Source organism: Alosa pseudoharengus, unplaced genomic scaffold (genome assembly GCF_046254945.1).
Source record: "Alosa pseudoharengus isolate Yale_2024_CS ecotype anadromous, Long Island Sound unplaced genomic scaffold, YU_APseudo_1.1 YU_APseudo_1.1_scf_2, whole genome shotgun sequence".
Lineage (NCBI taxonomy): Eukaryota > Metazoa > Chordata > Actinopteri > Clupeiformes > Clupeidae > Alosa > Alosa pseudoharengus.
In genome coordinates, this window is record NW_027468663.1 from 10,735,535 (window position 1) to 10,879,713 (window position 144,179).

Here is a 144,179-nt window from a genome sequence, read left to right on the forward strand (position 1 = left end):
CTTGTTTGATGAGCCAGATGGCACAAACACAAACAACAATGAATTATTGTAACACAACAATGCATAATAAACATTTGAAATAATTTGCTAATATCAGGTTTAGAAACTATTGGTAAATGACTATACTGTAGACTGTAGAGTTTGTAAAGAAATGTAATGTAATGCAATGATTTTGTAATATTATGTATTTATTTTGTACTGCTAGATTTTAATTATACATGTATATAAAGAGTTTGGTTCCAAAACGCTATATCTCCAACAGTGTTGGGGAAGTTACTTTTAAAAAGTAGTGTTTGCTCGTTACTCATTACTTCTCAAAAAAGTAACCCGTTACTTTACTTAGTTACTTTTACGTTACTTTTGTTGCTCGACTTTGGGCAGAACCCAATATCTGTTCCTAAATGTGTAGGCCTACATAAAGTTCTACTATGGAGGACATAACAGGTATTTATTTTGTGTTCTTTATTATAAAAAATGCCACAGAGCACTTGACAAGAAAACATTGGGCTTATAGGCTTCAACACCACCACTAAAGCCCTATGAAACAATATCAAATAACATAGCCTCGCTACATCTTGGGCATATAGGTGAACACAAAATATATGAGGGCTTATTTTATAGCCTTATAGTCTTTCATTAAACAGGCGCTCCTCCGAAATTTGGTGCAAAGCTTGTGCAAATCGTATCAATAGGCTGGCAGTTGAGTTAACGTCAGTAGACAAAATCAGGGGACAGTGTAGGCTAGGCTTAGCCTGACGAGCCAGACCCACATTTGCTGCCGCTTGGGTGCGTCTAGATTTCTAGGCTAGGCTAGGCTACAACTAACACTCACATTCCTCCCCTTAGTTTCAATGAGTTCGAAGTACTAGGCTACCTCCATCCCTCAGAAGTTAGCGTTGGCTGCGTCTCGCTTGCTATAATTGCACTTCATGCTACCAGCCCATAGACAGTAAAAGATAGTACCAGCCTCTATCACGTAGGCTGCTGTGTGGTGCTTTTGCCTATTGCGCAAGCGCGCAACTGAGAAAGCAGCTTCACTGTCAAATCTGTCCCTGGAAAAAGTAACGTTGCGCAGATATGAAAAAGGAACTACGTTACGTTACCAAATTTTCAGTAGTGTACACGTTACCCTACTTTTTACTCAAAAAAGTAGTTACGTTACTGTAACTCGTTACTTTGTAACTCGTTACACACAACACTGATCTCCCACTATTTCTCCTTTAAAAACATTAAAAGGGCAGGTATTAAATTGACAGGTATGACAGGTGGTGTTTTGATTGAGTAAAGATAAATCAACAGTAGAACTGTAATTGGGTATTGTTATTTGATTTATCTTTACTCAATCAAAACACCACAACTGCGATTTACTTGATATTACCTGAAATACACAATTAAATAGCCTGCCATATACCATATACCTTTATACCTTTATACCATATATATATGGTATAAAGTGAACTTTAAATTGAGTAATGTGTGAGCTTGTGTGAGTGTGTGAGAGAGAGTGCGTGTATAAGTGTGTGTGTGTGTGTGTGTGTGTGTGTGTTTGTGTGTGTGTGTGTGTGTGTGTGTGTGAGAGAGAGAGAGAGAGAGAGAGAGAGAGAGAGAATAATTCATTAAGGTAATATTGACTGCTGTGACTGGAGCGCGGCCGTCTCTGCAGGAGGTGACTGGTCCGTGGCAGACATACTCCACAGTCTGATAAACTAAGTGTCTGACACAGGTCAAAACACCCATATCCCACCAGGCCTCCGCACACCTACCCCTAGACTAATTCCGCTGATCCCCACAGAATTAAAAATATATAATTCCTTGAATTGCTGGACATACACTAAGAAGTTAGTGAGCACAAACTGCCAGATTAACAAGTCTGAGAAGATGATCCTCACAACACATTAAGCAGCATATTTATTAAATGACTAGGGATCTAGTATAACACTGACATTTCGGGGAACAATAAGCTAAAAAAAGCCGATAAACAAAAACAAACCTGTCCCCTGGAAAACAAACCCCCCACTCTGTTCTGCTCCGCGTCCCGGCTCCCTCTGAGCGCCACATGCTACTGGAAGAGGAAGTTGGGCTTTTAGGTGTCTTACCCACGGCCTTAAAAGTGCTAACAAGGGATTAGTGAGGTAAATGTTGAAAGAGGTTTAGCCCCAATGCTTAGGCAGTGCTCTTAATTACAATTCAAGGCAGAGTCCGGCACACCAGTGTAGGGAGAGATCATCGTGATGTCAGGGAAGGGAGGGCTTAACACAGGAGATAAAGCCAGCTAATGGAGATAGAATGAAACTGTATTTAAAGGTCTTTTTTAGTTAAGACAGCCTGTTGGCACGGGAGTGTGTGAGGGAGTTGCTCTGCTGCTAGCGTGGTTTGGTGTTCAGTTTGCCAGTTGGCTGTGTTGGTGCCGAGGCAGAAGAACCTCAGTGCTAGAGGAGGGCACAGGTTGGGGTGTGAGTTGTGGGCCTTGTCTGAAGATCTACAACGGGCTGGTTGTTGTTGTTTTTTTAGTTGTTGGGGTTATTGTTGGAGTACCTTTGCTCTGCCTGGTCAGAAGAGTTCAGGCGCTTGCTCAAATCCCTGGCAGAAATTCCAAGGTGAGTTCCTCTCTCACATGCGTGTCTTTTTATATAATACTGTTGGCTATTTTGGCTTTACTGCTGTCTGCAAGACCTATTCTTCCTTCTTGTATCTTTTTTGTCTGAATTTCTATTTAGTCAATAAGTGTGTATAATTTTCACTGTCTGTTTGTATATTCTATCTTAGATGCAATGTTCTCATTTATGTTTTAGTTTGCATAAAAATACTTGCATGATACAGCCAGCTATTCATAAATGTTTGATACTGCCTTTGACACACATAGAATGATTCAATGTGCTATAAACGTTTACGGCAGTAGGAATTTAACGCATAACAACAAATAATAAAATAATATGTGTGAATTTGGCTAAACACTATTTTTATTCTTAACTTATTGTGGTTATGGGCAAACTGTGGGACACATAATAATTCTTGCTTTTTATTTCCATGTCAAATCCTTGCACTTTATTGCTTAAGTAGGCAAGACAAAATTTGTCTAACTATTTAATAGGTTTCAGTACTACCATGCAGTTGTGTGTATTCTCAAAGATAGTGTGTGTGGAAGACTGTCATGTGCAGCATAGCTACAGGGACCAGACAGTGATAATATCCTGTCTGATATGACCTCCGCAAATGTACAGCTTAATGCAAGTCGTCAGCAATTTTCCTTTAATTCATTCCTGATAATGAGATTAGTGGGCTGCAAATCCAGCCACTCTGAGCCCGGCGCTTAGACAGTGTGTGGCTTCACTTTGTCACATGAACGGCAAAATCTGAACTTGCCATGGACACATGCCAGACTGCCTGCAGCTTACAGACAACTCTTTAGATGTCTGTTCTAGCTGTCGAGATGTCGTTTACAGCAACACAAAGCCCCTGCTGTTACTTGCAGGTGCCGTATACCTGACAAAGATGGAAACAACTTGATGCCGAGTTGTAAAGGCCTACTGCTGCACAGTATGTAAGGCTTGATCAGTACAAACAGTAAGATTGGTTATTATCACAGTGACTGGCTTGTGCAGACAGTGGTAGGATTAAGATTGCATGTGAATATTGCCTAAGTGTGCCTGAGTTAATAAAAAAGCACAACAAACTCATGACAGTGACCACTGATCTTCATCAGTCCACCCACTCCTCCACTCATGCAGAGGCATTTCTGGGCTTTTACATGCATGTTGCTGTCCTGGCAGGTGTTGCCACGGCCACCACATTTTTCCGCCATAAACGGATTGCGCCCCAGAATTATCCCCAAGGTGTTTTTGGGACATCTCAGGGGCTAATGGAGGCTAATAGGATTAGCACTCTGGGTGTATTGTCCAGTATACTTACAGGCAAGGTTTGCTGAGGGTAAAACTCTAAACGCAGGGATTACTTCCCACACATCCCTTTAAAGTGCTGTATAGTCAGGACTTAGCTAATAGGATCCAGGGGAAGAGGGGGGCCCAGGAGGTGGTTGGGGGGTTGGCCAACAGCCGGCCCAGGCCTGGATGCATGCAGGTCAGCAGATGTTCCTGGCCGGCTGCTAGGCTAACAGGGGGATTACCGGCCATGGATTAGTTGGGCTTCTGAGGGAACTTTAGGCGCTATGGCTAATACACAAGGGCAAATCTGGTACTCCCTATGATGGGGAAGGGCGCCTGGCCTAATACTGCGATTGCACACTCAGGGGTGAGAGACTACAGAGTTTGTTGTCAAGCATAATCTGACCCTGTAACCCCAAGCAAAAGCAAACCCCCTGATCATAATTACCAATCACCTGTAACCACAGCCTTCAGCCTAACTATAAAGCTTTGCAATAACTATAAAGCACCTAAACAATCATGCTCAGTATCAACAGTTCATTTGTGGATAAAGAACAGGCATTCTCTAAACAAAAATCAGACAAATAAAAAAAATAGTAACACACATGAACAGTGCCTTTAAACATAATATAAAATCAATATCAAACATTATTAGCTTCATAATTCAGTGTGAAAAAATGTATAGTGTCTGCATACATACTGTGATCCAAATTCAAACCCTCCCATCCAGATCTTCATTGCAAATTGCAATTGCGAATTGGAAATGACAAGGTCCTGGCAAAACTCAACTTAGCACTCCCATGTTGAATTTAAGCACTGTATGACTTACTGTAATCTTTGAGATTTTACCTGTTTACCTGTTATAGAACACACCCTCAGGACAATTTAAATCAGACCCCCCCTCCCCTCTCGTTCTCTTTCCCTCCCTCTCTCTCTCTCTCTCTCTCCCTTCTCATTTCTTGATGTCAAGACGTGTCAGATATGTGTTGTAAGAGATTACAGTATGTGTTGAGTGTGGATGCAGTCAGTTGCAATGTCACACCCTCTCCAATGGCTGGACAACAATCCTCAGTTCTGCCCAACGACACGGCGTAGTGCTTCTCTGTCTCTTGCACACTGTCTTCTCTCAACTTGACTCTTTGTTCCCTTTACTCAGTTTCAGAACGTGGGGATTTCACACTAAAGGAAAATTAGGACCGAAGTCTCTTGTATAGGAGACACAGCTCCACAAATATAAAAGCTCAGGTAAAAATCTGCCTTCTTCAATACAGATAATTGTTTTGACTGTGTGCTGAATGATATGACATAACTTCTTGCTTTCCCATGTCAGTGTACACTAGAAATGAGGAAATCATTCCTTGCCATATTGTTAGTTCACTGTTTTTAGATTAATGGTTTGCTGTGGGTTCAGACCAACATTTTTTCACACAGTAGAACTAATAATTTAAATAATTAACAAAATATTGATAACATATCAAAATATCTTTCCTTTGACTAGTGTTTCACATATTTTTGCATGCTCTGAAAGGCTCCTCTGAATACTCCCATCTAGAGGTGACTTTGGTGTCCTGTTACCAGTGTTGGGAGTAACGGCGTTTAAGTATAACGGCGTTACTAACGGCGTTAATTTTTCAATAACGGAGTAATCTAATTAATTACTTTTTACAACGTTACAACGCCGTTAACGTTACTGGACGTTAAATGCGGTGCGTTACTTACTTTGCATTGATTGAATAAACTGTGTAATCCGAACGCACCCCTGGCTCACAGTGAGGAGGTGGGTTCAGGGGGTCAAGAGCGTGCAGATTAGCTTCGGCATGTTAGCATACGCCATTTTCAAATATGGCGCTGCATGGAGCATTTGGAACCAGCTCCATGCACGAAAATCCGTGTTGGGCACGAGCTCTCATGCGCGTACATGTTGGTCGGCGGGTACCTATCCGGCGGCTACAGCCAAACGTTATTCAGTGCGTATTTCTTGAGGATCCTATGAGAAGACGTGCATGTTATGGTTGTTTATCCATCATATGACAAATAAACAAATAAACAAATAAAGAAAATTGTATTGATCTTGTTTCGTTGTTGTTTGTCCCGAACAAACATAGCCTAAACATGATTAAAGACAATAAATTGAACAACAGCGGCATAAAGACCTTGTCTCGTTACACCATGGGTCTCCAACACGTTGCTCTCAACCTATAGCCGCCCGAGCTTGCCAGAGGCTGAAGCACTAGGCTACTACATTTAAACACAATTATTGCCGCGAGGCATTCCAGCCTACGAATTTAATAAAAAAGTAAACCATGCATAATTAAAAAAAAAACTCAGTCTAGGCTACTTCGCTATGCAATTAGGTTTCCATTAGAGCACAGCGCACGTTCAATGAATGAAGGAAAGGCCTTGTCTCGCAATAAACAGCTGGAAATTCCAACACTTTTTCAACTACACAAAACTTTACAGTGATCATCAAATACCCTCTAGATTTAAATGCACATCAGTCTCAACATTTAGCTATATAATAAAAGTCAAAAAGTAAATTAAATCCCATACCAAAACCGAAAATCGTCTGCGTTTGATAGCCTGGTATGCCGCTCCAAACAAAACGCATGTCTCACAATAACGTACAATGTAAGAAATAAAGGTCTGCCTCGAATAAGCCTACCTCAAATAAATACATGTGCTTTGCAGCCTAAGTAAATAGCAGACCCTGGACATAATTTAGGATTTACGGAAAGTATGCAATCATACGATGTTGGACGCCTGGCGATGCTCTGGCCGTTTACTGTGCCTCTGACACCGCTGCCTCATTTGGATGGTAACTCCACAGGTGAGCGCAAAGATTGGATGTCGTGGATGCGTAAGTAAACTGTTTTTTGCTGAGTCCGCAGACAACATTCTCTTTAACCGTTACTTTACCATCTGCGGTGTACAACTCAAAGTAAAGACACCACATTTTAGATGAGTTGGGGACGTAATTGTCCGCTCAGGCTGACCGTTCTGTGCGTTATCTTCAATACTATCTTCAATATTATTTTCAAAACAGGGTGGCTATTGAGGGCTCTGGCTCCAGTCATTATTGTGGCTACTGGCTTTTATTGGCTTGATTTGGTCATGGGCCAACGCTAAAATACGTTTAGAGCACCCGCTGAGATGGCAAACAATAAAATAAAAAACAAACTAATCATAGACTGTAAAAATGCGCTACACTTGGCACTAAAAACCGAATAGTTTATTTATAGTTCGACTACGGATATTTCACGTCATGTTCGAATGCACATTTGCAGCAGGACAGCAGGCAGACCCACTGATCTATAATAGATCAGTGAGGCAGACCGCTCTTAGTTAGAGCCGCTGTGTTATCCAATGAAATTAAGTTGCGCTTCAGGCCGACTCCACTCGGACTCCATGCGCGTTCCCGATCAACTTTTTCTTCTTCTTGTTATGAGGCAAGGACTTTATGTGCATTATCGCCACCCTCTTACTGGAGGACGACTCTCTTTTTACAGAATATCCAATAAAAATCGACGTTGGTCCATGCGTCATTTCCAGCTTTGTAACTTGGCGCATGGTCAGAGCCGACTGGCGCTGGATCCGAACCCCAGTGTTCAAGATGGCGTTGACTATGAATTGGCCGGATTTACTAGCCTAGCCTCCACCATTTATTTGTATGGAGGGCGGGACTTAGTCACTCTCTCCAGTTATATATAATACCTCCATGGGTGGGTTAATAACGACGTAAGCGATTAGGATTGGCTAAGGCAGAGTCATGTTTCATGATAGCCAATCAGAGCCAGTGTTTTTACACACTTGCCAGCACACGCGCCACACACACGCAACAGCTAAAGTAGAGATTCGATGAAACAGAAAAGTTGGCATTTTCAAGGTGGAGATATAAGGACTACTTCAAATTCATTGTGGTCAAAGGCAAGAACGTGCATGTAATGTGTACATTATGTAGACTTTGTCGACATCCGTTGTAAGCAACTCTAATTTAATGAGGCATCTCACACACGCTACACATCGATAGCCCCCCTCCACCAGAGATGATGATAGCTCGCCATCCACTAGCAAAGAAGGACTCGGAGCAATGTCCTCCAAGCAGCAAAAGCTAGATCTTTCTGCCTCACAACAAAAACCTATGACACAGGCTGAAGTCAACCGTAGGTCTGTCGATGTACAATTTCCCCTTGGGGATCAATAAAGTATCTATCTATCTATATCTATCTAATAAATATCGAAAGTTATGTAGCCTACAAACACCTGTCTGTTCTACTAATTTCAACTGGCTTTTCAAAACTGCTCAAAAAATCCAAATTGTTTGACATATAGCAACTTTTTTTTTAACAGTAACGCAAATAGTTACTTTCCCTGGTAACGAGTTACTCTTATCATAGAGTAATTCAGTTACTAACTCAGTTACTTTTTGGAAAAAGTAGTGAGTAACTATAACTAATTACTTTTTTAAAGTAACGTTCCCAACACTGCCTGTTACACACTAAAAATACCAGTTTTATAATTACGATTATGTTACCAGTACAACCCCTATTCCAAGGTCCATGCTGTTTTATTGAGCACCTGTGGTGTCTGCAGCAAGCATGCATCTGCAGCCCATGTTCTAGATCACGAAGTGAGGTTGAGCAAAGTTGCTGGAACAGCACAACACAGTGCTCCCTAGTGGCAGCTCAGTGTAGCATCAGTTTTTTAATTTCACATATGCCCTCTCCATGTGGTTTGTGTGAACATTGCAGGTAAAAGATGGTGTACCTGAGCTCGCAGTCTAAGACTACTGGTTGGCATATATTTATTTTTCATTTGCACACAAAGTAATTTGTTGTGTGTGTGTGTGTGTGTGGTTGTATGTGTGTGTGTGTGTTTGCAGGGAGCCAAGTCGTGTCATGACCCCGCGTGAGCAGCTAAGGAAGATGACAGCACTGGGGGAACAGGGAGCCTTGGATGAGAAGCACTGGTATCGCCTTGTCAACGGCATGTCTGCTGCAGGTGGGTGGAGGGCATTTTCATCCATCTGAAATCCTGTTCTTTAGTTGACTTGGGTTGTGCTCAAGCTTTTATTTCCTTAAAAGGGAGTTTTTATATGCCACCTGTGCCTAAGTGCTTATAATCAAGGGGTTCTGGGCTTTGTAAAGTGCTTTGAGACAATTTCAGTTGCTATATCATCCTTGAGTAAATTCAATTCAGTTCAATTCAATGTGTATAGCGACACAGAATGAATATGAGTACGGAGACACTAAAATATTAAAATGTCAATTCAATATGATTAGTCACTTTGGACTAAACCTTCTGCCATGTAACCATAACAACAAGCATCAGTGGGGTACTCTGGGGCCCTCTGAGTGGAAGCTAATGTGCTGTCTGTGTGTGTCTGTGCGTGTCTGTGTGTCGTGTGGCAGAGATGCGGCAAAGACAGGAGCTGATGATGAGGAACCAGATGGCCATGGCGCCCCAGATCCTGGCCCAGGGCCAGCAGAGGTTGCAGGGCGTGCCTGCCCAGTTTGAGCCTCGCTTCATGGAGCGGTGAGTGTCAGTGGCCCGCAGCGGGCACCTCTCTGTCCACCACCCCTCCAATTTAACCAGTCTCTTATAAAGGCTTTGGACTCGACCTCAGGTGCCTCTCTGAGGTGGCTGAGCCCAGCTTTGGTGTAGGATGCTTAAGAGTAATTAGAGAATTACTTGCCACTCAAGCACCCACCCAGACTCACTCTGTCTCTTCTCCACAGGGAGCTGGTGCCCCCCACTGAGATGGTATCCTCTGACGGCCGCCAAATGCATATGGGTGCCCACCTTGGACCCCCCCTGCAACCCCATTCAGGTGTCATACCTGGCAGAGGATTTCCTGGAGCAGGTAGGCACTCTTAAATATATATAGAAAATCTAAATTCTATAAACTATCAATGTGCTGTATATCATATTTTTACATAGCAAAATGTGTTATGTGTTAATAGAAATTAGCCAATTTGATCAGTAGCATAAGCAGCAACAGTAATTCATATGAAATTATAATTTGAAGCAGAGACTAAGAACAAAAGTCAAAGTAGCTCATCTCTTTGTGTTTCTCTGGTGGCAGGGTACAGTTTCCTACCGCCAGAGCCAATGGAGACGGTTGCCAGGCGACAGGAGCTCATTCACAAGCAGAACATAGCGAGGTACCTGAATGGAATACAACTTTGCATTTGAACTGCAGCCATCCACCCATGTGGAAAAGATTCACAGTTCACTGTATAGCATGACCTATTTTCCTGATTGAAAAGTTTTTACATGAGAGTTAAAGTGTATGGTCCAGTCAATTTATTCATAGCACATGTAAATAACATGACTTGTAGTAAATAGTAGAACATATAAAAAAATAACATGATTTAATTGTAGGGCCTAGGTTTATTCTGTGGTCACAATAACAAGAAATCTTGCTGTAAAGCAACAATAAGCATGAAAAATGTAGCCCACATGGGACACTAGAATCTGCAATGTGCACTATGTAAGGCCAACCACACAGTGACAACAGGTGGTAATACCAATATTTGCTTTGTAAACATCTACAGGGAAAAAAAGGAGGTTGAATTTAAGTGAGACTTTTTTTAGAAGTTTAATGGAAATGGGGTGACTGAAATAATTAATGTTAAAGAATAAATAGCCTACTGAAAACTTCCTCGTCATGTGCTGACCCACTGGTGGAGTTGCGTAGCATTAAATCAGCAAGATGTTTTTCCCAGTGATTAAATTAAGCATTAGTTTGTGCGAGACGGTTTGCATGCCTTACAAATTAGAGCCCATAATTTTACAGCAGTGTGAAAAGCACACATTATTTTACCTTTTACCTTTTCATTACAGTATAGTACTGTAGTTGCTGTGAAATATACAGTGACACACTGGCAGCTATTGACCCAGTGAACAGAAAACCAATTACAGCATTCATCAGACTACTGTGAAAAAATGTAACTGTTTATGATTTCCCACAATGCTATTGTGTTTTATAGTGATATGCTTTAGAAGACTTATCCAATAGTATACTGTGCATCACAGTTTAGATTTCACACAAATTGACAACAGTGTACAATCCAACTGCTGACTTGTGGTCTATGGGTGTTCTCTACTCAGAATGGAGATGAACGCCATCCTGCACCAGAAAGAGCTCGAGAACGCCCAACAGAAGGGCCTCATGAGTATGGAGAACCCCATGATGTACCCAGGCATGCAGGCCAACCCCATGGCATTCAGGGGACGACAGCGTCTCCCGGACGGCCATGACGTCTTCGTCCACCGCACAACCCTGGAGGATCTCCAGGCGAACAGCCTGCTTATGTCCGCCAGCCCCTACCCACCGATCAGCAGTCTGCAGAGGGAGAGGAGCCGCCGGGCCGGCCGGAGGGCAGCCAATCACAAGACAGTAGAAAGCAACAGCTCCGGTCCCAAGGGTCCGTCAGAAGACAAGAGCGTGGAGCAGAGTCCAGGAGGGGCCTCAGGGGAGGAGAAGGAGGCGGAGGGGAAGGGCGAGCTGGTTGGGGAGTCCTCCGACAACAAGCCACACCACGTTAAAATGGACACTGAGCTGGCGTCTGGCAATGGTAGGAAGAGCTACAAAGAGGGGGAGCAGGGCCTGAGGAAGACCTGCATCAGTAGCCAAGATGGCTGCTCAGACGTGACCAACTGCGGCTCTGGTGTAGGCGACAAGGACATGCCCAATCCATGCTCTGCATTCCAGGAGAAGTTCCTGTACCCATCAGCCGCCGGGCCCCTCGCAGGTCTGCCCTACATGCTCCCAGTGCCAGGGAATGGCCTTATGCCACCTGGTGAGTTCAGTCCATCTATCAAAATAAACAATGCTGGTAACAGAACTGTAAAATAAATAATAACAATCCTTAATTTACTATTCCAATTATGCATATTACTTTTGGAGGGGTGTATAACACTCAGTCAGAATGAGATCTGTGAAAATATGGTCATATAACTACTCATAAGGCCAGTGTCCATTTGGTTTACACTTGGTTCATTTTATTGTTTGAATGTAACTTCTTGCATATTTTTTTGCTTTATCATAATGTTACTTACATTGGCATTATTAATTCTACAAAGGTCCTCACAATGTTTTTCTCAATGGAGAAGAGATGTCAACACTTGAAGATATCAGGAAGTGGACTGTTGATGATGTCTACAATTTCATTGTGGAAATACCTAGCTGCTCTGAATATGCACAGGTAATGGTCCATATACTGTACCCATGTCACCAGTTCATCTGTGTGTGTGTGTGTGTGTGTGTGTGGCGAAGATCTGCAGTAGCCTGATTACTCTTGTTCTTGTCTGTTCATGCACTGTACTCATGAATGAAGGGAAATATAGTCATTCTATTAATCTTCATGCAACCCTAATTTGACTGTCATATTTCTTTCAGACATTTAAAGACCACATGATAGATGGAGAGACATTGCCCCTTATTACAGAGGAACATCTGCTGGACACGTTTGGTATGAAACTGGGACCGGCACTCAAGATAAGAGCACAGGTACAAACCTCAGCATTTTTGTATGCCTTGTTAGAACTTGATGAGTCATGAACACTGACGTCTTTCTTTTATAGATCAGTGACCATGACTTATCATGACAAAATTCCTTTTAAAAGCAATCCACATTGCAGACCTGCACCTATCTTTCACTGTTTGATACTTTAAAAAAATAACCATAGCCAAAGGCTCTATATAAATAAATAAATAAATAAATAATATGAATTAACTTAATAACTTAATTCTGTGTAGCTGTCTCGGCGAATGGGCAACATGCTGTATATGATGAACATGCCCCTGGCTGCCCCTGCACTGCACTCCGCGGCAGAGAAGGTCGGTGGAGACCGCTCCTCCGAGATCAGCTCCCCCCTCAACTGCAACAGTGTGGAACTGCTGGGCAGCCCCTGTGCCAGGGACACGGAGACCCTGAAGCCGTCCGAGCCCCTCTCAGAGACTGAGAACCCTCCATCACCAGCAAGCAAAACAGCATAGTCAAAAAGGGTGTTGATATAGGTGTTGTGTGTGTGTGTGTGTGTGTGTGTGTGTGTGTGTGTGTGTGTGTGTGTGTGTGTGTGTGTGTGTGTGTGTGTGTGTGTGTGCGTGTGTGTGTGTGTGTGTTTGTGTGTACATGTTCAAAGCAACACCTTAAGACATTGCCTGGTTTCTTTGTTGACTGTCATTCACAAAAGGGCTTATTTACACCATCTGTCAGATGTGTACAGTATAAAAGCTATTTACACATTCATTTGTAAAACTGGGTTTTTGTAGAGGGTGATGACCCAACATGCTTCAGTGACAAGGGACTCATTGTCACTATGTCAAGCTATTGCAGGCAATGTCTTGACTCAAGACTCCGTTTACCATGTCATTAAATTCCTGATAATGTGATGGATGGATTGCTGTAGATTTGTTTAGTTTATATTTTCATATTGATTGCATTTGGATTTGTAAATGTTTCATTTAGACCTTTGCCACAAGACTGTATGCCTACATTATTTTACACACTGAAAATAAAGGTTTCAAGATTATAATTTCAATTCTTAAGCATTTCAAAAGACATCATTATCAAGACGTGATGAATCCTATCCATTCTACTACACGAATAACACCTAGGTTTATACAATATGCCTACACCAGTATCCTAAGCTGGGTAGGCCTAATAATAAGTAGCTGGGGGCAATCGTGGCCTTAGGGCTTCGGGCTTGGAACTGGAGGGTTGCCCGTTCGATCACCGACCAGTGGGAACCGCTGAACCGCCCTTGGCAAGGCACCTAACCCCTCACTGCTCCCCGTGCGCTGCTGTAACAAGGCAGCTCACTGCTCCGGGTTAGTGCTTCACCTCTCTGTGTGTTCACTAATTCACGGATGGGATAAATGCAGAGCCCAAATTCCTTGTATAAGCAAGTAGGTTATACTTGGCCAAAAACCTGATTTACATTTACATTTTTTACATAACAATTGAGCCTTATTAGAGCTCCTCAACCCAGTCGATTAGTCAAGAAATCCATTGGGTGGCAGCATAGGGTAGCAGTGTTGGGGAAGATTGTAGATAGGCGGAGCAGAACCTTCAGATCGCGGCGTGTTCTCGCGGTAGGTTTAGAACTAGCTTGTCGTGGCTACCACGTCAAGTTGAGACTTGTGAGCGTTGGGATCATGGCGGAGCGCAGGAGGCATAAGAAGCGAATTCAGGTATAGCTTTAGCATTTCATACATCAACTCACATGAAATCCATAATGGCTGTTTGTCTCTTTATCAATTAGATGGCCAATGTATGAGATGATGTTGCAAAATCGTGAAATAAATTGTTAGATTATATGCACAGTCTCTCAATACTGAGTACTCATCAGAAAGTGGGCTAGCTAAAAAAAAATATTAACTAGCTAGTTAGTTTACCTTGCATCATGCAGGAAGTAATACTCTCACAATGTTGGTGTGGTACTTTGTTGATTGATAAACAAATTGACATTCTTCAGTTGGATATCTTGAAGTCCAAACCAGCTGGATTCCAAACGAATGATCACAGCTTATAACGGGAACTGTACACCCAGCTAAGTTGGCCATCTTGGCTTTAGGATGCAGAGTTCTTAGCATCAAATGCTAACTAGCTGGCTGGCTCGCTCATGTAAATACAAGAGCCCGAGCTAAATAGTTAGTTAAGTTGCCAGCTAGCCCACTATGTATGCCATTAATGGCTAAGGTGATACCTATGTACCCACGTTTAGGTGTTAACAGTATTGCTATTGTGCAGCTAAGGGCGAATGTGATGTGACATGAACACATCAATATTCATTCAAGTATGAAGGCAATGTTTAACCAAGCTAATTGCCATGTTGACAATTGATGCATGATATTCTGAAACAGTTGTGTAGCGAGATGAGCATTTACTAGAGGTAGAAAGCCAAACAGGCCAGATGTGGTGATCAACCGTTTGATTCGTTTTTATTGACTGCGTGACACTGCTCCTTATATTTAGTGCTTTTAAGCGAATAGACGTCCTAGTGTTTTTCATGCATTGAATATGAAACGAATCTGATATCTCGTCATGGTGACGTCATATCTTCATTTGTTTTGATGGCATTATAATTTCATCTTTGAAAGTGTTGCGATTGTGCCTTGACTTGATAGAGTATAGTGTGTCACATGTGGTAGAATGTTGCTATCGGCAGAATTCTTGAAGCTTTAGGATACATAATGATAGTTCATCGCCCATCTACTCGAAGCGTTTGTTTACCCTTCCACCTTGCCCATTAGCAGCTAGACACGTTGCCGAAATTATGCAACCACTGACTGCCAGACAACGTTTAATCAGGAAGACTACACCAGAGTGACTGGTACATATGCAGTGTCGTTTAAGTTCATTTAAAGGTATTTGGTATTACTAAATTAACCCGTAGGTTCGTCTAACTATTAACTAAACAACACTATAGAATCAAAGCCATAGTTCCATTTCAGTTTCACATGATCTAGTGGTGTTAGTCGATCAAATAAAAAGAACATACATTTCATCATGGACTGTAATTGTCTGAGAACCTAGGTCATTGAAATCCTGACGTCCATTGCTAGTTGTGTGCTTGGGTTTATATCTGCAGTCTTCACCAGAGTGATAGAGGAGGCCGAAGATGATTCCATGGGCTGGTCGGCTTTGACAGGCACTGTCTGGTATAGCTATTTCATGTAGACAAGATCAGAGAGAGCTGTTTCAGAATTTAGGGGCAAAGATTACATAGAATGACCATAGAGTACATCTACAGAATGTTTAAGTGGGAGAGAGTGGATCTTCACAGATCACATTTAGCACAGCTTTTATGCTAATGTGTGCCCTAGCTCCCCCATCCTATAGCATGTAGCTCAATGCCTTGAGATTTGATCTTAAATTATCTTATATTTATTATCTGTAATCTGTCTTATGTTACGGAAAAGTGTAGATCCTGTGCTTTGGAAGCTGCGTTGTCTTGAAGTTGGATTCCTCAAACAAACCAAAGCCAAAACAAATGCCTACAACTAACCTACCTACTAGTACTTGCCCTAAGTGATGGAACTCTGTGGAAGTGGGTCCATGTGTGTGGATGACGGCTCGCCCATGCCCAATAAGAGGCCACTTACCCTGTGACTCTCGCCTTTCTGATGGCTTACTATCGGTTTTCCAAATCCATACACTATCACTGGCCAGCGCTAGTTTGGGTTCTTATCAAGTTCAATCAGTTTTTGTTTATTCCCTTTCTTTCACAGTGGATTTATCATGTATGCTGTATCCAAAGATGACTGTACACTGTAGCCAAATGTCATGTCAAATGCCACCATCAAGAGGGCAGACGATAAACCTAATTGTGGGCTAAGATACCAGAGCAAAGTCTTTTTTGGTTTATTGTTGAATATAATGACCTGGAAATGTGCAGAGGAAAGGTTGTGAGGCCCCACAAATCTTTGCGCCAGCCAGGTAACAAAAAACAATCAATGTGGCACAAGTCAATAACATCCATCTTTGCATAGCTATGAAGCCTAATGCCACAGTTGTCTTTTCCTAAGTTCTTATGAACTTAGCTTATTATAAGCTTTCTTATGAAGATTATTATTATGTTTCATATTTTTCCTTGACCTCATGACAAGCTTGTCAAGGGAAAGTGGATGGAAAAAGGTGATCAGACAAAAAATCTAAATGCAGGCCAGGTGTGCTTACAGGTCGTTGTGTTACTGAAGCTCCACCTGAAACTCACTGCTTTTGCAACAGTGTATCCTCACCCATTGCTGACTGCTTAAAGATGATACCAATACACAAACATTGATGTAAGATTTTCAGAAATAGCTGTTTTTTCTAGGTCACGTTGAGCAGAATGATGAGCAATGAACTACTGATACATATGCTAAAGCTTTGATGTCTTTGTTGAACAATTGTCAGAGTGATGTGAAAATGCGGAAGGCCTATGTGGCCCAACAAAGGAAATGAAGGATTAGTCATAGTTTGTCTTGTCTGTTGACTGATCTGGCAAACCTTACGTCTGTGCAGGAGGTCAGCGAGCCCACCAAGGAGGAGAAGGCGGTGGCAAAGTATTTGCGTTTCAACTGCCCCACCAAATCCACCAACATGATGGGCCACCGAGTGGACTACTTCATTGGTCAGTTCACTTCATTCACTCTTGCCCCAGCTGTTCAAAACACATTTCTCCTTTTTTACCCATCTATTTTCTCAAACTGCTGTTGCAAACTATGCCATTTCTTGTTGTAACCGTAATGTTACATGAACATCTTGTTTGTTTCCTTCTGTAAGTAAGGGATGGTTTGATGATCAGGTGATGGTTTGAATTTGAATCAGTGCTGTTGGGTACTTTGTGTGACATTACTATCCGTGTTTGACTGTCCGTGTTTGAATTGGCAGCCTCCAAAGCCGTGGACTCTCTTTTGGACTCCAAGTGGGCAAAGTCAAAAAAGGGGGAGGAGGCCTTGTTCACCACCAGAGACTCTGTGGTTGACTACTGCAACAGGTTAGTCAGTTAGGCCGTCCCCTGAACTGAGCAGAGTACCTTAACTGAGATCACAGGCACTCTGGGTGTGTGTGAATGTGAATATGAAGTAATCAACCACATTGATGAAGAAACACTATGACATGGCAAAAGTGCTGCTATCTGACCGTGGACCCTGGTGTGTGGTTTTTCTGAGCAGGTTACTAAAGAAACAGTTCTTTCACCGGGCCCTGAAAGTCATGAAGAAGAAGCCAGAGAAGGACCTGAAGAAAGAGAAGGAGAAAGAGAAGGAGAAGGAGAAAGAGAAGGAGAAGGCCAAAGGGGACAGTGGCAAGGAGGAGGAGAAGAAGGGCAAGAAAGAGAAGAAGAAGGAAGCCGAGGCAGAGTCCAAAAAGGAGAAGACTGTACGTCTTTCTCTCACTTAATGTTTCCATCACTAATGCATGTAGAACACAGAACGCAGAGACAAGCCTAGAGGTTGGATGTGCAACATTGCAGGTCATGATGCACACATCTACTCTATGGTTACTCTCTCTAACATAAATGTACCTGAGAGTTTAAATGGTCATGTAAGTAGCTCATGAAAGAGTAAACAAACAAAAGACAAAAACAGAAGTAATATTAATCCAAGTGCTTGTTTTGCAAGTCATATTGAAGTCCCACAACAGATTTATCAAATTGTGCATTGTAGAGGAGAGGAGCCCTGATCTGTGTGTGTAGCAGTTACTGCTGCCAATGCAGTGCTGATGATAGATGTGCACGGAAGCCTTGATAAGGGCAGCAACTTTCAACCGTGAAGGGAACATTTGAAATTGTTGCGGTCAAATTTCAGTCTAATATACAATATGGTGGAGCATTGTAAGCGCCATGACCATTGGTCAGTTTGAATCCTGAACCCGTGGTTGCCAGTCTGTGTCATAAGATAAAAGTGTACTAAATACCAGTTTACTTTTGCATTCGTACTAGGCTTGCACGATTCAGGGAAAAATATGAGTCAAGATTTTTTAGCCTAGAATTGATATCACGATTTTCTGCCACAATTTCCCCCCCCCCTCAAAATATAATATTTAATATCTAATATTTATTGCACACATGAACCATGACAAAACAAAACAATTTGGCAGTACCAAACATAGATTTTGGCACCTATAGCACATTGTGCATCATCACCACAAGCCTGTAAACATAGAGGCTTCAATGAATAAAGAAAATACTGGCCATTTAAGTACAGTAGGCTACCAAATATACAACACATTGAACTAAATACGGTCCTAATATACAGGCTCTATCTGAACTCCTCGAACATGTCTTTACATAACTAATACATGTCAATCAACATACTGCAGCTACTGCTTCAATCTCTAGAGAAATGGAGCTTGTCAATTTAAGTACAGTATCAAATACAGAATGATTTCTTAGCACACTCTTGAACTGCTTGCCTTTTACAGAATTAACATTCAACTGGCCATTCAGTTCGGTTTGAGTGGTTGGCTGATTCTCGTCAATAGTCCCCAATGTTTTTTGCAGTAGTCTACTCTAGGCCACAGATTGTTTCTTTAAAGTTATTTCTCCAATACTGGTTCATTTATCAATCTGGTGCTTTCTCTACGTCTTTTGCCAATTAAGCCACGTAGTTCGGTAGAGAGACTGCATGAAAAGTCCTTGCACACGCGGTGCGGGCTGAAGCGGTTTGAGGGAGAGCAGTGCAGGGAGAGAATGCGTGCTCTCTCTATAATGAAAGAGTGCATCTAGGCTCATATATATTTTAAATAACTGCATGCTGCTATTAAAAAAATAAGTCAATATATTAGAGATATTGTGAGTAACGTAGGAATGGACGAGCAGAGGCGATTCTAGAGTCTGTGGGGGCCCCAAGCAAAAATTCCAAGGGGGCCCTACCAACAAGTGTTATCACCATTATGTTATACCACCATTAGGTTATTATGTTAAATAATAAAAATACAAAAAGCGTATTATAAAAATTATATTATAAAACTCACCACTGCAAGCTGGCAGCTCGACTTGCCTTACATGTGTGTGTAGAGCAGACTGTCCTGAATCTGGCAATATTATTGCCATGGTGGAGGGATTCTCTGGGGCTTAGCAATTTACAGACATATGTGGTGTGCGCCTTACAGAAATAAATGGCATTATTTTTATTTAGTGATGAAAAATGACCTTTCTGCGCTCCATATCTGTGACATGAACTGATCTGACCTGACTTGACCCGAGTTTGCGTGTTAGCCTGTGTGTACCTATATGGTCTATGCACTCATAATGATTCACAACTTTTCATAATGATTCAACAACTTTTTACTGCATTGCCATGAACAAAGTAGAGGCAAAAAGGGGTTTCTTTGTTGAACAAATTGGGATGCAATGTGAGCCTTGAATTGGATGCCATGCAGGAATTTGCTAGGATCTCAAAACCGGATTATGAACATGCTTTGCCATAGAGAAACAAACACACGATAGCGTTGGATTATAAACATGCTTTGCCACAAAAACAGACAAAAACGTGGGGTAAATCCAGCTATATGAAGTTAATATTTTGCGGTCACTCCGTCTGTTTTATAACCCAGAAGGATGTAGCCTACTTGGTATCAAATGATAGCTCTGTGTCTCCTCTTTCATCTGACATGCGTGGCATATCTATGCGATCACGGGTCCGCGAGTAATTCAAAGGAGAGTAATGAGTGTGCAGCGTTGGTTTGTACGTTATTATTTTGCAGTCACTTCATCTGGTTTTATAAGCCAGGAGGATCGATAAACATGGTACCAATGGATAGCCCTGTACCCCCCCCTTTATCTGATATGCTTACCATATCGATGCGATCACGGGTTCGCGAGTATTTCAAACGAGAGCAATCGGTGCGCAGGTGAACGCAGAGAAGTAGACTGTAAATATGATGCAATTTGATTTAATTTCATGATTTTTTTTTCATACTTCATCGTACAGAGAAGTACGTAGTCTCGTTGGAAAGCCCCACTTATGCTCTGTCGCGCAATAAATGTTTCATCTCGCTGCGATGAACAGTTGTGGAGCAATGTAACAAAGAAGAAGAGGTGTGTTTTTTGACGCACTTTGCGTCAATCGGGTTCTAAAAAAATTATGCTTGGTCCTTACTGCATCGCAATTAACATGTTATGGCTGACAGCCCTAATACAAACATAGAAACGTTAACCATCTCCTTGCTTAACTAGTTGTAACAGTCGCTAGCTAGCTGAAGTTTACTTTCGTAGATGTAGCAAACCATGTTCAATCTTTCTGCCAATTAACATTAGCCTACTATAACTTCATTGAGTAGCCTAGGCTAAATGCCAAACTCCGATGTTGATCCGTCATCATTGCACCCTCGATTGACGTTTACCACAGTAGCCAAAATATGTGCGGATTCTTTGAACTCTTTTGAACACAGATCCGCTGTTTATAAGGCCATACCATAGGGCCTACAGATGTACTGTTTGTACAACAACAGGACAGGAGCACGCAAAATACATCATTCAATCTTTATGGACGAAAATCTCACTTGTCCCACCGGCAAACGCGCTAAGACCAGGTCGGGGGCCCCCTAGCGGCTCGGGGCTCCAAGCAGTTGCTTGGTTTGCCTGTTGACAAGGTGCGCCTCTGTGGACGAGTTATTCAGCCTAACTGTAATTAATTACTGAAATTTGAATTATAATGCGTTACTTCGTTGCCCAATAAAGTAACTAAATTACAGTAGGGCCTAGCGCATAACTTTATAATTCGTTACCCCCATCACTGCTAGTAGGCTACGTGGGTTTTAATCAACATCAATTTTGTTTATTTCCTGTCGCCCTAGTTCGACGACGCTGCAGCCTCCAAGGCTTTAGAACTACCCTACTCGCTCAACTAGTGAAACACGTGACTAAAAGGCGCTTTGTCATTGGCCGAGGGTGAAGCCCTGAACTTTGTGAGAGAAGGGAGAGCATTGCAGCGCTTGGGAGCGCTTTAAAACTCACAGAAAAAGGTATAGTGTTTGTGATGCAGTCGGCCCGTAAAATTAAATGAGAATCGAAGTTATATAAAAAAAGGGATCTCTTTTTTAAAAATGATTTATCGTGCAGGCCTAATTCGTACTGCTACTGCATAAATGACCAGACATGCCACTACTGCATAAATGACTGCATCTGTGAGTTTACACAACATGCACTCGATGTAGTACCACATATTAAGATATGGGATATAAAGATGTGCAAATCCATGGGCCCAAAGATCAGAATTGGGTTGTGTTAAGCACACAGTGCAAATTTAGTTGAAGTGATTTGCATTGATACCAAAGGTAAATGCCAGGTGGCCCAGGCCTACAGCTTTGGGTGTTACCGCCATAGTACAGTGTAATGGTTGTATCATATAACTTACACTGACGTCATATTTACACATAATAGTGTGATTGAAACAGTCACTTCAGGGCAGGTGGACAACATGTCAAACCAAACACTACACACGCTCATCAATGTTTTTGTAGGTGCTAAACGAGAAAATAATGCAGCAATAAAGTCCTCTGTTGGCTGAAAGCTCAGCATTAACAGTGCTCTGAGATCTGCAAAGACCCTCCTTTACATACAACATGCGCAACAGGACATGAGATACAATCACACTATTAAATTGGCTTGTTTTACTATGTAAACTCGGTTGTTTTACTCTCCATCTAACCAGAGAACCAAAACAGAAAAAAAAAACATTTGAAATTCATCTTGAGTTTGCTCATCATGGTGTACTTACTTGTTGGACGGCCACAATCACGTGTCCCACAGGATGACAGTCCTGGCTCACCGAAGAAGAAGAAGGACGTGAAGAAGAAGTTCAAACTGGAGCCCCATGAGGACCAGCTGTTTTTAGACGGTAACGAGGTGGGTGCAGCAATGACAATACTATATGTATCAGTAATAGGAAATCACCTTGGTTTAATTGGTGTGTAATTTGTCTTTTGTGCAGGTGTTCGTGTGGATTTATGATCCAGTGCATTTTAAAACGTTTGCCATGGGACTGATACTTGGTAAGGTGGATTTCCTTGGTTAATATTTTTGCCTAAAAATCCATTGTTGGCATGGAGTTGGCATGGAGTTGACATGGATTGTCAAGCTGGTACATGCTTTTATTACTAGCAGGCTTGATTATTGTAACGCCCTCTTCACTGGCCTATCAAAAAAAAATCTTAACAAGCTGCAGTTAATTGAAAATGCAGCAGCACATGTTCTGACCAAGACCAAAATAAGAGCACACATTTCCCCTTTCTTAAAATCCCTTCACTGGCTCCCTGTCAGTTTTAGAATTGATTTTAAGGTTTTACTTTTAGTTTTTAAAGCCCTAAATGGACTTGCGCCTGTTTATCTATCTGACTTGCTCTCACCGTACCTTCCATCACGGCCACTCAGATCCTCCTCAGAGACTCCGGCCTCCTAGTTATTCCCAGGGTGAGGACCAACACACATGGGGAGGCAGCCTTCGCTCACTATGGTCCTGCCCTGTGGAACAGCCTGCCATATGCGCTAAGGATGGTCCAATCAGTTGAACTTTTTAAGAAACATCTTAAGACATACCTTTTTTAGCCTTGCCTTCTCTTAAATCCCTGACTGTTTTGGAATTTTAGGTCTTGATGTGTCTGTTCTGAATGCAAATGCATATGCATTTCCACATATTTTATTGCTTTTATTATTCTTTTTGTTTTATCTTATTTCTAAGTGCTGTTGTTAAGCACCTTGTATTGCTGTTTGCACGAAAGGCGCTTTATAAATAATTGATAAATGAATTTAATTGAATGGATTGATCTCCATATGGAGAAAGAAACACATGGGCACATGCATACATTCTCAATCCATGTTTGTTGTTAGACTGGATAGTCATGATTAAGTTTCATGTTGTTCATACTGTTTTAATTACTAATTGCTGTCTTAATTCTGTGTCTGTGTGTCTGTATGTGTGGGTGTCAGTCATTGCGGTGATCGCTGCCACGTTGTTCCCACTCTGGCCTGCGGAGATGCGAGTGGGTGTGTACTACCTGAGCGTGGCGGCTGGCTGCTTCGTAGCCAGCATTCTCCTCCTCGCTGTTGGTAAGAACCCTGCACCCTTATTTACACAGTCCCCACTCTGCACGGACGGACACACACACACATCCTAGCCCCAGCGTCTGCATCTTTTGACAAGGCATGCATAAAAACTAAAATTTACTGATGTTTGTTATGGTATAGAGTAGTATGGATTAGCACTAATGTTGACTGTTGTTTGTAACAGTACGCTATGTATACGGTAAGCACTAATGTTGACTGTTGTTTGTAACAGTAAGGTATGTATAAGCACTAAAGTAGATTGACACCCTGAAACTCATGTTCCCCTTCAGCTCGCTGCATTCTATTCCTCCTCATCTGGCTGGTGACAGGAGGCCGCCACCACTTCTGGTTCCTGCCGAACCTGACGGCCGATGTGGGCTTCATTGATTCCTTCCGCCCACTCTACACGCACGAGTACAAGGGCCCACGCGGCAACGGCTGCAAGAAGAGCCTCACTGACAAGGGCGACAGCAAGTCCCTGGAGTCCAGCAAGGCGCAGAAGTCGGACAGCGAGGAAAAGTCAGACAGCGAGAAGAGGGACGAGGACGACGAAGATGAGGAGGAGAGCAAGGAGGGCGACGGAGACGGTGGAGGCGAGGGTGCCGACGTAGCGGAGAGCGAGGGTCTACCGACGGAGCGACACTCGGACACAGACAGCGAGCGGCGGGAAGACGAGGGCTCGCAACACAGCAACGGCAACGACTTTGAGATGATCACCCGCGAGGAACTGGAGCAGCACACGGAAGAGGAAGAGGAGGAAGAGGATGAGGCTGAGGGGAAGGACCGAGAGGAGAGCAGTGGGGCCAACCCTGATACCGCTCAAACATAAAATAGATTTAGAAATACAAAATAAAAAACAAATACACACACAAACATTTCGCCTCAAGCAACACGACGCCCACGCACTCCACAAGGACCTGCTAACAGTGCTTCTGTGCTGTCCTGGAGTGGCTCCCATTCTGTGTCTGTTTTGAGATCTTCCAAATCGAGAGTAACAGAAAACATCGTGGCAAAGAAGAGAGACCAGCTATGACAATGAAAATGTACAAACCGTCTTTTTTTCTGTTATCTAGAATATTTCTCCTATATATAAAGAAAAGCATAAGTATGTAGGTGAGAATCCCGCTTCTCTAAGCTTGAGTCTGTTGAACATGTTTTTTCAACTCATGGTATAGTAATATATTTACCCCTAATGAATCCATCCTTTTAAAAGCATAATTTTGCAACTTTAAGTTTACAAAACAAGGAAATAAGTGAGATTGATTCTTGAGAATTCTTTAAGCCTTCACATTGCTCCATAGACTTTGCTGAAGGAGAGTGGTATGTGATTGCAGGGTAAATCTTGATTTCGTATCGCCCCGTTTGAGACCAAGTTTTCTTTGGTTTGAAGCTACTGTGTTAAATGGGATGTCTCACCATGGCATGGTTAGGCTACATGTGTGTTTATCGCTGACTCTGAATCAGTTGTCCTCCTGTTTGTTTTGGACCAAAATCAATGTGTTTCGTCCTTGTTGGGAAAACGGTGGCTGTCACATGAGCAGTGTTTACATTTCTCTCAGAAGAATCTGAATGTTGCATTCAGCACCCAAAATCTGGCTCTTAGTGCCCCTCTGTACGGGGACAGATTGGGCTTGTCCTTGTATGTGCACAATCTTTTTTGTTTGTTGATTTGTTTATTTTATTTCCCCCTCACGTGAAAAAACATATGGCCTCACCCGCTTGACACGGTACTCCAGCTGATATGGATCTAGATCGGTGTTGATTTCACAAAGTGATAAAACGTGGAGCAACTGTTTTACCGAATGGCAGTGATAACCATTTATCGTCTTGTTCAAGTTACAGATCTTAAGAAGGATACAGGACTACTCCAGTGTATCAAGAAAGGACCTAAAAAATAGTGGCAAAGACAAGTAATATGGTAGTGTGGGGCTTGATGAGGACACAGTACATTCATAAACGACACTAGTGCCAAACTCTTTTTGTACATTTCATTTTCTTTTGTTTTTATTTGTGAAGACTTTCATATGAGGAGCGACAACTTAGTACTTTTCAACGGTATGTTCAAGATTTCACAACCCCCACTAGACACCGGACATGCAGGTCAGGGACACTCAGAAAGGGTGTGGCAGATCAGTTGGAAGCCTAAGCCAGTTTGATGAACTTAAGTCATGCTTTAGTTGCGGTTTGGTACTCCTGCGAATAGAATGTTGGAATCTCTTGTTAATTTAAAATGGTAATTCAGTGATATTGGGAAACCTATGAAGCTATGGTTCAGTACAGCCTATTAACAAGTGGCTATCCTTATCGGGCTGTGGTCCAATTCTGTCCTAACATAGGTATGCATTCTGTGTACTAGATATTTATTTCACATTAGATGTTCTTTTACTCATAGTGAGGATAATATTTAAATAATTGCAAATATATCGTTTATATAGAAAGTCTATAAATATATCAAGATGTACTCACGCTAACAGTTTGGTCAATGATGAACAACTGTATTGAACATTTTCATTGAACATATACATTTTTAGTGTTCAAGAGTCTACTGTTTTTTTCCCTTCTTTTGATACCATAAAATGGTGTTCTTAATACCATAGAGTGGAGATGCCTTTGCCAGGTAACAGAATGTTACGGTTCATTAGACAAATCAGGGTCAGCTTACTATGTGCTCAGCTGGCATGCTTAACCATGAAGAGGCAGATAAAGTTTACCATTTTTACATGGTCTATTTTCGGTAAATCAGTGTGAAAACTTCAATATGTACTTAATATCCAGTTCACATGATGGATTTATTTGGCTTGTCCTTCACACTCATTATCACAGTTCATTACAATGTAAAATGCGAATGTTTAGTTCAAACCTGAATCATGTCATGGATATTCTTTGTAAAAATTCCCCACCACACCCAATGGGAAAATAACATGTATTGTGTAAAGGTCCTAAATGGTGGTAATTTTTCATTAATCTCAATTTTGTTTATAAACCCTCAAAAACTGAGATGTGTGTGAAAATGTGTTGTTTTGACTCCTTCACATCCATCGCCTTGTCTCCCACCCCTATTTCTTGGATACAAGCGAGAACCTGTACAGGAACGATGTAGGAAACGCTGCACATCTGATTGATCTAAGCAGATTTCTCTCTCTCCTTACTCGAGGCAGTTCCAGTTTTCTTTTGTTTCTGTTGTTTGTCATCTTTCTTTGTTTGAGAGCAAGCTGCCACTGTGCCCGGGCCGGTGTCATTTGTAGAAAACTACTTCATGAGAACTCTCATGTTGCACAGTATCAAGTCTGTTGTGTTCTGTAGTATTGCTGTTTGCTGCTTCTCATCCAGCATTTTTTCATGAGGAAATGGAAACAGCCCCTTTCACCTTTTTTTTTTTTTTTTTTTTTTAAATGGTCAAAATGTCTTCAACTGCTTAGTTGTCCATATTTGGATTAATATCATTGAAGACTGTCTCTTGCGATATTTTGAGTATAATTTAAGTGATGTCTGTCTTGAGGTATATCTGTATCCTTTCATTGCAATAAAATATAGAGAGCAGACTGCTTCAGTGTTGCTGTATTCATGATGCGGGTTGTGCTGTTAGCTAACTGTTAGTTAATGCTTAAAAGTTGCATTTAAGTAATAATGTTCTTTCTGATAACAAGGTGAAAAATTATTTACCAACATTACCCTACATTCTATACAGAAAAGTTAAAAAAAATAACCGATCTTCAGAGTGAGATAATCCTCATAATTATTTATACTTTATACTAGTACTAATACTACTTAAATACAGATGCGCTTTTTATTTTTCAAACCTAATTCATGTAAGCACTTCTAAAACATGCAGCCTATATTCATATCCACACTATACACCAACTGCTAGTGACCAAGTCAGACAGGCCAAAGAAACTTGTGGAAAAGTAGTTATTCTTTCATTTAAATTTTTATTTGCAGTAAAAGTGTGAAGTCAACTGGTGGTAATTAGTACAAATATAAACCTTTCTCGTCCCATGTAATGAAGGAGGGAAATTCTGACAAGTACTTTTTTTTTGTTTTAAAGTGAGTTAAACAATCTCTCTTTAATTAATAATTGATATCCCATTAGATGCACTGTGTAATAAATATAATAAACATAATTCATATTTCATGTTTAGCCTCTAGTATTTCTTGTATGCACAAATAATTCATAAACTTGTAATTAGCCATGTTATCGCTATAAACATAACAAGAAAATCAATTACATCATTCTGTCCTCCGGATGTTAAATCTAAGAACCTAGTCTGCATCTCCGTCACCAGCGTAAGAAATGAAAAACTAAAACAACTTCAGCAGCATACCAGCCATAAAAACAGGAGCACAAAGGCCCCCTCCAGTCAAAAGAACAGAGGTAAGCCTTTTTATTAGTTAAATGAGTTAGTCATGCCGCACAAAGCCCAACAGGTTTTGATGTTTTGGAATGTATGAATTAGGCTAGAGCTGTCGCAAGAGGCAGTCTAGAGAATGATTACATGTGTAAACCAAAAGGACAGAGCAATGTAAGCATAGCAGCTTTGCACATGTAATGACAATGAAAAGAAGACAAAATAACATTGCAGAGTACTGACAGCACTGAACATGCCCCGACGTATGTATCAATACAGAGCTACACAGCATGTAACTACTCACTTCCATGACTGCCCACTCAGCCTAGAAAAAAGATACAGAAACAATCCCCAAACAAACAAACAAATAAACAAACAAGAAGACAGACCAACAAACAGACAAACCGAGAGGGCAGGGCTGGAGCACTGTCAGTTCTCTGTGTCTGAGGAGTCAGAGGCCTCGGACAGACGTGTCTGCTTCTTACGCACGTTCCAGTGGAGACATTGAGCCAGGCTGTCAAACCAGTCGTACACCAAGTCGTGACAACAGATGGAGGGCACCGGGTAGCAGGAGGTGGTGATCTTAATGCTGAAAGAGAGAGAGAGGGGGATATTTTAATTATTATAATAATTGTAACAACATCGTTTTCAAATCTTATCACAACACCTATAATAATGTAATGACATCTGTACAGTCATCAGAAGTGGCAGCCTGGCGGAGCAGGCCAGGGTGGATCTATGTGGGTATGAATATAGCTGTGTGTTAGAGGGACTGAGAGAGAGCTAGAGAGAGTGGTGCTCACCTGTCCCCGTGCTTGATCTCCTGTCTCTTCCTGCCATCGAATGACACCCAGGCTGTGTTTCGTGCATCCGGGGACAGCATAATCTGCACAGTCAAAACAGACCACATTACACAAGTGGCAATGCCGTAACCTTCACAACACAGACAAAACAAAGCAGTAACCAGAGGTGTCTCTGATGTTCGTCATTCGTATCACTTTAGGCTCACTAGCCATGTGCATCCACAGCAGATACAGTGGCATGACTTCCACAATTCTTTGATTTTGTTGGTGAACCCAGCCTGATCTAATGGCGGTTTCTATTCCGCCCTGCAGCTCAGGCTGGAAACTTGTACATGTCTTTCTCCTGCTTCCGTTACACTTTTGCGGCGGCCAATCACAAACTGACTTATCCACCTGGCGCTATTGGCAGGTTTAAAACGATAGCGGGAGAGCCTGGAGTTTTCTTGTCGTTCTGCAAACGTCACCTAGTTCGTTAGTTCGTTGGTCAGATTGGTGAATGGCTATCCAATTGCGTACAGAACTATGCCCCTTGATCACGCCTCTTGTGCAGTAAAAAATACATAGCGGACTCCCCAGACCGATGTTCAATCTTAAAAGATTGAGCTTGGTCTGGTGAAACCCAGACTAGTTATGATCTAATATTGATATGTATTAGAACCCACGACCCACTTCCCCCCCCTTCTCTCTCCCTCTTCCCCTGACCACCATCCCCCTGGCGCTCGCTCACCATGAGCTCCACCCCGGCAGGCACCACGATGGGCCTGAAAGAGAGCGAGTGGGGGCAGATGGGTGTGACCATGATGGCCGGCACGTTGGGGTGGATCATGGAGGCTCCAGCGGCTGCCGCGTAAGCTGTGCTGCCCGTCGGCGTGGACACAATGACTCCTGTGGGACAACATGGATCTTAATAGTACAGAAAACCAATTGGTATTGTAATAGGCATGCAGAATAAACAAGACACTTTTTCAAAAGGTGCAATGTGTGGTTTTCTCTTGTAAATTTTTAAATGTATTTCTGAAGTCACAATTAGGCTGTGCACAATGGTCAGGGTGATTTTTATTATTTGTTTTTTACCAAAAAACTGCATATTTACACCACTAAAAAACAAATTCAAGAGGACTTCTTGATTTCCAAACAGAGCTGTACTAGGGTAAAGGTACTAGGTAAGTATGGTTTTGAAGATTTGCTTTATCTTTTTGCCATGCTGTTTCACAAGATTTACTTGTATCCAGTTTCTGCTGTCATTGCACACAAACTCCTGACAAGCCATCTCTGAGACCCCTTGTGAAGAGGCCTGCTGGCCTGAGGGTCACCCAACACGTGTGGAAGACTACACGTGTGAGAACCACTTCAGCCAAGATGAAGACACTTCTTTGGGCAGGGGACAGTGTTGATCAGTGCAATGTACTGTAATAAGCACAATCTAACCCTGCATGTGGACAGGGGGCGTGCAAATGATCGCAGGGTAAATGTTGATCCCACCTCCACCTGGCACCAGGTAAGCATCACAGACTTACCATCTCCCTGCACGGAAGTGATGAGACGGCCGTCAAGATACAGGTCCACGTTGGACAGGTAGGACGAGGGACCTCTGTCCACCACCACCTCATTCAGCACCTGCACAAACAGAAGCACGCTACTCAACACATAGGTCACACAAACCAGGGGCCACAGAACACCAAGTCCTCTATACAGATTGCATACTACAGTCGGACTACATGAGGAAAATGTCGTTCAGAGAGAAAATGAAAGCAGTCAGATCGAAACGACAGCAAACTGGGCACGAGTGTACTTCAGCCTCCTGCCCCCCACACAAACAGAACTGGGTTAATTTGTAACAGGAGCGATCCCAAGGCATCTGAGGCTTCTTCCATCAAAGGGTTTCAGCTGTCAGCTTTCCATATTGCTAAACAAACCTGCGAATTCCGACCATCTGTTGTGTCAATAACACATGCTCACTCTCCTTTTATGACAGTCTCCATGGAGATGGAACAAGGGGAGAAAAACAAGATGTCCGTCTAGTCGCAGAGAAACCGAATATAGTTTCTTGAGAGGTACGTCAAATGCACAATGTGACCTGCCGGAAACCCTGTGTGTTCGTTGTTGATCTTTATTTGCACAGCATGCAAATTCGAATGCAAAACAGCTCTGGGTACACAACTACATGGCCTGCTTCCACAGCCCTTCCAGTCAACCATGATGACACTACTGTCCATTCTTAGAATTCTAGCTACGTCTACACACCATCAATCCTCATGCCTGCAGTAATATTGGTTGTCATTCTCCTTCTTCCAGTTGTTCATGTTTATGCTTGTCTCTGACAATGTGTGTGTTATACATGCAGGGTTTCCCGCAGCACTTTGCAGTCAAGGCGGCCGCCTTGGCAAAACAAGCCTGCCGCCTTAATTACGTCGTTAAAAAATAAAAAACGTGTTACTTTGTCCTGTTTTCTCCCTTTCATTCCAAACTGTGACCAACGCCAATCTCCATTCTCCCTTCTCCACAGAACGCATTAAAAAATAAGAAGAAACGTGTCATGAATCGAAAAATAATAATATATTATGTGATATGCCTCATATCATATGTGATATGCCTCCGAATCAGAGCTAGTGAGCGGAGCTGAGCGGTGCAAATATCTCGCTCCTCGTTCTCAGGAATCAGTCAAATCGCGAACAGCCACAGCTCCGTTTAATTGTCAGGTGTGATGAAATGCGTTCATATTCCACTTTTTATGTCATAAACGTTGCAGGCCTATGGAAAGGTTTAGTGGTAGGGTTGTCCAATGATCAAGTTGTTGCTTCAATTTGTGTTTTAATTTATGCGACGCACAGACTCAGTGGTGTGAGCGGTATGGGAGCGGAACAGAGTGGCCACTCCGGCCTCTAAATTAAAAAGCGCTCCGCGCTCAAATTCCATCCATATTACACAAAACTATAAAATGATCTAAACTTCATTCACTCTTGGTGTATAGATCAGGACAGACTTGCGGAACAGGCTACAGGTCAACAGTCTGACAGCCTGCATGAAGATAAGCATTAATGGTCCAATAGTAAAACAGTGCAATTACCAAAGGGCCCTTGAAATGATCTTTTTAAAGCCAAGGAGGATGGCTTGTAACAATGCTAGTTGTCAGCTCTGCCATAAGTAGTGACTGATCACATTTGCACATTTTGTTGTTTTGCACTTTCTTTTGCACTTGTTCTATAGTTTGTAATAGTTTGTTTGGTGTTGTTACTTTGTTCTTTGTTAACTGTTATTTTGAGAAGCTGGTTATTTATTTGTAATGTAGTGTTTAATAAATAATTGTTAAATATACAGTGTATCGCACAAACAAGACGCCAACACCTACACCTCCCCACCGACGGCAACCGATACAAGAACCCCCCCCCCGGGACCTACGACCTACCACCTTGACTAAGACATTTCCTGCGGGAAACCCTGACATGTGCTACATGACTGTGTATGGATGTTATTGTACATTATGCCTGTTGTTTGCGTGCGCGTGCGTGCGTGCGTGCGTGCGTGCAGTAAGTGCATGCAGACCTGCAGCTGTTGCGTGACTTTGCCGGCTTCACTGCTGCCGTGGCTGTGAGGCTCCAGACCGTTCTCCTCAGGGCCTCCACTCTGCCCACTCCGCTCCGGCGCGTCCTTCACCACCTTCACCTTCAGACGGCTGCGAAGGATGATGGCCGCGTTTCCTGGTCCACGTGCACACACACACACACACACACACAAACACACAAACACATATGCACAGTCAGGAAATCTGGCCATCCACTAAACATTTCACTTGTTTATCTTTCATTTATTAACAAAAACATAATTCAACAGCTCTACTGTAGCCAAAATAGCACTTGTCCCTTCCTTGAATAAACTAACATATATTATGTTAAGTTAGCACACACAGGACAATATTCTGGCACCAAGGAAGGTTTTCTCCACCCTATGCCATTGGATTAGTAGGTAAAAACTAAAAACTACAGGGTAGGAGTCACTAAGGTGAGCACAATAGGTGAGCACCAGTAGAGGGCGCTAGAGTGACATGACCCTTCAATTTGTGAAAGTAAAGGGAGCACAGACTCTTTTATTTACTTTTTGAACTCAAAGACTTCTTCCTTTCAGCGAGGGAAGGGATCACCAGAGCATACAGAGTTGGATTTTGGTTGTATTTTATCGTGGTGCACAGCATGGACTCTGATAAAGATGGTAGACGCCAATCGAAATATTAGTCTGTTGTGCACCACAATAAGATACTGCATACTCTGTGTGTTCCGGTGATCCTTCTCCCTCTTTATACGATTGATCCGTTCCCATGAAGCACCAGAGTGGAACTAGAGGTGCGGAGGAACCACCTTTTTTGACTTGCTACTTTTTCCTTAAACTGACTCCTGCTCCCTCTTCTTACACCCTTCATTCTTTTCATCTCTTGATTTCATGAAAGGGATAGTACCAGAGTTCCCACTGTAAGTCAAATGTGAACCAACCAAAGATTTCAGAGCAGCCATGTAGCGTTCAAAACAAAAATGACTTTCTATGTCTGGAATAGACATTCCAAAATTCCATGATATTCCAGAAATTTCATGACCCGTGGGAAGCCTGTAGTACACCGATTTAAGACCTTAACAGTTTTTTTTACTCATTTACAGTCAAACTAAGCCCATGATTATGTCCCCACCAACTTGGAGCATTTTAAAGAAATTCAGTGGTAACTAGGGCAAAAAAATAACTGCTATTAGCGGTAAGATCAGTTGTGTGTTGTTGCAATTAAGATGGCCTGTGGAATATCTGTAGCCTACAGGCGGAAAAGGGTTGTGAAAAGGAAAAAACGCAGTCCACTGGGAAAATTACTCGGAACCGTATGACGCACTGAAAATGTTACCAGCCCCCCCAAGCTGTGCATTTCAACAGACACCCCCTAGAGGACTGACACACTGACTGTGTTAAAGAGCATGACCATCTGACTCCTCATGAGATCAGTAGCACTAGCTGGCCACCGATGACACCCTTTTGCTGTCCTGTGCGGGAAAGCTCACCTTCAAAAACTTTGGCCACTTCTGTCCTGTAAGACTCAAACTTGAAGGGCGTGAGGAAACCCAATGAGCCCAGGTGGAAAGCCATTACGGGAGGAACACTTCCCTTTAAGGAGAAACACACCATCAACACCCAATCAAAACCCACAAGCCACACTTCCTTGTTATGGTCATGCATTACAAAGAGAGGATATTTTGAAACTCTACTTCCTCAATAGTTTATTAGTACCGTCTTTTAACCCTTTCCTTGCACATTTCTCCAGATAGGCTTTGGAGTTTTATACAAAAAATGCCATGAACTACAGAGAGAGAGTAGATTAGAGTTATGGTTGTCGTACCTGGAATAGGGAGGATGCGTAGAGGAGCGTTCCATCTCCACCCAGACAGATGATGAGGTCGATACAATGGGATATGTCATCAAAGCCTACCAAGAAAAAAATACAGGAACCTCAGGATCAAGATATGTACAGAAATAATTTATGGTACATTTCTAGGAAATCAATATATTCCATATCCTTATGCTAAAGAGACTGTGACTACTAAAAAGATAATGGTCACTGAAACCAGGACATGGTTAACATGGTAATATACGGTAATTACCATTTAAAAGAAGACTTAAACACAGTTTTGATGGGTGTGGATACTGTGATGGAGAAAACACGTGTAATTTACAAGTACATTGTTATTTTCGCAACTTTTTCACAAATAAGATTTGAACTCCTGCCACCACACCTTGGCAAACATAAACAATGATTTAGCATGAACTGGAAATTAGGTGCAGCCTAGAAACTGCAGATACCACACCTTCTCTGAAAGTGCAGAGTTTTTTACAAATAGAAGAGAAGGCTTCATCGTTTGTGAGAGTGACATCATCCGCGACCTTCTTCTCGACAAACACCATCAACTTCTTTTCCTGAAAGACAGACCAAGAAAGGAAAAAAACACCCCATGAAAAGATGTGAACACATCAAAACCTTTGTTTGTTCTAACTCTATTGTAATGTGTACTGCCAAGAACTCAGCATGCCATTATGTCCTGACAATAGAGCATAATTGATAACATGGTGCAGAGAGCTACAAGATACCAGGAAGTTAAACTCACTGAAACAATGCACAGAAACACGAACGGATTGAGGAAAGACTACTCTATATGACAACACATCTGGACAATCCAGTCAGTGTGAATCAGCAGTTACCCTAACCCATTCAAAACACGGTACTAAGTTGAATCTCTATATCAGTAATGATGTTGATATGACATACAACTGTAAAGAGCACCATACTCCAGATGAACATCTACTCTTATTTTTCCTGCCCCCCCCCCCCCCACCCATCTTTAGGATTACTGCAGTCCATGGTACTGTACAGTGCAATTCCCACAATGCACAGAGATCAAAATATAAACATTTAATTTTGATTTTGCAATGCTAATGTATCATACACTATATCATACTCTATTTTCTATTTCAGGTATTCATACAGTGAATCATGGCGTGTTAGTCACTAATTTATACTGTTTATGAGCCATAATAATTGTGCGGTGACGTCACCATTCACTCTGGCCTAACTAGTCGTGCTACAGTTTACACAGGTTCCTACAGAGATTATGGACCTGTTGAGTTCTCAATGCTTAATCAGACCAGTTTGATGATGGTGTTCTATCACAGTATTCTTCCTCAACCTGGAAAGTGAGGACCACTGATCACCTTTCCCTGCCCTTCCCTGGAAGCATCAATCGATGATGTTTTAAAATTTTCCAGAGATTCCAGAGGGGTGTGACTGAGCAGGGAAACCCTCACAGAACACTGAAATGTCAGTCAACCATCTTGTCCATCACAAACAATGAAGCAGAAAAACTTGAAAGTCGCATGTTTGAAATACTAGAAAAACCTGAAATCAACTTGTTGACCAGTTTTTAAGAAATCAACTTGTTGACCTGTTCTTATGAAAAACCTGAAATCAACTTGTTGACCAATTAAAAAGAAAGAATACTGCACTTAGTATTTAGTCTGTCAGAAAATAAACCAAAGCCTAACATTTTATAGGTCATGGCCCACTTTGTGGTTACACACACACACACACCCACCCACACACACACACATGGGCCTTGAATGTTTTGAAAAGACCTCATTCAGTACCTCCACCAGGAAACGGCAAAGCTCTTTGAAAGGTTCCAGTAGACTCTCGTCACGAATCTTCCTGATGACCAGGACATTGACTGGTGGCTTGTTCCAAGTCAAGCGCTGACTGGCTGGGTCTTGGATATGCCTATGCCAAGACATAGGAGACATAGCATTCCACATGTGATTTCAGCAATAAGTAAACGCTACCTCTACCCCGCTTATGCAACACAACTCAAAGGGCTTTGAACGAACTGAATGCTACACACACACACACACACAGACTCTCTCTTTTAACAACAGCCCAACCAGAATATCCACACAGGCAGATTAACGTTTTTTTTAAGAATGCAATCCCACCAGTCACAGCACAGGTCAACGGAATAGAAAACTATCAGAATTAACAATGGCAACAAATAATTTGCATAAACTTCAACAACTAAATGAAACACAATAAAAAATATTAAGTGTCACAAGCTTGTAGCCATCCATGAACTGTACCATTTTTCCCCATCCTGTTTCATGCAGTGAAGAGCAGGCATTTTGACCTCAGGCTGTGGGAAGGGCTGAACCTCTGTTCGCTTGGCGTGTTGACTGGACATGAGGTCCAGGCAGGACAACTGTGATTTACTCTTCCAACAAGGTATCGTGTGCGGAGTGCACCTTCCCACCAATCCCCAACAACCAATCAGAGCTAAAGCCAGCTGCCTTATCTTATCGAATGACACAGGAATCGGGAAGGCAACGACAAAACTAACACATGATGTCTCAAGCAGCAGAGATTCCCTGAGCGTGTAAGAACAATTTGTTTCACTTACATGATTGAGGTTGGGTTGGGTAGAATGCAGGCTTTGGGTCCAAAATGAGTGGTTGGATATGGTCCATGAAGAAAATGGGGTCGTCTGAAATTCATGGCATGAACAATATAAGACTCACTTGTCTATTTGGAAAACAATATAAGACTAATTTGTAAATCTCTGCAACTGCATAAGTAGATTTACAACCAATGTAGGTTATACAAGAGTGAACAAATATACGTTATTTCTGTTCATCTGTTTTACTGCTACATAAAAACACATGGGTTACTGAGAGTACCTGCACCTATCCCATCTCTTGGGAGAGCTATCAGACGTCTCTACTGTCGAGCCCGTGGGTTCGGAGAGCTCATGTTGTCCAGGTAACCTCCGCGGTTCGCCGCCCCACAACAGCTGTTCTTGATCATCCAGTCGTCGCTGCGACCTCTTCACTTCACGCCGCCTGCGAGGTGATTTCCCCTGACGCTCCCTCTGTCTAGGTGGCCGGTCAGACGCGGTACAATTCGCCTTGCTTTCTGTCTTCTTGATAGGTCGCCTCTCCTCCACACCTTCCATTCTACAAGGCCGTAAATCACGTTACAGAGTTCAACCCACTAAATATAAGGACACTTATCTAAGTGTGTTAGCTAACTTCCCAAATAAATCCATTTCAATCACATATATACCCAACTCGACAATTCCATTCAGTATCTTCCAAAGAGCACCGTTTCAGTCACTGGTGACAGACAATAACTGTATGTAAATGTAAACTGACATGGATATAAAGTTGTAACATTGCTGGCTAATAAGTAATGTTATTGACTTTCTAGAAAGCTGGTTACATGATCAAGTTTGATCCATCAACAATGTATATAAAGCTATTGCCGGACGTTATGGGACGAAATCAGTCATTGAAGAATACTTTTAGTTGCTGTTAAGACAGGTAAAATTGACAATTCAAACATGAGGACATTACAAACTTCCCCAGCTAACGTTAACGTTAGCTTCCAAAAAACGCTAAAATATCTTAGCCAACTAACATTATCGCTAAATAACCAACTGTTAACTTGCGAATTCTAATGTCTCTTTCGTTTCGCGAACATTAACAGCTGGTTAAACGATTGTGTTGCTCATAAATATGACAGCTGGAGTTAACAACCAACACGGAGTTTTAAAACAGTATATTGTGTAGCTAGCTAGAAGCTAACTTACCTCCTAAAAAGCTAATTTACAGTGGCATTACAGCTCTTTTTCTGTCTGTCACAGAACATATTGTTAGCTAGCAGGATTAGCTCATCGTTCGCTAAGTAGCACTAGGTAGCTAGCTAGCTAACTACTGAAGATGAGGCGAGTTACCCCGGAGTTTGATTCAAAAACTAGCGACAAGTATCTTATAGTACCATGTAATGGTTAACAAACAATACAATAATCATATTACCTAAAATAACGATAAAAAGAATGCGGTTGTGTTAGCCATCTCCGGTGTATGGGCTAGCTTACGCTTGAGATCCAATGTTGGCTACCTCATGACTGTATGCTGTATGACGCGCTGACGTCATGCATAAGTTCTTGATGTTTTGGTGAAAAAATGTTTCAGGCTTTCACCAAGACTGTTTTGGAGTTGCTGGTTGAAAAACTAAACGATAGCATAAAAAGTAGTTACTTATATTGACTCAACTTCTTAATAAACACGTGTATGGCCAAAGTCCTCCATGATGTTTCTGTTAATCAGCTTAAGCCGGGTTGCCATTATGTAGCCAATTTAAAAGTAGCCTATCCTCGAATGCTAGTCTAGTATGCTTGTCGTGTGAGTTGTAGCCAACTTGTGAAACCAAGACGTAGCCTAGTCTGATTTGGAGACTTCTTTAGCCTGGCACAGTCACCTCAAAGCCCCACGGGTGTCGTGCCCCAGGAGCCGCCAAATCAAAATACTTATGGGTTCGCAAGTTGAGGTAACCCATAGTGACTCATCCCTGTCTGGGGAATAGGCCTACAAGGGAAAGTCTGCCCAAGCTGGTTTATGATGGCTCAAAACAAGCTGAGACAGTCACCGAAGAGCCGTGGTTATCCTCTTTGTAGGCTATTCCTAACCCATCTTACACAACAATCACAACACTTAGGCTAAGGCCCTTTATTCCCATGACGCGTCAATTAGTCCCATAAACATGTTGAACATCTTGGTCTGACGGGGTAGCCTAGTGGGGTGACTGATTTCCGTCGTCCACAGAATACATTTTTCTTAAAGGAACACGCCACCCAATGTCAGTAGTAATATATGTTCTTACCTTAACTTTCACGAGTTGAGTCATACCTCTCCCGTGTCGGTACGTGCACTCAAACACTCTGGTGCGCGGCTGGACTGTGTTAGCATGTTGCTATGCTAGCGGGCTTTGACGGTAGCTAAGCGTAGAAGTAATCAAAAACATCCACGTTTTCCCGACTTAAATACAGTTGCACAAGTAGTTGATAGAAATGCTACGGCCACGCAACATGAAACGTGGTGATTTTCCAAGCGAATAAACCGGAGAACTACAATGTGTGGCGCAATAGCACTTGGGAGTACTTCGACCTAGCATAGTAGTATTGTTAACACCTAATTGTAGATGGGTCATTCCACGAAAACGTGCCATTTTATGTCCCTCAAACAAAAGTGTCTTGCAAAGCTGAATGAACAATATTTTTTTCATAATTATTTTATATTTTAGGAAATATAATAATGATAAAAATAAATTATTTACTTTTTAAGAATACATCTTTTTTTTTAAAGGATTTTAAGCACTTTTCGTATTAGGAATATTGCAAAAGCTGAAAAAATGGCTTGTCCCTCGGTATGACTTGTCTAGTATCACTGGCTATTTAGGATTAAAAAAGTCAAATTATCATAAAAATAAATACATGTACAAAAACCCCTTTGGAGAAAATTAACTGTGCCAAAAGTTACATAATTTTCAGGAAGTGATATCCCCTGCCTTCCAGGAAGTTAATGGTGAAAAGACCAGAAAAGTGTTGTTCTCTTTTAATGACTTTTATTACAGTTTTGCTCCGTCTGACAGAAGGGGACAAGCTAGTTTTGTCAACCCTGTTACCGCAAAATCATGCATTAAAAAATTATTTGATTGAAAATTTAAATGTAAATATTTAACAGCATTTAAACCTCTCTTGAATGCACACCATGTGGTGTCCTGGTGTCCACCACATGGCTAGTAATGGCTGCCGATAACAATATTTCATCAACCCTGTTACTGTCAACCCTGTTACTGTCAATCCTAAAATCTAATAATTCATGTGTTCAACTCCAGAATTATTTATGTAACACATAATTATTTGTATAATATTCATGAATAGTTACAAGAGCACTCATTATTTTATAATAATATATGTTTTTTTTTTTGGTAACAGGGTTGACATAGCACACATACCTCCATTGACTATTTGTTAAAGTAAATAAATAAATAAATAAGATAGCCTGAGATGGCACCGCATGTTTTTCTGAGAGGTAAGAATCTACTTCATCCAAATAGGTGCTTCAAGGTTTTAAAAACAGTACTTTGAAAATTAGATATTTTGAATGCAAAATGGCACGTTTTCGTGGAATGACCCAGATCCTATCCACCACAGAGTTTAGAATCCATGCTGGATCGACCCTCAGCCTCTCCCTCCCCTCTGAGCGAGAGAGAGGCACACACACTAGAGATGCGCTGATGGGCTATTATTTCAACCATAACTGCATAGCAAAACTTATCATCCATCAGCCATCCATCAGCACCAAAGTTTTTTGACCAATTTTCAAAACCGCACCCGCCCACCATCCGCTGGTTGTTTTAATGTAGGCCTAGGCTATATGGGTGATGCAGCGCTGCTGACGTGAGGCTAGAAAGCCCTTGCCTGTTCTAGAAAGACTGATCTAATGCAGCAAATATAATAAAAGGCTAAAGTCGTACATTGGCTATGTTGTAGCCTATCCCCAGAATATCAGCAGCAAACTCAGTCTCTGTCTCGCATAACAGTCTCCAAATAAAACGCACATCGGCCTGTTGCCTATTCTGCCAGCTTGTGACAATATATCGTCCAAAATGCTTGATTGCATTACATTCTCCACATTTTTAACTAAATTTTCATGTACCACATCAGCATTTTTGTTCAGTGAATCTTTTGTAAATTGCTTTACAATAGCGCCGGGCCATGAAAGCCCGGTAATTTCTGAGTCATCTACAGATGTTTACACACATTCACCTCCCTAGAACCAACTTGACGTTGACTTCAACCTGTGTTATATCCTAGATGAGACTGCCTGGGTTATTTTGTTTCGATATTAGCCTATATATAAAACACATAATTGTAGCCTACCATTCAGGGAATAGGCATTTAAAAGAGACAGAGTGATATGACTCAGAAATGACATCGGGCGATGGCAGTGCGAGATGTTTGCGGCCCGTCATGTAGACCTAGGCTTAGCCTATAAATACAGTTGCATCCATTTGGATTGGGGGGTGACAGGTCAATCATTTTGGCCTCTTCATGACAGGTTCAAGTGTGTGTTACGATCGCGCCCCCCTGCCCCACCCCTCAAGTGGATTTGTCCAAGCAGCCACTTGGTTTGTGGGGAAATATAGCCTACGAGTCCATGCATGGTAGCCTAGGCTATATAAGTGCCCTCCGCTGGCTGGTGTTCACATCATCGCAGTTTAACCGTAAACAGCAATCAGAGGTGTCTAATTTTATTCCATAAATATATTGTTTTTATAGACGTAAGTTGCACGCGCTACGAAGAGCTTCCATTTACTGCACCATGTAGACTACTGTAATGCGGTGTGTCTGTCAACATAAAAAAAACTCCGGGTACCTACAATTTTCGCACAACTTGGTGGAAAAGTGTAGCACAGGTTAAAGAAAACCTATTCATGTTTGGACTCAAAAGGAACTTCAAAGTATTTCCCATATAGTAGCCTTTTAGCTCACAACGACAGTGAAAGTGGAACTTGGAAAGTGGAAGTCTCTCCACCGAGTGTTACATTAGATGCACAATCAGTCGATGCACGTAAAAAGTATCAACTGGTAGGTTAACGAAGGTAGCCTAATTTTGCAAAATGCTATGACGGCACACAAACTTGGGCAAAAACGTTTAGTATACACTTGTGGTGGTAGCCTACAGTTAATGTGAATCGCTGACTATAACCAATGTAGAAGATTTGCACCAAATAGGCCTAAAGGATGTGGTTGTGTTTCTACAACATGTTGCCACAAATCGTAATTTCTGTCACGATTTCTATGACGATCTCCATGCATGTTCAGTAGCCTATATTTTTCATTTAGTCAAGCAGTGACATGTGGTTTAATCAGTGTTGGGCAAGTTACTTCAAAATCGTAATATATTATGTATTACTTATTACTGTCATTTCAAAGTAATTCATTACATTATAATATTACTGTCTCTGAATTGTAAGGCATTACACTACTATTGTATTACTTTTAAGTTACTTTGACCAAATATGGATTTGGAATTCTAAATGCTGTTTATTATGCTCAATGCAGCTCATTGCACTTCTAATGGAGGGTGATGTGGTACAACATAATGACTGAGCTAGGCTTAAGGCTACAGTAGAATGCAATAGGTGCAGTGATGGCTCATGATGCAATACAAGGAACAATCATAGCCAGAATTTTGTTTAAAGAAGACAAAAGGTCAAAGTCTGGTCAATTGTGATAGAAATGCTGTAACTTTAGGCTTAGGCCTACTCATTACAATCAACAGAGAGCCCACTACCTGTATATTGTAACCCAAAACTTAAAGACATGTCAAGATAGGCTACACAGTGCAGCTACTGGCCATTTTGGTGCCCTAACTGGTGAAATACAGTATTAACCTAAGTATGTCATCATATGGCCAACTATAAAGATGTAATCTGCCTGTTCCCAGGGATGGGTAGTATTTCTGAAACATGTAATATGTGTTTCAAATGCAAAATAGTATTTTGTCATTTGTATTTTATTGGGTTGAAGGAAATGGCTCTGTATTTTGTATCAAAATACTTTATTAGTGTGTATTTTTGTATTTTAAAAATACTGCAAAATACTAAATGTGAAAAAAACAAAAAAAGTAGATACTACACACAGGTGTAATGAATAATTGGTAATTAGGCAACAATGGTTTATGTTTATCGCAATCAGCTAATGTGAGAACAGCTGTGTTCAACAACACTTCAGTGACGGCTATTGCTGAAGCATCAGCCCTGGTCTGAAGCACTGGTGTGAAGTGGTACGCAAGTAAAGATGAGCAAGTTGACCTGTGCAAGTTCACATAAGGACACTGACAAAGGCAACCATGTCCCATTGTCTCCATGCCAATCTTTAACAGAAAAATGTCAGATATCTCAACCACAAAGACATCAATAGATTGCTGAAAAAGAAGGTAAGAAAAATAGTAGGAAAACTTAGATGTGTAAGGCAAGCAAGCAAGTTTGGAGGTTGTTACTAAAAATGTGAACATGCACGTTGCACTGTTGTGCGGTAGACTTTCAGAATGAATGGAGTCGGAGTTTCTTTAATATCGAGGCGTCATATTTGTCCGATGGCCTGCTATAAAATTAATTGCGCTGTCTGTCTGAAAAAGACGCGCTCGTGCAGTCAAAATGAATGGGAGTCTTCAGAACAGGCTTGTCAGTCAACCTGACATAACAGTGTGTAAAGTAGCCTATAATTTGAATGACTTGTTATTTTATCAAGGATTTCTTTCTTTTTGCAAAAAATAAAGTACAATAGGCATTAATTAGTAGGCCAGGAGCATGTTGAAATTATGTGGCAAATTGCGTTTTTTATTACAATGATAAAATTGTAAAAGGACGTGACCGAAGCTGAGGCAAGCCAGGCAATAGGCCTATAGGCCCGAAGGTAATTGTAAAGCAATTTACAAAAGATTCACTGAACAAAAATGCTGATGTGGTACATGAAAATTTAGCTAAAAATGTGGAGAATGCAATGCAATCAAGCATTTTGGACGATATATTGTCACAAGCTGGCAGAATAGGCAACAGGCCGATGTGCGTTTTATTTGGAGAATGTTTTGCGAGACAGAGACTGAGTTTGCTGCTGATATTCTGGGGATAGGCTACAACATAGCCAATGTACGACTTTAGCCTTTTAATATATTTGCTGCATTAGATCAGTCTTTCTAGAACAGGCAAGGGCTTTCTAGCCTCACGTCAGCAGCGCTGCATCACCCATATAGCCTACATTAAAACAACCAGCGGATGGTGGGCGGGTGCGGTTTTGAAAATTGGTCAAAAAACTTTGGTGCTGATGGATGATAAGTTTTGCTATGCAGTTATGGTTGAAATAATAGCCCATCAGCGCATCTCTAGTGTGTGTGCCTCTCTCTCGCTCAGAGGGGAGGGAGAGGCTGAGGGTCGATCCAGCATGGATTCTAAACTCTGTGGTGGATAGGATCTACAATTAGGTGTTAACAATACTACTACGCTAGGTCGAAGTACTCCCAAGTGCTATTGCGCCACACATTGTAGTTCTCCGGTTTATTCGCTTGGAAAATCGCCACGTTTCATGTTGCGTGGCCGTAGCATTTCTATCAACTACTCGTGCAACTGTATTTAAGTCGGGAAAACGTGGATGTTTTTTGGATTTTCCCAATCCAGCATGTACAGAATGCTTAGGCCTACGAGGTTATCATAGACTATACAAATGTCCAGGAGATGTCACTGGAGAGATGGTTATCGCAGAAGTGCAATCCTTCAATCCCTGCAGAGGTGCAATCAAAGATTATAGAGCTGCACAGTCCCGCCCACAGCCGATGCCGGATGTAAAAATTCAATGCAATTTCTCCATTGACAATTGCGGTATGGTGGGTGTAGTCGTTGGAATTACGATCTTTCACAATGTTGTAATTCAATAGTTACGAAACAAACTGCAAATGTCTTTACATGAAAAATTGTCTTTAAAATTGACAAACATCATATGGGTAATTCAAGGCACAAGTCAACCGGGACCAGAAAATAATTTATTTTTCGCCATAGACTGCCATTCAAATTTTTTTGAAAGATAGGTCCCATGGAGGCAAACGGAAGGGGCGGGACTTCACCACTCTATAGGAGCATATACAATCGCTTAGTACAGCCGTAGCTGGTTTTAAGTCTACCACGTGCAGTTAAGTTTTTATGGCTTACTGTTAAGTGACATAGCAGGCAGCAAGATGCAACCGTTAACTAGCATAACAGCTCTTATCGTTTCATTCATTTCATTCATTTAAATTCACACACATCATATGTGAAATTTGTGGCACAATTCAAACTGGACCAAAAAATTATTGTTATCTCTCCATTAACTCCCGTTCATAATTTTTTGAAAGATTATGGACCGGAAGTAGAAGGGGCGGGACTTCACCACTCTACACCATAGATATATACACTAGATGTCGCCTTCTGCTTCTCAGCATGTGTCAACACCGCCGCCATCTTGGAACAGGGATCTGAAGCGCTAAACTAGTTCTCCTGTATTGTCAGCGTTACCTATTTAGCGACGTTTGGCCATCCCCAGCGATAGAAAACCTTTTTAGCGATTAGCGACAAATTTGGGAACTTCTCACAATGATGGCAGATCGGCTTCTTTGTTGTTGAAACGTAAGAAAATCACCTTTCTCATGGTTTTGTCATTTATGAATTCAGCTACATCTCGTTTGCCCATGGCACTGACCCATGATTATAAAAGTAACGACTGGCGTAGCCTATGTAGTAGCAGAGGTAAATGTTCTACAGATCTACAGCAACTTCTGGTGAGATTACAACTTACATGAGTAAACAAGACGAGGGGTATGTGGCTTCAACCAGAGCCTGTCTACGAAGAGCCTGTTTACTTTCATTGTATCGAACCTGGTTGCAGTTTACTCATTGTTCCTCTAGGGGCCGCCGCTAGCTAGTGCAGAATGAATGGGTGTCTATGGGGCTAGACGGGTAAAATGTATCTTTATTATCGTCTTAAGCTTAGTTTTCTCTAGACTCAACCATAAATACATGCCTGCCAGTTGGAACAACCCAAAAAACTAGATAATTGCTTGAGATTTTGACAATTTATGGTGATTTTATTTTCGCTAGATCTTTGCCCAGATTGACGCTAATGCATTATAGAGGAGTGGATCACTGAAGCAAGATGGCGTCTCGATTGACGCATTCGTTCCAATGAACAGCAGTAGTCAAGGCGACATCTAGTGTATATATCTATGGATAGACACTAGAGTTCATGGGGCACTAACCTTGTTTTGAGATAAATGCCTTTTATTCGCGATCTCTTGGATAAGTACTTCATTACCCACAATCCTGAACAATCCCACAGTGATGCCTCTGATTGGTGGAAAGGCCGTTATGGTCATAGCAGAGCCCGTCTACGGAGAGCCTGGCCACTTCGTATTAAGTCCCATTGTACCGAATTTTGGTTGCAGTTCCACCAGATTTCCACTGGGGGCGATCGCCATGAGTGCAGAATGAATGGGAGTCAATGGAGCTAGACGGCTAAATTTGTCTCTTTCACCTGATTATCGTTGACAAATCTCAGATTTGATTGTAGTTTGTATAACTTCAACATGGGTTATAGGTCAAAAGTTGAATGAACGAATACTTATGTCCTTTTGATTTCTTACAATTTGGGTCGTTGTTGCCCATAACACGCTAGCATTGTGCTAATGAGTGACGCCATTGACACGTTTGAAAGGCTTTTTAGCACAATTAAGTGACTTTAAAAAATATAATACTCCACCAAGTGTATTTTCTTTGCCTCCCCTTTCGAATACAATATTCAAATTACTTGGAAAAAAAATTATATCCCGAGAAAAGTGGATTTTGAGGGGTACAGCTCCATAGACCTCCATGCATTCTGCACTCGTGGACGAGCGCCCTCATGTGGAACCACAGAAGGAACTGCAAACAGTTCAGAAACCGGAAGTTTTCCGAGAGTGGCAGTTCTCCCCTTATTAGACATTCTCTGGTCATAGTTTGAAACTTTCTCAGCGAAAAATATTGACAAGGATGGCGGAGTCTTTTACTGCCTATGGTCAGAGCCCGTCTACGGAGAGCCTCCCCACTCTCTATTAATCCCATACAAACCGAATTTGGCTGCAGTTCACCAGAGTTCACCTAGATGGCGATCGCGGGCGAGTCCAAAATACATGGGGTCCTATGGAGCTACATGGCTACATTTATTGTTTTCACCTATTTAACAACTGAAACCCTCAGATTTTATTGTATTTTTCGCAAAATGGATATGGATTATCAATCAAAAGTGAAATAATCCGGGAGTCATGTCCTTTCGTTTTCTTACAGGTTAGGTCATTGTTGCCCATAACACGCTAGCATTGATGCTATGCTATGCTATGATCATGCTAATGAATGACGTCATTGACACGTTTGAAAGGCTTTTTAGAACAATTAAGTGACTTTAAAAAATATAATACTCAACCAAGTGTATTGTCTTTGTCTCCCCTTTCGAATACAATACTCAAATTACTTGAAAAAAAATTATATCCCGAGAAAAGTGGATTTTGAGGGGTACAGCTCCATAGACCTCCATGCATTCTGCACTCGTGGACGAGCACCCTCATGTGGAACCACAGAAGGAACTGCAACCAGTTCAGAAACCGGAAGTTTTCCGAGAGTGGCAGTTCTCCCCTTATTAGACATTCTCTGGTCATAGTTTGAAACTTTCTCAGCGAAAAATATTGACAAGGATGGCGGAGTCTTTTACTGCCTTTGGTCAGAGCCCGTCTACGGAGAGCCTCCCCACTCTCTATTAATCCCATACAAACCGAATTTGGCTGCAGTTCACCAGAGTTCACCTAGATGGCGATTGCGGGCGAGTCCAAAATACATGGGGTCCTATGGAGCTACATGGCTACATTTATTGTTTTCACCTATTTAACAACTGAAACCCTCAGATTTTATTTTATTTTTCGCAAAATGGATATGGATTATCAATCAAAAGTGAAATAATCCGGGAGTCATGTCCTTTCGTTTTCTTACAGGTTAGGTCGTTGTTGCCCATATCACGCTAGCATTGATGCTATGCTATGCTATGATCATGCTAATGAATGACGTCATTGACACGTTTGAAAGGCTTTTTAGAACAATTAAAGCAACACCAAAGAGTTTTTTGTACCTTAAAATAATGTTTCCAAAATCGTTTCAGTGGTTCATCAACTCGTAACAGGGTGAACGGCACTTTCTGCATTCGCTTCGCGGCCCTCTATCGGCTATAACCGCACTATGTAAGTTTGCTGCATCGGGTAGCGGATCTGTAGTTCGATGGAATGAGACATGAGAAACTACAAATTTGACTTGCATCTGATGTCGCAATACATCGTACTTTCATAAAATCATGCAACTTATTCTACCTTGTCTGTGGACATTGTTATTTGCAAAGCCGGTGCTGGATAAACAAATAGTACGTGCGACAGATGAAAAGTTCTTTGGTGTTGCTTTAAGTGACTTTAAAAAAAGCTCCATAGACCTCCATTCATTCTGGACTCGCCCGCGAGCGCCCCTAGATGCAGTACCACACCGGAACTTCGGAAGAGTTCCGAGAGTGAAGGTTTTCCCCTTATTAGACATTCTCTGCTATGGTGAAAATCTTAATGTGATTAAAAACTTTCTTGACGAATATTGGTACTTGTATCAACAAGGATTGGGGTTTATACATCACACAAACTTAGTCAGGGCCAATACACTATCAAATAGACCACTGTAAATGTTAGTTTAAACACTCAAACTTTTCAGGTAGCCGACAGGCTAACCTTTAGCATTTCCGACATTGTATGTCATTACATAATTCAGCTAACATGCTGCAATGCTGCAACACAGGTATGAAATATATTATGTTTTAGTGGGTGTCCAAAGGGGTGAAAGCCACTTTAAATCGGGTCACATTATTGACTGTTGTGTGTCCGAGAGTCAGTTTGTGGGTTTTGTAAGGGCCAGCATGAGGGACAAGACCTACAAAGTTGTGGTGAGTTAAGCAGGGAGGTTGGTAACGTTAATGCTGCTAGCAGTGCTAGTTAACATTAGCTAGGCTACTGTAGCCTTCATACTGTATGATTCATATCAATCATTAATCTAGGAATACTTTGTGCATTTAATGAACATTTTGTGTAATAATTCACGGCAAATTAATAAACTGAATATTGTGGTCCAAGAGCAGACCATGCACCAATCCATGCATCAGCCCGACTGAGCAGTGATGACAGCATAGGATGAGTCAGGTAACGTTACGTAGCACTGCCGTTAACGTTAACCGCTTTCACACACACACGATATAAAATACACGATGATAAATATAAAATCCAATATCAAAACACTATTATTTACACGATTTCTCCTGAAATAACTGCTATTAACTGCACAATCACTATATAAAAATCACTGTTTGGAGGAAAGGGTTCTCATGCTGTCGCCGGTTTGAAATGGCAAAATAAATCGCGCCGATTTTGCCTATATTATTCAGTGAGGCGCGGTGGTTTATGGGATGAGTAGTTCCCTTGCTCAGAAATGAAAATATGTACACAGTCTTGTACCTTTGACTTTTTTTGGATTTTCTCTTCGTTTTTTCACTCGAAATGATATGTTGTATGCTTATGAATTATGCCGTAGCTGGTTAGCCTAAGACATGCTGTAAAACTCTTTAGATACGGATTTTTCCAAACGTCAATGTGACAAATGAATGGGAATCTTACATCCGGCACCTAACCGCATTTTGGCTGTGGGCGGGACTGTGCAGCTCTATAGAGCCGGATGTAAAAAGTCAATGCAATTTCTCCATTGACAATTGCGGTGTAAGCCATAAAAACTTAACTGCACGTGGTAGACTTAAAACCAGCTACGGTTGTAATAAGCGATTGTATATGCTCCTATAGACACCAAGAGTTCGTGGGGCACTAACCTTGTTTTGAGATAAATGCCTTTTATTCGCGATCTCTTGGATAAGTACTTCATTACCCACAATCCTGAACAATCCCACAATCCCACAGTGATGCCTCTGATTGGTGGAAAGGCCGTTATGGTCATAGTTTGAAACTTTCTCAGCGGAAAAATATTGACAAAGATGGAGGAGTTTTTTACTGCCTATGGCGAAAATCTTAATGTGATTAAAAACTTTCTTGACGAATATTGGTACTTGTATCAACAAGGATTGGGGTTTATACATCACACGAACTTAGTCAGGGCCAATACACTATCAAATAGACCACTGTAAATGTTAGTTTAAACAGTCAAACTTTTCAGGTAGGCTAGCACTAGCCGACAGGCTAACCTTTAGCATTTCCGACATTGTATGTCATTAGCAGCTACATAATGCAGCTAACATTAGCCTACATGCTGCAACACAGGTATGAATATTATGTTTTAGTGAGTGTCCAAAGGGGTGAAAGCCACTTTAAATCGGGTCACATTATTGACTGTTGTGTGTCTGAGAGTCAGTTTGTGGGTTTTGTAAGGGTCAGCAGCATGAGGGACAAGACCTACAAAGTTGTGGTGAGTTAGCTAAGCAGGGAGGTTGTAATGTTAATGCTGCTAGCAGTGCTAGTTAACATTAGCTAGGCTACTGTAGCCTTCATACTGTATGATTCATATTAATCATTAACCTAGGAATACTTCGTGCATTTAATGAACATTTTGTGTAATAATTCACGGCAAATTAATAAACTGAATATGGTGGTCCAAGAGCAGACCATGCATCAGCCCGACTGAGCAGTGATGACAGCATAGGATGAGTCAGGTAACGTTATGAAGCACTGCCGTTAACGTTAACCGCTTTCACACACACGATATAAAATACACGATGATAAATATAAAATTCAGTATCAAAACACTATTATTTACACGATTACTCCTGAAATAACTGCTATTAACTGCACAATCACTAGGGATGTGACGCTCGAAGCTGACGTTTCGAAACAGTGTCGAGCTTCCGAAACGCAAGTGTTTCGAACAGTGTTTCGAAGTGTGGTTCAAAACGCCCATGTCACGTGACCATGGCTTAGTGAGGCTTCGTGGTGTTTCAATTTGGTTTGGACAGGTGCACAGCCTTACCGCGCGAGCCAATTACCCGAGAAAAACACCTGTTTGATCTAAATTACAAAGTCCCAGAATGCTTAAAAGTCATTCAAACACATCCTATCTTTGTGGGTTTTTTGTGAGGAGAGAGATTTTGAGAGATATAGCGACATAGAGATATATAGAGATATAGCGATGTATAGTGCATTCTTGTGATTGATAGGTTAGTGATATAGATTAGTTGACAGGCTAGAGACAGACAGTGAGCGATAGTTTAGATAGATATAGTCTAGTGACGTTAATATTTAGATAGTAGCAGAAGTAAAAAAATATATAACTGATGCCTTTATTTCAAGAACAGCTGACCCTTTGAAATACTGGCAGGAGAGGAGAGTGGTTTATCCAAACCTAACTGTGATGGCCAAAAAATATTTGTGCATGCCAGCAACAAGTGTGCCTTGTGAAAGAATTTTTTCCAAGGCTGGGGAGGTTTATTCAAAAACAAGAAACAGATTAAATGCCAAGACGGCAGAACAACTGTTATTCCTAAATAAAAATGTATGTTGACATACAAAAAATGTGTTGTTTATTTTTCCCATGTTGTACCTGTTTAGTCTAACGCATGTATCCTTTATTTCCCTACAACATGTTCCCAAAAAAAACCCTGGGCCATAAGCATAGCCTACATTTTAAAACCATTGTAGCATTTTCCTCTCCAGCATATTCCAAAGGATAATGTACTATGAAACTGAAATAACAAAACATCTAACTGGCAGATATAAAAATATTCTTGTTATTGAAGGCATATAGTCTGTAATTTCTAAGCACCAGCAGGGAATCAAACACCGGACGCTCCGGCCGAATGCAAGTGTGCTAACCACTCAACCACGTAGCTGTGGACGAAATCGTGCGTTCCATGTTGGCTATTTATATTCTTCGTCTGAAGCAGTTGTGCTTCACGGTCAAAATGTGATGGTGACATCTAGTGGCTAGTTTTGCTAACATGGAGTTACGGGTGTCGGATTGTTTCGAAACCTCGACACATTCCGGCGCAATTGCTTCGAACGTTTCGTTGTTTCACAAAGCCTCGTTCTGCCCATCCCTAACAATCACTATATAAATATCACTGTTTGGAGGAAAGGGTTCGCTGCTGTCGCCTGTTGGAAATGAAATATTTCGCGCTGGTTCGTGCTGCTTATATATTTTTCAGTGAGGCCCGGTGGTTTATGGGATGAGTAGTTCCTTCGCTCGGAAATGAAAATATGTACACAGTCTTGTACCTTTGACTTTTTTGGGATTTTCTATTCGTTTTTTCACTCGAAATGATATGTTGTATGCTTATGAGTTATGCCGTAGCTGGTTAGCCTAAGACATGCTGTAAAACTCTTTAGATACGGATTTTTCCAAACGTCAATGGGACAAATGAATGGGAAGCTTACATCCGGCACCTAACCGCGTTTTGGCTGTGGGCGGGACTGTGCAGCTCTATAGGCGGAGCAAGATAGGCTATTTCATCAGGAGGGTAGGCCTATGCTATTCCAGATCAACCTCGTTAAAAGGCCAAACCTGCCTTAGCCTATTTCGAGGTCTCACTCATTTTAGTGAGTTCCGTTCCATTAGTGTGGTTAACGTGAATCCCAGCTTGGTAACTGGGAATTTATTTTAATTAATTTATGCCACAGAACTAACCTGAGCCGCTTCGGGAATCCGGATCGCACGGGTAAAAAAAAAAAATAAAATGAAAAAAAAAACGCCCGCCTGTTTTGCGGACTTCTCAATAAAGCATCGGGAACTAAAGTGGCCTAGGTTAAGCTTAAACAACCACTGAAATAGCCTACCGGTAGGCTATTTTAACGTTAGTTAGCTCACCGTCAAGCTTATATCAAAGCCAACGAACTTTTCAGTTAAAAGTTAGCATTCACCCCCACCATCACTAAGTTAATTTGAAGTTTGTGTTGTCAATATAGGTGAATATAACCGCTGGTCAAGTTTTAACTTGGTTTCTTTTTTAAATGTGTTAACATCTCCTATTTATTTAAAAGTATATCAAGAAAGAAGTGGTGGACTGGATGAAGCGCTGAAGATGATGGACTTTTCTAATAAGGATTTCTGGAGCAAGGTAAGGCTCTAAATTATAAGAATATCTACAATTAAAATGTGATACCTTTTTCTTTTTTCCTGTCAAAGAATCAGGAATTACAAGATTAAAACAATGCATTTTTGACAGCAGCCAGTAAATGTAGACGTGTATTAGAACATTTTAAACTATGAAGTGATGTATAAAACATTTGATCACTGTATTATTATTTCAAATGACCTTGTTTTGACTTAACTCTTGTTTTGTCTGTCATAGTGATGATTGTAGGTGCTGCAGGACTTCCAGCTACTGTTTGGAGAAGATATTTCCTCTCAATTTATGGAAGTGGGGAATTTTTCTGAAGTCAGAAATCATCAAAGGATCCAAGAACCTCACCAAGACACCCATGTTGGACTCTTGATTCTCAAACACCACTTTTAGTAGAGCGGCTACAAGGCCAATTTGGCAAGAATCGTGCAAATTATGATACAAGCATGAAACTTGGTAGGAAAGTGCTTATGACCAATACAATCAAATGTACCTGATTGGCCACTTGAAATGAATAAATCATCTTGGAAAATGGCCGCCAAAAAAGACTCCAGAAATTGATTTATTGCATAGAATTGACCTAGCAAATTATGATACAAGCACAAAACTCAACATGTATGTGCTCAAGAGCAATACAATGAAATCTACCTGATTGGCCACTTGAAATGGTGGCCATTTTCCAAGATGGCTGCCAAAAAAGACCCTAGAAATTGATTTATTGCACAGAATTGTCAAAGCAAATTATGATGGACGCATGAAATTTGGCATGGATGTGATCAAGACCAATACAATCAAATCCACTTGATTTGCTACTTGAAATGCTGGCCATTTTCCAAGATGGCGTCCAAAAAGACCCAAGAAATTTGCAAATTTCAAATGTGCAAATTGCAAATGTGGTGTAAATAATTGTTCACTCTCCTTATATGTTTCCATAGATGATGAAGTGATACAGATATTACAAATGTTCCACAATGACAAATAAGCCACTTATGACACACAAATAGCATGGTGATAACATGCTAATAATACCAGTTCTCAATGTCAATGGAGGGCGTTGCGTGATGCCACCCCCCCACCCCCCCAAACAAATAAAATGGTTATGACATGCTAATAATACAATGACACTAATATGCTAATAACGGCAATTCATGGCTGTTAAACAAAAGATGCGTGTACACCAGAAACGACCTCAGCTACCAAGTAGCCAAGATCGTTGAAGAAGCTTTCTCATGAATTCGCTTTTTTCGCTCTGGACGTGATATTGACATGTTTGATTTAGCTAATCACATAACGGCACTGGCTTGTCAGCCTGGGACATTTGAAGATAAGAGCATTCCAATTGTTTTTTGCCGATTAGCTGACTTAATTGCTAAATCGCTTAATCGCTCTGGTCGCCCAGATTGGTTCGCTCCTGGCGAATTTACTTTGGTCGCTTTATTCGCCGACCCTCCATAGACAAATAATGACTTCCCCACAATTACCCCAGAGTTAGAGAACAAGGCGACCAGAGGGAATCAATCAGCAGTGGTCCAATGTCGCTGTAAGGGGCTAAAATTAATTCTGAATAACCTCAGTGGCTGGTTTAATTCAGATAGTTTTGGTCTAAATATTGTAAGGATATCGAGAGTGATATACAGTACATATACTCAAATGTAAAACGGCATACAGTGTAATTTGTAGTAGGCGAGTAGGCTACAAAGTAGGGCAGTAAGAACAGACAGGAATATTATATATGAGGCATACTAGCATATAAGTGTTCTGTGTAACCACTCTGAAGGCCTGACTGACCGCAACGTCAAAAAAAGTTTGGTTTGACTAACTGTAGCAACATTGGCCTTTTCCATGCTCAAGGTGAGGGTGGGTAAAGAAATATTACATCTTACTTGTGACATGGTCAGAATAATCAGCAATTGATATTGATATACTGCCACACCACTCATCAAAGGCATTTTCTTCTTCTCCACCTGCTGTATGTGTTTGCACAGCTTTGTTAAAACAGGCTTACATTGTTGAAAAACAAATAGCATTTTTCTACACGTGCGTCTTTCTGTTAAAATACCTACACTAAATTCTGAATCACATTTTGCCAATCAGCCCAAAACGAATTGAATCAACTGAATGAATTCAAAAGGTGATCCAAAGATCATACCACAATCTGATTTTTTAGATTAACAATGGACAACGAACGTATAACACACACTGACTGGTCAAAGTGCTGTCTGTGTCAGCAGGACACAAAAGAACAATTAAAATCTCCCGATACGAATCCTGCAAAGACAGATAAAGATGGCTATACAACATTAGCAAAAAATATCCCCTTGTTCCACTCTCTTAATGCATTGCCTATCAAACTTGATTGTGCAAGACTTGACACAAGAGGTGGAATAGAACAAACGCTCAGACAGAATAAAGCCAGATACCACGAAAACTGCAGGCTTTTTTTTAATAATAGTAAGCTGAAGAGAGTAGAGAAAAGAACAGTTAAGATGAAACACTGAATTTGTGAAACACTGAATCTCAGTTATGTGCCTTTTTGCTTGATTTTTGCTTGATTGAATTTCCAATGACTTCATCATAGAAGGAAACAGAAATGTAGTGAATGTTATCATTGATTTGGGCCACATCTGCTAAATTAATTGCAATTAATGAAGTTCTAGTGTCTTATTTGGTGGCCATCTTTAAAAATGGCTGCCATATTACATTGTCAAGTTGCAAATGAGGTGGATTTTATTATATTGCTCTTTAGCACAAACACACAAAATTACATACTTGTATCATCATTTTCTTGCTCACTTCTGGGCTAAATTCAGTCTTTTGGCGGCCATATTGTAAAATGGCTTCCATTTCAAGTGGCGAGTCAGGTAGATTTGATTGTATTGTTTTTTTAGCACATTCATGCCAAAATTCATGCTTGTATAATAACTTGCTTGATCAATTCTGTGCAACAAATTCATTTCTATGGTATTTTTTGGCGGCCATCTTGGAAAATGGCTGTCATTTAAACTAGAAAATTAGTTAGAATGTATTGTGTTGGTCTTAAGCACATACCTGCCAAATTTCATGGCTGTATCATAATTTCCTTTGTCAATTCTGTACAACAAATCCATTTTTAGAGTTTTTTTGGCCATTTTGAATAAAAGAACATTGCCTTTTCAGAAATAGCCGGCCCTCCAATCAGATGACGTTGGCAGAATTGGCCCCCAGCTCATTTGAGTTTGAGACCCCTGCTCTACAGGGTAGTTGACAGCTTCTCTGCACTCAGCTGTTAGGTCTGAATACCGGCCTTTCTTCCTCTCAAAGGCTACCTCAATCCATGCGTCCCACGGGACAGTGAGCTCCGCCTAATCACAGCCTAAGCTGTGGTGGACCACAGGATGATGTCGGGTCACAGGTTGGTTGTGGTGATCTCAGTTGGAAACTTGAGCTGCCGGACAAGGTCCACTCTGAGGTTCCAGTCACTTCCAGATGTTAGGGTTGAGCTCTTCTCCCGTGTGACTTTCTGTGCCACTCCTCCTTCTCCGATGAAGTGGATCAGCCGCTTTGTTGCTGGTGTTGGATGGTCCCTGGACGCTTCCAGCCTACGTGTCTCCAGGATCTCCGCCAGCTTCCGCAGGACGCGGTCATGACGCCACCTTTACCGGCCCTGTGCCAGAGCTGTTTTGCAGCTGGATAGGATATGCTGAAGGCTTGGGTTTGGGGCATTACAGAGTGGGCAGTTGTCCTCTGAGCCGTACCATATGCACAGGTTCCTGGGGCTTGGAAGAGTTTCATAGGTGGACCTAATGAGGAAGCTCAACCTTGCTTGGGGGATCTTCCACATGTCAGCCCAGCTTATCGACCTGCTGATCACTCCCTCCCATGTTGTCCAGCGTCCTTGCTGTCCGAGGCTGAGCGTTTTGATTTTATAGTGCTCCTCTTCTGACCTGAACACCTCGGATATAATCAGCCCCTTTCTCTCCTTCCTTGTGGCTTTTGACCACATCTTGGGAGCAGACCCCCACCCCAAGCCAGTTCTGCTTGACTGCGTCATACCAACAATCTCGTGGTGCTTCAATCTGCTGATGGCCTGATCAACGGCTTGCTCCACCCACTTGCGACCTGTTCTGACAGGGGCATTGGCATTCTGTACAGCTGGATCCGACGAGTCCCTCAGCTCTAATAGCAGCCTCACCTTTTCCTGTCTGTAGCCCAGGAGGATCGACTTCAGTGGCAGCTGAAGTGCATTCCTCCCAAACAGACCTTTGCTGGAGAGGCTCCGGGGTAGGCCAAGCCATTTACAGATGTAGTTGTTGGCTTTTGAGTCCATCTTCAGCACTGTGAAGGTGGTGATTTCGCACATCAAGCGTTGGTATAAGGTGAACTGGTAACACCAGACTTTGAATTTTCCATGGAGATGGCTTTTGTCTATCCTTTCCAGGCCAAAGTTGGTTTGTAACTGCGTTGGCCGTTGGCTCAAGTTTAGGGCTGGGATAAACGATTATTTTTTAAACGATTAATCTAGCGATTATTTTTTCGATGCATCGATTAATCTAACAATTCATTTTTTCAGTCCGATTAGATTTTGATTCGATTCGATTATCTCCCCATTAATTCACTAATAGCAACTTATACATGTTTATTTATCTGAATGAAAAAAACATGAATTCTTTAACATTGCAATATATGTTTATTGCTCTTAAGATTCCAAAATAAAAGACTATACAAGTGCAAAGTAATGCATTCTTAGTCAGAGGTAGCATTCAATAAAGTTCAGTAGTGTATGTCTAATTGAGTGCCTGTCATTTTAAGACGTTCGTGTGGGAATCCTTGCAATTAACAATAACACAGTTAAAAGGCTGCTGATGTGTGGATGCAATTCATAACGTAGTTAGTTCAAATAACGGTTTGTAGCCTACTTCTCCTTTGGACAAGCACTTTTGAGCAGAGGTGGAAAGTAACGAAATACATTTACTCACGTTACTGTATTGAGTAGTTTTTCTGTGTATTTTGTATTTTTTAAGTAGTTTATAAAATCGGTATTTTAAATTTTACTTGATTACATTTTGAGTGAAGTATTGTGCTTCACTACATCAAAAATCCCATCCGTTACTTGAGCAAAAAAAAAAGTTAAGACTAACGAAAACGGAAAGGGAGAGAAAAAAATCGCGTAGTGATAATGATCAGCATGTAGCCTACAACAGGACATGAATCAAGCTGGCGCCATACAGTCTTTCTGAAAGTGATGGAGACTGGATCACGAAATGCATCAGATTAGCCTAACCTATGAAAGTGTATTTTCCGCTATTCCAATCGGTTGTCTCAGTTCGTTTTAGCACTAATGATTGCGGAGATATTTAAGCAAACACCATAGGATTTCATGTTTTGACGTTTGTGCTCACCTTTCTTTGGAAAGAAGTTTATTAGCAGTTGTTTTCCCTGATTTTGATGTCTCTCTTTTTCTTTTTCTGTTTTGGCCCTTGTTTTTAGTAACCTGACTTGGCTTTCTTGGAGAAAGACATTGCACCAGCAGCAAAACAATTAGCGGTCCACTACTAGCGATGCTCAACTAAATAAACAAAAGATAGACTACCGTAAAACTTCAAATAATAGCCGAGTCCCAAATGGACGCCTGTCTCTTTTAAACGCCTGGCGTGGCTACAGGTTTGGGTTAAAGGCCGGTCTCCAATAGACGCCTGGTCTGTTTTTTTAGTTCCGGGTTGTATTAAAACCCGTCAGATCGTCTGTTTAAAGCCCGTTGCAGAAAGGAGTTCCCAGTCAGCACACATACCTCTCCAAGACCCATGGAAAATAACTGAACAGCTTAATTACATCGCGTTCCATTTAGAAAGTCTTATTTTGATCTTACAAACAGCGGCGGCATCTCACTGTCAATGCGTGTCGTAGTTTTACATCTACTGGAGATCTTAATTATGATCGCGTTTCATTTACAACGTCTAAATGGAACGCGGGTGTGAATTAGATGCTGCACGTCGTTGCAAGCCGTCGCAAAGCATTCACCATGTCTAGTCACATTTGCAAGGTTTTAAAATGTTGCATCAAGTTGCTGTAATAGAATGTTGCAGCTCATCTCGTTGCTAATCTTTGGTGTGATTTGGGCTTGAGTATGGTGCAGACTGCGCACGCTAACATTATGATTAGATGGCATTAAAAGACTGCGGTGGGAAAAAAGCTAGAGTTCCAAATTCTATACCTTTTTTCAATATGAGCTATGCCTATATGACTCCGACTTCGTCATCGTTCAATTCATCCCTTGTGTTTAAAATTTGCGGATAGGCCTATGGTAAGCTTGTTTTTATGCTGGCAACAAAACAAAAAGGTTCGCAAACGTTATTCTTTGTTCTAAATGTACTGCCGTGGCGATAAAGAGAAAGAAGTAGGCTATGATTTGAAATGTAAGCTGACTGTTGCCAAATTTGCCAAATAAAATACGGGAGAAAGCATGGTTCATTTTCTCTCATGCTGTTTCATTCGTGCTGAAAAGGAGGGAGAATGCAACATTACGCACGTTCCATTTTTGCATAAATAATTACTGAACGGTTTTGGTCAGGGCTGATAATGGAACTGCATTTGACAAAGGACGAAATAGGCTAGGTTGCTAGTGACAAAATATATGCTTTCAGTGTGATACGATCTCTTTGTAAATTACTTTTGATTAAAAAGTGTTTAATCTGTTCTGGCTATCACCGCTATTTGGATCTTACTGTATCTCACTCAATGAACAACACCTCAACACTAAATGCATGATGATCCGTAATTGTCATTAGATTGCCTAGTCATATAGGTAGACATTCGGTGTGTTTGAAATAATTAATTTGGTAATATTTTCCATCTTTGCAGAGGAAAAGTTTTGTGTAAAGGGAATTAAAGGCCTGTCTCATATAGACGCCTGTCTCTAATACTAGCCGGTGAAATTTGGCGATTTGGGAAAATAAAAGCCCGGGCTATTATTTGGAGTTTTACGGTACCTTATGAATCGTGCAGGTGGACTAAACCATTTAGCTCTTTAGCAAGGGAGAGTGAGAGTGACCTTACACAGTTTTCACTATGTTTTGTATCCAGTCAAAATCCAGTCAGTCAAACTTTAAATTTCGTCTGACATTCATTTTGACATTTAATTTGGAAGTTAAAATATTCAGGTAAAATAAATATATGGTGGAAATGGCTTTTTTTTTTTCTTCCAGTAATTAGCCTAAACTTCCAGTGAGTCTATTTGAAATTTTCACCACACATTATATTAACACACATATAAAAAATCCAAACATAAGAGTTTTGTGTATTAAAGTGGAATGACACAGGAAAAAAGTATTGAACGTGCCTACTGACATTTCTTCAATACTTTGTGGAAAAGCCTTTGTTTGTAAAGACAGCTTCAAGACATTTCCTGTATGACAAAACTTATTGGTCGCAGTATCAGGTCTGATTTTGGCCCATTGTTCTAAACAGATTCCTGGGGTCCCTCTTGTGAATCCTGATCTTTAGTTACTTCCAGAACTATTTAATTGAATTGGCTGCCTTCAAGTCTTTCTGGAGCTTTCTCCGAGTGGTCCTTGGCTCTTGGAATTGACTATCCTTCTGACTCCCTGGTCAGAAATATTACGAGGAGATCCTGTGCATGGCCGGTTGATGATGCAGTGATGTTTCTTCCACTTGCAGATAATGGCTCCCATGCTGCTTACTGGAAGATTCTGATGTTTTGAAATGCATCTGTAACCAGTTTCATTGATATGTTTTGCAACAATAAGGTTGCAAAGGTCTTGGGAGAGCTTTTTGCTTTTATCCATCATGAAATGTTTCTTGTGTGACACCTTGGTAATGAAAAACCTTTTTATAGCCCATCAATATGTAGGCTACTAACCAAGCTTATATTAATTTGCACAAATAGAAAGGATAACTACTCTCTATACAGATTCCAGCTCGTTCCTTCCCTTTCCTTGCCTTAGTGCTTTTTCTTAGCGTGTTCAATACTTTTCCCCTGTGTTATTCCACTTCATTACATGACTCTACTTATGGAGTTGTTTGGATTTTTTATGTGTGGATTACCTGAGTTATTACTAATGCCTGGTGAAAATGTTGTGCCCCCTGTATTACACTTTTCACGGGCCCTCTCCTCCATTGGGGCCCTATACTTCCCACTTTCCCCCCCAGTACGACGCCCTTTAATCTGCTGAACCTTCTGCTCGTTTCCAAATATAAAAAAAACTCTCTGCAACTCAATATTGGCCTGCCTGCCTCAGCTGCCTGTGAGGGGCTTTTCAATTGTGCTGGATTACTGTTCACTGCAAAGCGACCCAAGGATGAGTGCAACTAACTTTGAAAATCAACTACTGCTCAAACTTAAAGGAGAACTCCGGTGATTTTTCACATAGATCTCCATTTCTCAACGTCCTTTTCAGGCAAGTACCTCCACTCGGTGGCCATATTGCAACACTTTTTGGGCACTTATCGTGCATCTATTTCAGCAGAAATGCGTGTGCGTAAGGCTTCACGACACCAATCTTGCTCCAGCAGCGAGATCACAACAGATGATTGGCACGTTGTCTTCACAGCACACCACATCATTGGCTCAATGTATTTTACAACACACCACATGATTGGCTCAATGTATTCACATGTCGACGTTTTGCAGCGGAAGGGTTGTGACATGTGTAAACATATGATGTGTAGACAACTGCGTTACAAACTAACCCCATGCATTACTATGGAGGATTTTTTGAGTGCTGTATCTCCTCATTAGCAAGTCTTTGGTAAAACTGGTTGTTCTGGTACCCCCCCCAAAAAAAAAAAAAAAAAAAAAGTAACTAAGTAACTTTTACTTAAAGTACATTTTAAATGAACTACTTTTTACTTTTACTTGAGTACATTTTCAGATCGGTATTTTAACTTGTACTTGAGTAATATTTCATCAAGGTATTGGTACTTTTACTTGAGTACAATATTTTCGTACTTTTTCCACCTCTGCTTTTGAGTCTTGGAAAACACTTTTTCATTTACATCGGGATTTTGCAAACATTCAGAGTCAATAAAATGAGCCCTGCATGAGTAACGAATAAGTTGCTGCAAGTAAGCATGCTAAACTTGACACCCAAACAGTATTCTAACATTAGCTTTGAGATACTGCTTGATTGCATACTGTAACTTAACTTAGTTTAGTCTCCTCAATGTACTGTGTTGTGATAAGACCTTAGCAGAGTTTACTTTAACTTTAATTCAGCAGTTTTAATGCTGCAAATTTGCGCAGCATGGTCACGATGCTAAGCGGATTTAATAGCAATTTAGCCCACTGTGTTCTATGCAGTGCTTCTATGTGGCAACAACAATCCTTCAACAATCGTGAATATTTTGTTAAATGCACATGCAGAGGAGGAGCAGCGGGCTCATTACGAGAGAGAGCGGGCGGGGCGAGGAAAGGCTCAATTAAATTATTTTATCTCATCTTTAATTTAAATAGTAGGCCTACAACATAGAACATCAATGTGTGGTGGCCGGTTTTGATTTCGTGGTGCCCAGCCACAGATTAGTCAACGTATGGAAAACACTGAAGGTGTAAAATGTAAAATATTTAGCAGCACACGTTATGCTTGACGAATCGACGCTCATATTTTGCGTCGACGTATTTTTTTCGTCGACGTCATCGATTACGTCGATGCGTTGTCCCAGCCCTATTCGAGTTAAAAGCTTAAAGGAATTATGATTGGGAGTACATACGTTGAGTTGACATCAAAATCATGTCATTGTTCGATTTTAGTTCGATTTTACCTTTTTTAGTCAAAACTCGTTAGCGTGGAAGTAAGAAGGGCATATTATTTCGCCGCTACAAAACGCTATTTTTATACCTCTTCTACAGTTCCAAACAACATTACACTTATGTGGTAGTGAGTAGAGGGTCCCTAAAGCCAAACCGAAGTATCCCGAGGTCTTTATGTGGTTGGATAGAGAGTCCAGAATGAATTTCATCAAGCCAGTACCTTTCCGGAAATGTTGCCATCTTTGCTGCCATCTTTGATCCCATCTACAGGGGAAAGTCCATAGGAGTCGATTGCTGAGTGTGGGTTGGAGGGTGGAGTAACACGATCTGGAAATTCACAATTCCGTCGCCGTTTTTTTTAAAAAAAAAACATAGTCGTGATTCAAAGACCGCTGTTCGCCAGCAGCAGAATCCATCTTCTTTGTTTTCAAGTAGCAGGAAATTCACGTGGAAATTCACCGTCGCCGACTCTATACACAATGTGATTGGCCTGATAGAAGTCATTTTTCCAGCTCGCAAGCCAACAGAGAGTTGCTAGACTACCCTGGCTGCAAATTACATTTGCTGCCACTAGGGTGCGTCTAGATTTCTAGACTATTGCACAGGCGCATTTCTGTTGAAATAGATGCCCGATAAGTGCCCAAAAAGTTATGCAATATGGACGCCAAGTGGAGGGACTTGCCTAAAAGGACTTTGGCGTAACATAATTTAAACCAATAAGAATGACATCTGTCATTCCCTTTAACAGCAAGCAGTGCAACTTTAAACAGCGCATCAGTATTTTAATAGTCAGCAGTGCATTTGAAGGAATCTACTTGCATGCGTATGGAACAGGTATTTCCAAACCATGTTTTCCTAAAACCTAGCACACATCTGCACTCGTCTATTATTTGAACTCATTGGCAAAGTGAAACTAACTTCACTGTGGTGTCATAGTCAACGACAAAACAGTTATACACAGTTGATTACTTTCACTATTGATTGACAATGGGTTACCATCGAAAACATAGCCTGAAAAAAGCCAGACTTACCCCAGTAATGTTCGAATGACTGAATAAAAAATCTAAGGACATTTATCCTGCAGATGAGTTGTTGCTTACATCTCGTGCCAGTGCGTCTTTAGCTGTGCTTCATATGCGTCTTTTGCTATAGACCAAGTTTTTCTTGGTCAGTGGCGTAATGCTTTTTAGATGGTGTAAGATAGATATATAATGCGCCAGACCCCACCTTAGGTTGTTAATTGCCACACCCCTGGGCGCAAAGCTTAATAAAAGTGAAGTGCATGGCGCAAAACTCGTAAGATTACGTATGATTACTGTGAATGTATGTGTGTGCGTGTGTATCTGTTTATGCACATGTGTACACATGGAATGGGTTAACATGACCCCTGGAGGCAAACATACGGAAAAAATTGGTCATCCTAGGCCCTACGGTTCTCAAGATATTCACAGAAAACTGTGTCTGCCCTACCCTCCTACCCTCCAGTACAGCGGGGGGGCTACAGATCAAAACAAAAAATGATGGTTCCATGCTATCCATGTGGGGTTACATGCCCACCAAGTTTCGTGTACCCCGGTCTTTCAGTGTCCCGGGAATCCTTGTTGGTGTACGGTCACTAAATGTACACATAAATTATTTTATTGTAAGGCCCCCCATGAACGAAAGTTCACAAAACTTGGCATGCATTCGGAGGGTGTCAAAATGATCCTACACTTTCCATTTCTTGCAGTTTTGACCATGTCATCCAGAGATATTGTGATGAAAACACCTAATTTTTTGCTTTTTAATTTTTAACTAGGTGAAATAAGTGGTAATGGGATGGGTTGACATGCCCCCTTAAGACCAACATACAAAAAAAAGGTGGACCTCCTAGGCCCTACGGTTCTCGAGATATTCACAGAAAACTGTCTCCGGCCACCTAGAGGCCAGTTGGTGTATAGTAACATAAATTAATTTATTGTGTGGCCCCCCATGAACGGAATTCCACAAAACTTGGCGTGCATACAGAGGGTGTCATAATGATCCTACACTTCTGAGTTTTGACTATGTTAGGTCACAGATACCTGCGATTACACCACCTCATTTTTACTTTTTTGTGTTTAACTAGGTGGCGCTATACATGAAATGAGTGGTTATGGAATGGGTTGACATGGCCCCTTGAGATCAACATACAAAAAAAAAAGGTCCTTCTAAACCCTACGGTTCTCGAGATATTCACAGAAAACTGTGTCTGCCCTACCCTCCTTTCGGGGGGTCCAGTCCAGCGGGGGGCTACAGATCAAAACGAAAAACGATGGTTCCATGCTATCCATGTGGGGTTACATGCCCACCAAGTTTTGTGTACCCCGGTTTTTCAGTGTCCCGGGAATCCTTGACAGAAAATTGGGCATTCGAAAAAAAATAAAAAAATCTGACTAAACCTATATGACCGCCGCTTCGCTGCGCGGCGGTTATAATTACTGAGGGGTTTATGGACATCTACTTCTATTATTATGTAATTCACCTGTACCTCTTCTGAAATTAGAAATGGGTGTATCTTAGGATCTAAATGTGATACAAATGTAAACTAAATATGTTTTCCCATGTTTCTGGCCATGAGGAAGATCACTGGCAAAAGATCCAATGATTGGGCAAATCCAAGTACAAAATGCAACAATTCCATATAAATATGGACATGACAAAAATGTAGCCATACTTGAACTTGTGGCCTAACACAATACCTCCAAGAGTGCATCGACGACTCTTCCAGGAGGTAGGTCACAAAAGAACCCAGACTAACATCTGAAGAACTGCAGGCCTCGCTTGCCTCAGTTGAGGTCAGTGTTGTTCATGATTCCACAATAAGAAAGAGACTGGGCAAAAATTGCATCCATGGGAGAGTTGCAAGGCGAAAACTACTGCTGATCAAAAAGAACATAAAGGTTCATCTCAGATTTGCCAAAAACATCTTGATTACCCCCAAGACTTTTGGGATAATATTCTGTGTACTGATGAGTCAGAACTTTTTGGAAGACATGGGTGTTGTTATATGTAAAGCTAACACAGCATTCCACAATAACCAACAATTACCAACAGTCAAACATGGTGGTGGTAGTGTAATGGTAGGGCTGCTTTGCTGCTTCAAGGCCTGGCCAACAAAATTAAGGTTTTGGAGTGGCCTAGTCAAAGTCCTGACTTGAATCTGATTCAGCTGACCTTAAACATGCAGTTCATGCTCGAAAACCCTCCAATATGGCAGAATTAAAACAATTCTGCAAAGAAGAGTGGGCCAAAATTCCTCTGCAGCGATGTAAACGACTTGTTGGAAACATTTGATTGCTTTTGTTGCCACCAAGGGTGGCTCAACCAGTTATTAGGTTTAGGGGAGCAATTACTTTTTCACATGGGTTGTATAGGTTTTGAATAGCTCATTACCTTCAATAAATGAAATGATCATTTAAAAGCTGCATTTTATGTTTACTCGCCTTGTCTTTGTCTTATATTGATATTAGTTTGATGATCTGAAACATTTAAGTTTGACAAATTTGCAAAAATAGAAGAAATCGGGAAGGGGGCAAATATACTTTTTCACCGGACTGTAGATGCACCCATACAGCATCATTGTAAGGTGGCTTTTGCATCTTCTGCAGTTATGATATCAGTCAGTCAGTCAGTCTGTGTCCACAAAGACTGACAAGTCTGCATCTTTTGTACTCTTCACACATTTGTCTGTATAGCCCTGTATAAAAATACATTATTGCTTAAAACCAGACTTTTCTCAACAGTTTCATTTTTACAGTATAGTGTAAGTATGGCCCCATTGTTGACATAAGATTGCATAAGATTGTAGGTTTTGGAGACAAAGTAAGGGTCTGGGAAACCCCCTGTTTCTATGGCCATCAGATTTACTACCTCAAAATGGCTTCAAAATGAGGACATCACTTAAAACGGGGATGTCCTAAACCCTGGTCTCACAAGACCCACTGACTCACTTCATGAACAGTCTCACAGTTGAACTTACCCAATGTCCTGTCCCCCTTAGTTACTGCTACTTCTGTCAAACATTGCAGGAACTGATCATATAGTTTCACAGGGTAAGCACATTGTCATATAAGAAACTTTATAGTTATTGTTCCTGGTGTGAACGGCCCTTAAGGTTAAATATATGTATAAATAGTTGTAGTGTTTATTTTTGTTCCTTGGGTTAACATCATTTAAGTAAGACTGATTAAGTAACCAGCATAATCATAATAACATATCTAAAACAGTGACTTCAATGATGAAGTTTTACAATTATCAGTTATTGTGTGGATTTTTTGTTGGTAGGCTGCTACATGGTTTACATGGCTAAATAAGTTCAACCAGGCCAGCTACATTTCTGAACTTATGCTTGACGGAAATTTGGACCATATTTACCCGCCATTTACATTGAAATTATGAGTAATATATTAGCCTACAGAATGAAGTGTGCTCCAATATGTGTTTAAGTGGTGTAGCTTTAAAATGAAACATCATTTCCAGGATGAAAATTACTGAAAGGAGTGTTTTGTGCCAATAAATAGTATTTTTGCACTTGTCAAGGTGTCCCTAAGTCTATTCATTAATAGCAACATATTGTTATCCAACATAATCACATATTTTGAGGTCCACATGTATGCGGCAAATGTAAAGTGCTTACCCTGATCGTGAAACTACCCCATAGACAACCGTTTTTTGCCGGCTGGAAAACAGACCATGGACAATTTTCCAGAAAAAAAAACCAAGCGACACACGTTAATATCATCTGGCGCAAGGCAGAAGGGAGTGCAGTATGCAGTGGAGGATTGTATTAAAATCAACAATGAAGGAAGACTATTGTTATTGAGGCAAAAGTCAATCAGGCAGGCTACACACAACACTCCGTTTAAGGTGTGTATGCTTCCACTTTAATCAATGGAACTGGCTACACCAGATGTGATAGCAGCGCATAGCCTTAATTTGAAAAAAATCAGGCCAGTTATCTTATTATTTTCACGCTCCCAAAGCAAAAGGCAAAAACCTCACCAACAGTTTTTAACAAACAGATAGTCTAACCACCACCACTCTATACAGGGTGACTGACGAGAGAAACTTCTCATTTAACTACTACAGTTATGTAAGCTCTCATTCATTCACCTTTCCCAGTCCAGTTTTCATTTAGCCATGTTCACAAATGGGCTGTTTGACTAGATGCTGATATTGTTACATTACATTACATTTAGCAGACACTTCTTGACCAAAGTGACTTTCATATGTCAGCTATATTACAAGGGATCACATTGTCCCCGGAACAACTTGGGGTTAAGTGCCTTGCTCAAGGGCACAACGGTGGAAGCCGGGAATTGAACCGACAACTTTCAGGCTACTGCACGCTAGCCCAGCTCCTTAACCACTACACCACCACCACCCCATATTGTACGTTCACACAGTCATGTCAAGAGCCTGGGGCTTGTTGTACGCAGGTACGCAACATTGGTCAACAATGCACAAATGGTATGGTAGGTGTGAGACCTCAAAAATCTACTCCTAGGTATTTTTTGAAGGGGGGGGGGGGTAACCCTCAGCCTCAGCACCCTCTGTAACACTGAGTTTTTTTTCCATGATATCCATCAAAACAGTGTGACATTTCTTATCACAAATTGGTTCCTAAGCAGATCAATTTGACAGATGGACAGATTTTGATCAAATAAAAATAATTCTGTTCTCAGTGCAATTGTGTTTCAGTCTTGCACTTGTAGCCTACACACTATGCCAGATGCAGAACTCACCATTCTGGTACCACACTGTAACCGGCTCCTCTGACCCACGATACAGCTCTCCGTCGCATAGGAAACTCTAACGTGGAAAACACACTCCACTGGAGAGCGGCTGCTCAGTCTCTCTCTGACATAATCCTTAGGCCGGAGAAGGAGGAGAAGAAGCTTCTGTTCTGGCGACTGCGTCATCACATAGTGCCGAAGTCCGCAACCTCCTGGAAACACACAAAAAGATTCTTTCTGTGAAATGCTGCCCACATCTTAACCAGCGCTCTGAGGCAACACTGTGGCTTTTACCCTGTTTGCTACATCTCGGGATGCTTCCTCTTACTGCACTTTCAGGCAAAATATCCTCCACAGCAAGACCTCAGGGCAAGACCTACAGGGCAAAAACATCCAGCACAGGGCAAGGTATCTAACACAGGTCCAAAATAACATCCAGCACAGGGCAAAATATCTAGGACAGGGCAAAAACATCCAGCACAGGGCAAATAAATCTAGCACAGGGCAAAAACATCCAGCACAGGGCAAATAAATCTAGCACAGGGCAAAAACATCCAGCACAGGGCAAGCCTACTCCATAAGCATCTGCCCCATTTCTGTACTGTGTGTTCTCATTCATCAATCTTTCCACTCACTTGGGACAAGACCTTTGGCAGCACAGTATTCCAGGACACTTTTTCCAGGACACAGCTGTATTTATATTGATCAATATTTTCATCTAACAAACTATGTTTTATATTTTGCATTTATGATTCAACCTCAAACCCCAAAGTACACACAAACACATACACACTAGCACTCCGAACCAGATGTGCTTCTGTTTTAAATGAATGAGCTTGACTGACTTACATGAAACAGAGGCTACATTCCAGACTGTTAGACAATTTGGTTACAGTGACAGTTTAAATGAATTTAAATGACTGATTGGTCTTTTCAATCCACTTGGGTCTACAAATAGAGATATTACCGAGACAGTGGGAAGGGACGCTAGCAAGCTGGTCTAGCCACTTATTTCTCTGTTAGCCTGCGTCAGACTTGAATTATATTTAGATATACATAAATATGTAATATTAACAAATGACATGACAAACTATTAGTCAAACAATCCTGTTGTTTTACACTCCTTGCCCCAAGCAATTTGACTCATTTTACAACACACTTCATAAATAAAGTACCAGAGAGAGATGGTGGTTCCCTTAGGCAAAGGAGACAGATTGAGAGCGAGCAGGTCAGAGAAATGGCTGCTGATGGCCATCACTTTGTCCATGAAAAATTATAAGCAAAGGTATCAGCAGTAAGTTTGGTAAGGGAGAAGAGGTGGAGGGTTGAGTAGTGATTTGAAGGTAGAGAAAAGTCAGGGTGTCTCTTTGCAAAAGCTGTCTTTGCAGCAGTGATGCTGGCTGAGGAGGATAGCAAGGTCTGGTTTCTTGTGAGATCATTGGCTTGTGAGATCTTTTTTTTTTTCCCCGTCATCTACTTCCTGAATTTTTGGTCAATGATACCCGGGACACCGAAACACCGGGGCACATGAAATGTGGTGGGTATGTAGCCCCACTAGACTTTTACGGAAAAATTTTGTTTGCATTTGTTTGCGTAGAATTTCATCCATGGGGGCAGTGTTGTATAAAGTACTAGAAAGCAATACTTGAGTAAAAGTACAAGTATTGTACTAGAAAAAGACTTTGGTAGAAGTGAAAGTTACCTTTTAGAATATTACTTAAGTAAAAGTCTTAAAGTATCTGATATATACTGTACTTAAGTATTAAAAGTAATTTTCTGATATTTAATGTACTTAAGTATTTGAAGTAAAAGTAAAAAGTAAAAAGCAAGCGGTTTTATTTTGAACTTTTATTGTGAACTTTATTTTGGCTTTCTTATAGTAAAGCATAAAGCATATTCAGGGTTCCCATATCTTCTTAATCTCACTCATCAAATCAAAATCACATTCTTTTCTAGGACTTTTCAGGCACAATTATCTTAAGTTCAAAGAACAAACAGCATATTTTTAGATCTGACATCAAAGAAAAAAACAGAAACAGAAATGTCACTTTTGTATGGTCAGGTAAATAAAAAAGAAATAACTTATTTATTTAAAAAAAAAATGACCTGCTTGTAGGGAGAACAGTTTGGTCATGTGGTATGAGCATTTCTAGGGCTTACTTACTCCCCAGGTCACTATCTCACTCTCTCTCACACACACACACACACACACACACAGGCCACCTATGTCCAGCAGCTACTAATATGCCAGTCATAGTTGAAACTGAAAAGGTGTCTGTTCATCTTCAAAAGAAGCTGGTTTTCAAAGTTGCCAGAATTCAGTGCCCAGAAGTTTCAGGCCCAAGACCGGCCCACGTTTTCCATAGTGGTGGAAATTGGATAAATGAAGCAACATTTCAGCTCTTACTATCCTGTAGTTTTTATTAGTACCACGGTTCAACAAATGTGTAAAGGTTATATAATAATTAACTTCAACTGAAAAGTTAACTAAAGATATTCCACAAGTTAACAAAAACAGAAAGAAAGAAAGAAAGCCTTTGAAATGTAGCTTATCCCACGCTTCCACAAAGAGGCATATTGAACTAATGTTTAGGCTACATGTTTTTTGCATGGGTATAGGCTATATTGTTGTTTGGTGATGTAGCCTACTCCTTTACTACACCCTTTTCTGAGCAAACAAGGCATAGGTTTATCATGTAGGGCAGGGATTCCCAAACTGTGGTACGCGTACCCCCGGTGGTACGCGAGCTGCCACTAGGGGGTACGCGAGATGAAAAGGGCAATGGCGGAAAGGAGTTAAAAATGATTAATTAATTAATACTCTAATTAATTCATAAATAATACATAATTTCGAATCGGGTTATAATGATATGGAAACGTGAAATTAAAGGAAATCATTTGTAAACACTATAATAGGGTATGTTTTCATTAAAAAATAAGCTACACACAATAGGCTACACGTGATTTTCTGCGGGCAGCCAGAATATTTGGCGCGTTAGTTTCGTTGAAGTATAGGCTAGGTAGAAGGCTGCGTAAACATGGAAAACTGGCTAAAAACAGGGACACTGTCCAAAAAGCCTAATTAAAGCGATCGAAGAGGAGAAGCGAGAGAAACAGAGAAGGACACAGGTAACGATGGAATGGGATGGGGGGCAGACTAATGAAGGTGGAGATGGAGCGCAGGGGATAAAAGAAAGGACGAGACAGAAAAGACTGTGCGAAGAAAACGAAAGTATGATGATATAGGCCTAGGCTTCACGTGGATTGGGAGACAGACTGCCCAAAGCCACAGTGCGTGGTCTGCAGTGAGATGCTACCTAACCATTCTAATGTGGTTCTCCACACTGTTTTTTTAATGTGAGAGCTCATAGACCAGTTGCACATTTTGATTATGTTATCATGTAGGGCGGCTAATTAAACAACGATGCCTGAAATGCGTCAATAGAATGAGTTACTTTTTTATGTATTGGATGGTGGGGGTACACGAGCCGAGTCAGGATGTAGAAGGTGGTCCGCGGGGAAAAAAGTTTGGGAACCGCTGATGTAGGGTAATTGCTCTTTCTTACATTAAATAACTAATTTCGGGCTCATCATTTTCAGTGGTCGACTGGTTGATCTGCAGCTCAGTCTCTCCTGGTCTCTTTCTACCATCCATCCTTCCTGACGCTTGTGTTTACTGTAGGACCGGCTCGGCTATCCGTAGGCCTATCTGAGAAAACTTTTTGGAAAATACGGGCTATATGGACCCAACCAACTCTTTTTGGGAGGGGAGAACTCCCTCACATAGGCTACAACCCATGCAGAGGCATTGCATTGGTGTCATGCACAGAATGCGGAACGTGTCCTACTTTAAGAAAAGATAGACTAACGTGCCAAATGTCAATATTTTTTCCTCGATCGGCCCAAAAGTGAAGCGGCCCACCGGGAATTCTCCCGATTGTCCACCCCGGGCCTGATTACTCCTCTTGGACTGAAGACAAGTCCTGAGGTGCTAAATAGCCTTTCACAGGCCGCTGAGGCAGGTAGCGGAGTGTTCAGCTTCACAGAAAGCTCCCAGAAACATTTATTGCAAATACGGCCACGGGTGTATGACGTTATCTTCACCACTACCCTTTTTACCGAGTTCACCACTATCGTCGGAGTCAGTGGCGCAAAAAGTGGGTATGCGCTATATGCGGCGCATAGGGGCGCAGCTCCATGGGGGCGCCAAAGCGATGGTAAAAAAAATATATATATATATTTGGTATTTTCTATATGTAGCTACTGCTGTCCGTTTCTAAATCATTTCAACTTTTTCTCAATGTTCTATAACATTTTAGGACTAACAGGCTAGAGTAGGCGCCCTATCTCATAAGATTCCATTATAGAATGTTGACATAGAAGAGGGAGTGGGGGCGCCGTGAGCGCCTACGAGTAATGAGTTGCCATCTATGGAAAAAGATGGATACAGCAAAAAAAAGCTGTTGACTAAAAATAGAAAAAGAAAGAGGGAAGAGGAGATGGCATGTCAAAGGGATGCAACAGCAGTTAAATAAGTGGACGGTGAAAGGCAACATGTAGGATTTAAAGTGATGACGTCTGTACTTGGAGGCTTGCAAATACGAATGTTAACAGACTAACTAGCGTTTGTTAAGCATAATGCCGATTGAAACATAGCCTATTCCATTCAGATAGCTAGGTGGCTACCATGCTCATACTGCACTTTTAATGGCCAACTGCAAACAGAAATGTCATGCTAGCACTAACTCATTACATTTTTCCATATCCTAACAATGAAGGCTCCTTGTAATAACTTAATATTGTGTTGTCAATGTGGTGCAAACAAACAAGGCTAGAGTGCCTATCACTATCAGCCTTATCCATTGTGAGCATTAGCTGGCAAAAGGACGTTATGAGAACCGTTTAGACTCTCTTAAAGTGACAATGCACCATTTATCAATACTTATCAAGTATAACATCAAGTTAAACATCAAATTGGCAGCATTTCTTTAAAAACATATTCAATAGACACTAATACACAGTAATAGTGTAAATTATTGGTCTTTTGTTTTGCTTTAGTTTGTGTGTTTTTTTTTTTTTGGGGGGGGGGGGGGGCAATATTGTTGTTGCATACCCCTCAAAAATGGGTAGTTGCGCCCCTGGTCGGAGTGGTCGTCTATGATAACGGGAGGTCCTCCAGTAGGTGCCCGTGCTTCCATGGCGGTTTCAGTTGTGCCTCCTCCTCCTTTAGCAACAAACAAGCGCTGAAATAGAGCGCGCAGCGTGCGGAGCGTGGGTAATGCAATCTAGGAGCAGTGATTCGACACTTTTCACTCTCGGTTATATTTCTCCGTCTTACAATGCGTTGAAATGGTCAAATTGTGATTAACTGAAAGCTTGGGATCTCAGCTACAAAATGTATTCAATGTCAACAAATGATCCCTTGTTTTGAGTTATTTATGATTAAAGTGGTGTTGTGCATGTGTGCCAACCTGCCCCATGCACGGGGTTGGTTGGCACATGTAGTTGGGGTTGGTTGGAACACCTATGTTATAGTCCTTTGCAGTACTCCTTTTGGTTTTGTTTGAAGTGCTCATCTATATCACTGCCTGTAGGGCTTTGCTGATGTCTACCGATTTTTTTTAACTTCAATTGTTTAAAAATGTCTGAAATGCTTCCAAATGTAAAACTATGTTCAGTAATTACAATAACAATGTTAAAATAAAGATTGATGATGTTTTTATGCATAAAATACAAAGTTTATAGATTTGTCACAAAATAGCCATAGGGAATGTATGTGCCAACCAACCCCAAAATCAGTGTGCCAACCTGCCCCGCCCACATTAGGTCGAACTTTTTTGCACAAATGTTAGCCTGCTAATATCAGTCATCTCAGGTTTTCAAACTTCATTTTAAATTATAGATGAGTCCCCTAGCAATCAATTATAATCAATTGATTATATCCTGAATTATATCCCTAACTATTAGCCTACCCTTCTAGGATGTATTTAGTGGGAGGTGCATATTCTAAGTTTTGACACTACAAAATTAAAAAGTTGTTCTCACCTAAAGGGTTAATGACCTGGAGACCAGTTACATACGTGAGTTTACGCAACTCAATAAGGCCGTCAGTTTAGTGTTGTAATTTTGTTGCAGCTCCCTCTAGTAGCCTGGATATTAACAGTGTTTCAACCTGCCCCTGTTCCAACCAGCCCCTATTTGTACTCCGTTACATTACAACACTGCATGGGGGTCATTTAGTGACTGTACACTCATTGCCCTGTAGATGGAGGTGTTGAGAGAAGGGTTGTTGGAAGAAGATACTGTCTCACATGCACTCTTTCCATCACTCTGCGTTGTGTATAGTGGAAGAATGATGGACGCCACAACCGACCTTTGCTTTGATATTTATTGCTCTCTGAGATGACAAAAGAAAGAAAATAATCAGGCATCGAGAGAGCCAGGCGCATCACAACTCCTCTGTCGTGGGACAGTTGCAAAAGAGCTACAAGTCGACAATAGTCACACAAGTTTACATAAGAAAATATTCAATATTCAAACAAATATAAAATATGTGGCATACCTGAGATGACAAAAGAAAGAAAATAATCAGGCATGGAGCGAGCCAGGCGCATCACAACTCCTGCCAAACAGACCAGGTAAACCACTTATTAAAACACCGACATCAATGAATTTATTGAAGCCACATGTCATAACTCAGCTAGCAGCACACTAACTAGACTAATGCAGCACGCAGGAGTTTTGAGAAGTACCTCAGTGATTACAAGGAAGAAACCATGACTAAGTTTACAGTCTTAACTAAAGAACGCAGTTTTGGTCAGGACGGTGAGTTCAGCTAAAAAAAATGTCCATTTTTAAATCAATAGTCTAGCTCAGGGGTGTCAAACATACGGCCCGCGGGCCGGAGGCGGCCCGCTAGATGGTTTAATCCGGCCCCAGACTTGTAGAGAATACATTTCTGAGGATGTCAAAAAAAGTAAATCTCTAGCCCATTCCTGTGAGGAGTTATGAATTTTCAAAGAAATAACCGAAATGCTCAATTCAGCCGCTAGGAGCAGCCAAAAAACAAAAAAAAAGTTTGGAGTTGACTGGTCCTGTGCTGTCAGTTTGGCTACATGGTCGGGAGAAAAGCAGGCATTGCGACAAAATTCAGAGACTAAGTGCAGCCTGCAAACGGAGGACAAGATGTTTGGGCATTTTATTGTAGCCTATTTTGCACCAGGTAGTGTTGTGTTGTAAAACACTAAACTTGGATCATGTTATACGTGTGGTTGTGCAAACTGTAAATTTAATCAGGTCGCGAGGTCTGACAACGTCAGTTTGACTGTTTTCGCAGTGATAATGGCATTCTCTCTGGCTTACCATACCACGCTCTAGTACGGTGGTTAAGCCGAGGTGCCGTACTCAAGCGTTTCTTTGAACTACGAAAGGAAATTGGACAGTTCTTGGAGAAAAAAGGCAGACCAGTAGGAATTTAAATGCCCGGAATGGGTGCGGAATCTTAGCCTGACGTAGTCATACTCAATTCTAGTCAGAATTTGAGTCTGATACTGCTCCATAGAGCTGTGATTATGGGGCGTGTTTCAAACGAACCAGGAAAAAAAATGCCTCTGCACTCAATTGGATAGACCTACAACCAATAAGAGCAACGGAGTGTGTGACGTATGTTAAGCGACGCATAGTTGTTGTCAACAGAACTCAACTGCACGCTGGAAAAGAAGTAGCCTAGAATAAGAAGATGAGCGTGAACGATTTTTGCCGGTGTTGCAAAAAGAATGTAAGGATACAAGGAGTCATTCAACACACGAACCTCATTTTTGAGAAAAACAATAAAGGCGAATGCACATACGAACAAGTTCTCCGTTTAGGATTACAACTCTACAAAACGTCAAATAAATCGCATCGCATTTGTCGGTCCTGTCAGAACGTTATAACACGGTTGGAACGCGACATGCTTGTGTTAAAAAAATGGGCAGACGACGAAGGAGACCAGCCTGAAGAACCGTCTTCATCTGAGGCATCAGAGAAAAGAGACCGGGAGCCTACTCCTTCCAAGACGCCCAGGACTCTGAAGAAGTTCTGCCCCAATCCGTCAACTCCAACCGGTACAAAAACGCGAAGAAGCATTACAGAGGTAAGGTTGTTAATACATTTCTACTTCTTATGATATGACTATGAGAATAACCTCGATTGCCAAGTTTCACATGAGTTAATAGTTAGTCATGATTATTGTCCAATGTGATAAACACTGTGCATTCCCACACTCCTCATTTCCGTGTAATCTATCTATGATTAAATCATCTAGTCATATTTTGACATGGTAGCCTAGTGTGTATTCTGGAAGCCAGCCCGAATTTGAGTGTAGTGTGAGCAAATGTTACCAGGATAAACTTGCACCTGATGTGTAAGTTGGCCTCTGTCACTTTGTCAATATTTAGAAACTTCATTTTGTAATGGACTAGCATGTTATCCAACCCCCACTCTGTGCTCTGCACCTCTGTGGGGGGTGGGCAGTGTTTCTCTGACAAGGCACAGAGTATCTTGTTGTGATCAGCTCTGGAATTCCTTGTAGTGTGTCCCAACCCCCACTTCTGTGCTCTGCACCTCTGTGGGGGGTGGGTACCTCTGTGGGGGGTGGCCAGTGTTCCACTGACCTTGCTCTGACCTGCTCAGCAATTGCATCTGGTGTCACCATATTTAACAGTCTGTATATTTCAATGTATTGTCAATGCACATTATACTTATTAGGCTACACTGTAATTCTTCACACTGATACATTATCTTATATTTCAGGTTGTCACCCATTTCCCATCACAGACTGTTGCCAAGGTATGTCCTCCAGAAGATGCCTCAATAGTGAACAGCATCAATAAGAAAAAATGGGCAACAGCTGCAAAGTTAATGTTGAAGCATAAACACCTAGTTGAGGAAATAAAGGTGCACATCCTGGAGCTAATAAGCAACGAATGCAAACATATCTGTAATCCAAACAACGGTTTCATCCTGTGGAAGTCATCTCCGGATGATCTGAAAGCCTTTTCATTTACCAGCTTAGAGGCAGACCTAAAACGTTTTTCACCATTCCTCTTCTCAATTCTCACAACTGTCACCAACCACTCTAAAACTGCAACTTGTGCAGCAGCTTCCATTGCTTTGAGAGGAAGAGAAGCACACCTGTCAGCCTTTGCATACTACCTATGTAGTATTCTACATTATGGTGGGGCGAAAAAAGCAGTGTTTGAAAGACTGAGCAAAATGGCCATAACAACAACTCACCAAAATTCTGTAGAGAAGCAGAAGGAGTTGGCACTCCTATGTGGTGGGTCTCTAAAAATGTTAAAGGTCCAGAATGAAGTTTTCCTGAACTCTGAAGCGGAAGGAAACATTGATGTTGGTCAGAGAGTGGACTCCAGCGAAGACCAAAGCACAAGTGATCCGAAGGAGCCACTTAACATGGAAGAGCTTCACTTGTCAGGTGAGATGACAAATGACCAATATATAGAAACACAACAAGCACATCAAATTCTGTGTCGTCTTGAATGTTATGTGTCTATGTATTGATTAATGCTACTACTACTACTACTAGTAATAATAATAATAATAAGTCTTTGTTTTTAAATTGTTATTACTTTTTTCTTTTCCTGCAGATGACATGGCTACGCTACCTTTCAACAGTTTAAGTGACTCTGAAGCAGCAGAGCTAGGCTTGAGCTCCTCGGCTTCTCCGATCACCCACCCCACTCCTCCACAAACATACTCCATAATATTTGACAATTTGGACTTTTTCATGCGCGCACATCATCAGTCCACCCACCACAGCAATAAATCCATACACTGGATTCATCATATTGCAGTCCAAGATAGAATCTCAACATATCACCTTAGCAATGACAGACCGGACTGTGACATCCTTCAGTACGACCTCTGCAACTCACTCCCCGGACCAGAAATCCAAGACTATATGCGACGTGAGTTCATTGTTCTTGGAAGCCGCATCCTTACCGAGTACCTGGCTGTTTTTAAACCCTTCAAGATATTAGTGGTTCACCACATGCCACATCAATATACAGAGGACATGGCTAAGTGCTCCACTGATGTAAGTAATGAGTTAAATCTGTAAAATACAACTAAATACACATAATTTCAACTCAAACATTACTGCAATGTCATCTGTTTTTTTTATTCTCAAAGTACCCTCTGGGACTGCTCTTCAAGGACGAAAACAAAACGTCAGATTTGGTGGACACACTTCGCCACCTTCAGAAAGAGTAAGAATAAAATCAGGCTCCACTGTCACTCTTTGGCAGGAGAAGGGCTGTATTGAAACGTATAATTCCCCCGTTTGTGTGTAATCCATTTAGGTATGTGCCAAAGGGACCAGACGGGTTGTCAAATGTATTAGTCGGAGGTGACCGGCTGACCGAGGGGAACTGCAGAAACATACAATGGGCCTTCTCAGATGGTGCTACAAAGGAAGACCGACTGGAAGGTCTCATCTTTAAGTTTGAGGACTGGCATGCCATCAGAAACCTCTTTGAAGTGAGTAACTATAGAATGATGTTGATTAGTAACAAAATAAAAGTATCACACCACTACTTTAGATGATTTTGAGATAGATTACTTGAAGGGCTTGTGTGTGAAGTTATGTTTATCCTTTGTTAATCACAAGTCTTCAATGTTGTTTAAGATCTATCATCGGATTTTCTATGATGGTGCATCCTCAAAAGACCATGGCACACTTCTTGCCAACATGACGAAGTTGAGGTACAACGTCTGCTATCTGCAATACCATGAATACATACATTGTACAATTATTACTGTTGTTTTAACCGTCCACTTTGTCATCACATTATGCTTGTCTTTACAGTCTAAACAATATTGTTGTTAACTACAGTGATTATAAGTACTCTGTGTTGACCATGCTTTCCACAGTTCTTTCACAGAAATCCAGTCTGGATATTTCATGAATTGGGTTGTTATGGGATGGGGAACACAGTACTGCTATCATGAACGCAGCTGTGCTGTTCTCCGTATGGTATGTTTTCAACTTAATGCATGTTTTCACTAACTGTGTGTGGGCATTTGAGGCTTTTCAAGATAGTTGATGGTTAGTTGGTTAGTTTCAGCAGTGCTAAAGAGCACACTGGACGCACAATATTCTTATTGTACCTGTGCGAAAGACTGTTTTTAACACATTAACATATGAGCATGCGGGCGTGTGCGTGAGCGTGTGTGTGAGCGTGTGTGTGTGTGTGAGCGTGTGTGTGAGTGTGTGCGTGTGTGTGAGCGAAGTAGTGGTAGCATAGAGGTTAAGGACCTGTTCGGCATGCAAAAAAGTTGTGGGTTCAATGCCCTTAGTCATTATCCTTGTCATATAATTGACATAATAAATGACTGGATGAAAGCGTCTGCTACATTAATAAATGTAAATGTCTGTGAGAGATGGAAAGAATAACACTGAGAAAACTATGTCAACCATTCGCTAAACTATGTATTTCTGTTACATAGGTGCAGCAATGCTAAACAAGGTCCTCATGCAGCTTACAATGCCTATAAGGAATTTGTGCATAAGGACACCACTGCACTCTTCCTAGCTGCTGCAATGGAACTCTTTGGGTTGCAGGATGTGACAGGTAAATTGGCACTTGGCATCACATTCATAGTTTAGAACTAGCATTTATCACATCAATACATGTATCTATATGTTACTGCTGTAAAATGTAATTGTCAAAATTGTACACTTTGATAAAAGTTAGTATCCAATATTATAACCATGACTTATATCTCTGCATTTACACTGCTGGTGGTTAGAAGTTAAACATTTTATTCTGTGCTAACAGAAATTCCAGATGGGTTTGTCCCGCTGGATGTTAACAACGGATTGCCACAACTGAAGAGGAGCTGGCTGCATGAGAAGGTTGGGCAGGTTGTGGACACCTTTGTCATGATGACGGGCGTGACAGAAGCTGCAACTCAAAGGCAGGCTACGACACAGCAGAGGCAGCAGTTTCCGTGTCGTGCAGACGGGTGTGGCAATATGTATGTATACGCCAAGGCAAGGGAAACACATGAGAAGAAGAAGCATGGTCTTGTGGCTCCATCAGACTCTTCTTCAGAAAATGTGAGTCCGACGAACCAAGACCACCAAAAACATCACGCAGAAGCCAGACTTGGCTTTGGGTTCTTCCTGCTAGACCTGCAGGATGCAGTGAGGGAAGGGGATGGTGAAAGGCTGATGAGACTGTACAAAGTTGCCCTGCTTTTCTACAAAGCGTACGGGCACAGCCAGTATGCCTATAGCACCTTCCTTCTGACACTGCAGATAAATGTCACTCTGTCCCCACGCATGGCACACAGTGTGACATGGAACAGATTTTGGAATGGCAGAGGGAGAAAGGGGAAAAATATTCCACTTGACCTCCACCTGGAACATCTAAACAATTTTCTCAAATCATTTATGAGAGGCTTGGGACCAAACATGTCAGAAATGTCAGCAGCCAGAATCAGTAGGTCCATTGGCATCGTCAAGGAGCTAATGGACAAAACGGACACAGAGCTGGAGCTGACAAGGCCGACTGGCATTCATCATGTGGCCCGAGAACAGGAGGACGTTTTAACACTGGTCAATGTTTTCAGGGAGACACAACTTTTCAAAAATCACCCAGGCAGGCAGTATCATGCATTCCCAAATTTCCAGAGAAACTTATTGGCAAAGCTAAATTACCAGGAGTTATGGAGGTGGATGAAGTCCAAAATAATGGACTGGCGAAATGTGCCTATTTAAATAGCAATGTAAATGTGAAATGTAAAATGGTGATGGTAATTTGTAAATAGTGTTTTCATAAATGACAATGTAAATAATTTATTTTTAATATAATAGTTTATAATAGTAGCATCCACATTCTTGAAACCTTTATTTTTGTGTGTTTTCTTATTGGTTGTATGTTCAAAGTTCAGAGTATATCTTCAAACATTACCTATTAAGTGTAGATATTAAAAATCTTTAATGACATGTCTTATTGTTTGTCTATTAAATGCAGAAACATCACCAACCAGTAGAGAAGTATAAACAATTTAAATTTTATTCAAAAACATGAATGTAACAGGTAAAAAAAAAAGTATTTGCACAACAACAGAACCCTGAAGCTAGAAGTTTGAGCCTGAATTTGAAGCTAGTCTGAGATCTTCAACATTGACAAGCCTGATTCCAAGCTACTTGGTGATGATTGTATCTCATCCTCATCCTCGTCATCAAAGTAACCAGTGTAATCCATGTCAACCTGAACACGGTCATCCTGAACCACACTGTCATCAAACAAATTCGTTTGACTCTGTTCGACGTCATCAAAAACCTCATGCAGAATTCGTAGTATCTCTTTTGCATGTTCCAGTTTGTATGTAGGGAGATTATGGATAATGAAGTCCAGGTCAAATATCTGTGTGCACTGTTCTAAAACCGCATCAATGAGTTCATCTCCAAAACCAGTGCAGGCTGTGTCGACTGTGTAAAGTGGTATGTTTGTATGGTCCTGAAGTAAACTACTCCTGTAAGTTTGTAGCAGTTCCCTGATCAAAAGTTTGTCCTCAGGTGTGACCATTCTGTGTTTGTGGTGTGATGAAACCTCCCCTTGAAAGTGTTCATATTTGGGGATTGGCTCCCCACAACCTTCAGGTTCACAAGAACAAACAGAATGGCAGTGAGTGCAGCACAGATGTCCTGGATGAACAGATGTGGTGTGTTCCTCGAAATGGCAGTACAAAGCTTTCCGCAGACAACTAGTGACTCCAGTCTCAAGTACCGTCTTAACTGCTGGGTCAAGCTTTGTATGCTGTTTGACAGCATAAACAATCGCATGTGCCTGCAACCCACCTCTGCCTGCCCTCCCGACCTGCTGAACCATGGCTTCCACATCATCTGGCAACCCATACATAACAATGTGTGATACGTTGGGAAAATTTAGGCCCATCCCAAGAGCTGTTGTTGCCACCACAACTCGGCAGCTACCCTGTCCACTCAGAGATGATAGCACTCTGTTCTTATTCTGAGGGAGTGTCTGGCTGTGGAACATGCCTATAAGCAGGTTTTCAACCTTTTTCTCAGGGTCTCGGTCAACCCAGGAATCTTCACCGAGTTCTCCCTTCAAATGGCAGAACACTCTGCCAACTGCCTTCACGGTTTTGCAGTAGATAATTACTGGCAACATGGAGATACCTTTTTCTTTCACATCCCTCACAATCCAGTGTAGGCACTCCAGTGTATGGCCAGGTACTTTAATCAGACCCAGTCTGATGTTTGTTCTGTTTGGGCTCAGAGCCAAAATGATTGGATTGTCCATCTGAAGCTGTTTCATAACCCTGGCTCTGGATTCCCGATCAGCAGAAGCAGTCAATGCCAGCACAGGTGTACCTGGAATATATAGCAGTACAAAAAGCAACCAATAAGTAACAGTAAAAATAAGAAATGAGTAGTATCATTTAGTACTTTTTAATGACTGTACTGACATCTAAAAAGAATACATCACTTATAAGGGGTACAGTGACTACCAATATGGGTATGGTGCTTGAGTACATAAAGCAACACCCAAATGAATGGTCAATTTGCATCTGAATGGGCAACCAGTTGGCCACTTGGCCAGTGCGAATGCAAATGAAAAACCGGTTTTGGGGGAGAGTGGTTAGTGTTTAGAAGTGGACAGGTTCCTGTAATGCAACTGATTTCAATTAAAGTGGTGAATTACACTATGTGTAGAAAACATCGAAGACAGAACATGCAGTAAGTCTACTGTTTTGTACTTACCAGCTTTAACTAAGGATCTAAGTTCTCCCAACTTGGCAAAGCTGTCGCGAAATGGCGTCTGCCCTTTTGCAGCCTGACCCCTGATAGGAAAAAAAAGAGTAACCTACATTAGAATGTTTTAACAGCTAGTTATTTCGCTACAATCACACTAACATTAAGATTGTACCAAGTCTGAATTAGCGAACGTACAACGTTACCTACTATGTTTACAACATGGGATTCATATCACGACATTGCGAGTTATTTACTAAGTCAGACAGTCAGATTATCTCTTACCATTTGTAAGTTAGATGAACTTCGTCCACGACGATACCCATAACGTTGGCTTGAAAAACATCGGAGCCTAGCATGTCCCTCCACTTGTTGTTCAGCAGCCAGGATTCCGGGCTTCCGAAAAGGAGCTGGCAACGACCGCTGGCTATATCCACCTCGTCGTTCACGCCGAGTTGCATCGCCGTGATGCCCATTTCAGTTGCTTCTTTCACTTGGTCCTCCATGAGTGCGACCAAAGGAGAAACAACAATGACCAATGGGTTTTCATTGTGTCCCATCTTCTTAGCGACCAACGGAGCCAGCTGATAAATTAAACTTTTGCCGAATCCCGTAGGAAGGACGCCAAAAACATCTTTCTTTTCAACAAATGCCTTGATCGCGTTTCTCTGTTCCTCTTTTAAAATTAATTTGCTGTCGATATCTTCTAGAACAGACCTAATAGCAGAATCTACACACCTCAACTCTCCAGCGGCAGCCATCGTTGTTGTAAACGAATTCAACCCAAGCGCGCTTTGGTGACGTGGTTGATTACGTTACTGTTGATCATCTGTCCATCATCGTATAAAGCCCGCCCTGACAATTTGATTGGCCCGCCAGATATTGGGCGAGCATACTCGCGCTACCATTGAGCAATGCCAGACCGAACTTCCCGACCTCAAACGTTGTGGGCGGGACTAAGTTCGGAATGGCACCCAGGCTAGCGGAATCTGGCCTTTATGGTGGATATTACATAGCACCGCCACCTAGCCTACAAAATTATTTGATCTGATGTAACCTAATCGTATTGTTGATCGTATTGCTCATGCACTGCTAACTTATGTTTGTTAATTTTATTTTTCATACATTTGCACGTTTACATTTTTAAGGCAGGATGTTTACTTTCTTCATAGCTCCCACTTGAGTTTAGTGTGGTGAGTTGGTTCAGGTGGTCAGATGTAAAAATGTAGGCCTATCCACTCAACTATAAAATAAACCAGTTGTTCATGAGAGTGAAATGCATTTTATTTCAATTCCATTGGCCTCTCTGAATAAATGTGTAATAATCTAATATATCACTTGTGATCAGTGATTATGTAGGCTACAAATGTAGGCTGAAGGGGTAAAGCATAGCCTACTGAAAAAAACTAACCTGGAGATTTGGAGCTGTCAAAGGATATTTTGCAATTATTTCACTGGTCCGGCCCACTTGAGATCAGATGGGCTGTATGTGGCCCCTAAACCAAAAAGAGTTTGACACCCCTGGTCTAGCTGTTAGCTTAGAATTGTATGCGCGAGTTTGTGTGTGTGTGTGTGTGTGTGTGTGTGTGTGTGTGTGCGCGCGCGTCTCCCTCTCCCTCCTGTGTCATATAATGTGTCATATAAAGGCCAATGTTATTATGTAAGCAACTTAACTTAAAATTCAGATTGACAGAATCTCCTGTTTTCCCGGGGAGTGCGCGAGTGTGTTTGTGTTTTTTTAGAAGTGGGGTTTGTTGGTTTGTAGTGGACACCTTCTGCTAACCAGTGCCTAAGGCTGCAGATTAACTGTAACTCTTTTCTGTGAGGATGGACACTGGTTTTCAGCAGCCCTCACAACCCCACACCACCACCCCACCCCTTCCTGTGAGGATGGACACTGGTTTGCAGCGGCCCTCACAACCCCACACCACCACCCCGCCCCTTCCTGTGAGGATGGACACTGGTTTTCAGCGGCCCTCACAACCCCCCCACACCACCACCCCACCCCTTTCAAGTGTGCATATTGTATATAGTTCTCTGCAAACCTATGGTGGCATCATTCCTTCAGTGTGAATATTGTATATAGTTATCTGCAGACCTACTGTATGGTGGCATTATGCCTTCAGTGTGCATATTGTATATAGTTCTCTGCAAACCTATGGTGGCATCATGCCTTCAGTGTGTCTTAACAACCACACATAACATGTATTATATTATATTGATATTTTATTGTATTTCTCTAAATGCATACTTGACTGTAGATAGATTTATGAGTAAAGTTACCAACACAGGAAATGTTCTATTTTGTCTTTATTATTTTGTCAGAATGCACCAGAATGCTTTGTTTGTATGTGAAAATCACAAACCCCACCCCCCTAAAATTAAATGAAATCATATTGGACATATTGTGACTCTCTAACTCTTATTATGACCGCCGCGCAGCGAAGCGGCGGTCATATAGGTTTAGTCAGATTTTTTTTTCTTTTTTTTTTTTTCGCATGCCCAAATTTCCGTCAATGAGTCCCGGGACACTGAAAGACCGGGGTACACGAAACTTGGTGGGCATGTAACCCCACATGGATAGCATGGAACCATCGTTTTTCGTTTTGATCTGTAGCCCCCCCGCTGGACTGGACCCCCCGAAAGGAGGGTAGGGCAGACACAGTTTTCTGTGAATATCTCGAAAACCGTAGGGTTTAGGAGGACCATTTTTTTTTGGTATGTTGATCTCAAGAGGCCATGTCAACCCATTCAATAACCACTCATTTCATGTATAGCGCCACCTAGTTAAACACAAAAAAGTAAAAATGAGGTGTTGTAATCGCAGGTATCTGTGACCTAACATAGTCAAAACTGCACGAAATTGGAAGTGTAGGATCATTATGACACCCTCTGAATGCACGCCAAGTTTCGTGGAATTCCGTTCATGGGGGGCCACACAATAAATTAATTTATGTTACTATACACCAACTGGCCTGTAGGTGGCCGGAGACAGTTTTCTGTGAATATCTCGAGAACCGTAGGGCCTAGCAGGTCCACCTTTTTTATGTATGTTGGTCTTAAGGGGGCATGTCAACCCATCCCATTACCACTTATTTCATGTATAGCGGCACCTAGTTAAAAATTAAAAAGCAAAAAATTAGGTGTTTTCATCACAATATCTCTGGCTGACAAGGTCAAAACTGCACGAAATGAAAAGTGTAGGATCATTATCACACCCTCCGAATGCATGCCAAGTTTTGTGTACTTTCGTTCATGGGGGGCCTTACAATAAAATAATTTATGTGTACATTTAGTGACGTACACCAACAAGGATTCCCGGGACACTGAAAGACCGGGGTACACAAAACTTGGTGGGCATGTACCCCCACATGGATAACATGGAACCGTCATTTTTCATTTTGATCTGTAGCCCCCCCGCTGGACTGGACCCCCCAAAAGGAGGGTAGGGCAGACACAGTTCTCTGTGAATATCTTGAGAACTATAGGGCCTAGGATGACCATTTTTTTCCGTATGTTTGCCTCCAGGGGTCATGTTAACCCATTTCATGTGCACACATGTGCACAAACAGATACACACACACACACACATACATTCACAGTAATCATACGTATGACACATACTCACACAGTAGACATATACGCTTGCATGCACAGGCACATACGCAGGCACACACACAAGCACGCACACACACAACATAAACATAACACAAACAATCAAGAATTTCTCAGAATTATGAATAGGCAAGATGGAGGTGGGGTTGTATAAAATGAATTTTACATGTGAAATCTATGAACTAATAATGTTTTGGTACTTGTTGTCTAGCAGATACCAGTGAGAATTGAGTGTGGATAATGCAATTTAGTGAGACAGTTAGAATCATATAGGCCTTTCAGCGTGATTTCTTTTTGTGGAAAAAATGTGCTGGACTGGGTGGCGGTCATATTTTGTACCGCTCTGCGGTACATCTAGTCTTATGTATCTGTAGAAGCAAGTCTCTCTGATGTTTCTGTTTCTGCACTACAATGGTACTGTTACCACACTGCACATAACTGTACTGTACATATATGGTTCATACCATATTTATTCAGTTTTTATTATAATATATTCTGTTCACTGCATATATCTATATGATTCATAATGGTACTGCCAATACATTGCACATATGTAAGCCTACATGTTGTGTTCTCTACAGATGGAGTCGAGTCTCCGTGCAGAAGTAGATATTGCATGCCAGGTTTCAAAAGTTACGATCACAGCAAGTTATGGTCCATCCCCAAAGGGAAATGACAGTGTTCGTTGTGCAATTGAAGCAACTCTTTCACAACGATCCATAAAAATAGTTTTAAAAATAGTTTTCATTTATGACACGGAAACCATGGCTGAGACGTCTTTAGATCGTCTTTAATTATAAGTTCTCGTAACGCAGGGTAAACTTAAACTTACGTGTCCATATATATTATACTTCTTTGGGACACCCGTGATCATAACTAAACTATTTATTTTGTAATAGTATTTATAACATGAATTTATAACATAAAAGTGATGTTAATGTTCGCAAAATAGCTATTTCGTCCCCTTAGAATTATAGGGTTCTATCTGCGTTCTGAGTAGTTCTGAGATATTGAGCTTCAAAGTCTTAGAATTCCATAGAGTTATACTGCTAAGTGGAACAAACCTCTTCAGATATAATGTCCAAAAATGCATACAACTACAAGAAACACTTCACCTCATCTTCTTAAGGTGTCACTGAATAAGAATATGTAAATAACTCAATTTTGACAAAAATGTCAGATAGAACCTTATAATTCTAAGGGGACGATTTTTCTTGTTTCCTTTGGAATATCCACGATCGCTTCCTACTTCCTGTCCTGAGTGGCGAGATTTCACTATCTGTTACGTAACTTCCGTTCTTAGCTGTATCCCATCTAGCCACAACCATGGTTTAGTCTCTTATCTAAATCTAATGGTGCATTCAGAGGACCTCGGAATGACAAGGACCGCCCCCATGGCTACTTTGTTTTTCCGACAACAAGTGTTCATGTGCTTTGCCATCGGAATGTGTGACAAACACGGATGCCACAACAAAGGTTAAAAAAATACACTCACTAATCCTAAACAAACAACTGTATTTGCTTAAAATATAGTGTAAGATGCTGGTGAAAGAAAGATATGCAGCTTTCAAGTGACAAAAACGGCAAATTCCCAAGTTCACATTAAACTGTTGGACATGAAAGGCCACATGGACTACAAACGAACTACAACGTGACAAAAGTGATGACGAGCCCCTAACTGGGCAACTCTGTTAGCAAAATCTAGCCCCAGTTTCCGACCTCTGACTCACACATTACGTGACGTGAATGACGCGGAATGATGATGTTTTCACTCGGAGAAAGGTTTTTACGAAGCCCATGAACGCTAGGTAACAATGGAGTTGACTTTGGCGGAAAGCTGAAGGTGATTGCTGATAGGCTGTCCCAATCAGTGGTGCCTGCACAATCCAATCACGTTTGAGAGGGAAACAAATTGAGGGTTTCCGAGATTTTTAATTTTTCTTTTTTTTTTTTAGAAGAAGTAACGGGTACTCACGGTTATGGATAGAAATGTAGTGGAGTAAAGATTACAATATTTGCCTCTCAAATGTACTTGAGTAAAGTCATGAGTACTCCCCAAAAATGATACTCGAGTAAAGTACAGATCCCTCAAAATTGTACTCAAGTAAATGTACTCCGTTACTGTCCGGCTCTGGGTAAAGCACATAGATACATGGGTACAATAAACGCCCAACCATCTGCACAGGAGCCAATAGCACCTTTGAGAAACACTAATGGGAGGCTAAGGTCTCAAGATCACATGTAAACAAAGGCACAAGACCTTCTTTAAGTGATACACGCTAGAGTTCAATGTACACACTGCAAACCTCACAGCACTCTGATGAACATGGTTTAAAGACGTGGTTTAGAGATTCACACTACACAGCACCTCAAACTCCAAACTTTAAGCGAGAACGAGTGAAAGAAACCTGCTTTCCCATGGAGTCTCCTACTCATGCGCTAACCTGGCCACACCCACCTAGGCTGACTGCAGAAGGGGAGGGGGATTAAAGAAGTAAAAAGTAAAGAAAAAAGACACTCTAGCCCGTGGCTACACTACATACACTCACATACAACAATTACTACCCCGCAGGCTAGAGGAAAAGAAATAAGAAATCAAGGAAACAAGGACAGGTACCTAAACAATGAGCAGCACACACACACACATGCAATCACAGTATAGAGAACAGCAACTAGGGAAATGGTGTAGCTGTACAGATCTGTCGTAGGGTTAACAATGCATCAGGGGTCAGTTTAAGTTTACAGGTCACATCCCACCGCAGACACAGCATTCAGCAGAGCTCGTTACCCCGAGAACTGTTTTGGTATCACTCTGCCGTAACGTGCTCGCCCACATCGGCTATTGTCTACCACTGAGACTACCACGGCTCCGCCAGCGTCTGCTCCCCAACGCACTTAACACTCCAACACAGCACCCAAATCTCGGCTACATCCAACAAAGCTACAGGTAAAATGACAATATTCCGGTCTAAGGACCCCAGGAGTCTATATATAAGCCTGCCTCAATTGTGTTACGTGATTCAATCAGTGCCCATTCCACCCGGCAATTAATGACGTAATTGGAGTGTGAGAGAGAGTGTAAGCAAGGGAGAGAGTGAGTGAATTTAACAGGAGTGTAAGAAATACACTTAGGGATCCTACCCCTAACCTTGCCCACAGGCTACATAAGCAATAAGGACTGTAGAAGATAAAGAATATACTAAATATACTAAATATACTAAAATACAAATTATACTAAATAAAACTTAATCTAAATCAATTCTAAAAAACAGTATCCACATAGTGGGTGATTAATCAATCAGGTGCGCTTGCAATGACTGAAGCAGGGACTGAGCCTTGTGCATAAGGTAAAGTAAGGTGCTCTTTGTGAATGAGTGTCATGGTGATGGTGCAAATGAGTAAGTCAAACAGTGCAAGAATAAAGTCTATACATCTATGTATAAATAAATATATTAAGAAAGGCATAAGTGTGGTCACAGTTCGGCTGTGGCATGGAGGGAGGGTTGTGCATATGTGTTAATAAAGCACGCAAACAGTGAGGCAGAAGACAATGGTAAAGTGGCTAGTGGACAGACAGTTCAAGACATGGAGGTGGTGAAGAGGCAGACAGACTATGCGGAGAAGTCTATTTCTCCTCTTCCCTTAAGTGATGCATTGAACAGTTCAATGGCTCTGGGGATGAATTGTCCAAGATGTTGATCAGTTTGTTCAGGGTCATTATGTCAGATATTGAAGTGATGCACTCCAGTTCAGCTCCCACTACAGAGCCAGCTTTCCTTACCAGCCTGTCAAGTCGCCCCGCATCCTTCTTCTTGGCAACAACAGACTGGTAGAACAGGAAGTACAGCCTGCTCTGCCCTTTCTTGTAGAGTGCGTCAGTGTTGGCTGACGGACTCAGGAAACAGGCTTTATTCTTTACAATGATGTGCATCAAGGGAGAGCCACAAGTTTCACCAAGAGGATTCACCCGTATCTCTAACTACACAGAGATGTTACAAACAAAAGAAGGAGTGACCTCTAGGTCCAACCCAGTTTGAATATGCAATAGAAAGGGAGGATGAGGATTAGGCCTTCATCAGGTCTGGTCAGCTTCTATTGTCTTTTAATTAAAACTACCCCCTTTCCTGGGAAGTTCCTCAGAGGCCTGGCCCCTCACTGTGTCTACAAAAAATAACATTTCACACCTGGTGATAGGCAAAAGGCCTAGACTGGCTTTCATTGAATTCAAGGATAAACAAAGGATGCTTGCATAGGACAAGGACAGGAGAAATACAGTAGACTATAATGCTTATTCACAATTCTTTCAAAGCACTTGAGAAATCAAAGAACATGATTCTCACAGCACTTTTCATAGGCTGAAAATGGAATGTGGGGTAGCTTAGGCACTTAAAAATCTATGTAAAAGTAGCTCAGTGTATGGGCATTTAGTGTACAAAGTTCCAATGTTGTACCATAGATAAACTAGATGCACCGCAGAGCAGAATAAAATATGACCGCCGCCCAGTTCTGCAGTCTCTCCTCAAAAATAAATCACACATGTCAATTTGTCTCCATTTCCTACTCCATCTTATTGTGTGCATGTGTGAGTTTGCTTTTGTGTATATGTGTGTCTGTCTGTGTGTGTGTGTGTGTGTGTTTGCTTCCTGCATGTTTGTGTGTGTTTTATGTGTCTGTGCTTGTGTGTGTGTGTGTGTTCGCTTGTGAGTGAGTAATGGCGTATGTGTGTGTGCCTGCTTGTCTGCATGTGTGTGTTTTTATATGTGTGTGCGTGTTTGTGTGTGGGTGTGTTTATGTGTGTGTGTGTGTGTGTGTGCGTGTGGGTGTGTTTGTATGAGGGGCCCTTTAGGACATTATTCAGAATTACCTCTCACACACTATATTGAAACCTCTCACACACTATACTGAAACCTCTCACACACTATACTGAAACCTCTCACACACTATACTAAAACCTCTCACACGCACGAGTGAAACGCTCTCATATACACAACTGAAACGCTCTCATACACACATGTGAAACCTCTCATACACACATGTGAAACCTCTCATACACACATGTGAAACCTCTCGTACACACATGTGAAACCTCTCACACTATACTGAAACCTCTCACACACTATACTGAAACCTCTCACATGCACGAGTGAAACGCTCTCATATACACAACTGAAACGCTCTCATACACACATGTGAAACCTCTCATACACACATGTGAAACCTCTCATACACACATGTGAAACCTCTCACACACTATACTGAAACCTCTCACACACTAATATGAAAATTTTCATATTTTCATGATTTCATATATGTGTGTGAGAGGATTTCATATGTGTGTGTGTGAGCATTTCATATGTGTGTGTGAGAGCGTTTCATATGTGTGTGTGAGAGCGTTTCATATGTGTGTGTGAGAGCAATCTCACTTGAACAGGAAGGTGTTGTCGTCAAACAGGAAGAGCGTCATTGCGCGCATCCAATAGGAAGTTGAGCACATTTCGTGGGAAAGGGTCTACTGTGTCGCTATCATTGAATGGCTGACCATGTCAAATCAAACTTCAAGCAACAACCTTACTGAAGCAGCTGCCTTATTAAGCACTATATTGTCTTCAGCAGACACTATAAGAAGTGTAACAAGACCTCTAACAACTCAACAAGCAGTTCATAGACTTCGGAGGCATTCTGAAAGTGGGTGGGACATTTCAGCGGGGGGTATGGGGCTCCTCCGCCAGAAACATTTTTTTGGACTATATGCAATTTCCTGAATTCTGGTACATTTTAACAGGTTATTTAGATACTTCTATATAACAAAATAAAGCTATTAACCCAATGACTAATTCGGAACCAGCTTTATTAACCTCATGATATAGTTAACCATGCAGTTGCAATATCTGTTAAATTAAGTTATTTGCTTTGAATGCAACCCCGGATTGGCTATCGGGAGCCTCGGGAACTTCCCGGTGGCCGATAACTTTTTGTGCCTGAATGTCGTGAGCTTAAATATATTGTTTTTGAAGTTCATTTGCTGCGCCCTCGCGGCACTTCAGCAGCCAACATCTAGAACGGTCGCAGCCCCTTACTCGCAGTTTCCCCAAATATTAACAAAGTAGCACTCACAAAAACTGTTCGGAAGTCGCAACTATATAGTCTATATTTGCAACAATTAAGCGGAGTTTATGAGCGGTCCCTCCTCCAGTGGTACGGTCCTAACGAACGCCAGGGTGACACACAGTTAAAGTAATTGAGAGTTAAAAAAATCGTTATTCTTCCACCGTCCAGTCCAGCAGCTGTCAACATACAACGGAAAACAGGCTATCTGCTTTAACTTTTTTAATCTAGGCGGCATTCAACCCAGTCCACCCAGAGTCAGAGGCCTACCCTCTGTGATATGAATGAATGTTCTGCCTTCATAGAAACAAAAACCACCCAGTAACACCCAGTAAGTTACATAGCTATAATATGAAGCTACCCCGAATGAATGAATAAGATGCTGTTTGGTATGATTATTATCGTACAGTTGGCTTGTGAAGAGACTAGCATTACTTCGACTGTGTTAGCTAATATTAGCTGACAAATGTTAGTTGCACCCATAGGCTGCACTGCACCACCACGAAGCTGCTAACGTTACCAGCTGTTGGTAGGTAGCTTCAAGCTATGCGTTCGTTGTAAAAGTTCTTTCTGTTCAGCAGTTCATACCCAGTGAACACAGAACTATGTTTTTATGATGATAAAATGATTTAAAATTATTTAAACATTTTATGTTTTCCTGTTCAACATGCACTTAGTTCTTTAAGCGCTTCTTATGCGTTATGGTTTGTATAATATTGTTTTATTTCCATTAGGCTGTTGATTAATTTGACATTATTGTTTATTATTGATATTCTCCTTAATATAGTCCCATGTTATTGTTTTTTATATTATTGATTGAATGGACACTATTGTTATTGTATGTGCTATTCTCCTTATTATAGTTTGACCAACATTCGAATCTGTTCCCTGTTATATTTTAAATATTATGTTGTTTTTTGTATTTATGTGTCGCTTTGGACAAAACCATAACCATGAGTCTGTCTTTGTGTATATTTAATATCAACATTAGCAGTAATTCTAACGTTAGCTAACGTTAAAGGTAACGTTAGCTAACGTTAGTTAGCATGAATGACACAATTGTTAACCTGGTTGAGGCTGAACGAAATTGGCAGGCAGAATATTCATTCATATCACGAAAGGTAGCCTATGTCTCTGGGTGGACTTTTAAAATCAGTCTGGATAAATAAAAAAGTTAAAAGCAGAGACATACCTTCCGAAATCGCTTAATTTCCATTGCATGTTGACAGCTGCTGGACTGGACGGTTGGTAGAATGATGTGTATGGGTGTGTTTGTGCGTACATGTACGTGTTTGTGTTTATGTGTGTGTGTGCGTGCGTGTGCTTCTGTGCGTTCCCCCTGTGTGTGTGTGTGTGGGGTGTTCGCTTGTGAGTAGGTGTGTGGGGTAATGGGGTGTGTGTGTGTGTGTGTTTATGTGTGCGTGTGCCTGCTTGCCTGCATGTGTGTGTGCACATTTGTGTGTGTATCGTTGTGTTTTTGTGTGTGTGTGTGCACATGGGTGTGTTTTTGCATGTGTTTATGTGTGTGCGTGCGAGTGCTTATGTGCGTGCCTGTGTGTGTGTATGTGTGCATGTGAGTCTGTGAGTGCGTGCCTGTGTGTGTGCATGTGCATGCGTACGTATGCTACATGTCTACAGTGTGTGTCTATGTGTGTGCGTGTGTCTTTATGTGTGTGTATTTATGCGTGTGTGTGTTTATGTGTGTATGTGCAATGTGCATGTGTAACAGGGTGCTGCATAGGAAGTGCCAAGGGGCCAATCACAGTAGCCTGACTACGCCACCCTGAGGCCTAATGCATCAGGGAATCTTTAAGAGATCGTACCTGTAAACCGAGACAGTTCTTTCAGGTTCGATATTACACAGGGGAGACATGAATTCCAGGAAAACAAAGGATTTATTAATACACAAAAGGTTCGGCAGTGGAGATCTGAGGGTGGCAACTATAGAAGTCCACACAAATATCATACATGCAAGCATAATTCACCTGTTACACAGCATAGGCACACAGCAAAGCTATAAGCAATACATCAGAAATATCACACGTGTGCTTAGACTAGCCCCCCCTCAGAGCCACCTACTAAATAAACGTAAGTTACACAAACAAAAAGGACAAGACAAGCAAAACAAAAATCAAAAAGAACGAATTTTCTATTTCTAACATTTCTATAGGCCTACTTCTATTTTTGAAGTAGTATGCTACAGGTGACGAGAGCACAGGTTTACGGAACCATCTTTTTGGGACTCGTTTTCCGACTGATTGTTTTTTTTTGCAACACAGCTTAATTTAGCTTGAAAGTTAACCTGCTACGGAGCAGGTTAGTTCTGTAGCGTAAATTCCCATGGTTACCAAACTGGGATTCACGTTAACCTCATTAATGGAACGGAATTCTCACTAAAATTAGCGAGACTTATCGAAATAAGCCAGGTTTGGCCTTTAGCGAGGTTGATGGAATACCCCCCTGGTCGGGAGGAGGTTATGTGCTAAGTTATAGCTCAAATCGTGTAATCTACTGCACACTGACCAATCAATTGTCTTAAAAAACGAAGTTATCTCACGTGTAGGATTCTGAATATATCTTACAGGTGGAGCTCCGCCTCTACTAACATTTTGGATCTCGAATGCGCTTTAATAGTTCTGTGCGTGCAAATATCCCACTATGGACGTGCATACCATACAACAACTGATGACAATTGGTTTATTTGATGTTATAGGTTAGACACAAAAATCACCGCAGTGTAGATTAAGCTATCGCCCATGAATGCGGAAGTAATTGTTTATAATAGAGGCGGTCTTGTGCGTCTCCCTGTTACACGATTGGCCAAAGTCATCCCAACACCGAGAACGCACACAGATCTGAGCTGAAAGCCTAGTTTGACAAATATATCACATAACTGCAATCGTAGTATCACATAACGTATACCCGAGTCAAGGCTTTGTCAAGCCTCTATGTCTACATAGCCTAGATATGTCTAACGTGCTTCGTAGTATACCCCACTAGTCTAAGCACATGTGTGGTGTTTCTGGTGGGCTGCTTATAGCTTTGCTGTGTGCCTTTGCTGTGTAACAGGTGAACCTTGTATGATGTTTGCATGATATTTGTGTGGACTTCCATAGCTGCCACCCTCAGCTCTCCACTTCCCAAACTCTGTGTAATAAATCTTTTGCTTTGCTGGAATTCATGTCTCCACCGTGTAATTTTCGAACCTGTGAGCGCTGTCTCGGTTTAGAGGTACGATCTCTTAAAGATTCCCTGATGCATTAGGCCTCAGGGTGGCGTAGTCAGGCTACTGTGAATGGCCCTTTGGTCTTTCCTATGTATCACCCTGTTACACAAGGAAAAAGCCTTTCTTGTCATTTAATTATAAATGTAAGTAGCTGGAGATTATGGACTATGGACTCACAAATTCTCTGACACATTAGCTTGGATATCTTGTAAAGCTAACTGTGCAGATGTGTCCTTACAAGGTTTATTGCCAATAGAATCCAGAAATACTCAACCACAGAGTTTAGCCTACTGTTTATTTCAGTCATGATATGTGTTGTAACCCATAAAAAAACACATACCGGACATGTTGAAAAGGTGATATGTCTTTAAAGGAGGTCTTTAAAGACAGTATTTATTGCTGTCTCCCTATGTGTGTTGCTGTTTCCTAGCAGCAATGAAATTGCCATTCACAATAGTGACTATGACATCTACTGCACATGTCTGTGCTTGTGTGATCTAAAAAAGAACAACACAGTGTGGCTCCATGACTGCAGCTCTACTCCAGGGCCAGAGTACAGACCGCAGCAGACGGATCTGGGACATGGGCCTGACCTGGCGTCCATCTGTGTTAGATCCAGCGCTCGCTCACCTCATCTGGGCCATGTAAACACGTTGAATTACCTTTGTGTATGAAAGGTGTGGCTGTGCAGCTGTTTACCCTTTGTGACATACAGTGAAAATTTGCAAGCAAACTCTCTGCAGACAAGTTGGGCTATCATTGTCAACCTTTTATCTTATATGACCCATACCACACAGTGCATGTCTGGTCTTGCACAATGTATACTAAACATTCTTCCATAATACCTTCCAACAGGTGTGTTAACCATGGGCATGACAGTCATCAACATCCCCAGCTCTCCATTTTGTCCTGATTACACTGACCTCACAGCTCTGAGTCATTGCAGAGTTTGTACTTGCTTGTTGCACCTCATCTGGGCCATGTAAAACACACTGAATCACCTTTGTGTATGAAAGGTGTGGCTGTGCAGCTGTGGCTGTGGTTACTGTGTCATGCAGTGAAAATTTGCAAAGGAAGTGTTTTGTTTGTTTTCCATAGCACACCTAAGCCGGTCATGGTATGTAATGTACAGTATTCATGCCCCACTCAATTGATCATGCATACATAGTTCAAGTTCAATACAAGTTCAGCTAAACTCTCTGCAGACAAATTGGGTTACACCAAATCTTTAACCACCCCCACCCCATTCACCATCTTTGTCAGCCTTATCTTATATGACCATACGACACAGTGCGTGCTGGTTGTGCACAATGTATATTTACTAAACATTCTTCCAGTGTACCCACATAATACCTTCTGTTGAATATTTAAGCAATATAGCACGAGTGAGAGTGGGGTTGGTCATGGATATTCCCACGGGTGTTGTTCGGCCGTAGCAGGCAACAACAGCCGTGGGAATATCCATGACCAATCCCACGATCACAAGTGCTATATAGATAGTCGGTTAAGACGTTCGGAAAGGTTACCGCCCCCCACGAGGGGGAAAGCATGCTAACCTCACACAATGGAAGTCAATGGGCGTCACTAGCTAACAGTTAGACTTTATACATTCGTTTTACATTCAGGTGGAGTTCTGCTTATTTCTGAACACAATAATTTGAAGGAATTGTGTTTACTTAACTGCCCAGTGTATGCTAACAACTTAATTCACCCTCGATTGCCCAATGTTGACGCCAAATTTCTCTGGAAGCTATATTCAATGGTAGCATCATTAGGTTGCTAACTGGCTAACTTTATATCGTCAGTGTAACATAACCAACTGGTACACATTACTTGTTAAAACTATTCCCACGGCCATTGTAGGGAATGTGCATTCATGTGAGAATAAATTCAGATGCAACTTAGGAGTATGGCTCCTACACACAGCGTTCCGTCAACGCATTCCAGTGGGTGTTCCCGACGGTAGCTATGCAAATGACTTGAAGTAAAACCGTAATGTGATTGGTTGGTGCCGTCCGTAGATTGGCTTGATTGGCCGGTGCCGTCTGTCGGTGCAGCAACAGCTGAATTCCTCAACGCGAGCAGCGGGAGAAACGCGACGCGACGGACCCACAATTCAGTTCGGCAACGGATCACTTGAGCCCATTTAAAGTGAATGGGATGCGTCTCCAGCAACGCGATGCACGCAGCTGTGTGTCGGAGCCGTAACTTTTAACTCTAACTTAGCACTCTGAACAAAAACCAGCGGAGAACGGTCTGAGATGAGAAGTGGCTGCTTGTCCTCCTGGGTACAGCTCTGAAAAAATGCACAGAGACTAAGGGCTCTATCTTCTGTCCCGGCGCAATTGACTTTGTATACTCGCGCGTTTGTCTTTCCTATTTTGCAGTCAGCGCATATTGGAATTTTCCCTCCACAGGTACATGCCTGTAAATTAGGGAATTCGATTGCGCCCATGGGGGCGGTTCAGCGAAAAGACGGGGCGTGTTCCGGCGCAAACGTTCACTGTTGATATTTTGCAGTTTCAGAAAACAATTCCGCCACAGACCGGGAACTCCCTGGTCTAAAGTCTGTGGCGAAAATGCAGATGCTATTTTAAGGACTCATGCATGACCACAGGCCTGCATGAATGAATGCGTTGCACACCAATCTACAGACACCCCCGTGCACAGACGGAAACATTCAAAGCCTTGATAATATTTATCCAGTTCCCGGTTTTGTTCGTGCATTGGTGACCTAAATATTTAGTAGCCTATATAGTACAACATCTACATGCAATATCTTTACAACAACACCTAATTACGACCTATTAATCTGGACAACTTTACAGCCCTATAAAGGCTAAAGTTACTTTTAGTTTTGTTCCAATTTACCGTTGTGTAAGGTTTTAAGCACCATAATTTTGCCTACCTTGTTGTAGCCCATCTGAAATAACTCCAAGCTTTGCTATGTTCCCTCCATCCTTTCATTATTTTCAAAAAACGTTTTATATCCATGATGGCCTTGAAGTCTTGAGTTAGTGAATTAGCTTAAATCAGCTTTTCATGTGCTGTTAACCAGCAACAGATAGTACAAGAAAGCAGCAAGTATGGTTACAATTTCTGTACAATTTCTGTAGTTGCTGCATCCATTCATTGTTATTCTCTCTCCTGCTCAAATAAATGTTGTGCGTGAATTAAGTTGATGATAACGTGTTTACAAACTCTGCTTTACAGAAAATATTGTAAATAGTCTACTGTCACGCAGTTAATGGGATACTGTGCAGAGTTGAAAGTTAGGTCAACTTAAACGAAGCCCTTGCTTGGCCGCCTGTGCTGCGCAACGCACACTTAGCTCCTCTCATCTATACAATGTAGTTCCCATTTCTGTAAACCATACATAATTTCAAAGAAAAATATTACCACTCGAGGGATATCAGTGTGGTGTCCATGTGAAAAAATAGGCATAAATCTAGCGTAGCCTACACATTTTCACGAATCACTGATGTGTTGATGACATAAATTAGGAAATGTTAGAGGACTTAAGGAGACGTGATGTTGAACTGCATGCCGATGCCATTTAACCCAAATGCCCCAGCGGCAGCACGGGAGAGAAGAGATTAACTGACAGAAGATATGCATTGTCTATAGAGAGGTAATGTTAGATTACATTGTACATTGCAAATATATCACCATGCATTCATAACCTCGTGATTCAGTGAGAATGATCCCAAAACATCGGAAAGTATGTCTTTGTGACAATTCTGTATTACATTTTGTCAAGATGAAAAATCAATAGCTAACTGTTCCCAACTGAACAGTGATTATAGCGCTGTGAACGCTCCTGGCTGCGCCTGGCAAATACACCACCATAATAGCAATCAGCTATGGAACAAGCGTGCCTGTTGTTAAAGGGAATGTGAGATGACGCTCTGATTGGTTTATTGCACGTTACGCCCAAACCACACCCATGATTAATGTAGCTACTTCAGACAACCCCATTTTAGATTTGCGTCGGGCGCAACAGTCAAATATCCCGCCGGTAAAATAGCATCAGCGCCGAGATCCGCCCACAAAGTGAATTGCGTTTTGCGCAAAGACACTTCCGTTTTAGACCATTAAAATAGGGCCCTAAGTGTCGCCAGGCAGGAGTTGTGAATGATGGATGTCCTCTGCAGCGGAGACTCCACGACCCAGGCCTTGGGGAGAAGGTGCGCACGTTCTGAGGATTTTCCTCTTGGGGAAAGTTTTTGTATGTTATCAAAACACCTCCTTTTTCGTATATCTAACCCTGGCCGGGTGTCTGCCCCCTATGTAAATGGCAGACCCCCTTGTAGCCAATCCGTATACACTCAATAAATGATATTGGTGGATGAGCTCACCAAGCTGCCACAAAAATTATTAAATAATCCCCAGTAGGCCTGTCCTAGCGTTCATGGGCTTCGTAAAAACCTTTCTCCGAGTGAAAACATCATCATTCTGCGTCATTCACGTCACGTAATGTGTGAGTCAGAGGTCGGAAACTGGGGCTAGATTTTGCTAACAGAGTTGCCCAGTTAGGGGCTCGTCATCACTTTTGTCGTCACGTTGTAGTTCGTTTGTAGTCCATGTGGCCTTTCATGTCCAACAGTTTTAATGTGAACTTGGGAATTTGCCCTTTTTATCACTTGAAAAGCTGCATATCTTTCTTTCACGAGCATCTTTTAAGCAAATACAGTTGTTTGTTTAGGATTAGTGAGTGTATGTTTTACCCTTTGTTGTGGCATCCGTGTTTGTCACACATTCGATGGCAAAGCACTTGAACACTTGCTGTCGGAAAAACAAAGTAGCCATGGGGGCGGTCCTTGTCATTCCGAGGTGCTCTGAATGCACCATCAGTCACGTTCGCGCACATGCATGACATCCTCCCCCAGCTTCTGCCTGGCCACCTGGCTGCACATGAACTCTTCATGAACTTTACTACATATATCTCTCGGCTGCTGCCTGGCAACACATGACATCTTCAAAAAAAATCTGCCACATAATCCCCCCTTCGAGGCTTGCAAAAGTCTCGCTGAAGGGAATTACATTTTCAACACATAAAGTATAATAAGAACATAAGGATTGCATAAAGAATATAAGTCATTGCATAGCCTAGTATACGTCATTAGGCAGTGTTCCTAACCTGCTGATTGCTAAGGCAAATGTGGAAATAAATGATGCTATAACTTGACATAAGTTGCATAAGGCACACAAGACAAACAACACAATTAAAATGCATACTGGTGACACTAGTGTAGCAGCAATTGATAAATGATACCATTTACCAAAATATTTAAGACAAATGGCTGGACTCCGAGTCGGTTCCTGCCCTGGTGTTTAAAAATGTAACTCCACTCGCCCTACCAGAAGACTATCACTATTGACAGGTGAACTAAAATCTACATCTCCATGATAGGAGGAGCCCATACCAGCCAATCATGACAGTCTTTGGTTGATTCACGACACTTACAATTACAGCTAATGCTACTAATCCTACTAAAATGGTTGTTCTCGTTTATCATAGTAATGTTGTTTCCTTATGTGTAATGGTTATAGTCCTTAGTTTTACAGAGGACATACTAAAAATTATTAAATATGGTTAAATATGCCTTCCATGCTCTGCCTTCCTAGTCATTACTATCCAAAGTAAGACTATTTCAAATTTTAGTGCTGTGAGTGCAGCTCTGCATCCTCTGGTTCCCGTTGTCATAATCATGTAGACCCACATGATACTGTTGTGGTATGTGAACAACACATAGACTCTGAGATCAGTACACAGATAGGAAGAGGTTTCAGGCCGCCTTGAAACCAAACTTCCCTGGCTAACAGCCATCCAGAACCTGTGGCGGCAACCCCCCTGCCTTAGGTCGTCCCAATGCAGGCCAAAAACAAGGATCTTACCCGTTATAGGGCCGAGTAGCCTTAATCAACACAGTGTCCTGTTCTGATGAGGTACACAGGAGAGGTGCAGAATATCTCCAAATTTAGACTTGGGAAACTGAGGCCACAATGATACAGTATATACCTAAAATTTGCAAGCAAGTCTATCCAACAATTGTGGATGGTTGTGCCTGTGAGAGCTAGTCCTCCAAAAAACTAAGTTCCTACTATGACTATATGATTAAATAAAAAAAACATGCATGTGATTACATGGTTAAAGGAATTATGTGTGTAATTATATATGATTAATATGAAAAACATACATGTAAGTATAACCTTCCACATCCCTACACATTTCTAGGCTTCTTGCAGAATTGTGTCGTCCATACTGCCTATAGCGTATCAATAATAGATCATTATTAATAACATGAATTAATATAGTTATCACATCATATCCTCATCAACGTGCCATGTGGGTCACACGGCTTCACATGTTACCATATCATTCATCATGATGTACACTAACAGCTATTAGTTACTTGAATTTGTTCGACCTTTCATATTGGTGGTGGTGGAAACTCATCGCACACATATTTTATGTCTTGTGTGAGGAAGTCCATTTTGTTTGCAAAACCCTCCTGCATTTCCATATACTTACTTTGGTCAACCTTCCCTTCAACTAAATGAGTGTTTCCTTCTACTTCATTTAACACATTAAGTTGTTTAGACACAGTGTCTGAGCAATACCGTCCCATACATGGCAATAAACAACAAATCACACATTTCATATGGCTTATTCACTGTCATCGTCATCGGTGGTCCAGTATTGGACCATCTCCTCCAGCTCCTTCCAATCCAGTCCAGTATAGCTGTACCTGGCCAGGTCTCTTGGACTCTTGCTATGTGGGCTGCAGCTGGGCTGCCGCCGTGTGCTGGTCTGTTGAAACAATGTCAGGGAAAAAGGGGCTAAAGTTCTGGTTGCTGTCCTCCCCAAAGAATGTAGCTGAGGATGACCGGGTCGATGGTGGTGTACTGTTCTGGAGAGTGAGGCCCCCCTGGCTCTGCGTGCTGTTCGTCGGGTAGGCAAAGGCTGTGCTTGATTCTGGTTCTGGCACCGATTCCTGGGATTGGTGGGGCTGCTGTTCCTGCTGGCGTTGCTCGTTGATGTTCTGCTGCCTCCTATAACCCTGAGTCCTTCCACTAAACAGGAGTGGTGGTTGTGGGAGCTGGTGTGACTGCCATGGCTTCTGGCGGTTGGAGCTCCTTGCTGAGAAGACTGCAGTGATGTCTGAGTGACCAGCGGGTTCACCCCCAGTGTGAGCATCCTGGCTGAGGTTGTTGGTAGGGTGTGGTTTCCCCTCAGACCTCTGGTTCTTCTGCATCAGCACCGCCGTTGGGATGGCCTGGATCACCATGAATGGTCCGATTGCCCTAGTGTCAAGGCATAACCTTTAAACATTCGCAGGTACACTAAATCTAAAGTCATCCTGTCCAACCACTCTTCATTGTTTTTCTTTTCAGTAAAGAATTCTTGGTGAATATGAGAGTTGTTTAACATAATATCTGATTTCTTGTATTTTGCTGCTTTATCTTCCCCCCTTGCGCAATGATCAGATGATCATGCGCAACTTACAGTCCATGAGGAGGGTAAGCAATTACCAATCTGGGGCTATCGCGAGACCATTACGCTTTCTCTAGATCCCATCGGGTCCTTGTTTAGCACCTTCGTCATGCCATTTTTTTTTTTTACCTTTTCCCATTCAGTAGCGCGTTCATGCATTATTTAAATCTTTGTCAGTAGTGAGACGGGGTTGTATTATGGTGACATTAACATTCCATCATCCAGGTGACCTACTGGTGCTTATATAGCTCTGGTGCCTGTGGGGTCATCTACTAATTGAAACAGTAAGTCTTAGGGATAATGGGGTTCACAATGGAGTTTTCCGCATATGATACACTCCCCCCTTTGACATATGGCACCACACAGAGGGTCATTATGATGCATGTGATTCTCATCAATCCACTAGGAACACTATTTGCACCCCTCAGATGAGAAGAAAGGGCATGGCGTGGGGCACTGAGTGGATCCACCCAGTAATATGACATGTTGCCCGCCTTCACAAGGGGCTGTATTCATCTCTCTTGCCTTGGGAATGGCCTCCTTGTCGTCCACTGTCCATGTGAGTGGGTTTCTCAAATTGTCAGATCCGGTCTTGGACTGAGTCAGCGCTGAGTCATAGCATGCAGGGGAGCAATTATTTGCTTGTATCACTTTGCTGTATCCAATTAATCCAAAAAAAAAAAAAAAAATTACATCATTAGTTTTAGTAGCAGGTTGTGGAGCTCTGGGAATAGACTCTGTATGTTCTGGTGCTATGCCCTTCTTCCCTTGGGATATAAGTCTTTGTCTGCTAAAAGTTTCAGTATCTTGTTGCCTCCTGTATTTGAACATCTACGAGCTTTCGCTGAGCATACTGATCTTGTTGATTTTTCTTCTCTTCTGATTGTCTATACTGATTCACAAAGTGGGCCACTGCTTGTCTAAACTCGTCCTTGGTCATCATTGCAAGCCACCAGTCATTCTCCAATTGTAGTTTTACAGGTCGAGGTAGCGCATCAAGGATTGCTCGTCTGAATTGTGATCGGGCGGCATGGGACACTTCAGGGTCTTGCTCCATTTTACATCGCCATTTCTGTGCTGCTTTTTCCACAAAGGCAGCTGGGTTCTCACTCTCTTGTAAATTGTCAATCCATACTGCTGTGGGGCTGCACTGATTAGGATAAGCAGCTCTCAAGGCTCTCCATATCCGTGTCCGGTATCCATCAAATGGTACTCCATCCATAGCATTATCATCCATAATGTATCCAAGGTGCTCCCTTTCTAGCACAGTTGTGGTTTCGTGTTTTCCCAAGGACATGCTCAAAATGTATTTGATGTCTCCTAAGGCTAGAGTTTTTCCGGTCATTTCTCTTTCGAGCTCACCTATATACAGGCCTGCGCCATCATGAAGCACAGGTAATCTTGCCATTAATCCACTGACATCTGAGTGAGACCATGGTTGGTAGTGGGCCTGTTGATTTTTTATTATCAGGGGAGCCATGATCCTGCTCTGTTCTTCTGTGTCTGAATTATCTTCTTCGTCCTTCTTCTGTGCCTTAATCTTTTGTCGTTCTTTTTCTGCCTTTTCCACCTTCTTTAATTCTTTTTTTGTTTCATCCAGGCTCTTTCTTACTCCCCCTTCTATTTCACTTAATCCCCTTCGCACTCCTGTTTGGATTTCGCTGAGTCCTTTTTCTACTCCTCTCTTTACTCGATGAATTCCCCATAGGCCTGCTTTCACCATGCCGGGTGGGACTATAAGTGGGCATTCCAGTGTGGCACCTGCCAGTAGTCGTCCTTTGCATGTCCTTTGGTGAATTTGCCGTCCGGTTTCGCCCTTGAACCATCCTTCACAGTCAGGACACTTGATTTTAATGGGTTGTCTGAGTATGGGCTTCAGTGGCTCGTTGGCAGTAAGTCCTTGTTGATCCATGTGGTTTTCTTCCAGTTCCTCATCTTCTTCAGCCTCAATTTCATATTCTTCCTCTGCCTTGAATTCATTTCATGTACTCTGCTCGGGTCAGCTTGAAATGCTGGTTCTCCCTCTATTTTCAGACAGACTTCTCCTAGTTCATCCACTCCTGTCAGTGTGCCCTCCACTATTCTCACTGTGCGCTGTGGGCGGCTGTCGTTTTCTTCCATCAGTTCTAGTATGTAATTCCGATAATTCATTAGGATGGGGTTGTATGCTGCTCTGCGGGCAATAAACTCTTCAGATATGTGTTCACCCACCTCCTGCCAGGTGAGTGCTAATTCGGTGTTTATCCAGTTCAGCAGCAGTTCCGCCAAAGCCTTCCGGTCAGTGGTTTCCTCTGTTTCTCTTAGTGTGTGTATTCTCTTTATAATTCTAGATTCTTCTTCTCGTCTTTCTCTCCAGAATTCTTGTTCACCCAATTCAGTGGGAGTTCTACGGACTTTGGGGGATAAAGAGGCTTCCTTCCTAGGTGCGACTTGGGTGTCATCCGCATATCTCACTGTTCCCTGCAGGGTGAGAGAGCTTCTCCTTGAAACTGGTTGGTGTGCAGCGTGAAACAGGTGCTTCTCTAGAGATGCCTGTGAGTTGGACCGTGGACCGGTGGTGGTTGCCCAGCTGAAAGCACTCCTTGTATGTCCTTGGTCAGACTGTTCACATAGCTGCTGTGTTTTAGGCCTGGCTCCCCCCTTTGTCTCCTGAGGTGTTGGTGGTGGGGGCATTGGTGGAAAGAGTGTTGGCTCAGAGTGAGACCTGGCTACTGTTGACTGTTGGTTTTCAGTTGTGTCTTGGAACTCTTTTGTGTCGGAGGCCCCCTTCATTTCGATATGTGCTGCAACGTTAGTCTCTGCTCCTCTCATGGCTTTTCTGAAGTTTTCCATGTATCTTATGCGGTCTCTTTCCACTTCATCCATGTCAGATGCTCTTCTTGTTTGTGGGTCAGAGGCCCCTTTTATTGCAATGTGTTCTGCGGCATTAGCTTCTGCTGCTCTCATGGCTTTTCTGAAATTTTCCATGTATCTTATGCGGTCTCTTTCAACTTCATCCGGGTCAGATGTTTTTCCTGTTGGTCGTGTTCTGGTGTGGGAAACATTACGGGGCGGTGAAGGTGATGATGAAGATGACGGTGGAGGTGAAAACGCACGGCGCCGGGGTGGCCGTCGGTGAGTCACTCGGTCTTCTTCCCGTCCTCTTCTCCTAATTCTGACTATTTCCTCTGCCAACTCTGTCTCTGTTCCATCTAGAATGATTCCTGCAAGACTTAGAAATTGTCCATCTGTTTGTTTATTGTGTTTAGAAGTGTGTGCTGCCTCAGGGAGACTTATACAATTTCTCAACTTTCGCGTACGGAGGGGGTCTCATCTCCTTCACCCTGGGGGCTCCGGGTGTTTTTTCTTTTGTCAGATGTTGTGCCAATTCCTGTTCCTTGTCCTTTCTTATGTCCTTATCCTTGCAGTTGGCATTGGCTGTTGCAGCGAATAGCCTTAGTGTATCCAGCTCAAGCCTCCTTTTCCGTTGTCTTTCCATTCCTTGCTCATTTTTCTTGCAATTCTTAAGTTTCTCTTCCATTTGAACCAGCATACGACTATCAAAAGTTCCTTCCTTGGGCCATGGTGTAGCATCTTTTTTAATTCCGGAGAACCCATTTATGATTTATGTTTTCGATTACTGCTTGACGTGCAGGGTACATTTTTATGACCCTCCAACTGGACTGCATTGTTCTGATATCACTTTTGGTAGCTTCTGTGTGTGCTCACTTCCAAGCATACAGTATACTACTGGCGATGCACACTTGCTGTTGTACAACAAATAGTCTTTGAATCCTAAACTCCAGTTTTGAGATGTTGTGTGGTCATATGGTCCCGTGATGTTTCCATCAGTAAAGTTTTCTTGTGTTTGCTGGCTGATGATAAGATGTACAATAATTCCAGTTTAACTCCAACATAGCAAAATCCAATACGTAATTGTGAGTTCAAAAAAGGAGTTCTTCATTTGTCATCCTGAAAGGTTGTTATGTGTCTTCCTGTAATCCAGTTTAGTTTATAGCTCCCTTGTGGCAGTACCCATCACTAGGGTGTAGTTTTTATCCATGGTGTAGCCCACGTGGATGCATGTGTATTCCTATTGTGTGCACATGGGCACATTTCCTGATGTGCCACGTGGCTGTTCCCTTAGGGGCAGTGGTCTTGTACATGCGTGGGATCAGAGGGCGGGCTGTCACCTCCCTAGTAGCTCATTGATTAATGCTTGTTGTCTGGCCCCCTCCTGCTGCTGTCTTGGCGCCTTTAGCTGTGGCGACTGGCTCCTGTGGAACATCATCGAGAGTTCTGCATAGAAACTTGAAATGTGTTAGTTGTGCACAGGGTTGGGTCAGATTACTTTGAAATGTAATCCATTACTGACTACAAATTACATGGCAATTTTTGTAATCAGTAACGTAATCAGGATTACCAAAAACATGTAACGTAATCTGATTACTTTAGGATTACTTTTAGATTACTTCAATAAATATGTCCCTTAAGTAAAAGACACCACCACTGAATTGATGAAAGAATTCTCATTCTATTTTTCTGTTTATTATTTCATTACATCTAAGAAATCTCTTTGCTCTGAGTAAAGCATTCCTGTGTGAATTAACTGATCTTTTCTTCCAAAAATCTTAATGTAGCCCCTTGTTTTAGTGTTACCATTTACTTTGAGGTCACCAGGTCCCATTGTTTAAAAAACACCCAAAACTAATACATTTCTATAGCTATTCTCCACTTTGGGGGTGGTATTTTGGTGGTTGAAATTTTCCCCATCCCAAAATTGATCACTTAGTCATGGATGTGATCATGGATCACTATTCTCCAAACATGCACAACTCAGCTTAACCTTTATAAGGGCACACCTGGACAATGAATTTAGCTTTCGCTGGATTTTTTTGACCCCGGGACATGGCCTGAGATTGAATGACACCATGTCCATTTCAATTGTGGGGGTGAGAAAATTATTCCTTTGGGATGTTTTTCAACCAGGGAGACCTGGTGACTTTCTCAAAGTAAACGGGAACACTAAAACAAGAGGCTACATTAAGATTAGGAGGAAAAGATCAGGCAGTGTGCCGAGAGACCTGCCCCAATAGTAAATAAGTTAGTAAGTAAGTACTCTTTTGATCCCGTGAGGGAAATTTGGTCTCCCAATCCGCGAATTAGTGAAGCACAGTGAACACACAGTGAGGTGAAGCACACAATGAGCACACAGTGAGGTGAAGCACACACCAACCCGGAGCAGTGAGCTGTTAGGTGCCTTACTCAAGGGCACTTCAGCCGTGGATGTGGGCATGGGAGAGCAGTGCTTAACCACTTCCCCCGCCCACATTTTTTCTACTGATCGGGGATCGAACCGGCAAGCCAGAAGCTTGTCGAATTAAAAGATAACTAGGCTATCATTAAAAACTTGCATTGCTTGCATGATAAAATGTAATCAGGTAATCCCCAACAATGTAACTGTAATCTGATTACACAATTTTTTTATTGTAATCTGGGCTGATTATAGTTACTTGATTTTTGTAATCTGATTATGTAATCCAGATTACATGTAATCCGTTACTACCCAACCCTGGTTGTGCATATGTTCATACAAGTTCAATAAGCCATGGAAATTCATTAGCGAGCTGGAACTGGTTCCCGTCTCTAAATCTTTATTACATTATTAATTGATACATTCCGTTAGGTAGTTTTATGATTATTAGGATTTTTCCTGTCATCATTATTTTCATCATTTTTCTTTTCTTTTTTGCTGTTATTCAATAACCTGACTCAATTCATCTTTGCCTGTTCTTCGAGGACTAAAAATCTACAGACTCACACGTTTTTAACTTTGTTTTTTGAAGATTTCCTACCTGTCGGGTGGCTTGTGAATACGTCTGTTCAGAGGGGTTTCTATCTGTCCGAATGTCACCAGCTGGTTCTGTTGAGAGTTTTCTGTCTGTCCAGTGGCATTCGGCTCATGAATTCTGTTCTGTGGGGTTTTCCGCCTAAGATATCTTTCTGCTGTGTTTTACTAAACATGTGATTGAGGTGTCCGTGATTCCTTCAAAACATGGCCCTGCACCCAGTGATTAATGTGTCTGAGAGCCTCCAAATGACCCGCACCACTCAGCCCTAAATTATACTGACCGTGGCATGCGTTCCCAAAGAAAAACAATCCTTGTTCTCACAAAATTGCATCTCCTTGTTCTTCTATATTCTTTTTTGTTCTTCATTTATCTGTCATCAGAACAGGTAAAAATGCTTAAAACGCAACAATTTTTGTAACCCTGTGTGGGAATAGTAGGTACAGAAAGACAACATTTCCACACCCAGACACCCACACTCAAGCACACACACTGACACACACACCCACCCACACAGCAGGCCCAGCCACGTCACACGACACCCACAACCACTACACTTGGGTCCAGTAGACCCGAACACCTTACAAGGGTCAAATGCCAGTATTCATGTGTTATCAACAGTGTTGGGAGTAATGCGTTACAAAAGTAATGTAATTACTGTAATATATTTGTTTGGAAGTTTCAGCTCTGTGCTGCATTTGCAGAGCTATTGCCACGCCCTCTTCTCCTTTGACACTCATTTCCCCATTCAGTCCACTGCAGCTCCAACCAATTAGCCCAATCAGCCACAGACTTTATTAGGCAACACCTGTGCCCACAGCCCTTCCTTTGTTCAAGCCACATGGAGGAATCCTTGTTCGTTGCTGCTGCGAATGTCGTGTCCTGCCTTGTGTGCGTTTTTTGAACTATGTAAGTCATGTTTTTCTTCAATGAATGTTGTTAATTTAATTCATTTGATTATTTACTGCATTCTATGTTCTAGTGTAAATGTTTGTTGTTTAATTGAATTGTGGCCTTGTATTGTGGCATTATGGAGCTAATTGTTAACCTGACCCTAGCCAGATGAATTTCGCTCCGCCTAGCTCCACTCATCCATCTGGAACCGATCCATTGAAATGTTGCTTCAGAAGGCTGGACCTAATCAAAAAATGCTTGCATATGATTGAATAAGCCACTTGTCCGTCATCTATTGACGTGCTACTTCAACCACTCTCATCGAAGCCAACCCGTGACGCTGATAACAGTCTCACAGTCGCTTCTACGCTATGTCACATCTATGAAACTCCCGCCCTGCGTCCTGATTCGCTAAACCATAAAGTTGGTTGGAGAAATCACTCTCAATGGAAGAGGTTCCAGATGGATGTGAGTGAAGCTAGGCGGAGCTAAGCGGAACGACATTCATCTGGCTAGGGCCAGGTTAGCTAATTGTATCCCATATCCCTTTCCCTCTTAGAGACCACACACACACACACACACATACCTGCTCCTATCCACACACACACACACATACCTGCTCCTATCCAGACAGTCATACACACACAACCATAACCATACTGGATGTAGCATCAATAAAAAGGATTGTGGAATTACAAGTGACTGGACTGAACTGTTCTCACCGACACCTCCACTGGTATCAAGCCAGCCACCTACACCTCCCTCTCAAACCTCCTTTTCATGGTCCTTCGAGCCCGGAGCCTACTGATGACCAGTGGAGATGTCCAGTCACTCCTTGCCCTCGCTACTTCAGCCTGATCGTCCACGCCGCCAAGCCCAGCTTCCTGCCCGGTACGATGACTTTATCCTGCAATATAGTCAGCGACCACAACATCCTGCTGAAGCACCAGAGCCACAACCTCTTTACTCCGCAGACATCTTTGGTGTTGGACCTCAGTATCAACCACAGCATGAGGATGAGGAGGAGGAAGAGGCACCTCAACTACCCAACGAGTATGATGAAGAGGAAGAGCTGGAACCACCGCAAGAGCCGGAGCCAGCGACAGAGAGAGGGACTCAGGCAGACTCTCCAAACCCTCCCTCATCTGTTTCTTCTGGAAGAGCCTCAGCCTTGATTCCTGACCCTCAAACTGAGCTCTTACAGCAGTTACTCGTAGAAGTAAGAAATCAAGGTAGACTAATCCAGCACTGTATGCTTAGTGGCCAGTCCTCACAATCTCGTTCACTGCCATTCCCTTGCCCTGATAACCTTGGCCCTCAGTTAGTAGCATCACCAGCCCAGCCTGCTGCAATGCCACCTCAGGCTACCACAAGTGACCATAGGCCCTTTCCTCCCCCACCTCAGCAGCAGCTTTCTTTTCCCCCTCCTGTAAGCCGTGCCTCTTCCATTCAGCCCCTAGCTCAGTCCTGGCAGCCTACGAATCCTCTTGACCATAGTCAGTTTCCTGCCACCTCTCAAGTCTCAGTCTCACGTAACCCCTTGCTCCCAGCCTACACGTTGCCACCTCAAACTGTCCCTGCAGCAATGGCCCGCTCTGCTCAGTCAGTGTACCAGTCCCGCGATGTGCAGCCTCACCACCTTACTTCTGTGGCCCCTCCAGGCCATTTAGCTCCTCCTTCAGGCCGATTGCAGTCATATAGAAAGGTAGAAGGTCCCTCATTTCCTTATCTTACTAGTGAGGATGAAAGCCAGTATATGATGTTAAAGATGGCCCTATCTAACCTGTTAGACCCAGGAGAGTCTGAGCAGTATAAATACCACATCTTACTGGATCACTTAAAGGTAGATCAGGCGAGGCGACTTGCATTAGCTTATGTCCATGCCCAAGATCCCTACACTCAAGCTATTCGGGCCCTAGATGAGCGTTATGGTCAACCCAGACAGCTTTCTCTGAGAGAGCTCCGGGCTATAATGGAGATGCCTGCTATCCGGATAGGTGATGGTAGAGGTCTAGATCAGTTTTCCCTTAGAGTACAGGCCTTAGTGGGTCTCCTCCAGTCCATGGGCCATGAAGGCCTCTCGGAGCTTACTTGTGGCTCACATGTTGAGAGGCTATTAGAGAAACTACCTAGTGAGCAATTCTGCCAGTTTAAGAGAAGCATGAGTTTGAGCAGACCAGGTCCCCTTTCCTATAACCTCCTAGATTTCTCCTCCTGGCTGCGACATGAAGCCCGCTGCCAGCCCAGAAGGGAGAGAACCCTTCAGCCTGTCCGGCCAAAGCAACCACCCTCTCACCCCTTCAGAGCTACAGCCATACTCCATGGTAGTAAGACTTCCTCTCAAGTGAACTCCCCTAAAGTCCAGATTGCTCCTACTAAAGCCAGTCCGCTTCCCCCCAACGCCTCATCCGAACGCTGTCGAGTGTGTGCTTACTGTAATTCCCCTGAACATCATGTCAGTAAATGTGAGTACTTCCTCCACCTCACAAAAGATCAGAGAACTAGCTGGATCAAAGAGCAGAAACGCTGCTGGCGATGTGCACGAGACCACTTTGCAACCCAGTGTGATCTGAAGGGACGCTGCAACCAGTGCAATGGGAAACATCTGCAGGTCCTATGCAACATCAACCAGAGGCAAGTGCAGAATTTCTACCTAGACCATCCTAGCGATTGCAATAAAGTGCTGCTGAAGGTGGTTGATGTGACCCTGCGCAATGGAAACAAGTCCTTAGACACGTATGCCATATTGGATGATGGGTCCGAATGTACGATCCTGCTGTATCCTGCTGCCCAGAAACTTCAGTTGGAAGGAGAGCCTGAGAGCCTGACGCTGAGGACTGTGAGACAGGATATCCAGACTCTTAACGGTGCCGACGTGTCCTTCACCCTCATTCCAAAGGCCCATCCAGAGAAATCCTATGCCATCAGGCATGCATTCACTGCTGACCAGCTTTCCTTGTCCGAACATTCTCACCCTGTGAAATCCCTCCAGCGGCGCTATGCTCATCTCCGGCAGATTCCCCTGAAACAACATGATAATGTAAGCCCTCTGCTACTCATAGGAGCTGATCATACTCACCTCATCACTCCAACCCAGCCTGTAAGGTTAGGCCCTCCTGGAGCCCCTGCAGCAATCAAAACCCGTCTCGGCTGGACGCTCCAGGGTCCTGCTAGAGATATTGTTAGCTCTCCCTCCACCAAGTGTCGTCATACCTCTTTTAAATGCCCACCTGATGACATCCTCCACAATGTGCAAAAACTGTGGCAGCTGGACACATTACCTCTGAGGAACACGAAAATGGTTGTCCGCTCTAAACAGGACCAAGAGGCAATTCAACAGCTGGAGGCTCAAACCATCCGAATTCAGGTCGATGGCGTCCTACGGTATGCCACACCTCTCCTACGAGCAGATCCCTGGCCCTCTCTGAAAGCCCCCAAGGAAGCTGTTATGTCCCGTCTTCGCAGCTGTGAGAGACGACTCCTCCAGAACCCCCCACAGGCGGAGACCTATACCAGAGAGATCCAGAAGTTAGTTGATGCTGGGTATGTCAAGAAGTTATCCTCATCTGAAGTAGCTGATGCTCCCGAGTCTTGGTACATACCTCACCATATTGTGCATCATAATGGAAAAGACCGCATTGTATTTGACTGTTCCTTCTCCTATCAGAATCAATGCCTGAATTCACAGCTGCTCCCTGGTCCAACCCTTGGGCCTTTCCTCCTTGGTGTTCTCCTCCGTTTCAGGCAGCACAAGATTGCCATCAGCGGAGACATTAAGTCCATGTTCCACCAGGTGCGCCTGCTGTCCAGAGATAAACCCCTCCTTCGCTTCCTCTGGCGTGACCTGGACAGTAGATCCCCTCCAACTGTGCATGAATGGCAAGTCATCCCATTTGGCACAACCTCCAGTCCATGCTGTGCCATTTACACCCTCCAGAGGATCGCCAAGGATGCACAGGCAGATGAGCACATTACCCATTCCATACACCAATGTTTCTATGTGGATAACTGCCTTCAAAGTCTTCCCACACCAGAGGAAGCTAAGGACCTCCTTCACAGCCTGCGCACAACCCTCTCCTCTGGTGGCTTTGAGATTAGGCAATGGGCCAGTAATGACCCCAAGGTCATCTGTGACCTCCCTCCAGATGCCAGGTCAGACCAGGCAGAGCTCTGGCTGTCACACCATCCTTCCCTTGATCCCATGGAGTCTACTCTAGGCCTTCACTGGAATTGCCATACAGACACCCTGAAATATAGACATAGAGCCATTGAAGCTACTACCCCAACCATGCGTCACGTCTACAGAGTTCTTGCGAGCCAGTACGATCCCCTTGGCTATATCCTCCCCTATACAACAAGAGCCAAGATCATTGTACAGCACCTGTGGGCAAAGGCAAGAGAATGGGATGACCCCAACCTTCCCCATAACATCCTAGAAGCCTGGCTTTCCTGGGAAGGAGAACTCTCTAATCTTTCCACCATAGTACTGCCCCGTTGTCTCACCCCTCAGACAGTAGAGCCCTCCTCAGCCACTCAAGACCTGCACATTTTCTGTGATGCATCAGAGCAGTCTTATGGTGCAGTCACCTACATGCGCACAGAAGATAGTCCACAGGTGAATGTGTCCTTCCTAATGGCGAGGTCCCGCGTTGCACCCAAAAACCAGCTATCCATTCCTCGACTTGAATTGTGTGCAGCCCTCATTGGAGCTCAGCTACTCAACCTCCTCCAAACAGAGCTCACCCTCAACATCAGACAGGTTACTTTATGGAGTGACTCTACCACCGTCCTCTATTGGCTTCTCTCAGAATCATGCCGCTATAAGGTCTTTGTTGGAACCAGGGTGGCTGAAATCCAGGAGCTCGCCAAAGGCCAGGAATGGCGCTATGTGGATTCCCAGAACAACCCAGCAGACGATCTAACTAGAGGGAAGCAGCTGTCTGATTTAGCTAAGCCCTGCAGGTGGAACCAAGGACCTGCCTTCCTCCTGCAACCCCCTGACCTGTGGCCAATTAGTCCCATCATCGATCAGTCCGAAGATCCATCAGAGCTACGTAAGCCCAGTTTCTGTGGTGCTGTATTTCTTGGCCCTCAGCTCCCCCGATCCCTTTGGCCAGTAGGTAGAGTGACTTCCCTCCATCCCGGCAAGGACGGCCGTTGTAGGGTTGCAGATGTCCAGGTGGGGGACAAACAGTACACAAGACCCGTTGCCCGCCTCATCCCTCTCCCTGCCCTACCTGAACCCCCATGACCTACTGTACTAGCAAATTTGCAATCCAAATTTGGGGGCGGCTGTTTGGAAGTTTCAGCTCTGTGCTGCATTTGCAGAGCTATTGCCACGCCCTCTTCTCCTTTGACACTCATTTCCCCATTCAGTCCACTGCAGCTCCAACCAATTAGCCCAATCAGCCACAGACTTTATTAGGCAACACCTGTGCCCACAGCCCTTCCTTTGTTCAAGCCACATGGAGGAATCCTTGTTCGTTGCTGCTGCGAATGTCGTGTCCTGCCTTGTGTGCGTTTTTTGAACTATGTAAGTCATGTTTTTCTTCAATGAATGTTGTTAATTTAATTCATTTGATTATTTACTGCATTCTATGTTCTAGTGTAAATGTTTGTTGTTTAATTGAATTGTGGCCTTGTATTGTGGCATTATGGAGCTAATTGTATCCCATATCCCTTTCCCTCTTAGAGACCACACACACACACACATACCTGCTCCTATCCACACACACACACACACACACACACATACCTGCTCCTATCCAGACAGTCATACACACACAACCATAACCATACTGGATGTAGCATCAATAAAAAGGATTGTGGAATTACAAGTGACTGGACTGAACTGTTCTCACCAACACCTCCACTGGTATCAAGCCAGCCACCTACACCTCCCTCTCAAACCTCCTTTTCAATATTGCTGTTTGCGGTAACGCGGTAATGTAAGGCATTACAAAAAAAAAATTGGGTAATATTTACTCGGTACAAACTTCAGTAACGCGCGTTACAATGCAGTTTAACCCAAAATTCGGCGCTTGTTTTGTTTTGATACATATTCGCAAACACCACGCGAGAACAACAGAGGAGAAAAAATCTGCGCAAAATAGTAGAACGTTATCTCCTGATACTGGTTGAATATGACTGTGGCTGCAGCAGACTCGCAGGCGGACTCTATTTGCGGGATGGACATAAGCCTACGCTCATTATTTTCAGCTTGTCAGAGACAAGGCTATGAAGAACATAATAGTTAGTGCACTTTGTGTGCGAAACCGAAAGATCTCTCAGCTCGCGAAATAGCACAAGTAAATTAATGAAAGTAGTGCCACGCTAATCTTTTTGATTCTTGATAAAACACTATGCTGTTGTGCATGTCAGCTTTGTGCTGTGAACTTAAATTGAAGAGAATAAAGGGATAGAAATGCAGAAAAAGATTGTGTAGCCTGGCAGTGCCACCGCTCCCACCATGCGCATCACGCACTTTGCGTTGGGCACCAAAGGACAGAGGGGGCACCCAAATGTAACCAATGAATAGTAGCTTTACTGCAAACTGCGTTTCACTCTTCATCAATAACGTTTACAATGTCAAAATGCACTAACACAATGTTACATGCAAGTTTGATACCTTTTGGGTTCTCTCAATCACCACTAATCACAGTACTAGAATTGGTGGGTCTTCAATCATTCGTTTTCCAAGCATTTAGGCTACATGAAGCACATGATATGCTGAGTCGACTGAAACGCATTCCATTCAGATAGCTAGGTGGATACCAGGCTCATAATTAACTTATATTCGCAAAACGAAATGTGAAGCAACATGTCATTGCATACTTCCATTTCCAAAGCAATGAAGGTTGCTTAAAATAACTTAACATTGTGCATATTATTGTTAATATTGTGCTATCAATGTAACTCAAACAAATAAGGCTTGTAAACAAGAGCTGGCAAAAGGGCATTATGACAACGTAAAGATCAATGCTCTTAAAGTGACAGTGCACCATTTATAAGTAAAACAGCATTTCTTCAGAAATTAATGTTTAAAAATACACAGTAATGGTCTGTAAATAATAGGATTTTTATTTTACTTTAGGTGTTTGAGTTATCATTTAAATGTCACTCACTCAAAGCCACTCACTTAGGGCACCGAAATGGCCAGCAGGCAACCATCTTGACATGTCTTTATTAAAGGAACCGTATGTAAAAATTGTATTTCAATTAATCATAAAATTGCCCTGATATGTCACTATAGACATTAAAAAATCATGTTCATTTCAAATACTTATATCACTGACAACAGTAGTCTGGCCAGGATATTGTCATTTAAAAAGTGAAGTTGCAGCCCTCAACTGATGTTGATGTTGTCATGTTGTGTTTTGGCCTAATGCGCCACCCTCCACCTATCTACTAATCACAAAGTCAGTAGTGTTTTGTCATCCGGTTGCCATCTCTGCCAGTCAGAGGGGAGGGGAAGGGGATACACCGCTCTACAGTAATTTGAAAGTGATTGTAGTACCCGTTTTGGCCACAATCTTACATACGGTTCCTTTAAGCTTTGATTTACAATATAGTAGGCTCTCTATTGATTTTAATGAGTAGGCCTAGGCCTTAAAGTTACAGTATTTCTATCACAATTTACCGGACTTTGACCTTTTGTCGGTTTTTAACAAAATTCTGACTATGATTGTTCCTTGTATTGCATTATGAGCACTGCGCCTATTGCATTCTACTGTTGCCTTAAGCCTAGCTCAGTCATTATGCTATACCACATCTCCCTCCACTGGAAGAGCAAGCTGCATTGAGCGTAATAAACTGCATTTAGAATGGTAAATCCATATTTCTAGATATTTTGGTGAAAGTAACATAAAAGTAATGCAATAGTAGTGTAATGCCTTACAATTCAGAGACAGTAATATTATAATGTAACAAATTACTTTGAAATGACAGTAATAAGTAATGCATAGTACATTACGTTTTTGAAGTAACTTGCCCAACACTGGTTATCAATGTACAAAAATGTAAGACCAGAATATAATTACACACTACACAGTGGTCTGTGGCAATAGCAAAACAGATCGAATTGGCACAATACACAACTACACTCTAAAAAATGATTCATGAGGTTAGTAGATAAAACTTAAAATGAAGAACATTTTCGACATAAAAAAATTAAGTTTGCTACTTGTACATGTATAGGTGAGTTGACAACTTATTTTAAGGAATTTGTCATACTGAAAAAAAAAGAAAGCTGTCTCAACTTATTAATATATGGATTTTCAACTCAGTCTTGCTTTCACCTAACAATAGATAAGTATTAAGTTACTGAAACTTGTAAATCTCGTGGCCAAACTTATAAAGCACGACTGAACGTTCAGAACCTTCCAGACCACGCCTGAGAAGTAACAGAAATTATGGCACAGGATCCTGTAGCCTGCATCGAACATCAAAGGTAGTCTAGCCTACTATTTTTGTTTGTTTGTTTTAAAAGCAACAGCTATCAAACAACGGCACTAGTGCATCAAAATCTTTGTCACATGACACTACAAATGAAATTAACGCTACAGCTTGCCCTTTTGCTAATTTGAAAAGATGGATTTTACCTAGCTATCTACAGACAGTAGCTATATCGTGTCTTCCAAGCTAGCTGCTGCTTGCACGGTAATTAAACCATTTGAAAAGATGACTTTGGTAGCTGGCGTCATCAAAGTTACCTGCAACCTGCCCTTTGTTAGTAAAGGTAAATTTAGCTGTCTGGTGTCTTCAAACTTCACCGTGGCAGCTGTATTCAGCACTTAACATTTTAGCATTGCTAGTTCTAACACTGCACGTGTTTGAGGATCATATTTGGTCGTCCTAGTTACACCTAACATTGTCACTATTTATTAAGGCTTGTGGGCCATTTGACATTCTTAGCTTAACCTGAACTAGGTAGGCCAACATTTATTTATTTTTGAAGTTTGAGAAATATTCTGTGTCAAACCCTGCAAACCACGTTGTAGATTTTGTTCATTTTGTTGTTTGTCTTGAGGTAAATTTTCTAACATTGTGTCTTTCTTTTATACAGATAAATGACGAATTCAGACGGATCTCTACATTCATTCACTGCACAACTGGACCAGTTGCCATTGCTTTAAAAAGCAGAAATCTTTATCAGTCTTTAAAAAGCAAAATCTGTGGAGCTTACAGACAACGTTAAATTACTATAGGTTCTGTATGCTATTTAAAGCTGACCTAACGATGAGTCAATTTAAAAATAAACAATGCTTTCAGAAATTTCAAATTGATGTGTGTTTTTATTCAGACAGAAGTGAAGTAAGTTACTATAACTTAAAAAGATCCATGCAAATTTTTTTTAAGTCATTTCAACTCAAGCCGTCCCCCGAGCAAATACTGCAACACCCCTACAGTGAGAAGAACTCAATTAGTTTAGCACAATCAACCTGATTTGTCCTCTAAAAGCTTAATTAAGTTGAACCAACTCAACTATATTAATTTGATCATATAATATAATTCAGTTGTTCCAACTACATAAGTCCCACAACACTCAAACGGCCCGAGTTGAAATTACCCAAAAAGATCCATGAAAATTGTTACCTCAATTTTTTTTAAGTTGATCCAGTGTATTATTTTTAGAGTGTACACTTTCCCCAATCACCCAAATCAGAATGCATTGGCTACATCTTGATCCATTTCCCCCAGATCCCTGGCCCCTGTGGCAAGATCGGCCGCGGCAACTCCTCATGCATTGAGCAAACACATCAAAACACTCAGTCTGAGCCGCCACTGCAATCTGCACTTCTTGCTCTTGTGCCCGCTCCCGCTCTGCTCCCTTCCAATTCAGGAAGGTCATAAATCAAGTCAAAGTCAAGCCCTTCCTCCACTGCTTCTACAGTATGTGCTCAGTTTGAATCAGGGCCATTGCTAGAAGCAACAGGGTCAGCGCTAATGTATCTCAGTCATCCGTCATTGAGTCAAAGTTCCTTTTTTTCCCTCACACATTCATAATTTCATTCACGCGGGTACCCTCACACATTCATTCATCTCAACATTCAATTCTTTTCATCAGTTCTCACTACTTATTTGCTAAATCATACAAATAATGGACGGGCGTCTCATTCATCCTCATATTATTACAAAATGTAAGATCCGTAATCTACTAGTCTTTCACACGGGAAATATTTAGGGTCGCACTTTATTCATCAATTTGATGAATCTATTCTACTCTCGGAGATCGCATCAATCCGGTAAAAATACAAATATATAAAAATGAAAAAAAATTCTTATCGAAGATCGCATCTATTCGATAAATCTATTCTACTCCCGGAGATCGCATCAATCCAGTAAAAATATAAATCTAAAAAAATATATTTTATCGAAGATCGCATCAATTCGATAATCTATTCTACTCTCGGAGATCGCATCAATGTGGTAAAAATACAAATATATAAAAATGAAAAAAATTCTTATCAAAGATCGCATCAATTCGATAAATCTATTGTACTCCCGGAGATCGCATCAATCCAGTAAAAATATAAATCTATAAAAATAAAAATATATTTTATCAAAGATCGCATCAATTTGATAATCTATTCTACTCCCGGAGATCGCATCAATCCGGTAAAAATATAAATATATAAAAATATATTTTATCGAAGATCGCATCAATTCGATAATCTATTCTACTCCCGGAGATCGCATCAATCCGGTAAAAATATAATATATAAAAATATATATATATATATTTGTCAGCAACTTCTTACCCCAGAGTTCTCTTTTTTAAAATAATTTTATGAGGATCAGGTGAATATGCCTGTCCCAAGATTCGGCCAACCCCAAATGACAAATGGTATTTTAAACTAAAGCAAATATGCTCACCTTGGCGCGCCTTTGTCATTAGGAAGGCCTCCTCCGGGGCAAACCGCTTCCCCGTCCTTCACAAAATCTCGGTAGGAACCTCCAAATATGTCGTGGAAAAAATCACTAACTTTTAACTCTAACTTGAACAAAAACCAGCGGAGAACGGTCTGAGATGAGAAGTGGCCGCTTGTGGCCTTTTATTCACAAGTCCTCCTGGGTACAGCTCTGAAAAAATGCACAGAGACTAAGTGTCGCCAGGCAGGAGTTGCCAATGGATGTCCTCTGCAGCGGAGACTCCACGACCCAGGCCTTGGGGAGAAGGTGCGCACGTTCTGAGGATTTTCCTCTTGGGGAAAGTTTTTGTATGTTATCAAAACACCTCCTTTTTTCGTATGGCCAACCCTGGCCGGGTGTCTGCCCCCTATGTAAATGGCAGACCCCCTTGTAGCCAATCAGTATACACTCAATAAATTATATTGGTGGATGAGCTCACCAAGCTGCCACAAAAATTATTAAATAATCCCCAGTAGGCCTGTGTCACGTTCGCGCACATGCATGACATCCTCCCCCAGCTTCTGCCTGGCCACCTGGCTGCACATGAACTTTACTACATATATCTCTCGGCTGCTGCCTGGCAACACATGACATCTTCAAAAAAAATCTGCCACACTTGCTAAACCGAGCTACACAGTCCGGCCATTGAAAGCAGTTCTACAATGAGTACACGAGACAGTTCTGGCCGTTTAACTGGAATTAGCAAAATGAGGGAACTTAATGTTACCCTTAACCTCCTTGACACACAGATAACTCTCAGTTGAAACGTGTTTGTGCCGTTTAGTGATGTTTGCTAAAATATTTAATATTTTTATAGGTGCTTTCTGTACTCAAGCCGGTGCACCTCCATTAGATTACATGCAATCGAAACAAATGTTTTCCCCCTCGGGGGCTTTTCAGCCACGGTAACCATGGCAACTGGGGGCGGTAACCACGATTATGACTTGTTGCCGACTGTATGAATTGCTTTTATACAACAATAGAGCATCACAGTCCCGCCCACAGGAGTTTCCGGAAGTAAGAATTCAATGCAATTTCTCCATTGACAATTCGGGTATAAGCCATAAAAACTTAACTGCATATGGTAGACTCAAAACCAGCTACGGCTGTACTAAGCGATTGTGTATGCTCATATAGACGCCAAAAGTTCACGGGGCACTAACCTTGTTTTGAGATGAATGTCTTTTATTCGCGATGTCTTGGATAAGTACTTCATTACCCACAATCCTGAACAATCCCACAGTGATGCCTCTGATTGGTGGAAAGGCCGTTAAGGTCATAGTTTGAAACGTTATCAGCGAAAATTATTGACAAAGATGGCGGAGTCTTTTACTGCCTATGGCGAAATTCTTAATGTGAATAAAAACTTTCTAGACGAACATTGGTACTTGTATCAACAAGGATTGTGGTTTATATATCACACGAGGGCCAATACACCATCAAATAGAACACTGGAAATGCTAGTTTGAACACTTAACTTTTCAGTTAGCTGACAGGCTAATCATTAGCCTTTCAGACATTAGAATGTCATTATAATGCTGCTAACATTCGCCTACATGCTGCAACACAGGTATGAAATATATTATGTTTTAGTGACCTTGTTGTTTCTATGAATATGAATTGTTGTTTATATGAAACATCAACTTAGTCGAGGCTTGAAAAGCCCTGTATAAACCTTTGAACTAGCTAGCTAGCTGATAGCACAGGCTGGATGCTACCACCGGCTAGCTAGACTCTGCAGTAAAATGGTTAGCAAACCGTCCATGCCCCCCGTGAATATTTCACTGTTTCAAGGACGAAATCAAGAGTGTCCAAAGGGGTGAAAACCACTTTAAATCGGGTCACATTATTGACTGTTGTGTGTCGAGGGTCAGCTTGTGGGTTTTGTAAGGGCCAGCATGAGGGACAAGACCTATCAAACCTACGAAGTTGTGTGGTGAGTTTTGCAGGGAGGTTGGTAATGCTAGTTAACATTAGCTAGGCTACTGTAGCCTTCATACTGTACGAGCCATATCATCAATCATTAACCTAGAAATAGTTCTTCGTCCATTTAATGAACATTTTGTGTAATAATTCACAGCAAGTTAATAAACTGAATATGGTGGTCCAAGAGCAAACCATGCACCGGTCCATGCATCAGGATGGCAGTCAGATATGAAGCACTGCACAATGTTGCTAACGTTAACCGGTTTCACACACACGATATAAAATACACGATGGTAAATATAACATTCAATACCAAAACACTATTATTTACACGAATACTCCTGAAATAACTGCTATTAACTATATAAAAATCATTGTTTGGAGGAAAGGGTTTGCATGCTGTCGCCGGTTGGAAACATGGTTGGAAATGATTTCGCGCTGGTTCGTGCTGCTTATATATTTTTCTGTGAGGCGCGGTGGTTTATGGGATGAGTAGTTCCTTCGCTCGGAAATAAAAAATATGTACACAGTCTTGTACCTTTGACTTTTTTTGGACTTTCTCTTCGTTTTTTCACTCGAAATGATATGTTGTATGCTTATGAGTTAGCCTAAGACATGCTCTAAAACTCTTTAGATACAGATTTTTCCAAAACGTCAATGGGAGAAATGAATGGGAAATTTACTTCCGGAAACTAAGCTCTCTCGGAGGAGGGGCGGGACTGTGATGCTCTATTGAGTGTCCCAGTGACGCCACTTCCATTTGCCTCCATGGGATCTATCTTTCAAAAAACTTTGAACGCCAGTCTATGGCGAAAAAGAAATGATTTTCTGGTCCCGGTTGACTTGTGCCTTGAATTACCCATATGATGTTTGTCAATTTTAAAGACAATTTTTCATGTAAAGACATTTGCAGTTTGTTTCGTAACTATTGAATTACAACATTGTGAAAGATCGTAATTCCAACGACTACAAACCCATCAGTCGCGCTAGTGACGTTAGCTCATTCACAGCCACACTAGATTGTACAAGCATACCAGCAACAGATCTTAATTGGGCTTTCCTTGCCGATGAAAATACCATGAGTCAGAGGATTAAACACATCAGGTAAGTTGTATTCGTCCATAGACTGTACATTAGATACTGTTAAGTGACATAGCAGGCAGCAAGATGCAACCGTTAACTAGCATAACAGCTAGCATGCTAATCTTATCGTTTCATTACGTTGGTGACGTACATCGTTCGAGACGAGAGATGTAGTCCACTGAGCGGATTCGCACAAAACCAACATAACTTTTGAAGTCTATCAAACAACAGTACTTTCTTGACGTGAAAAATTATCTTTTAAATTCACACACATCATATGTGAAATTCGTGGCACAATTCAAACTGGACCAAAAAATAATTGTTATCTCTCCATTAACTCCCGTTCATATTTATTTGAAAGACAGGTCCCTTGTAGCGGAAGTAAAACAGAAGTCACTATTCTACCACAACTCTACTCTATTCTACCACAAACTAAATAATCTGAAAACACCCCAATATTGTTTAAAAATGTTAATTTCGACATCGTTCTTACGCATCAAAAAATAGTTCCCTTTTCAATAGCGTCTTGGTTGCTAGGTAACCAACATTCCAGATCCCTCGTTACGGGTCTTTGTGGTTTACGTGTCTTCTTGAAAGAAAATTTGAAGCGAAGATTTGACACAATGTTCTCATTCCAGCTCTCCACTATTTCAAGCAAAGGGTTACTCCTTAGCAAACCATAACGAAACAGTGCTTCACCACATTTGTGGATTAAGCCACACAGTCAACTTAATGTAAGTAAGATAAACGAGGATGCTAATTGTTCTCAGCATTGCCAGCATTGTGTATAATATGATTGTCACTTGGAGGAGACGTGTAGATAACTAACGTTAGCATAGTTAGCTAACCGCTGCTAACGTGCTAGCATCGTCACGTCAGGCTGTGCACAGTAGTGTTATAGTAGTGTAGTAGTAGTCGATTTCTGAGTGTGTTGTACACGCTCTGGAAATTCACAATTTCGTCGCCGTTTTAAAAAAAAAAAAAAACATAGTCCAGTATTTCTTTCGAAATTGAAATTAAGTTGTATGGACTGGACTATGTTTTTTTTTTTTTAAACGGCGACGAAATTGTGAATTTCCAGAACACACTCAGCAATCGACTCCTACGGACTTTCCCCTGAAGATGGCAGCAAAGATGGCAACATTTCCGGAAAGGTACTGGCTTGATGAAATTCATTCTGGACTCTCTATCTGACCACATAAAGACCTCGGGATACTTCGGTTTGGCTTTAGGGACCCTCTACTCACTACCACGTAAGTGTTATGTTGTTTGGAACTGTAGAACAATTATAAAAATAGCGTTTTGTAGCGGCGAAATTGATATGCCCTGCTCACTTCCAGGCTACGAGTTTTGACTGAAAACGGTACAATCGAACTTTCTCAAAACACATCCGAATGACATGATTTTGATGTCAACTCAACGTATGTGCCCCCAATCATCCGTAAATCGATCTAAAGTGCATTTTACTCCGGATAATTCCTTTAACATTAGCACTATTGATGAGCATGTAACAGGTAAGTATAGCATAATATGTTAAACAAGTCACGTAGGCATACATAATAATAAACATGCTACTATTCGACATTCAAATGGAATGTGTCCTAAGATTATGTGTGGCTAAGTCCACACTTACACACCCATACACATAGACCTGTTTATTGGGATTGAGCCATCTGTGGATTTCTGCAATAAACCTGTTGGAAGAACATTTTGGTGTGCACATTCTGACCGATGTCCCTCAGCGGCCACAGCTTTAAGTTGACCTCAAGATCTAGTTAATGTTCATCAGAACATGTTTATTGTCTATTTGTCTCAGCCACATAAATAGCTGAGAACAGAATGTTTATTGTAAGCAGACAGAACGCCAAATGGTGTACCTAACTAATTGCTTGCCCCAGAATAGACAGCTTAATTAAATCTACCCAGGAAGGCCAAATCACTACCTTCCCCCCCTTCAATCTGACCCCAGATAGGAATGTATATTCTGTCACCTATATCTAACCATGAGTGTTCTAGATGTGAGATTATTACCTTGGATTCACTTTGTAACACTGCTGTGCTGTGCACAGGGCTGGACTGGGACAATCGCCCAGGGCCTCCTAGTTTCCATACTTACCTTCCTTACTTCCCTGTCATCAGTTCTAAACAATGGTGTTCTTTCAGGTACTTATCTAACGTTGGTAATGTTTTCCTCTTTTGCATGTTTACGTGTTGGTTTCTAACTGTCTAGTGACCTTAGATACTTTTTGGCGTGCATGTGAATGCATACGCGTAGAGGAACAGGACAACAAGCTTCTACTGCAGAGTGGTACACAGGCCTTTTCAATGGAAATTTACCACTCTCCATGAGCTCATTTCATATTGATGTCTCAGGGTTTTATGTAAATCGTTCAGTTGCCTTTTGCATGAAGATGACTTGAAATATTATATTTTCACCCATCTTTAGCAGGGGAACCCTTAGTCAAATAATTTCAATATTATGATAGCCAATGACATGGTGGTCCTAGCCAATGTATTTTTAAAAAAGGCCACTGAGTTTTGGCTCTGAGCCAATGTGGGAGGTGGGGCGTGATAAGAGTTGTTATTGGGCCAGTCGTGTCAGTACAGAAATTGAACCAATGGGCCGCTGACTGTCCTTGATTTGGGCCAATTGGTGCCCATGTTTTAAAATAATGATAACAAATAATAATTTAATTCGATCGACCCAAAAGGTAGGCTACGCCGGCCCACCAGTAAAATGCCTGGTATGCCAGATGGCCAGTCCAGCCCTGGCTGTGCGTACAACAGAGCTACTCTGTTGTTACATCCAGAATAAAGAACTATTCTTTCACAAGACAGCCTCAAGTTTTTACCTGCTCTTATAACTACATTCGGATCTACTCGGTCAACGGTGTCTCCATTTGGAATTAAAGGTGCGATTTGTAGGATTGTTACCGAACGTTCTGTAGGCCAAAATCAAAACACTGGTGAACGTTCTCAAGACTACCAGACGAGAGCCTCTTCTGGGTTGCCAGATGTAATGAAGACTTAGCTAACGTTAGTTGACCTGCAGCTGCTTTAACGTTCTCCAACCATGACCCAGCTACACATTACGGAAACAGTGAAAACAAAACATACCTCTCTAACCAACGTAACATATTTAGCTGAAGTTAGCGATGCAGATGAAGTTTAGCCTAGGCTACCTGTTGTGGAGAAATATGGCCTGCTCTGCGTCAGATTTGATATTCTTCGTTTGACGAAGACGTCACCATCTCAGGAAGCTCCTCCGATGTCCACTTAATTTGTTTCTTGTTTTAATTTGGGAAATTTGCCTGCCTCTCGTAGGCGTTCATGACTAGCCTACAACTGACAGCTGTTGACAGTTGGCCTTTGCTAATTTGGCAACCCAAATAGGAGGACGCGCTAGCCCATTATTAATACGCTATTCTAGAATTAATCGTTCAAAACATAAACGAAAATTCCAAGAGATTCCGCCCCGTAACTCATTTTTTTTTCATGGGTTTTACGGGTTAGAGTAATGTTGTCAAACAAGCCATTACTTCAATTCATCGTGTTTCCTTACTCTCTGACAACATATGGTGATCATTTTTGGAATGGTTACAGTTTATTTTCCATTATTTCCTACATACTGGACCTTTAAGGAGACTAATTTTATGGTTATGGATACGAAATAAACAATGAAAATGAGGGAAAAAAGCAATAATAGCCTAAACATTATTCCACTGCTTGGTTGAATTTCCCATTGTCCTACGTAATTTAGAACGACCATTAACCGTATGTTATTTGCACACCTATGAAGAAGGTCCATTTTGTGGGCCGTATCACACTTGTATATTAATTCGCCGAACTCGTTGTGAAGTTTAAATGAACTTTCACGTTGCATCTGAGCTGTAAAGTGCAGATGTTCAGAACATGGCAACATTGTAGCATATGACGGAGGTGGCTTTTAGCTAGAATGCTAGATGGATGACAGCAGGCTAAGTAAAATAGCGATGTTTTCAAGCTAAAGTTCATCAGAATCTTGGGATACGCCTTGACAACGGGAGAGATAGAACTAACGACTGGCCTTTGGCCGTAGCAACCATCCATTTAGAACTAACGGCAGTTTGTCCTGCAAGTTAAGAAATTAGTTGATATGTGTTGGAAGAAAGTAGTTCTACAAACAAGACAAGTTTTAGCGATTAAAACGTTTAAATTGTAACAGGAAATGAACACAACACAAGTGGCAACAGTGGAATAAGCGCTTCGCGTCGGGGCTGTTTTACAACCTCGACCGTGCATTAACTTCTGTAAACAGACCACCGTGTCGTCCATTATCCCTTAGCCTATGTCCATTCAATTAATAATATAAAAACAATAACATGGTAAGACTTCTTCACTTCCAACAGGTGTGTTAACCATGGGCATGTCATCAACATCCCCAGCTCTCCATTTTGTCCTGATTACACTGAACTCGCAGATTCAACAATTTGTAGCCTACAAACTGCACCACACAGTGGATTACCTGCAAAAGCATGTAACTTGTTCAAAATGCTCAGTCTCAACATGGCAGTGCCATCAGAATGGCAAGTTTCTGTCACTGGACAAGATCAAAATGTTTTGTCATGTTGTCAATAACAGTTAACTCTTTACACATTTTCTTATGAAAATGCAAAGGCTGTAGTTCTGGCTATGCAAGTAGGCCTACACCTAAATATGAATACCAACATGACAAAACCCAGCCGTTTGAGACTCTCCGTACAATATATCATCACCTTCAAGTTTTTCACAGCAGATGTTCTCCTGTGGAACTGGTGCATATGAACTAGCATACAGGGCAGAACCTTGAATAGGCATAGAAGGGTCTCACTGCTACATATAGCTTTTCCTACTCACCCTCTACAGAGCCCGTCTACGGAGAGCCTTGCCACTCCGTATTAAAGGAACACGCCACCCAAAATCAGTAGTGATATATGTTCTTACCGTAACTTTCACGAGTTGAGTCGTACCTCTCCCGCGTCGGTAGGTGCACTCAAACGCTCTGTCGCGCGGCGCGAATGTGTTAGCATGTTGCTATGCTAGCGGGCTCTGCCGTGGCCGTAGAGAGAGGCACATAGCAGTATTCAAACACCTCCACGTTTTACCTACTTAAATACAGTTGCAGGAGTAGTTGATGAAAAATGTTAGGGCACACAACATGAAACGTGACGATTTTCCAAGCGAATAAACATGAGAACTACAATGTGTGGCGCAATTTACAAAAGATTCACTGAACAAAAATGCTGATGTGGTACATGAAAATGTAGCTAAAAATGTGGAGAATGCAATGCAATCAAGCATTTTGGACGATATATTGTCACAAGCTGGCAGAATAGGCAACAGGCCGATGTGCGTTTTATTTGGAGACTGTTTTGCGCGACAGAGACTGAGTTTGCTCCTGATATTCTGGGGATAGGCCTAGCCAATGTACGACTTTTGCCTTTTAATATATTTGCTGCATTAGATCAGTCTTTCTAGAACAGGCAAGGGCTTTCTAGCCTCACGTCAGCAGCGCTGCATCACCCATATAGCCTACATTAAAACAACCAGCCACCACCTCTAGTGTGTGTGCCTCTCTCGCTCAGAGGGGAGGGAGAGGCTGAGGGTCGATCCAGCATGGATTCTAAACTCTGTGGTGGATAGGATCTACAATTAGGTGTTAATAATATTACCACGCTAGGTCGAAGTACTCCCAAGTGCTATTGCGCCACACATCGTAGTTCTCATGTTTATTCGCTTGGAAAATCGTCACGTTTCATGTTGTGTGCCCTAACATTTTTCATCAACTACTTGTGCAACTGTATTTAAGTAGGTAAAACGTGGAGGTGTTTGAATACTGCTATGTGATTGACAAATCTCAGATTTGATTGTAGTTTGTATAACTTCAACATGGGTTATAGGTCAAAAGTTGAATGAACGAGTACTTATGTCCTTTTGATTTCTTACAGTTTGGGTCGTTGTTGCCCATAACACGCTAGCATTGTGCTAATGAGTGACGTCATTGACACGTTTGAAAGGCTTTTTAGAACAATTAAGTGACTTTAAAAAATATAATACTCCACCAGGTGTATTTTCTTTGCCTCCCCTTTCGAATACAATATTCAAATTACTTGAAAAAAAATTATATCCCGAGAAAAGTGGATTTTGAGGGGTACAGCTCCATAGACCTCCATGCATTCTGCACTCGTGGACGAGCGCCCTCATGTGGAACCACAGAAGGAACTGCAACCAGTTCAGAAACCGGAAGTTTTCCGAGAGTGGCAGTTCTCCCCTTATTAGACATTCTCTGCCCTCTATCTCTTTTTCTCTGTGGCCCCTTCTGATGTGGTGTCAGTGTGCACAATGGTAGGTATGGAAATAAGTGCACGCCTGATAAGGAACGACTAGAGTTAAGGTAGCACAATATTAGTGAAGTTGAGGGCCTTCATTGGCACAAGTGCCAGGCTGTCTGCCTTTGTTCAAAGAGGAACTTACACAACCTGTTGCAAAGGCATGCACATGCTTCAAGGTGGTCAAAGGAAACCACCTTTCTGTGGAATAACTCTGCAACTGTTGCAGCAAAGATTATTAAATGGCTTGCCTCTTGGAGGCACATAACTTTAGTTCATTACCTTTCCAGAAGTTAACGTGTAATTCCTGCGAAAATTGACCCAAGGGTGTTTTTCTGCATTAAAGTTTAAAGTAATGGCCTCCTTACATTAAACAACTTTGACAAGATTTGGGAAAGATTCTTGAAAGATTGGAGTCTTTTGAGGAAAGCTTGAATGGGGGGCATTAGTTAAAAGACTACAATCTTTCAAGAATCTTTCCCAAATCTTGTCAAAGTTGTTTGGTGTAAGGTGGCCATTAGCCGTGGAGACAGTAATTTTCGTTGTAACCCAAATGCTTCCCAAATTCCTCAGAGGGAAACTGCAGTGTTGCAGTAGTAATTCACTAGCCTGATTTAAAGGAATACGCCACCCCTAGTTGAAATTGGGTCACTCCCCGCAGTCCCTAGAGTTGGAGGAGTGAGCCAAAGCGTTTTATAGCCGACCCAGCCATTGTCCTAATCTAGAAACGGCCCGGTTAGCTTTAGTTTAGCGTAGTCGCTGTAATCCGGCGATATCAGCTAGCATGTCGTTGCAAAAATTATTTCTCGTAACCTGTACATTCACATCGAGTACAAATATCAATGCAAATTAACACGAAGGGATTTACTAGACCAATTTAGATTTGGAACTATTTTCGGGCATAGCACCGGCAAAGCACTTCTGCCAGGCGCAAAGACATCACGCAGCATATGAAAACCCTCAACTTCCGGCAATACACCAGCACGAACACGAAAAATTCCTTTGTGATAATTTGCATTGATATTTGTACTCGATGTGAATGTACAGGTTACGAGAAATAATTATAAAAAATATTTTGATTCACTTTTGCAACGACATGCTGATATCGCCGGATTACAGCGACTACGCTAAGCTAAAGCTAACCGGGCCGTTTCTAGATTAGGACAATGGCTGGGTCGGCTATAAAACGCTTTGGCTCACTCCTCCAACTCTAGGGACTGCGGGGAGTGACCCAATTTCACCTAGGGGTGGCGTATTCCTTTAACCAGACACACTCACTTCGTGAAGAGAGTCTGGGCACTCACAATTGGAAAATGTGACAACCACCAAACTTGGCATTCAAACTGTCCCCATACGTTTCCATGAAGAATTCATAAAGGTGCCCTGCCACACAAAACCGTTTTTACTTGTATTTTTTTTCTTTTAAATATGTTAGGTCCATATGTGTTTGTGTCATGTTGTGAATGTGAAAATGAACTGCTACCTCTGTCAGCTCTAGCCACTGAAAAGAAATAAGCTGAGAAATCAGGCCAATTACAAAAGCTGGTCAGTCTGACGTGAAAGCTCGTATTCATGACCAGTTGACACCGCACACACAGAATTTGTCTAGCTCAGTGACAGTTTTCGTATGTAAGGATGGCTGAACGCCAACGGGCTTGTGCGCTATGCACCAATAGAACTTCAACAATGCACATGTTGCCCAAGAACCCAGAGTTGAGGATCAAATGGCTTCAGTTTATTTTTTGGAACAATTGAGGGGTACACCTCAGTACACCTGCCTACACTTCAGTTAGTGGGGGGGGGGGGGGGGGGGGGGGTATTGATAGGCTGTGTGTGTGTGTGTTGCAAGATGTACATCAAGAAAATGTGCGCTTGTTTTAATTTCAATTTCAATTTAATTTCACTTATAGAGCACCAAAACATTACACATGTCTCATGGCGCTTTACAGAGAAAAGAAAAGAGGCCCATGGGTAACAGGGGTGAGGAAAAACTTCATAGAATTGGAGATACATATAGGTAGAAGCCTAGGGTCAGTTACAGAACAGTAAAGTCTGTATTGTGACTGTGCGTGTGTGTGTGTGGTGATGTGACTGTGTGTGTGTGTGGATGTGAGGGTAGCCTATATCTATGTTTTTATGTTTTTATCTCTGTGTTATTGTATGCTTCCATGTCAATGTAATTTGTGTAACCACACTATCTCGATGCCCAAGACAAATTTCTCTATGTTAGAGACATTAAAGGCTCATCTTATACATGATAAATGCATAAGTTATTCAGATGTAGAGAATAGAACATGGTGTTTAAAGCCACCTGAGTATGTTACAAGAGGTGGGATGGTTACATATTCGGTATGATAATGCATGAGTCCTATTTAGTGTCAGAAAGTTCAAATAGTCCAGTGTAGGAAATGGAATTGTCCAGGGGGGTTAGGAGTTGTCATAAGGCAAGTGGTGGGACGCTAGGCTGTACGGGCCAGGAATCTGGGCAGATGATGGGTTGCTAGGTTGTACGGGCCACAATTTTATAAAATTATGCACTATTTTACTAAATAGTGCATCATTTTATAAAACTATGGGCCCATTTACAAAATGTTGTCAAATGAACGCAGCAACATGAGTTCACTATTTACTAAAATTAGTGCACAATCTAGTAAAATTAGATCATAACTTAGTAAAACGAGTGCACAATTTGGTCAACAAAAAAAAATCTTGCAATGACGCCTCCAGGGCTCCGTATTGAATGAATGTAGCCTACTGGCCTACTCATTTTCTATCTGGTGCAATACAAGAATCATTTCAATTCAAAGACACTTCTACTTAAACCAAACAAGTCTAAAATGGACATCACAAGCAGCTGCAGAATCACACTTTTGAATCTGGCTTTTTTCTGTCTCAGCAGCAAATAGACTAGCCTAGTTGTTTTATCTAAAACTCTGAGCAAGACATGTCATGTACAAAACTGCACAAAATTTGAAGTGTATGATCATTATGACACCCTCTAAATGCATGCCAAGTTTCGTGGAATTCCGTTCTTTGGGGGGGAGATAGATAGATACATTAGATAGATAGATAGATAGATAGATACTTTATTGATCCCCAAGGGGAAATTCAAATTCATTAAAGGTGCACACACACACCCACTCACACACACACACATAAACACACGCACACACTAGAGTGCGGTGCGGGCCGCAAATTTCTGTCCGAACCCGGCAAGCGTCCGACAGAGTTGCGTCCGAACCATTTTTATGTCCGAACCCGACCCGAGCCCGACGCAGATGATGCCTCAGTTATTCCCATGCTAGTGATTAAACGTTCACGTTTGTGGATAGCCTGTCTTTTTAGCCCATTAAACGGAACAAACAAATGGAATTGTCTATCAGATGGGCGTGCACGCACGCAGGTCACACACAGCGCACATTAATACACAAGAGACCCAAGCAAGCATAGCCTATTGAAATAGATTTCTAGTCTTACCATTGACGAAAAGTCTTGAAATGAAATGCAACAGTATTTGAGACTACAGTGCCTCTGTCACTGATCCATATGCAGCATCGACATTAATTGGGGCAACTCGAGGAAATCCTCATCCAGTTGAACGAGACGACCTTATAGCCTACCGGTAGCCTATGTCTTTACCACAGTAGGCTATGGCAGGGGTTCCCAAACTTTTCCACGACAAGCCCCCCCAAATACCACTAGGTCCTGGTCAAGGACCCCCTTGATGTGTTATTAAACCCATCGACAATACTACGGCAAATATACAAAAATACATTACGCTAATCCTAATAATTATTTTAGCCACAAGCACTTCGCGATGGAGCATACAGTGTGTAAAAATTGTATTTGGGGCTTTCTGCTATATGAGAGCTATCACTCTACTATTATTCCCAGTCATTATCATGGGAAATATAATAAGATATGCCTCACATTATTATAATGGCATTGTATAACAACCCTCATAGTAATATTTATATTTTAAATTTTTCAAATTTATTTATTTGTTGCTTTTATTTTTCCTTCCAACTTGCTGAGGCCCCCCTGGCACCCCCTCGCGGCCCCCACTTTGAAAACCACTGGGCTATGCAACGCAAATAATCTTAAAATCTTCTGATAGGCTAACAACTTTTTTTTTAACGTCACCCAAGACATGCCGCCTGAAATGCACATGCGTTGTCACGGCTACATAAGCAAATCTTGCACACAGGAAGAAAGCTGTCTTTCTTACATTTAGGTCTTTTTTACATTTTACTTTATTCTCAAAAAACAAACGTTTGCATCATGTAAAGCAGACCTGTTGGTTACCCAACATAATAAGCAATTTTAAATGTAAAGCTTCCAATGCATATCGTCCCATGTGTCCGAACCCAACTTTCTAAATATTTGTCCGAACCCGACCCGACCCGACCCGTCGGGCTCAGATCGGGTAGCCACACTCTAGCACACACATGCAGGCACGCACATACACCCATACACATGCACGCACACACAGGCGCACACACGCATGCACACACACACACATAAAGAGCTTAAAGGTCTACACACGAGGATGGCAACGCGACGGCGATTGATCTGTTGGAATTCAAAGTATAATTTCAGATTATTCAATAAATGTAAACTATACAATGCTAAATTGATAGCAGCACCAAACAGTTACTGTATGTGTAAAGAGCTAAATTCCAGTAGCAGCAACTGGAATCCATGCATTTCCACAGAATTATTTTTGGATTTTTGATGGGGTTACGGTCAGGCGAGTTTGCTGACCAATTAAGAACAGGGATACCATGGTCCTTAAACCAGTTACTGGTAGCTTTGGCACAGTCCTGTTGGAAAATGAAATTTGCATTTCCATAAAGTTGGTCAGCAGCAGTAAGAATGAAGTGCTCTAAAACTTCCTGGTAGATGGCTGCGTTGACCCTGGACCTCAGAAAACACAGTGGACCAACACCAGCAGATGACATGTCACCCCAAACCATCACTGACTGTGGAAACTTTACAGCTTCAAGCAACATGGATTCTGTGCCTCTCCTCTCTTCCTCCAGACTCTGGGACCTTGATTTCCAAATAAGAAATGCAAAATTTACTTTCATCAGGGAACATAACGTTGGACCACTCAGCAGCAGTCCAGTCCTTTTTGTCTTTAGCCCAGGCGAGACGCTTCTGATGCTGTCTCTTGTTCAAGAGTGGCTTGACACAAGGAATGCGACAGCTGAAACCCATGTCTTGCATACGTCTGTACGTGATGGTTCTTGAAGCACTGACTCCAGCTGCAGTCCACTCTTTGTGAATCTCCCCCACATTTTTTAATGGATTTTGAACATTAAATGACTTCACCGACCAAAGCTTTCAGAGCAGCCACAGCGTTAAACACTATCGCTGAAAGTGAATAAATGGGCATTGAAAAAACAAGGTATGGATAACCACAACCACTCAAGCAGCTAGTACTGATAAAAGCTAATGATTATCCTGTTAAAGACCAATGCTGCCTGGAAATATATTTCTATTATTGTATAGAGTGGTGTTTGTTAGCCTTACCTTGTTTTTTTTATTTATTAATTTCCAGCTCTCCTTCATCTCCTCCTTCAGCCTGTTCAGTCTGTTCAGGCATAGGCTTGCAATATTGGAGACTGTTGAAGCTTCCACATTGGTGTTATTTTGGCACCACCGGCCTCTGCCCGCCGCAACTTCAATATATAGGCTGACTTCTTACGCTAGTAAAGATGTGCTCACAGAATCTTGGCTCTGAGTCAAAATGGGATGGGGCCTGAGAAGAGCTGTTATTTGATCAATCCAGTGTCAGTTTGAAAAAGAACCAATGGGCCACTGACTGCTATGGGCTGATCGTTGGCCAATCTAATTAAATTGTATATTCTATTGGCCCACCCAGAACGGTTCCGGGACCCACTTTTGGGTCTCACCAGTTAAGAAACACTGGTACACACCTAACAAAGCAGTTTGACTATCTTGTTCATAAAAAATGGCGTAAGAACTGTGTGTGTGCTCTCACACCAAAAAGTTAACAGTGTTGGGCCATAACTGGATATGACTAAGTGTGAAAAACATGTCAGTTTTCAAACTCACATGGGGTATATGAACACTCTGTGTTTCTAAATAAAAAACTTTGAAAAGTTTTGAATCCCTTAGCAAGCCAGAGAGAGAGGTGTCATGAGCAAATGTCATTTGCTTGCTTTCCCTGGCAATAATAGTAAAAAAAATAAATACAGAAATTGTAATCAATTCCACCACAAATATGATCCATCTTCTGTTTCGTCAGTAAATGATCTCCACATCGGCCTATCATGGGACACATTCCACAAGATGGTTGTTTTCAACTGGTTTTGTGGATTTCTCAATGTGAACACTAAAGTGCGCCACATACTCGACGCACCCCATAGATATATACACTAGATGTCGCCTTGACTACTGCTGTTCATTGGAACGAATGCGTCAATCGAGACACCATCTTGCTTCAGTGATCCACTCCTCTATAATGCATTAGCGTCAATCTGGGCAAAGATCTAGCGAAAATAATATCACCATAAATCGTCAAAATCTCAAGCAATTATCTAGTTTTTTGGGTTGTTCCAACTGACAGGCATGTATTTATGGTTGAGTCTAGAGAAAACTAAGCTTAAGACGATAATAAAGATACATTTTACCCGTCTAGCCCCATAGACTCCCATTCATTCTGCACTAGCTAGCGGCGGCCCCTAGAGGAACAATGAGTAAACTGCAACCAGGTTCGATACAATGAAAGTAAACAGGCTCTTCGTAGACAGGCTCTGGTTGAGGCCACATACCCCTCGTCTCGTTTACTCATGTAAGTTGTAATCTCACCAGAAGTTGCTGTAGATCTGTAGAACATTTACCTCTGCTACTACATAGGCTACACCAGTCGTTACTTTTATAATCATGGGTCAGTGCCATGGGCAAACAAGATGTAGCTGAATTCATAAATGACAAAGCCATGAGAGGTGATTTTCTTACGTTTCAACAACAAAGAAGCCGATCTGCCATCATTGTGAGAAGTTCCCAAATTTGTCGCTAATCGCTAAAAAGGTTTTCTATCGCTGGGGATGGCCAAACGTTGCTAAATAGGTAACGCTGACAATACAGGAGAACTAGTTTAGCGCTTCAGATCCCTGTACCAAGATGGCGGCGGTGTTGACGCATGCTGAGAAGCAGAAGGCGACATCTAGTGTATATATCTATGGACGCACCCGACCAGTAGCCAGTAGCGCGACAATGTGACGTCACAGAAGCTGTCTATAGGGAGGGAAAGTGAAAACCAGCGCCCCAAGTGGTTGCGTTCCTATCGAAGAGCAGCTCCAATGTTAAGTCCCATAGACCTATTTTTTTAAAAATACTGTGAAGCCAAATCAGCGATCTTATCCACCAAAAATATTTTTCAGTGTCTATACAGTAATAATCTTCTAACTGTGAAAATGTCAGACCCTATTTTGCCTTATTTAAAAAAATCGAAATTGCTCCTTTTGTTTCATAAACGAACTACAAAAAAGCCACGTGACTTTACCCTTCGGCGTTACTCACGGTAGCATGGTTTGTTTATTAGCCTGGTTAGCATTGCCACTTAACACTTACTGCCAGCTCTTCATGTGAGTAGAAGCTAAGCCTGTTGTGATTCACTCGGATCTTTCACCCGTATCTTTAAATTAACCCATGAGTCGCGAGTCTCTAGTATCATTAACTCGGATCAGTTGAGTCCTACTGCAATTCAATCTAAAACGATTGTAACGTCGGCGCATAAAGACTGTGTTAGCGTTCTCCAGCGAAAGGCATGCTGGGACACGAGGGTGAACATTTGGGGGGTTTATGTCGTTATTCTCTTAAGTTATAAGTGTAATGTTAGCGTCTTTATTGTGACATGTTTCCCTTTTAGTTCTCCCTCGTGTGTGATCCTTTTTGTGTGGGAGGCTGCGTCCTCCCCTGTATGTGTAGTGTGTGTGCGTGCTTGACCTGCCCTGTTTGCATTGTGTTGGTCTTGGTCTATCTGTGTCCCGGCTCTCGTTCCCAGTGAATAAACCTTTTGATTGGACAACTGTGTGGTTCGCTATCAAACCGTTACATTGGTGTCAGAAGCGACTTTCGAACATGGCCTCCACTCAGCGGGAGCAGCTGGGTGCGGGAGACCTCATCACTGGGTGGAGGCCCACGCAAGAGGATGCAGAGAGAGCCCTTGTAAGGGCTACTAAAAAGCTCGGGGCCTTCTATCGCTACTGCCGACGGAGGAGAGGAGCTTTCGGTTGGAGCTGCCTGCGGCCATGGGAGAAGTTCTTGCCGGAAGAGGAGCCTGAAGAAGCGTTCGCGGAGAGGACGGCGATGGCCTGGGCGCTGACTCCACGGCGAGCCGCGACGCGTGAGCAGAGAGGGAGTGCGGCGAGGAAGAGGTTCCTAGACGATGGACGGTTGGCGGAGCCGCTGAGGGCAGCGAACTCACGACGGTGGGGCAGCTTCGACGGAAGGGCCCTCTAGTGTGTGACTGTTTTGGTGTGTGCTTTAACTTTTGGGTGCGTGTGAGGGGCACCTTGCAGTGCTAGGCGCTAGTTCTAGTTGGCCTGTTGGCCGGCGCCTTTTGAAAAAAGTTCGTTGTGTGGAGTTCGATAGCACGACCATCTCGGGGGTCGTGCCTTCGCCGAGGCCGCGAAGGAGTGGAACGGGCCGGGAACAGAGCAGTACGGCTCTGCGAGATGGCAACACGAGGAGGGACGCCGAAGACGGTAGCTGCAGCGGGAGAGCTCAGCGCGGTCCGGTTGCTGTGGAGTCGGTGCCTGTCTGTCCCGGTCGGCGACTCGACGGAGCGGAGTGGCGTTGGTGCAGCTTCATCTGGCCCCCCTCGAACCCCGGTGCTTGGTACAGTGTCGACGGTTGTAAGGCCACCTAGGGCCCCGTCTGGAGAGGAGGAGTGCCGTGGTGACACGCCGCGGAAAGTGCAGCCTGAGGGCGGCTGCTGAGAGGGAGTTGGTGACGAGCGGGTCGGCCACGTGGCTGCTAGCACGCCCGAACTGGATTGCTAGCAGCGTGGCGCCCCGTTGAGTGAGCTCCTGCGGCGCGTGCACCCCACGTGAGTTGGCGGAACTGTCGCACTGAACTGAGTGGCGGGCGACGCGCGCCGACGTTAGCATGTGGCTACCTCGTGGGCATTGCCGAGGACGGCAATGGCTTGTTGGGGGAGCTGTGTAACGTCGGCGCATAAAGACTGTGTTAGCGTTCTCCAGCGAAAGGCATGCTGGGACACGAGGGTGAACATTTGGGGGGTTTATGTCGTTATTCTCCTAAGTTATAAGTGTAATGTTAGCGTCTTTATTGTGACATGTTTCCCTTTTAGTTCTCCCTCGTGTGTGATCCTTTTTGTGTGGGAGGCTGCGTCCTCCCCTGTATGTGTAGTGTGTGTGCGTGCTTGACCTGCCCTGTTTGCATTGTGTTGGTCTTGGTCTATCTGTGTCCCGGCTCTCGTTCCCAGTGAATAAACCTTTTGATTGGACAACTGTGTGGTTCGCTATCAAATCGTTACACGATGAACAGCGCCACGCACAAACCTCTTGCAACATTATAGCCTCCTAGCCCTAGCCATCGTATCTGCCAAAAATTTAACAATTTCGTAGGCAACCACAACTCCACAAATCAACTCAAGCGACTGAGTGAGCAGGCAGTCCGAGATAACTGGTTAACTTCCCGCAGAGCCGGAAACATTGCAGACTCACAGACCATGGGACTCAGATTGGAGCGGCTGAGTAGCAATCCGGGTTAACTGGAGGGTTGCCCGTTCGATCACCGACCAGTGGGAACCGCTGAACCGCCCTTGGCAAGGCACCTAACCCCTCACTGCTCCCCGTGCGCTGCTGTAACAAGGCAGCTCACTGCTCCGGGTTAGTGCTTCACCTCTCTGTGTGTTCACTAATTCACGGATGGGATAAATGCAGAGCCCAAATTCCTTGTATAAGCAAGTCAATATGCTTTATTACCTTACAAACACTGTCTAGCTTTACATGGATGATGCCTTGGATGATGCCTTCTGTAAGAGAAGTCCTTCAGATACACAAGATGAATGGGTTATGGTGTGGTGAATGGGTATGAATGGCTAATGGTTACAAATTAAGTAGTACTTTACAAGAACCTATGTGCTCAATGTGGATGATGGGGGGGGCTATAACGTAAAGTTCATCAGTCATCAGATTGAGGTGAATGACTACATATGGGCTGATTATAACAGGTAGTAATCTGGCCCTTCTAACCCCAAATTAGTCATGTGATGCATAAAGGACCCCAGAGGAGTTTTTACCTTAAAATAACGTTTCCAATATCATTTTGAAAGCCCATGAACTCTTAATAGAGTTAATGGCATTTTGAGCAGGTCTTATCGCTTTGAAAGTTTACTGTTCAGGTAGGAACAGAGAAACACACCACTCCACTTGTGTATTGCCAGACAGGCTCATATCATGCTGTTCTATATGCATGACTATTAATTTACATTTTCAACCAAATCTGCTGTTATGTTCTATTCCCTAAGAATATAGGCTAACATGGCCAGACTCCCTCTTACTATGTAAAATTAAAATGGAAAAGAATAAACTGCTCTACAATAGATAGACAGGGCACCCCATTTCTGCCCTTTGAAGGCTGATTACCCAAACTTTATTTTGTATATCCTTATCCTTGCACACAATACTCTGTGGGTATTTTGGTATGGTAATATATATATTTTTACAACTTTGGCTTGACATCTGTATTAAGCTTAACTCAATGTTTTTTGTCTTGAAGATAAAATGTGATTGCTGCCAGGGTTGGCAGGCCTACCACTGAATGTGTAAACTGGCCTGACACTGAAGGACAGTTTATATGCCCTGGCTGTAAATAACTAATACAATAAATTGTTTTCACAACTTTTTGTGTGTTTAGTTATGTGTAGTAATTCCTATAGATTATGTCTCAGAATTACATATCACATGTGCATTAGAGCCATGACAGGATGCCATTTGTTCAGAGTTAGGACACACACAGGCGTGTATAACATGCTATTTATTGCACAGACATTTGTGTTGTAGGCTATACAGTGGGTCAATTTGATGTAGGCTATGTTGCTGCCTGGGCTAACATGTCACTACAGATGCACAGAGCCTAGGCTACAATCAAAACGATAAAAAACATAATAGCCTAGCTAGGCTAAGACTACCATCAAGGCCTACTGTGTAAAAATCGCCAATATCCTTAATGGTAAGCCACCCACTGAATCTGACACAAAGTTTTGTTTGACTGGCTGCGACACAAGATAACAACATTGACGCCAAATTGCATCTAAACTCGAACACGACATAGTCATACTTTCCATTAACATGACAACATCCAAAAACGTGTTAAAACGCCGTGATCTTCTACTTTCTTTGACAACATTTTCAGTTCCATTCATTCACGCTTCAGCAATGGGCGTCTAGACACTCGCGCACGACATCCTCCGTTCATAAATATTCACGCTAAACTCCGCCCTGGAAACTCAGAATCTCAGAAACCGTATATCCGGTAACACCGGCTACGTTGTCAGGAGTGGATCTTTAGAGGAGCGAGTAACTCCTCGTCAAGGTTAAAAGAAAATCCACAACAAAAGCCATGCTTTCACTTCTGAAATAACATATATTCTGCACGCATAGCCTATACTTTAAAATGCAATTAGGTCGCGAAGACAGTCCGAAACATTGCAAGCTCTGTATGGAGAGTAGGCTAGCCAGTCGGATCAGCCAAGCGGGCCGGTTACGTTGTTGTTATGAGTGCGAGTCAGCCGAATCAGCCGACTACGTTGTCATGAGTGGATCTTTAGAGGAGCGATTAACTCCTCGTCAAGGTTAAAAGAAAATCCATAATAAAAGCCATGCTTTCACTTCTGAAATAACATATATTCTGCACGCATAGCCTACTTTCAAATGCAATTAGGTCGCTAAGACAGTCCGAAACATTGCAAGCTCTGTATGGAGTTGCTTGAGTAGGCTAGCTACCTGGGTCATTTGGATCAGTCGGGCGGACCGGTTACATTATGTTGTTATGAGTGCGAGTCAGTCGAATCAGCCGGCTACATTGTCATGAGTGGATCTGTAGACGAGCAAGTAGCCTAGTTTCTACTCGTGTCAAGGTGATAATAATAATAGGCCTAATGAGAATAGTAGTAGTAGTAGTAGTAGTGTAGTAGTAATAATAATAATAATAACAATAATAATAATTTATTCACTGCAGGGCATTTCTACGTTCCTGTTTCTATGTCTACATTGAAAGTCAATTGCAAAGGCTAGGTTAAGACAATAAATAAACAGTCTGGCTCAAACTGCTTTCTTTCCCGTGAGTGGGTGAGTGAGTTTGATGCTATTATATTAGGCTATTTTATATTATATTATATTATATTATATTAGGCTACCTAACATGATATATATATATATATATATGTATATATATATATATATATATATATATATATATATATATATATATGTATATATAGCTATGATTAATAGGCTAATAATATTAGTTGCCTAGTAATACCTATTATAATAGATTCCTAGTAGCCTACTATTAGTATAGTAGTGGTAATAAACATTGTAGCAGAGTAGCATTAGACCTAGGCACATTTTCTATTCTATAACAACAACAAATAATTAATTATTATATAGGCTACCCTCTCTGTCAATAAGATCAAAGTTTCTGAACATGAGCACCAAAAAGATGAACAATGTGTGGATGCACTTTGACCAGGAGAGCAAAACTCTTAGGCTAAATGCAAGTACTGCAAAAACCTGGTTTCAAATCATGGAGGATCCACATCCAACATGAGAAGGCACTTAACGAAATGAAGCACCCCACTGCACTGCTTGAACGTAGGACTGAATTTCTTTGCGATTTAGCAATACTGACTCAAGTGACTCGTTCAACCCGGATCAGTTTAGTGAGTGACTCAGAATAACCCGGATCCTTAAAAGGAATCGAGTTTGACAGGCCTACTGAAAAATAATGAGTGGTGCGCTACCGTGTGCTACACGGCCAAAACCCTGGCGCGCCAGAGAGATCTACGTCATTTTGACGTCACGTTGTCGCTCTACCGGTCGGGTGCGTCAGGTATGTAGAAGCTCTAAGTTTCCTCATTTTTGTCTTTGTCAATGCCCAACCCTGCAGGCCCCTGAGAGGTGGGGCTTTACTCTCTGCCTTTTAAGTGCATCAATCAGGGTGTGCACAGTCTCCAGTGCACAGTGGGCTGTCCTGGCCACCAGCCGCTTAGCCATGGACCTCTCGATCCCGTTCCTGCTGCTGGTCCAGGGAATCAACACGTTGCTGAACTGGTCCCTGGTGTTGCTGGTCCACCAATCCCACCTGGGTCTCACCAGTAGCTTCATGGGGACCTTCTGTGCCTCTTTGACGTTGGTGGACACTCTCTTCACTGTCGTGGAGCTGACCATTTACAGGCTGCAGGACTTCAGCCTCTTTGGCGTGCGGTTCACGACCCAGCACATATGTTTGCTGGTGCAGATAGCAGGATTCGTCTACAGCACGCTGCAGTGGCCTGTGCTGTTTGCGGCTGGGCTCGACCATTATGGATCTTTCCCGGTTGGATCTAAGCAAACTTGCCGGAATCTGAAGCTGAATTATGCAGCCTGTGCTGTCGTGCTGTGGGCAGTTGCACTGCTCTATGTGTTTTTAGGGTCTGGCTGCCACCCAGTGGTGGAGGATTCTCCTCACCTGCTTTTGGATCACTGCCTGACTCAGAGAAACTGGACAAGCTCCCACAT

General features: G+C 42.1%; 5 protein-coding genes and 2 long non-coding RNA genes across 12 annotated transcripts in view; 5 read left to right on the forward strand and 2 right to left on the reverse strand.

Moving 5' to 3' along the window:
- The first annotated feature begins 8,763 nt into the window (after positions 1–8,763).
- Positions 8,764–12,898, forward strand: samd7 (sterile alpha motif domain containing 7). Its single transcript, XM_076295766.1, has 8 exons — positions 8,764–8,879; positions 9,290–9,413; positions 9,617–9,741; positions 9,964–10,042; positions 10,992–11,683; positions 11,967–12,088; positions 12,283–12,393; positions 12,643–12,898. The coding sequence occupies exons 1-8, from the start codon at positions 8,777–8,779 to the stop codon at positions 12,880–12,882; spliced, it is 1,596 nt and encodes a 531-aa protein (XP_076151881.1). The 5' UTR covers positions 8,764–8,776; the 3' UTR covers positions 12,883–12,898.
- A 1,120-nt stretch (positions 12,899–14,018) lies between these two features.
- Positions 14,019–26,964, forward strand: sec62 (SEC62 homolog, preprotein translocation factor). The gene is made up of 8 exons (XM_076293666.1): positions 14,019–14,079; positions 16,895–17,003; positions 17,264–17,369; positions 17,548–17,752; positions 22,128–22,223; positions 22,309–22,369; positions 23,304–23,423; positions 23,711–26,964. Exons 1-8 carry the CDS (start codon positions 14,044–14,046, stop codon positions 24,247–24,249), a joined length of 1,272 nt encoding a protein of 423 aa, XP_076149781.1. The 5' UTR covers positions 14,019–14,043; the 3' UTR covers positions 24,250–26,964.
- Positions 26,965–27,329: 365 nt separating this feature from the next.
- nadkb (NAD kinase b) lies at positions 27,330–68,356 on the reverse strand. 4 transcript variants are annotated; one of them, XM_076293661.1, is made up of 13 exons: positions 68,187–68,356; positions 67,079–67,120; positions 36,814–37,089; positions 36,537–36,620; positions 35,737–35,866; positions 34,404–34,512; positions 33,938–34,023; positions 33,603–33,705; positions 32,113–32,267; positions 30,087–30,186; positions 29,297–29,454; positions 28,570–28,652; positions 27,330–28,355 (listed from the first exon to the last, which is right to left on the reverse strand). In XM_076293661.1, the coding sequence occupies exons 1-13, from the start codon at positions 68,243–68,245 to the stop codon at positions 28,196–28,198; spliced, it is 1,545 nt and encodes a 514-aa protein (XP_076149776.1). In that variant the 5' UTR covers positions 68,246–68,356; the 3' UTR covers positions 27,330–28,195. The 4 variants fall into 4 exon arrangements, with proteins under 4 accessions (XP_076149776.1, XP_076149779.1, XP_076149778.1 ...); XM_076293664.1 differs by lacking the exon at positions 67,079–67,120 and having other exon boundaries at positions 68,187–68,340; XM_076293663.1 differs by lacking the exons at positions 67,079–67,120; positions 68,187–68,356 and adding an exon at positions 37,951–38,363.
- On the forward strand, positions 36,426–54,470 carry LOC143133802 (uncharacterized). Of its 2 annotated transcripts, none has more exons than XR_012988556.1 (3): positions 36,426–36,512; positions 52,594–52,670; positions 52,905–54,470. It is a non-coding gene; the product is annotated as an uncharacterized LOC143133802 (long non-coding RNA). The 2 variants fall into 2 exon arrangements; XR_012988555.1 differs by lacking the exon at positions 36,426–36,512 and adding an exon at positions 39,653–40,008.
- Positions 68,357–75,726: 7,370 nt separating the features above from the next.
- Positions 75,727–81,171, forward strand: LOC143133798 (uncharacterized). 2 transcript variants are annotated; one of them, XM_076293660.1, is made up of 9 exons: positions 75,727–76,311; positions 76,971–77,652; positions 77,825–78,273; positions 78,369–78,445; positions 78,539–78,716; positions 78,865–78,941; positions 79,110–79,212; positions 79,686–79,810; positions 80,018–81,171. In XM_076293660.1, exons 1-8 carry the CDS (start codon positions 75,916–75,918, stop codon positions 79,698–79,700), a joined length of 1,977 nt encoding a protein of 658 aa, XP_076149775.1. In that variant the 5' UTR covers positions 75,727–75,915; the 3' UTR covers positions 79,701–79,810; positions 80,018–81,171. The 2 variants fall into 2 exon arrangements, with proteins under 2 accessions (XP_076149775.1, XP_076149774.1); XM_076293659.1 differs by having other exon boundaries at positions 78,865–79,212.
- An 87-nt stretch (positions 81,172–81,258) lies between these two features.
- Positions 81,259–83,861, reverse strand: LOC143133799 (uncharacterized). Its single transcript, XR_012988554.1, has 3 exons — positions 83,251–83,861; positions 82,975–83,054; positions 81,259–82,584 (listed from the first exon to the last, which is right to left on the reverse strand). It is a non-coding gene; the product is annotated as an uncharacterized LOC143133799 (long non-coding RNA).
- A 59,812-nt stretch (positions 83,862–143,673) lies between these two features.
- gpr160 (G protein-coupled receptor 160) overlaps positions 143,674–144,179 on the forward strand; it is a 1,319-nt gene continuing 813 nt past the window's right edge. Inside the window, exon 1 of the mRNA XM_076293668.1 lies at positions 143,674–144,179. This exon is cut by the window's right edge and continues 813 nt beyond it. Within this exon, the coding sequence (XP_076149783.1) occupies positions 143,674–144,179 (506 nt within the window).

Bases quoted from the DNA above. Each gene is read 5' to 3' on its own strand.
- samd7 (XM_076295766.1), top strand. From the start codon at position 8,777: ATGACCCCGCGTGAGCAGCTAAGGAAGATGACAGCACTGGGGGAACAG. The intron at 9,742-9,963 runs GTAGGCACTCTT...CTCTGGTGGCAG, and splicing joins CAGAGGATTTCCTGGAGCAG to GGTACAGTTTCCTACCGCCA. The intron at 10,043-10,991 runs GTACCTGAATGG...TTCTCTACTCAG, and splicing joins CACAAGCAGAACATAGCGAG to AATGGAGATGAACGCCATCC.
- sec62 (XM_076293666.1), top strand. From the start codon at position 14,044: ATGGCGGAGCGCAGGAGGCATAAGAAGCGAATTCAG. The intron at 14,080-16,894 runs GTATAGCTTTAG...ACGTCTGTGCAG, and splicing joins GGCATAAGAAGCGAATTCAG to GAGGTCAGCGAGCCCACCAA. The intron at 17,004-17,263 runs GTCAGTTCACTT...TTGAATTGGCAG, and splicing joins CCGAGTGGACTACTTCATTG to CCTCCAAAGCCGTGGACTCT.
- nadkb (XM_076293661.1), bottom strand. From the start codon at position 68,245: ATGCGACGGAGAGCTGTATCGTGGGTCAGAGGAGCCGGTTACAGTGTG. The intron at 67,121-68,186 runs GTGAGTTCTGCA...TCTGTTTTCCAG, and splicing joins TACAGTGTGGTACCAGAATG to CCGGCAAAAAACGGTTGTCT. The intron at 34,513-35,736 runs GTACTGAATGAG...TCTGTCTTTCAG, and splicing joins TTTGCCGTTTCCTGGTGGAG to GAAAAGAAGTTGATGGTGTT.
- LOC143133798 (XM_076293659.1), top strand. From the start codon at position 75,916: ATGAGCGTGAACGATTTTTGCCGGTGTTGCAAAAAGAATGTAAGGATA. The intron at 76,312-76,970 runs GTAAGGTTGTTA...CTTATATTTCAG, and splicing joins CGCGAAGAAGCATTACAGAG to GTTGTCACCCATTTCCCATC. The intron at 77,653-77,824 runs GTGAGATGACAA...CTTTTCCTGCAG, and splicing joins GGAAGAGCTTCACTTGTCAG to ATGACATGGCTACGCTACCT.